This window comes from Pan troglodytes, chromosome 7, assembly GCF_028858775.2.
Source record: "Pan troglodytes isolate AG18354 chromosome 7, NHGRI_mPanTro3-v2.0_pri, whole genome shotgun sequence".
Lineage (NCBI taxonomy): Eukaryota > Metazoa > Chordata > Mammalia > Primates > Hominidae > Pan > Pan troglodytes.
Window position 1 is genome coordinate 88,190,792 of NC_072405.2, and position 144,179 is coordinate 88,334,970.

Consider the following 144,179-nt stretch of genomic DNA (forward strand, 5'->3'; position numbering starts at 1 on the left):
CCTGGAACGAATAGGGATTCACAAAATTGTATAAACTGAAACCCAAACTCCTCATCACTTTATAATGACCCAAAGCAACAAACACTTACTGAACAGTTGTTGAATGCCTTTGCCATCCCCGTGTTTACAAAATTGAGTAAGATACCACCTTTATCCTTGAAAAATTTATAGTCCAGTAGGAGACACACGTACTTAAAGTGATCATTTTGATATAATATTATAATCAGTAAAATAAAGGTAAGTAAAAATTAGGCTATGGAAGCCTAGAAGAGGAGAATTGAGCCTTCAAGGAAAAGTTCCCAGAGAAGATGATGCCCCAACCAAGACTTAAAAATGAAAATAACTAAGAAAGAAAATGTGAGGAGGGCATTCTAGCTAGAGCAAACTTCAAGAACATAAGCATACAAGTATGAAATAGCAGAATATATACAAGAAATAATGGGCATCTCAAAGAAAAAGAGTAGGGAGAATGTTACAAATGAATCATTTTTGAAATCTAAATTATTTAAAACCTAACAATTAATTGGATGTGAGTACTGAGAGAGAGGAACTAGTCTAAGGTGACTTCCAGGTTTCTGTCTTAACTCAGGCTGATACCTTACCTACCTTTTTATCTCCCATTCCTGCCCCAACTCTCGTCACAGAAAACATAATGTGTAATAAAGAATAGATTTACAGACAGAATATGCCTACTCTGGAAAACCGGACCCACTACTTTTCATCTATCCAAATGATACCCATTTTTCAGGGCCCAGCTTAAGTGCTGACTTCCTCACTATCCATCACCACCTCCAAGACTTCTTTGTTCTCTCCTTACTCTGACCAAGCACATTACCTGATGTCTAAAATCACGCATTTGGGGGTTCACCATAAATTACTCTTTCATTATATTATGCCATTTTTTGCTTTTCAGAATAAAAGTAGCCTAATTATCAGAGTTAGTTGGATTTTTAAAATAATCTTTTATGCGTTAAATTCTTCAGATGTGAAGTGTATAAAGAAAATAATAAAAATAACTTAAAATACCATCACCAGAAACAAACATCATTCACAGTTTGCTATGTATGCTTCCAGACATATCCTAGTGAGTATATGATTTTACATAAGCAGACCGAGAACTCTAATACTCTTCACAAACTGCTTTTTTCTCTCCATGACATGTTAATTGCTTTAGATCCATACCACTTTATTTAAAAGCTGCAGAGTATTCCATTTTATGGATGTGCCCTGTTTCTTCTTTGCTATTCTTTCTCTAATGTCTAAAGCTTAGATACTTAACATTTAATATTACTTATTTAATAATATATGTATTTAAGGCTGTAAATTTCTCTATAAGCACTGCTTTAGCTGCATCACAAATTTTGGTATGCTGTGCTTCCAGATTATTTATTCCAAAATATTTTATAAAATCAATTTGGATTTCTTCTTTGACTAATAGTTTAAGTAGAAGTGTACTGATTAAATTCCAGACACATAGGAATTTTATAAATTATCTTTTTGCTATTTATTTCTAGTTAATTCTGCTGAGGTTCAAAAACATATTGCTTATGATTTTAAATTTTTGAAATTTGTTAAAACGTGCTTTATGGCCAGTATGCTAAATTTTGATAAATTGTGTATATATACTATAAAGAATGTGTATTCTTTTAGTTAGTAGATGCAATGTTCAATAAATGTTAATTAGGTCAATTAGATTTGTAACCCATGTCACTTGAAATCTTCTAGACCCTTGTGGATATTTACCTATTTGTTCTATCAGTTATCAAGACAGTTGTTTAAAATTTCCTACTATGATATTGAATTAATCTATTTTGCTGTTAATTCTGACAAATTTTGTGTCCTTTATATTTTTTCTCTGCTGCCTGAATCAGCAATGTGTTCTATATTTTGAGGTTGTTCTTAGGTGCACACAAGTTTAGACTAGCTACCCTTTTCTGTCAAGTTGTAGTTGTATTACTATTAAATGTATTTTGTGTCTCTAGTAGTTCTTTTTTCATTGCTGTCTAATTTGCTTGGTAACAATATAGGTGCAGTATCTTTCTTTTACTTAGTATTTATTGCATAATGTATGTTTTTCATCTTATTATTTTCAATCTTTGCTACATCCTCATATTTTATTTCTTTTAAACAAGTATATAATTAGGTTTGGAATGTATCTAGTATGTTAAGCTTTGCCTTTTAATTATATTATTTAGTCCACTAACACTTCATGTTAATATATTTTACTTACACATAATGTAACTTACACGTTAGTATATTTGACTTTAAACATACTATGCTGTTATTTTTTCTGTTTCTGCTTCTTTACTTTCTTGCCTGATTTAGGGTTGATTATACATATTTATAATTCTATTATTCTCTTATTAGCTTGGTGCTTATGCATTGTCTTAATGATCTTTTAGTGGTCACCCTAGAAATTAAAGCTTGAATCCTTGACTCATCAAAGTCTAACATAAATTAATACTTTCGCCACTTCCCAGACTATAAAACGTTAGAACATTTTAACTCCATTTACCTTTCTGCATTTTGCGTTACTATTATCTTTTAACTTTTAAACTTCACGATCCATTATTGTCATTGCTATATGATGTCAAAATTTATTTATATTTACGCCCACATTTACACTTTTTCTTGCTCTTTACTTTTTTTTACTTCTCTGATGTTCTATCTGGGATAATTTACTTTCTTTCTGAAGAGCATTTTTCCTTAGCATATATTTGGTTTTCTCTAAAAATATATTTATTTTTCCATGATTATGGAATTCTAGTTGGAAATTGTATTCTTTCAGGAGTTTGAAGAATACATTCCATTATCTTCTGGGTCTCATTGTTTCAGTTGAGAAGTCAGTTTTCCTTGTTGCTTCCTTGATGGTAATATGCCTTTAAACTTTTAATAACAACGTTAAAACATTGTCTTAATATTATTTTCTTTGGCTTTTAGTAGATCTATTATAAAATATCCTGCTTATTCTTCATCAGTTTTGAAAAACTTTCAGCATTATATCTTCAAATATTGCTTCTATGCTATTCTCTTTCTCATTACACCTATGTGAAACCATTTGATTATATCCTACAGGTTTGCAGAATTAGATAGATAAATAGATAGATGATAGATAGATAGATAGATAGATAGATAGATAGAAGACATATATCCAATATATCTTATGTCTTTTACTATTGTTGTATTTTCAGTATTCATCTTTGTTAATTTTATCCTGAATGCACACACAAGGTGTTATCCTTCCTGAAGGAGGGTTTAAATTTGCTTCTGGATATTGGCACAATAAAGGCATGAGCAATCTGAGGTTATTTTAATCCAATGAGCAATTAAGCTTATTGAACCTGGGCTATAATCATCCTGAGGAATGTCTATTGAAGTTTTCTCTTACTCCTAAGGTGTAGCCCTTCTAATTCTCAACCAAAGACCAAGAGTTTTCACCAGAACCCAGCCTTCCCTGTCAGGTACTGAGCCCTAACTTTTGCCCCTTCAAATTCAAAAGAATAAAATTGGACTTTATATTAAACCATCAGCTCAAAATGGATTAAAGACTTAAACATAAGACCTGAAACTATAAAACTCCTCGGAAAAGATATTGATTGGTCTAGGCAATGATTTATTAGATATAACATGGCAAGAACAGTCAACAGGAGAAGTGGAAATAAACAAATGGGGCTATATCCAACATTAAAAAACCTACAAAGCACAGGAAACAATGAACAGAGTGAAAATACAACCTATAGGATGAAAGATATAACTGTACAAATCATATATTTAAAGGAGATATTAACATCCAGAGTATATAAAGAGCTCCTATAACTAAACAACAAAAAACAATTTTAAAATGGGCAAAGGACTTGAAGGCAAGAGAAAGAATAAATTGCATCCAAATTGGAAAAGAAGTCAAACCATTGCTGTTAGCCAATGATAGAAAAAGCTAAAAATGCCTCCAAAAGATTCCTAGATTTAATAAACAAATTCAGTAAAGTCTCAGGTTACAAAATCAATGTATACAAATCATTAGAACCGCTGTACAACAACAACAACCAAACTGAAACAAATCAAGAACTCAACTCCTTTAACAACAGCTGAAAAATAAAATAAAATAAAATAAAATACATAGGAATATACTTAGCCAAGGAAGTGAAAGATCTCTACAAGGAGAACTACAAAACACTGCTAAAAGGAATCATAGATAACACAAACAAATGGAAATATATCCCATGCTCATGGATTGGAAGAATCAATATTGTGAAAATAACCATACTGCCCAAAGCTATCTACAGATTCAGTGCAATTCCTATCAAAATGTCAGTATCATTTTTCATAGAATTAGAAAAAAATCCTAAAATTCATATGTAACCAAAAAAGAGCCCAAATAGCCAAAGCAATTCTAAAAAAGAAGAACAAATCTGGAGGCATCACGTTACCAGACTTCAAATTATAGTAAAGGCTATAGTTACCAAAACAGAATGATACTAGTATAAAAGTAGGCACATAGACCAATGGAACAGAGTGGAGAACCCAGAATTAAAGCAAAATACTTACAATTAACTAATCTTTGACAAAGCATACAAAAATATAAATTGGGGAAAGGAAACCCTATTTAATAAACGGTGCTGGAAAAACTGGCTTGTATGCTGCCGGTAGGAACGTAAATCAGTACGACCACTATGGAAAACAGTATGGGTATTCATTAAAGAACTAACAGTAGATCTATCATTCGATCCAGCAATCCCACTACTGGGCATCAACCCAAAGGAAAATAAGTCATTATATGAAAAAGACACGTGAACATGTATGTTTATTGAAGCACAATTCACAATTGCAAAGATATGCAACCAATCTAAATGTCCATTGACCAATGAGTGGATAAAGAAAACGTGGTAAATATACACCAGGAATAATACTTGGCCTCAAAAAGAAAGAAGATAATGTTTTTTGTAACAACTTGGATGGATCTGGAGGCCACTAATCTAAATGAAGTAACTCAGGAATGGAAAACCAAATAGCATATGTCCTCACTTATAAGTGGGAGCTAAGCTCTGAGTACATAAAGGCCTACAGAGTGATATAATGGACTTTGGAGACTCAGAAGGGGAAGGGTGGAAGGGAGGTAAGGAATAAAAAGCTACATATTGGGTACAAAGTACACCATTCAGGTGAAAGGTGCACCAAAATCTCAAAATTCACCTCTGTATAATTCATCCATGTAACCAAAAACCACAAATACCCCAAAGCTATTGAAATTTTAAAATATATCTTAAAATAAGATAAAATGAATGTTTTTGGTTTTAACTTTTATACTAGAGCTAAAAGTGATTTATACATCACCATTTCAGTGCTACAGTATTCTGTATATGTCTATATATATTTACCTTTGCCAGTGACTTTTTTGTGTGTGTTGCTGTTTCATTTTAACTTGCCTTTCATTCAACTTGAAGTATTTATTGAAGCAACATTAACATTCCTTATAAGATAGGTCTAGTGGTGATGCTTATTTATTTAAATAAGTTTTTTTTCCTTTTTTTCTTTCTCTTCTCTTTTTGATAACCCCAGCACATTCTGAAGGACAGATTTGCCATGCATAGTATTCTTGGCTGGCAGGGTTTTTTTCTTTAAGGACTTTGAATGTACCATTCTACTCACTTCTGGTCTTCAAAATTTTTGCTGAGAGATAATGAATAATCTTATGAAGGCTCCCTTGTATATGACAAGTTATTTTACCCTTTATGCTCCCAAAATTCTTTGTCGTTACCTTTTGACAACTTAATAATAATGTGTCTCAGTTGATGTTCTTTGTACCTTTGTATTGGTGGCTGCAAATCTGAAGAAATGGAGCCACCTCTACCAATCTTTATGGACTGGTTTGGCAGGGAAAGATCTTCCTAGCTAGAAATTCTGGAAGCAGCTTAAACCTTTTCTATAACTGTGTCTTCTCTTTATTTGTGCATTTAAATTCTTAAATAAAATGATTTACCAATTTCTTTTTTTTTTTTAAGAGCCCATTGTATCTTGCTTCCTCTGGTATCTGACTGCTATATCAGGGTCAGGACTTACAGGCACACTTCACTTCTCTCCCTCTTTCCCTGTGGAGAAGCCATGAGTTCTATGCTTTCTCCCTATCTTGCAAAGCCATTCTTGGCATAGTAAGCTACCAGCCCCTTTTCCTTTGTTCTTAGCTGCCCCTACCAAACTAAGCTACTTCTGTCAACATTCTGGGTCAAGTGAGACAGAAACCAGTCCCTCAGGCAGTATATTGAAAGTCCAAGACGCTGAAAACACACTCCATTCCTCTTCCTCCCTTCTGAAGGAGAAGTCACGGGGCTGTGTGCCTTCTCTCAATCTTACAGAGCCATGTCAGCAGCAATAAGCTATCAACCCCTTTTCTTTGTTCTTAGTTTACTCCAGGTATCTGAAATATGCCAGTTCTGTCCATGTTCCATGTCAGGCAAGACAAAAAAACAGCCCTAGGGAAACACACTGAAAGGCCTGAGACATGGAAGCACATTCTGCTCTCTCTTTCCCCCAAGGGAGAAATCATGGGCTGAGGCAATCTCTCTTAGTGGTGAGTGTGCTGGGTTGAGCAGGAGCTGACACAGGTAAGTAAAATTGCTCTTCATACCTGTTTCAGTGTGGCTGTTCTTGGTCTTTTGCTCACCTTGGGTATTTCAACTTTGTCACTGAATTCTAGACTTCTCATAAAGTATTATGGTGCATAAATCACTGTTAAATCCATTCTACAGGGGGACAAGGTCTGAGACTTCCTATTCTGTCATCCTCCTTACCTCACTCTCCAAGGCAGGTATTTCGAAATCTTTAAAGCCCCATTTTGTAAATGGCAAAATTGACATCCAGAGAGGCTAGGTAATTTGGCTATGTCAAACAAACAGAAGTAATGAAGCCAAAATTTTAGTTCATGTAGCTTGACTAAAACATCAACAGCTTAACAACTCTTCTCCACTGCTTGCTATTTAGCAATTTTTCCCTATTTACTAAAAAATCTGCTTTCTTGCACAGAAATTATTATTCATTTTTAAATAACCTTTAAGAATATATTTTTGGAAATGAAATCACCAAGTAAATGGCACAACCATTAGAAATATTGATAAATATTAACATGCAGCCTTTCATTTTGGTTAAATACATTTTTCAAACTAAGTATCAATTAATAACAGAACAATTTTCCATGCTTTTCAATCTAAGAACTTAAAAATGATGCTCAATTTTTTATTTGCTCCTCTAGTTATTAGATTGAAAATCTTTATATGAGCTAACATGACACTTTTTGGTTTGTTTTGGTTTGTTTTTAACTTTTAAGTTCAGTGGTACAGGTGCACGTTTGTTATAAAGGTAAGCTCTTGTCATGGGAGTTTGTTGTACAGATTAATTTGTCACCCAGGTATTAATCCCAGTACCCATTAGTTATTTTTTCCTGATCCCCTCCCTTCTCTCTCTTTTATTTTTTCTTTTCTTTCTTTTTTTTTTAAATTATACTTTAAGTGCTGGGATACATGTGCAGAAGGTGCAGGTTTGTTACATAGGTATACACGTGCCACGGTGGTTTCCAACACCAATCAACCCGTCATCTACATTAGGCTTTTCTCTTAATGCTATCCCTCCCCTAGCCCCCCACCCTCCGACAGGCATTGGTGTTTGATGCTCCCCTCCATGTGTCCATGTGCTCTCATTGGTCAACTCCCACTTATGAGTGAGAACATGCAGTGTTTGGCTTTCTGTTCTTGTGTTAGTTTGCTGAGAATGATGGTTTACAGCTTCATCCATGTCCCTGCAAAGGACATGAACTCATCCTTTTTTATGGCTGCATAGTATTCCATGGTGTATATGTGCCACACTTTTTTATCCAGTCTATCATTGATGGACATTTGAGTTAGTTTCAAGTCTTTGTTATTGTGAACAGTGCTGAAACAAACATACAGGTGCATGTGTCTTTATAGTAGAATGATTTATAATGCTTTGAGTACATACCCAATAACAGGATTGCTGGGTCAAATGCTATTTCTAGTTCTAGATCCTTGAGGAATTGCCACACTGTCTTCCACAATGGTTGAACTAATTTACACTCCCACCAACAGTGTAAAAGCATTTCTATTTCTCTGCATCCTCTCCAGCATCTGTTGTTTCCTGACTTTTTAATGATTGCCATTCTAATTTGATTTGCTTTTCTCTAATGACCAGTGATCATGAGCTGATGGGATTTCACTCATGATTTGGCTTTCTGTCTATTAGTGGTGTATAGGAATGCTTGTGATTTTTGCACATTGATTTTGTATCCTGAGACTTTGCTGAAGTTGATTATCAGCTTAAGGAGGTTTGGGGCGGAGACGATGGGGTTTTCTAAATATACAATAATGTCACCTGCAAACAGAGACAATTTGACTTCCTCTCTTCCTATTTGAATGCCCTTTATTTCTTTCTCTTGCCTGATTGCCCTGGCCAGAATTTCTAATACTATGTTGAATAGGAGTGGTGAGAGAGAGCATCCTTGTCTTGTGCCAGTTTTCAAAGGGAATGCTTCCACCTTTTGCCCATTCAGTATGATACTGGCTGTGGGTTTGTCATAAATAGCTCCTATTATTTTGAGATACATTCCATCAATACTTAGTTTATTGGGAGTTTTTAGCATGAAGGGGTGTTGAATTTTCTTGAAGGCCTTTTCTGCATCTATTGAAATAATCATGTGGTTTTTGTCATTGGTTCTCTATATGTGATGGATTACATTTATTGATTTGCATATGTTGAACCAGCCTTGCATCCCAGGGATGAAGCCGACTTGATCCTGGTTGATAAGATTTTTGATGTGCTGCTGGATTCGATTTACCGGTATTTTATTGAGGATTTTTGCATCGAAGTTCATCAGGGATATTGGCCTGAAATTTTCTTTTTTTGTTGTGTCACTGCCAGGTTTTGGTATCAGGATGATGCTGGCCTCATAAAATGAGTTAGGGAGGATTCTCTCTTTTTCTATTGATTGGAGTAGTTTCAGAAGGAATGGTACCAGCTCCTCCTTGTACCTTTGGTAGAATTTGGCTGTGAATCCGTCTGGTCCTGGACTTTTTTTGGTTGGTAGGCTATTAATTACTGCCTCAATTTCAGAACTTGTTATTGGTCTATTCAGGGATTCAACTTCTTCCTGGTTTAGTCTTGGGAGGGTGTATGTATCCAGGAATTTATCCATTTCTTCTAGATTTTCTAGTTTATTAGCATAGAGGTGCCTACAGTATTCTCTGATGGTAGTTTGTATTACTCTGGGATCAGTGGTGATATCCCCTTTATCATTTTTATTGTGTCTATTTGATTTTTCTCTCTTTTCTTCTTTATTAGTCTGGCTAGCAGTCTATCTGTTTGGTTTTTTATTTTTTTTTAAACCACCTCCTGGATTCATTGATTTTTTTACGGGTTTTTCATGTCTCTCTCTCCTTCATTTCTGCTCTGATTTTAGTTATTTCTTGTCTTCTGCTAGCTTTTGAATTTGTTTGCTCTTGCTTCTCTAGTTCCTTTAATTGTAATATTAAGTTGTTTATTTTAGATCTTTCCTCCTTTCTCTTGTGGGCATATAGTGCTATAAAGTTCCCTCTACACACTGTTTTCAATGTGTCCCAGAGATTCTGGTACATTGTTTCTTTGTTCTCATTGGTTTCAAAGAACATCTTCATTTCTGCCTTAATTTCGTTATTTACTCAGTAGTCATTCAGAAGCAGGTTGTTCAGTTTCCATGTTGTTGTGGGGTTTTGAGTGAGTTTCTTAATCCTGAGTTCTAATTTGATTGCACTGTGATCTGAGAGACTGTTTGTTATGATTTCCATTCTTTTGCATGTGCTGAGGCATGTTTTATTTCCAATTATGTAGTCAGTTTTAGAATACGTGTGATGTGGTGCTGAGAAGAATGTAAATTCTGTTGATTTGAGGTAGAGAGTTCTGTAGATGTCTATTAGGTCTACTTGGTCCAGAGCTGAGTTCAAGTCCTGGCTATCCCTGTTAATTTTCTGTCTTATTGATCTGTCTAATGTTGACAGTAGGGTGTTAAAGTCTCCCACTATTATTGTGTGGGAGTCTAAGTCTCTTTGTAGGTCTCTAAGAACTTGCTTTATGAATCTGGGTGCTCGTGTATTGAGTGCATATATATTTAGGATAGTTAGCTTTTCTTGTTGCATTGATCCCTTTACCATTATGTAATGCTCTTCTTTGTCTCTTTTGATCTTTGTTGGTTTAAAATCTGTTTTATCAGAGACTAGGATTGCAACCTCTGCTTTTTTTTTTTTTTCTTTCCATTTGCTTGGTAAATATTCCTCCATCCCTTTATTTTCAGCCTATGTGTGTCTTTGCACATGGGTTGGGTCTCCTGAATACAGCACACCAATGAGTCTTGACTCTTTATCCAATTTGCTAGTCTGTGTCTTTTAATTGGGGCATTTAGTCCATTTACTTTTAAGGTTAATATTGTTATGTATGAATTTGATCCAGTCATTATGATGCTAGCTGGTTATTTTGCCCATTAGTTGATGTAGTTTCTTCATAGCATTGATGGCCTTTACAATTTGGTATATTTTTGCAGTGGCTGGTACCAGTTGTTCCTTTCCATGTTTAATGCTTCCTTCAGGAGCTCCTGTAAGGCAGGTCTGGTGGTGACAAAATTTCTCAGCATTTGCTTGTCAGTAAAGGATTTTATTTCTCCTTCACTTATGAAGCTGAGTTTAGCTGGATATGAAATTGTGGGTTGAAAATTCTTTTCTTTAAGAATGTTCAATATTGAGCCCCAGTCTCTGCTGGCTTGTAGGGTTTCCACTGAGAGATCCACTGTTAGTCCGATGGGCTTCCCTTTGTGGGTAACCCAGCCCTTCTCTCTGGCTGCCCTTAGCATTTTTTCCTTTATTTCAATCTTGATGAATCTGACAATTATGTGTCTTGGGGTTGCCCTTGTTGAGGAGTATCTTTGTGGCGTTCTCTGTATTTTCTGAATTTGAATGTTGGCCTGCCTTGCTAGGTTGGGGAAGTTCCCCTGGATAATATCCTGAAGAGTGTTTTCCAACTTAGTTCCATTCTCCCCGTCACTTTCAGGTCCACCAATCAAATGTAGGTTTGGTCTTTTCATATAGTCCCATATTTCTTGAAGGCTTTGTTTATTTCTTTTCACTCTTTTTTCTCTAAACTTCTCTTCTCTCTTTATTTCATTAAGTTGATTTTCAATCTCTAACATCCTTTCTTCCACTTGATTGATTCACCTATTGATACTTGTGTATGCTTCGCGAAGTTCTTGTGCTGTGTTTTTCAGCTCCATCAGGTCATTTATGTTCTTCTCTAAACTGGTTATTCTAGTTAGCAACTCCTCTAACCTTTTTTCAAGATTCTTAGCTTCCTTGCATTGGGTTAGAACATGCTCCTTTAGCTCGGAGGAGTTTGTTATTACCCACCTTCTGAAGGCTACTTCTGTCCATTTTTCAAACTCATTATCCATCCAGTTTTGCTCCCTTGCTGGAGAGGAGTTATCCTTTGGAGGAGAAGAGGCATTCTGGTTTTTGGAATTTTCAACCTTTCTACACTAGTTTCTCCCCATCTTTGTGGATTTATCTACCTTTGGTCTGCGATGTTGATGACCTTTGGATGGGGTCTCTGAGTGGACATCCTTTTTGTTGATCTTGATACTATTCCTTCCTGCTTGTTAGTTTTTCTTCTAACAGGCAGGCCTCCCTGCTGCAGGTGTGCTGGGGTTTGCTGGAGGTCCACTCCAGACACTGTTTGCCTGGGTATCACCAGCAGAGGCCGCGGAACAGCAAATATTGCTGCCTGTTCCTTCCTCGGGAAGCTTCATCCCAGAGGTTTACCCACCAGATGCCAGCGAGAGCTCTTCTGTATGAGGTGTCTGTTGGTCCCTACCGGGAGCTGTTTCCCAGTCAGACTACACAGGGGTCAGGGACCCACTTGAGGAGGCAGTCTGTCCCGTATCAGAGCTTGAATGCTGTGCTAGGAGATCTGCTGCTCTCTTCAGAGCTATCAGGCAGGGATGTTTAAGTCTGCTGAAGCTGCCTCCACAGCTTCCCCTTCTTCCAGATGTTCTGTCCCAGGGAGATGTGGGTTTTATCTATAAGTCCCTGACTGGGGCTGCTGCCTTTTTTTCAGAGATGCCCTGCCTAGAGAGGAGCAATCTAGAGAGGCAGTCTAGCTGCAGAGGTCTTGCTGAACTACGGTGGGCTCCACCCAGTTCAAACTTCCCAAGGGCTTTGTTTACACTATGAGTGTAAAACAGCCTACTGGAGCCTCAGCAATGGCAGGCACCCCTCCCCTCACCAAGCTCGAGTGTCCCAGGTTGACTTCAGATTGCTGTGCTGGCAGCAAGAATTTCAAGCCAGTGAATTTTGGCTTGTTGGGCTCCATGGGGATGGGATCCACTGAGCTAGACCACTTGGCTCCCTGACTTCAGCCCCCTTTCCAAGGGAGTGGATGGTTCTGTCTCGCTGCTGTTCCAGGTGCCACTGAGGTATGAAAAAAAAGAAAAAGAAAAAGAAAAAAAGCTCCTACAGCTAGCTCGGTGTCTTCCCAAATGGCTGCCCAGTTTTGTGCTTGAAACCCAGGGCCTTGGTAGCATAGACACCGGAAGGAATCTCCAGGTCTGCAGGTTGCAAAGACCGTGGGAAAAGTGCAGTATCTGAGCTGGAGTGCACCGTTCCTCCCAGTACAGTCTCTCATGGCTTCCGTTGGCTATGGGAGGGAAATCCCCAGACTCCTTGCACTTCCCAGGTGAGGCGATGCCCCACCCTGCTTTGGCTCGCCCTCTGTGGGCTGCACCCACTGTCCAACCAGTCCCAGTGAAATGAACCAGGTACCTCAGTTGGAGATGCACAAATCACCTGCCTTCTGCATCAATCTCACTGGGAGCTGCAGACTGGAGCTGTTCCTATTCGGCCATCTTGCCAGCAACTCCCTATTTTTTTCTTTTCTACATTGCCTAATCGTATGGTTTTATTTTTAATAGTTACCTGTCTTTTTCTTTTTATTGATAAGAATTTTCTGTTTGATAAAAATATTAGAGCCTTGTCATACATGTTGCGAATATTTTTTCTATCTTGTCTTTCAATTTTAGTGGATTTTACTCTGTGTGTGTGTGTGTGTGTGTGTGTGTGTGTGTGTGTGTGTCCTTATTCAGGCTATCCTAACCTATTCTAAAATAACTTTTAATTATATTTTTATTTTAGCATTTTTATTATTTCATTGTCTTAACTTTATAACTTAGATCACCTGGGATTTATTTTTGTATAGTGAGCTGGAGAACCAACTTTTTTTTCCAAGCAATTAGTCAGTACCTCAACATAACTTAGAGACAAGTCCATTTCTTCTCCCTGATTGAAATTCCACCTTTTTTTATACTATATCCTCAATATACTTTGTTGTATTTCTGAACTCTATTTGCCTCTATTGATCTATTTTCTCTTGTATCATTACCATACTATCTTGATTCCAAGCATTGGTGCTATTATCCACTACTTGTTTCACTTGCATTATATCTTTTGTGCTCAACCAGTTTCTAAGCCCCTTGATATCAGAGACTAGAACTTATATTTGGGCCTGTTTGCATGTGTGTCCTTGAAAGCACTTGAAACAATATTATACACTCACAGATCTAAAATTTGTCTGAACCTAGTCTCAGAATTTCATATCAGATCTATCAATCCATAGATTAATATGAAAGCTTTCGAACCTTTGCTACAAACAGAGGAGTGGAAATATCTCTGGGACCATCTTAACCAATAATAGAGATAAATGATCTATTATTTTTTGTTTTGTCCCAAAATTGTCAGAGAATCAGAAGTACTGCTTGCTCTTTTTATATATGAGGGCTATCCAGATCTGATTAGTTTGATTTACAGTATGGCTTAGGAATAATTGTGTTACTCTGCAATGGAATAGAGCAAAATATATTTACTCCAGCCATATGCTTATGGTTTTAGGAAGTGTCTCATGTTGAGGTACAGAAGATATGGGCTTTGTTATTAAGAAAATTGATATAAATTTTGGTTTTATCACCTACTGGTTTTTTGCCTGATATGTAATCGACATGCAATAAATATTTTAAATAAATTAAAAATGAATTAATAAATATATACTTTGTCTAACCATAATATGTGTTACTAATGGCAACAACCTGTCAGAAAGTGGCCCATTTTCAGTGCCATTGTATTCAATGTTTCTTGCTATTAGAACCATTAGAATAACTGTTTCATAGAGAACTCCTAGATGATGAAAGCAAACCCTCCTTTAAACAAACTTAAACTCAAGTATCCAGAAAAGGAAAGGTAAATTCTGTATCCAAATGTCTCTTTCCTTCAGGCATTCTAAAACAAAATAAAAATAAAGCATTTTTCCTATCTAACATATAAATTTGAGAACTAGATTATTTTATTCCTTTTATTCCTTAGAAAGCACCCCTTGCCTCCCTATTTATTCAAAGCCAGTTATTTTCTCAGGAAAATTTACACAATAAGTCTAGTGTTTTATAAAAACTTCGGTGATTTTTTATAGTTCTATGAAATAATAGAGCATAAGCAGTGTCTTTAATATTTAGGACCTGGGCAAAGTGTGTTGTCAAGAGACCTGAATCTGGAAGAAAGTTCATAGTGAGAGAAATAGACAGGGCAGGCTGAATAGGAAGTAGCTAGAAAATCACTAAGGGCACTCGCTGAAAGTGAGATTATGAGGACTTGATTTTTTTAAAAGGACATTAATGAAGACATACAAATGGCCAAATGCACATGAAAAGATTTCAACATTACTAATCATTAGGGAAATGCAACTCAAAACCACAATGAGATACCACACTGCACCCATTAGGGTGGCTACTATCAGAAAAATAGGAAATAGCACATGTTGGTGAGGTTGTAGAGAAATTGGAACACTTGTGTACCATTAGTGGAAATGTAAAATGGTGTAACTGCTATGGAAAACAATATGAAAATAATTGAAAATAACATCTAAAAAGATATATGTACACCTAGGTTCATAGCAATGTTATTCACAATAGCAAACAGGTAGAAGCAACCCAAATACTCATCAATGAATAAATGCATAAACAAAATGTTATATATATATAACATTGTGTGTGTATATATATATATACACAGATATATACAATGAAATATTATTCAACCTTTAAGAAGGGGGAATTTTAAACTAAAGAGCTTCTGCTCAACAAAAGAAAATATCATCAGAGTGAACAGGCAGGCTACAGAATGGGAGAAAATTTTTGCAATCTATCCATCTGTCAACGGGCTAATATCCAGAATCTACAAGGAACTTAAACAAATTTACAAGAAAAAAACAACCCCATCAAAAAGTGGGCAAAGGATATGAACAGACACTTCTCAAAAGAAGACATGCAGCCAACAAACATACGAAAAAAGGATCATCATCACTGGTCATTAGAGAAATACAAATCAAAACCAAAATGAGATACCATCTCATGCCAGTTAGAATGGTGATCATTAAAAAGTCAGGAAACAACAGATGCTGGCAAAGATGCAGAGAAATAAGAATGCTTTTACACTGTTGGTGGAAGTGTAAAGTAGTTCAACCATTGTGGAAGATAGTGTGGCGACCCCTCGGGGATCTAGAACCAGAAATAGCATTTGACCCAGCAATCCCATTACTGGGTATATATACCAAAGGATTATAAATCATTCTAGTATAAAGACACATGCACACATATATTTATTGCTACACTATTTACAATAGCAAAGACTTTGAACAAACACAAATGCCCATCAATGATAGACTGGATATAGAAAACGTGGCACATATACTCCATGGAGTATTATGCAGCCATAAAAAAGAATGAGCTCATGTCCTTTGCAGGAACATGGATGAAGCTGGAAACCATCATTCTCAGCAAACTAACACAGGAACAGAAAACCAGACACCGCATGTTCTCACTCATAAGTGGGAGCTGAACAATAAGAACATATGGACACAGAGAGGGGAACATCACACACTGGGGCCTGTGAGGGGGTGGGGGGCAAGGGGAGGGAGAGCATCAGGACAAATACCTAATGCAAGTGGGGCTTAAAACCTAGATGACAGGTTGATAGGTGCAGCAAACCACCATGGCACATGTAAAGCTATGTAACAAACCTGCATGTTCAGCACATGTATCCCAGAACTTAAAGTAAAATAAATAAATAAATAAATAAATAAATAAATAAATAAATAATAAAAAATAAAAAGAGGGAATTTGGGCATATGCTACAACATGGATGAACATATGGACATTATTTGAAGTAAAATAGGCCAGTCATAAAGAAAAATACCATGTGAATCTACTTTTATTAGGTGCCTGGAGCAATCAGATTCATAGAGAAAGCAGACTGGTGGTTCTTAGGAGCCGAGGGGAGGAGAGGAAAGGGTGATATTGTTTAATGAGTATAGAGTTTCAGATGGTGATGATGGTTGCACAACAATGTGAATGTACTTAATAAAACTAATGTTTGCACTTTACAATGGTTAAGATGTGTACTTTATCACAAGTTAAAAAATATTTTAAAGCAAGCAAAGAACTCTAATTTGCCTCTATAATCTAATTGGAAGGACAACGTGATGATACACTGTTAATTAAAAACAGAGATCCATGGTGAAAAGTAGCTATCTTTGGGAAAAGCTGCTAAGTTCAATTAAACCACTTAAGTTGGCCGGAATGAACTGGGGAAGAAGGGTGAGACTGACATTTGAGAGAGAAGGATGACAACTCAGGGAGAACGGTTTATGAAACAAATAAGAGAAGAAAGAAAAGATTACCCAGTACCCATGAAAGGCCAGTTGAAAGTAAGTACTATTGATGTATAGTGGAATAAATTACTTCCCCATTCAATGACTTTCCTCAGCAACACTCTGTGACGCAAAAACAAAAGCAAAGAAAACAGATACTAGTGGGAGATCCTGCACTGAGAAATTGAGAAATGGAACTACAGAAAGGCATTGAGGTAAAGAAATGTATGTGCCCAACTCTTTTCCAAATAGTAACTCATTTGCTGCTCATTAAGGTTCATATAGAAGACTCTAGCTAAGCCTGCACTGGTCCGACCTCCTAGAACTTTCCACATGCTCACAAACTGGTCACCTTTTTACACTTGCAATATGACTGAGCATGCATGTGGTCTATTCATTGTGATACTTCATTAAAAATGTTTCTTTTGCTCTTATATCAGCAAACCATAACTTTAGTAAGATTACGGGCAATAATTTTCACCAGCACTTCAACTCAGTCCTTTGGGAATTTACTTCACCTTTTGAAATAGGTTGTTATTTTGCTCCCATTGTACAAGAAAAGGAAGCTGAGGCCCAAAGAAACTAGTGAAAGTCATTCAGCTACCATGTAGTAACGAAAGATTAAGATTCAGACCTTCTGAGAAATAAAACTGTAAAATAAGATCCCAAACTGTCCACATGAGTTGAACCCCTTGTGGTTGGTGGAAAAACTCTAAATTTTAAAGTGGAGCCATATGGCCAAAGCAGGGTGGGAGGGAGTGGTCACATACCCTGGATTTTTGGAGAGAGAAGCTCTTCACAATCATTCTGCTTTGCACCCCTGAGCCAGAACAGTTTCTGTGATGGGAGCTGCGATATCCTGTGGCTGGAAACCCCTCAATGGCTATTTGAAAAAAACATCTGACAAAGACTTTTCTGGTTGGGTGCTTGGAAACCATCCAATCAGGGTTCGTCTACTTAGACTAATCAGAGATGAACAAGTTTGAATCCTTAATTTGCATAAATGAGCCAGATTGAGAACCTGAGCAAGAACTTTCCCAATTTAAGCCAGACTCTCCATTTGTTATTTGTGGCTTTTGTTTTACACTGATGGCTATGTCTCCCCACTCTGCATTTTGTTTTTTAATAGAAAATAAAGTTCTCCCTTTGCCTCGGCAGATCTCCTTGCTCTTGTTCTTTCCACTGCACTAAGCTGCCCAAAGTAAACAAAGGAGAAGAGAGAAAATGCCCACTTATGAAGAGGGTAGGAACAAGATTTAGCAGATATAAAGAAAGCATAGGTAAGTGTCAGATAAAAGTAAGTTAGCAATCTGTGAGACAGAGCAGCGTTGTTAATGGCAAAATCCAGGATATGAGGGTGATAATGGGTAGTAACAAGGACCAGAAGTTAGGGCCACTGGCAATTTGTTGAGTGAGGAAACTTGATTCGGTATCTCATACACAACATGGATTTTAAAGGTGCCAATGATTTAGTGGGAGATAAGAAATATGAAGAGTGTGATGTGAGTAGTAGCATGAACACGATCTCCAAGTAAAGAAATGGCAGGAGGTGATTGAAATACAAGAGACATTCAGATGCTGAGCTTTTCTGAGTTCACATAAATCACAAAAGGCAAAATATATACATATATGTTGTTTTATATGTAGCATTTTTTGAAGAAACCACATTTCCACTGAAGGAGTAAAAGAAGTCTGAAGATGGAAATTTCTAGCAGCAAACTTTAAAAAAAAAAAAGACATAGACTAGTTAAAGTGTAAGTATGGGTGTCCTATGGGTGGAAGTAGTGAATAAGGTAAACTGGAATGAGTTTTGAGGTATGGCGGAAGCAGGAGAGAGGAAGACAAATCAGAGAAACAGAAGTGAATAATCTGAGAGTTTGGGAAGTATAATGGAAGAAAGGAGTAATTTTGCAGTATTTTAATTCTGAAATCAGTAGACTGTCACCAGAATAGAGTCAGGCAGAGACTCCCATAATATTTCACATAAGGTGTTTTCTGACTGTAATGAGCTCTCTGGTCATGTACTTTGTACTTCAGAGCAAGATCAAGCACTTTCCCTGCCTGTTTTGTTCTTAAATATACCTCAAATTAGAAGCAAGGTGTGTGCTTACCAGAAACATGGGATGCATCAAACCCTAGTCCATGAATTTTTTATAAGCAGAGGAGAATTAAAAGATCAGATTAAATTCAGAGCAATAACTGAAGCCCTGCTCAGAATTAATGTGACTCATTACCTGAGTGAAGTTTTCAAGAGTAAATACTGCTCATTTCACAGTCAGAGCACTGACGTGGTGACATGTTTCTCACTCACGCAATTCACTCATGATTTAATATGATATTTTATAATTGTGATAAAATATTCTAGGATAGAAATTATGTTTGGCCATTTATGCAACCCTCTATTTTGCACAAATTAATACAATTCATGTCCTGGTATTCCTCAGAGCTTAAATATTTAAATGATGTTTAATATAATCTTCCCCAATGAGCAAAACTATTTTGGAAAAAAAAGCAAGATTTGAATATTGCAATGTGCAATATGTGCAGTGTGCAATATTAAGAAAATGTTTACTTAAATTTGTATTTGTTCAATACTTAGAACAAATGTTTCAGTTAATTTTAGGCTGTTCTATTCTGTTTCTCTGTGCTATTTTTTATTCTTAGGATATTTGTCACTTGAATTTGTCTGTGTTTTAAATAACCATCCATCAGTTTTTATTATCAGTGGTAAGTCGTTTGGAGAGATGACCTAAATCTCACCCATTCCTATACACTCACCGCTTTTATCTCCTCCCATCAAGAAGTGAAGGTTTTTTCTCTACTCTTTGAGTTTGGGTTTGGCCTTTTAAGTGACTCTTGCCAATGAAATATTAGCAGCATAAGATGAGCAAAGATTTTTAAAATATTTGCACACTGGGGCTTTCTGTCTTTGACTCCAAATGAAACCTGGAGACCACAAAGTGATGAACCTAAATTAACCTACTGGATAGATCCTCTGAAGTAAAGCAGAGCACCACTTGACAGTCTGCTAACCACTTCACTTGAGGCTATCTTAGACAATCCAGTCCCCAGTAGGCCACCAGAAGAGTGCAGCCAAGTGAATCCAGGAAAAAAAGATCAGAAGAATGTACCAGCTGAGCTCAGCTGAAATTGCTGACTCACAGACTCATAAGCAAATAAAACTGTTGTTAAGTCAATACATTTTTTATAATTTGTTACACAGCAATAGGTAACTGATACACTAGTATACTATTATCCTCTGAAATAAGTGGCATTCATCCATTTAAAGAGAAGTGGTAGGCTAGGTGCAGTGGCTCATGCCTGTAAACTCAGTGCTTCCAGAGGCCATGACAGGAGGATCACTTGAGGAGAGGAGTTTGAGACCAGCCTGGGCAACATAGTGAGACCCAATCTCTATTAAAAAAATTTTTTTTAATTATCTGAGTGTGATGGTGTGCACCTGTAGTCCCAGCTACTTGGGTGGCTGAGGTGGGAAGATTGCTGGAGCCCAGGAGTTTGAGGCTGCAGTGAGCTGTGACTGCAGCACTGAACTCCAGCTTGAGCAGGAGAGCAAGATCCTGTCTCTAAAGAAAAAAAATGAAAGAAAAGAAAAGAGACAGAGAGAGAAAGAAAGAAAGAAAGAAAAAGAAGGAAGGAAGGAGAGAAAGGAAGAAAGAAAGAAAAAGAAAGAAAGAGAAAGAAAGAAAGAAAGAAAGAAAGAAAGAAAGAAAGAAAGAAAGAAGAGAGAGAGAGGGAGGGGAAGAGAAGGAAGAGGGAAAGAGAAGGAAGGGGAGGGGAGAGGAGGGGAGGGGAGGGGAGGGGTAACCAAATCTATGTTTTGATCGACAGGAAAAAGAGGAAATAAAAGTACATCTTACATTAATTCTCAGTCTCATCCAATCACAACTTATACCACTAATGACCCTAACAATCCTTGATCTTCTAAATCAGCTCAGTGTTTTAGAACTGTAAAAATAAGTAGCTTCCAAACAGTTTTGTTCAAGCTCTTCTATTATTCTAGTAATCCACATGCCAAACCCCATTTTCTAATTTGGTAACAGTGGAATGTTGGGAAGAAGCCCCAGTGTTGGACAGGCATTTTGGTGCATGCCTGAGTTGATCACAGCAAGGCAGTTGTCCCATGTCATTCATGTTACATTACGCATGGGAAAGGTTGCTGGGGGAGATGGCTCAAGCTTGAGTTAGACTGAGTTTAAGACAAGATTGTCACTTAATCCTAAGCCACAAGACAAGACAAAAAGTAAGGGCTATTCAGGCTCCGTACTAATGATTTTTAACTAGGGATGGGCATCATAGTCAGCAGTAGACTTTTACACTACCAATTTTTCCCCATCTAATCTCAGTTTTGCTTTAAAACAAGAAAAAGCATCTGTTTTGCTTGTTTTAACATCACAGGTGACAGTCATGCACAGTGTTTACTAAGAATAACCAATATATGCACAGTATAACATTAATAGTGTGATATTATTTGAGGTTAATAAGAGGACTTTCCAATAATACAACTCCCACTGGGCTAATACGGCGCCTAAAATTACAGTAGTCTCTTATTGGCCGAAAATATATTACATGTCCAGGGCAGTCTTAGTATAAGGGAAAGGCTAGAATTAAAAGACCAGGATTCTCTCTTATTTGTTTAACCTTAATGAATTCGTTTAACTTCTCAGTTTTTTCCTCTGCAAAATAGGGAATGAAATATATGCTTGCTAGATTACTGGTGTGCTTGGGGACGTACTCTGCAAACTTTAAACTGCCATTTAAAATAAAGAGTTGCTATCTTTCAGTAGGAAAAAAAACCATTAATTTCTCAGAACCAACTGACTAATTTGAATTCTAGCCTATTACCTAATAAAATGCTGAGAAAACAAGACACGGGTAACTTTGAATTGGGATGGAGGAGATCTCTGAAGTGGGATAATATTTAGGAAGGGAGAACTAAGTATTTCACTCCAATGGGAGCCCCTGAAGTGGAATGGAACAAAATAAGGTGGCTAAAAACAATGTTAGATGCAAGCATTGCCTACTTCTCAGTTTAGCTTCAGATCACCTCAACAAATGGCCCCAAATCAGAATGGCTTACAACTCCCAATAGGTTCATTTATTCTTAAATTATGAGACAGGTATGGAGAGAAAGAGTGAAAATAAGATGTATCTTGGAGTAATGCACTTGACTTGAGATATTTAAGTTTTGTAAGCAGTTCTTCTCTATCAATCTCCATTTGAAATCAGGTTATTTCTATTTTTCATATTTGGAAGCATACAGCTATAATAGCAGAGTAAGAGGAGGAATTTTTTGGATACAGGAAAAATAAAACTGAATTGCTCTTCTAATTGCCCTACAGACTTAGCCTATATAAATAATTATTCATAATCTTCTTTTATTCTGTAGTGTAATAATTTATTTTTCTTTTGATGGCAATGACATAGGTTCATTTATCGAGGCCATAATGATGAAAATGAAAACCCAAAAAAAGATGAGCTTATGCACTAGAGAAAAAAAGCATTTGAATAGTTAAAATACTAAACAGTAGAGGTAAAGGTTTTTTCTTTCAAGCTTTCAAAAATGTTATGTGAACATGAATCTTGTGCACTTAGATTCAAGAGAAAGAATGAAGATGTTGATTTGGAGGAAATCACACAATTCTTTTATATTTTCTACTAACACAAAGCTAAAACCTATATGCCTTCCTATTAAAATAACTTTATGGCAATGCTGAACATTTTTCAAATAATTAATAAATTATTTACTAACCTCATGAAGCAGTATTTTTTCCTCCATACATTTCTTTACCCTACAAATCACTAAAATATGCTTTTTATCTTTTTTCTCATGTCCTACAACAAACATAATGGCATATATTTTTTTCTTATGTAATACACTTAAGAACAATGATAAAAGACGCCTGACCAGGTATATTGTCCAGCTATTCTAAATTGAACAGACTGAGACTTGGAGCTGTCATCTAGCTAAGTGGTTTTTTTGTTTGTATGTTTGTTTTCAGTGGAAAATAACTTTTATTGAGATCCCACCAGCTGCAAAATCTGTTCCTGGCATTAAGCTCCTTCTTCCTTTGCAATTTGGCCTTTCTTGAGTGCTCCCACAAATGCTTTCTTCTCCTCCATGGTCTGGAAGCAGCCATGGCCAAACTTGGAGGTGGTGTCAATGAACTTAAGGTCAGTCTTCTCCAGAGCCTGTCATTTGGTCTGCACCAGCAAGGACTTGCGGAGGATGAGCACTCGTTTCTTGGTTACAACCACACAGCTTTCAGCATGACAAAGTCATTGGTCACTTCACCATAGTGGACAAAGCCACCCAGAGGGTTGATGCTCTTGACAGACAGGTCATAGTCAGTGGAGGCATTGTTCTTGATCAGTTTGCCACCCTTGATAAGGTAGCTCTGGCCGATCTTATAGATCTTCTTGTTGATCTTAGTGCAGTGATGGTACTCTTTCTGCCCAGTGCGTGCCCCAGAGAAGGCCACACGGTCAGGATGCCATGCCTCAATACAGGCCACCTTGCAGAGGCCTCAGCAGATCTTGCGGGACAGCTTCTTGGTGTGCCAATGACTGGTGACCCCTTTGTAGCCTTTGCTCTTTGTCACCCCAATGACATCAATCATCTCGTCCTGCCCAAACACCTGGTTCACAGGTACCTGCTGCTCAAGCCTCTCGCGGGCCCAGTCCAGCTTCTCAGCCACAGTGCCTCTGTTCACCTGGATCTCCATCACATGGGCCTTCTTATGGTGCAGAGGAAGCACAACATCTGGTTGTGGGTAATGATATGGATGACTTGGCATTACTTCTTCATGCTGCTGAAGTCCTTCTCCAGCTGCTTCTTGCCATCCTCATCCAGCCATTTGTTGCAGTACTTGGTGAAGGCCTTCTTCTTAGATTTATGCCAGTTCTTATAGAAATGCCTCTTGCACTCATCACTGATGTGCTCAGTGAAGACGGTCTTGAAGGTCCAGAGGTCTCGAGGGGTTCCCACATAGCCCACAATGCCCACGACCACCATGGTTATCTCCACAATGGTCACAGCCTCTACCACCTCCTTCTTGTTCACCTTGGATCCTGGCCTGTCGACTTCCCGCACGATGTGGGTCATGCCTGCCTTGTATCCCAGGAAGGCTATGAGGTGGACCGGCTTGGAAGGGTCCTCTTTAGGGAAGCTCTTCACCTTCCTGTGATGCCTCCTGCTGCACTTCTGAGGCAGGAAGCTGAGGGACCCATGTCTGGGACCACGTCTTGAGACAGAGTCTTGCTATGTTGCCCAGGCTGGAGAGCAGTGGCGTGATCTTGGCTCACTGCAACCTCTGCCTCACAAGTTCAAGTGATTCTCCTTCTTCAGCCTCCTGAGTAACTGGGACTACAGGCGCCTGCAACCACGCCTCGCTAATTTTTTTTATATTTTTAGTAGACAGGATTTCACCACGTTGGCCAGGCTGGTTTTGAACTCCTGACCTCAAGTGATCTGCCCACCTTGGCCTCCCAAAGCGCTAGGATTACAAGAGTGAGCCACTGCGCCCAGCCAGCCAAGTGGTTGTGTTACCTTCTGGGGATGTTCTGCAAATGTGCATTGTTTTACTTGTCTTGATTCTCTGCCTAGATGTTTATAAATAACCCAGGATCATTAAACCAAACACGATAAACAGACAAATGAATAATCAATAACAATATAGTATGATAGATAATGTAATAAAAGTGCTGTAAGATTAAACAATATTGTCACATCACATTGTGAGGGCAATCAGGGACTTGCTTGTGTACCATGTCCAATGAAGGAGATGCATATTAGTTTTCTGTTGCTGTATAGCAAATAACCACAAGCTTAGCAGCTTAAAACAATACCCACTTGTTGATTTCACAGTTTCTATGGGTCAGGCATCCAGGCCTGACTTAACTGGGTCCTCTGCTCAGGGTCTTAACCTAGATGTTGGCTGGGCTGCATTCTCATCAGGAGCTTGAGATGCTCTTCCGAGCTCATGTAGGTGTTGGCAGAATTCCATTTCTTGTAGCTGTAGGGTTGAGGTCCCCATTTTCTCGCAGGCTGTCAGCCAGGAGGTACTCTCAGTTCCTAGAGGCTGCCCACAGTTCTTTGCTACATAATCCTCTCATCGGGTGTCTCACAACATGGATGTTTACTTCTTCAAGGCCATTGGGAGTATTTATTTTACCAGTCTGTTAGAACAGAGTTTTATAAAACTTGATGTAACCACAGAGGTAACTCTCCCTTCACCTTGGCTTCCTACCAAGAAGGAAAGTGAAATGAAAATCAAAGTTTGGAAGATGGTAATAGTGGTGTCAGGAAGGAATACGGATGTAAAGAAAGAAATCAAGTTAAAAGATAATGGGATTTTACCAAAGAAAGGAGTTTTCCATTAGAAAGATCAAAAATAGAATAAAGAAAGCTAATCTATACATCAATAGAGTGAGAGACTTGTGTGAAGCAGACTTCTAAAAGCTTAGAAAAGAAAAAAATAATGAGAACTTGGGGGAAAATGTCCTTTATCTGAGGATTATTTTTCATTTTCTATAAAGTGGAAATTTTCTCCAGGCATTTATAGCTGTAAACATTATGGTTTTGTTTCAAAACCAAATTAGGAATAATATATTTCAATATTCATTCACTAAAAGTAAATTTAGATCTAACTTTACACATGATATTAAACATTATGTACATTTTTATTTTTCCAAAATAATGATAGCTACTTACCAAGTACCTACCATATACTATGCACTGAGCTTTGTAAACATTGCCTCAATTCTTACAGCCCTTAAAAATATTAATATACATATTTTACAGGTAAGAAAGTTGAGATGCCAGGATATAAGGTCAAACTCCACAGGAGCTCAATTACCATTGTATTCCAAGTGAGCTACACATCCAGGATTTGTACAACCTGGTCATATCAAGTGACTTGTCCACATTCTCCCATCTAATGAGAAGAGGAAGCTCAGGCTTTCTGGCTCCAAAGCCTTCTCTCTCTTTATACTGAACCAAAAAGTAAATTTCCATTGATTCAAAATTACAGGAAATTCTACACTTCTGATTTGAGCTGCGGTTTTGTAGAGTTACTTCTTTATTGGGTATTTATTAAGCCTTTACTATTTGCCAAACACAGTATTTGGTATTCCATGTGTTATTTCACTTAATCGTGACAGCTTTCTGATGTACTTACTATCATTACTTCCATTTCACATACAAGAAAACTGAGGTGACTTAGGTTTGTAAACGTGCTCATAATATTCAGGCAATAATTGGTAGATTCAAGATTGAACTCAGTTGTCCCTGACTCATTGTGCATAGCTAATCTGCGGAACCATGGGAGACAACACACACTGCTCAGTTGACTTCCCTACAACAGTTAATCTGAAATTATCCTCACATTTATCGCTTTCCTATTAAAAACTATCATGATACTTTGCAATGATTTATCATCACTCATCAGATTTTATCGTCACCTCCACACAAATCTGTGGTTGATTAAGTAACTAAATTTGGAAGACATTTCAGTGATGAAAAGTGCTAAGTGTTTCTATGAATAATAATTAGCATGGTACTTCAACTAAATTATGTATGTGAGTATTGGGAATCAATCAGCAGAGGCGGGTCAGATTTTGATGACCAGAACCAGATAAGATGGATTAGTTAGGGCAGCACAGATGACTAAAGCAGACATTGGCTGCAAAAAATGAATGAATAAATAAATAAATAAATAAATAAATAAATAAATAAATAAAAACATATTGAGCACCTAGCCTGTACTAAGCACCACGCAAGATCCTGAAAACACAACGCTGAATAAGACAGACACAATCTCTGCCCTCATGGATCTTACACTCTAGAACTTAGCATCATCAGAAGTCATCCCAGCTTAATGGGGTATGCTGCCATGGAACTCTTGTAATAGGCAATCAGACCAGCGGAATGCAAGTACATGGCCACGGTGCCTGTGATCCAGAGCCTGCCCTCAAGCCCCTGGGAGCATTGAGATGGGGCAAAGCAGGGTTGCTGTACTGGAAAGAACCACGACAAAGGCACATGGGAATATTTCAGGGATTCGGATACTGAAATAAGACAGTGACCTCCCTACAGGAAGTAGGCAAGAGTTTGATACTGCAAATAAATCAGGGCCTGATCATCAGGAAGGTTAAGGTAAGCTTGGTCTTCAGGACTAGGTTTATTTATTTATTTGTTTGTTTGTTTGTTTTGTTTACTTTTTTATTTATTTTTATTTTTTATTTTGAGACGGAGTCTCACTCTGTTGCCCAGGCTGGAGTCTAGTGGTGCGATCTCGACTCACTGCAACCACCGCCTTACGAGTTCAAGTAATTCTCCCTTCCTCAGCCTCCTGGGTAACTGGGATTACAGGTGCCTGCCAAAACGCCTGGCTAGTTTTTGTGTTTTTAGTAGAGCCGGGGTTTTGCCATGTTGGCCAGGCTGGTCTTGAACTCCTGATCTCAGGTGATCCACCCGCCTCAGCCTCCCAAAGTGCTGGGATTACAGTCATGAGTACCACGCCTGGCCAGGACTAGGTTTCTTAAAGCCCCATGCAGTCTACTAGAAACAGAAATGACCCCAGAGGCTGAGGGATGTGTTAGCCTGTGTTCTCCCATCCAGTAGCTTCTGCTATGGGAACTGGAGAGGGAGTCAGATCGGCCATCTCACTTTCCCAGGCTGCTTTCTCTCTGAGATGACTCACTACATCTGCATAGCCATACTGAGATCCTGCCACCACCTTACGTCCCCAACCAAAAGTTATCCAAACAATAGTCTCACATAGAACATTCACCCGTCCTTACCAAAAAGAGCTTTTTTTTTCTCTAAGCACAAATTAGACTGGTATTTCACAAGTTCTCTTGCCCAATAATTCTGTTTGGGAACAATTGCTGCCTTTTTTCCTGAAATCTCGACTCCCAATCTTTGCTTTAAGTAGTGAACTTGCTTTAAAAAATAAAACAATCCTGACAAAGTGCACACACAGCTGTGTGCTACCTTGGATTGCAGGGGGCCTTCATGACCTGCTCAGTTCTCTGACTTGCATTCTTATCAGGGAGTCAATTTCTTCAAAGGTCCAAATTCATTTCCTTCTATTTCTATGATTAATCCCTTTTATTCAGTAGAAGGCAATGGCTTTTTTTTTCTTTTGACATGCTTTCATTAGTTTTTCAGGACATAATCAGGGAGTCATTTTCCTTCAGTAATGCTATGTATATGCCTGTAGGCTATAATACCCTATGGTGAAAGGCACAAATTGCACATATTTGATCAAACAAATTAGAACTACTGTCTCTTGCAGAGAGATGTGATATTTTTCCAAAGGGTAAAATTTTAGAACAGGATGCCTCTGGTACCACCTACTGCAATTTTTTAAATGACATTTCTTCTCAAGATAGTAATTACAAACTCATTTGCATGTAAGCTTGGACCTGTACAATGCCAATGCTGCCAAATATTTAACAATAAGCATTTGTAAATATTTGAAGTTAAGCTGTGTATAAAAAGTAAATTACTTACCTGTGAGCATATGGTAAATATTCAAGAATCAAAATAGTCTACACAATTCCTAATGACTTAACCAATAGCTTACAAAGTTCTTTCAAGTGTTTCACAGTATTTTAACCTCAAAATAGAGTAGAGTTATTGATATAGTTTGAATGTTTGTCCCTTTCAAATCTCATATTGAAATGTAATCCCCCCGTGTTGGAAGTAGGGTCTGGAGGGAGGTGTTTGGGTCATGGGGGCGGATCCCTCATGAATAACTTGGTGTCCTCCCTGCAGTAATGAGTTCACATGAGATCTGATTGTTTAAACGAGCTGGCACCTCCCCTTCTCTTTCTTGTTCCCACTCTCACCGTGTGATACACTGGCTTCCCCTCACCTTCTGCCATGATTGTAAGCTTCCTGAGGCCCTCGTCAGAAGCAAATACCGGTACTTATAGATACAGATAAATTACTGTTATCCTGAGAGTGGTTGAGAAAGTTAAGGTAATTTAGGACAAAATCATGACCCAACGGACCCTGAAAATATTGAATCCTTTATAAGAATACTCAGATGATTACCTCTTTTCTAGGTTGAAAATTTTTATATCAAAATAGATGCTTAAGTATACCCAAATGTTACCTGCTTAATGATATTAAGAAGTAATATCTATCAAGCACTTAAACATACCAGGTACTACTGTTCCATGAGTTTTTACTCTGAATTATCCTGTTTAATCCTCAAGACATCCTTTAAGGCTGGGCACGTGGTGGCTTACACCTGTAATCCCAGCACTTTGGGAGGCCAAAGCAGGCAGATCATGAGGTCAGGGGTTTGAGACCAACCTGGCCAACATGGTGAAACGCTGTCTCTACTAAAAATACAAAAATTAGCTGGAGGTGGTGGCACATGCCTGTAATCCCAGCTACCCAGGAGGCTGAGGCAGGAGAATCACTTGAACCCGGAGGCGGAGGTTGCAGTGAGCCTAGACTGCCTAGACTGGGCCATTACACTCCAGTCTGGATGACAGAGCAATACTCCATCTCAAAAAAAAAAAAAAAAAATCTTTTAAGATAGGTACTGTTAGCCCAATTGTGTTTTAGTAGATAAGAAAATTAAGACACAGAGTAGTTAAGAACATTGTTGAAAGTCATATTGTTAATGAATGACATTGCCTGGACTTGATCCAGGATGTTATATATTGAGTAGATAACCAGGCATTTTTAAAGAATTAAAAGTGAAATTGCCCAAATGAATTAAAATACAAAAGAATATAAATTTCATAAAAAAAGAAACTTGTGTACATCTGAACTCAATACCTGAATAGGAGGAATTTAAGACTCTGGAAAGATAAAGACATATAGGTGGTTTCTAACAGGAGATTAAAGAATAGGCAGACAACGCTGCAAAAGGCTTTGCATAAACTATAGAGAAAATAAGTCTATAAATAGGTTCGTTTGTTATGTTTTTGAGTATGAATAATCAGGAGAACAACATTGCTGAATTCCTGTTAGAAATCACATATAGACAACCTAGGATGATGATGAATGACCATCAATGGAAGCCTCAGCTTTGCAATTCTGAACAATGATTTTTAAAAAATCATTATTCTCCCCTTCCCCCATATTTTCCTCTCCCCATCCCAAGCCTCTGATAATCACTTGCTTGATTGAATCTTTCTACAATCGATACATAAAGAAAAACATCACATTGTACTCCATAAATATATACAATTACTATTTGTCAATTTAAAATAAAGAATAAATAATTTTTAAAAAATTTAAAAATTATCTCTCACACACACATACATGTGCACACACACATAATGCAGTTTGCATTTTTATTCTAATTGCCAATATTCATAACTTGATCAATGGTCAAATACTTGTCCCTCCACCTCTTCTATTTTCTTTCTATTCCCTTATGTATTCATATCAGAATGAGACCTTGCAGCCATGAAAATCAGGTACATTAACTTTAGTACATTTCAACAAAAATACATCAAAAAACTTCTTTTAAGCAATGCCAGTATGCCATACTCACACAAAAAATAAATATATAATGAGAAACTTTATTATGTATTATTTACCAAAGGCCTCTATGTGCTGGGCCCTTTATAAGCATTATTTCTAATACTACATGTAACATACATGTTTATGCACTTTAACTTGAGGAAACTAAGAATCGAAGAAGTTAAAAAGACTTGACCAAGGTCCTAGAGCCAGAACTGTCTGAGTTAGAATTTAAACCCCTTTCGACTGACCCCAAAGACCCAACTCCTGCTGTGGTATGATTCTGTCTTGTCAGTGCATGAAACTCATCAGAACACAGCCACCATCTCTAGGGATTTTTATGACTAGAAAAAAAGTCACATAATAAAATGATTGAGGACACCAAGACAAATTTAGAATTGGAGAAAGAATAAAGATAAAAGGTATCATAGGCTACCCAAGATATATTAATCCATAAGAAAATTTTGTTAAACATATGTCACAAACAAGTTACATTAGGATATTATTTGAACACACATAGTAAACATAGACTAAAATGGCTATCCAGACCCTGAGAGGCACTAAATTGTTGTGGACACATTTTGAGAAATAGACCAGCCAATGCCTTCTTACTACATGCAAAGAACTTAGAACAGTGTCTGGCTTATAGCAAATGCTATATAAATGTTTGTTGTTGTTTAGCAACTTATTAAAATTGCCTCATTGTGACCTTCAGTAACAGATTCTTGTAGCCATCATTCTTTCTCTTCCTTGGCCACAGAGAGTGGAAAACTAACTCAAACAAGGCCAGTTGGATTTTCTCTATCAGAGGTTTATCTGGAGATTGTTCATTGTCTCTGTTAGCATCAAACTGAGTAGACAATTAGGGGACTGAGGCCATTTTCTACTATGTGTACAAGAACGTCAAACTGCTGAGAGAGAGGAAAATGAAGGAGCAGAGAAAGGGAGAGAGAGAGAGAGTATGTGAGAGCAGAAACACCATATGGGTCCAGAGGGAGAGAGACATACAGGGAGGCTGCAGTGGAGCAGGGCAACCTCCCACTTCTGCTTCCAGCTCTCTGTAAGTTCTGACTTCACTTCTCTCGTTGGGTCATTGTACCTTTCAACGTATTTTCATTTTTGCTTAAATTATTTGAGTGGGTTTTGGTGACAATCAAATGATTGCTGATTAGAACAAAAATATATATTCCAAAAGAAAGGGAATACTAGGAAAACTTGTGAGAAATTCAAATACCCACGTTCTAATTTATTTACTTCAGAAGAACCCTCAAGGGTAACTTTAGATTGAAGTTGTTCTTGTAATACCCTGGGTAGAAATGAATTGACTATGAGGGCCATTGAGTACACTTCAGTAGTTTGAGATTTAGACCGGTGCATTTTCTGAAAGGCTGTCTGGAACATTTTTCTGTAAGCAGTGCTACTGTAATGCACAAGACTGTATCTTGGTGTACTGAAAGGATTAAAGAGTTTCTTATTATTAACAAGCTTTCTACTAGGAAATGAATTGGGTATTGGTCAAAAAACAGGATTCTAACAAAGACTGCAGTACCTGGATGCTGTTGATGTAACAGCAGAGGAATATTAATACAAATTTTGGAGAGCTTAAGCCTTCTGGGAAACATATGTGAACTGAGAGGAAGAAAATATTTTCCATTTCTTCCAAAGATTCTATATACTTTAGGTCAACACTGATAATGCAAAAAGAAATCTGAGCCTATATCTAAGCACAATCATGGAGATACTCTGTTTCTTTGCACTTTGTTTGCCTCACAGTCATCATTGTCTTATATAGAGCTCTTCTAAGGGAATATGCATGAATCAAAAATAGACTAAGAGCTGTATTTTCTTCAGTTTTATGTTCAATGAATTTGCCTAACTCACAAATCCTGTTAGTCTAGTGTAGATGAATCTTCTGTCTCTTTTGAGGATTACTTCTAATAAATAGGCTGTGATATGAAGTTTGAGTGCACATGCTTGTGCTGTGGCTATAAAATGGTGAGAGTGATTTCTATTATCCACAACAAAAAACAGTCTTTCCATTACACACACACACACACACACACTGTAGTGATTTATATATAATTTTAATGTGCTGAGGGCTACCTCAGCCAGGCTGCAGGAGTTCTAGATTCTAGCTCACCATCAGTAAAGATTTCTTTACCCCCCTCCCTTCCATGAACTTATCTGTTCCACATTTTCACACCACACTACTGCACCTTTCCAAGATCCTCTTCCTAGAAATTCTACTCCCAAACCCTAGAATCTCCTTCTTATCCCTTCATACCAGTACAATGATTTCTGGCTTGTAGGACACCACTTCCTAAATTGTGGAAAATAAGCTAGTAGCCTGATGAAGAGTCTCCACTCACACCTTTGTGTATTTAGGCAAGCAAGGAGGAAAGGTAAGTTACTGACATTCCAAGTTAGAATTCCAAATGTAATTTTTCAATAGAAGCAATAATATAAATAAAAAATAGATATTTAATGTTATTAGTATTGTTCTTCAGTTTCTTTCACTCATTTTATTAATTTATTGATTTAACAAAACATTTGCTTGTCTTCTGCATTCCAGGCACCACTCATGAGTCTGGGGATAAGATCATATGCAAACAGATAAAATTATGAATGTTTCATGGATTGGTTTTAATACATAAGCATGACATATAACATTGATTCTATAGGAAATTGTGATAACCAACTTACAACATATAAAAATCCTATCAATTATTTGAGGAATTCATAGATATGTCCATATCTGTGCATATATAAATGTTAACTTCTCAGTCAACAATGTAATAGTCCATTCATTCATTCATTCATAGACACACAGATAAATATGCATCTATCCATATAGTACACCATAGGAACTGGTGTCCAGACCTCAAATCACTGGACATAACCTCTTCTCATTTTTCTCGAAGACACCATATCAAATTTCTAAAATGTATTTTAAGTCTAAAATAAAGTTCCAAATCTAAATACTTTTTAGGTTTCTCTATGAATAATGCATAGTTACTAAAGGCATGTGCTTTAGAATCAGACAGACCTGGGTCCAAATCTTAGTATTTTTGTTACTTTGCACAAGTTATTAGACTCTCCCAAGCACTAAACTTCCACTTATTTATATTACCTATTAATGTTTGCCTATTAATATTAAATATTCACCTATTGATATTAAATGGGAACAACAATACCTGTCTCATAAGGTTGACATGACAATTGAATCAAACCAAATATAAACATTACAAATATGTATATCTTAAGTCACTAGTACAAGGTAAACATTTTTTAAAATTATACCTATTTATATGAAATGGTTATACATCACTTATTTGTGAGCCAAACATCAGAAAGAACTAATTGATTTGGAATCCAGTTGGAACAATAGGATCTTCATCCTCTTCTAATGAAAGTACATAGGAACATGAAAGTAGATAAGTCCTATTTTGTAGTTAGGTAATTTTATTTTTCTTTACATCTCTAATTCTTACAATTTTATCATGCTTCATAATATGTGTTTAAATATTCCCTTTTACCAGGCTTGAAGGAGGCAAATAGAGTAATTCCATGAATACACTGAAATGGTTTGGCTCTGTATCCCCACCCAAATCCCACCTTGAATTGTAATAATCCCCATGTATCAAGGGCAGGACCAGGTGGAGGTAATTGGATCATAAGGGCAGTTTCCCCCATGCTGCTCTCATAATAAGTGAGTGAGTTCTCACAAGATGTGATGGTTTTATAAGCAACTGGCATTTTTCCTGCTTGTACTCACTCCATTCTGCTGTGCTGTGAAGACGGTGCCTCCTTCTCTCTTGCCTTCTGCCGTGATTTTCCTGAGGCCTCCCCAGCAATGCGGAACTGTGAGTCAATTAAACCTTTTTCCTTTATAAATTACCCAGTCTCAGATATTTCTTCATAGCAGTGTGAAAACAGACTAATACAATATATTGGTACCAGGAGTGGGACGCTCCTATAAGGATACCCAAAAATGCAGAAGCAACTTTGGAACTGGGTAACAGACAGAGGTTGGAAAAGTTTGGAGGGCTCAGAAGAAGACAAGAAAATATGGGAAAGTTGGAACTTCCTGGAAACTTGTTGAATGGTTTTGACCAAGACACTGATAGTTATATGGGCAATGAAGTCCAGGCTGAGGTAGTCTCAGATGGAGATGATGAACTTCTTGGGAACTGGAGTAAAAGTGACTCTTGCTATGCTTTAGCAAAGAGACTGGCAGCATTTTGCCCCTGCCTTAGCGATCTGTGGAACTTTGAACTTGAGAGAGATGATTTAGGGTATCTGGCAGAAGAAATTTCTAAGCAGCAAAGCATTCAAGAAGAAGAACAGAATAGAAAAGTTTGAAAAAATTTGCAACCTGACAATACAATAGAAAAGAAAAATCCATTTTTGGGGGAGAAATTCAAGCCCACTGCAGAAATTTGCATAAGTAATGAGAAACCAAATGTTAATCAACAGGACAATGGAGAAAATGTCTCCAGGGCATGTCAGAGAACATCACAGCAGCCTGGAGGCCTGGAGGGAAGGCTGGAAAAATGGAAGGAGGCCTAGGAAGAAAAAATGGTTTCCTAGGCCAGGCCCAGTTCCCACCTGCTCTGTGCAGCCTTGGAACATGGTGCCCTGCATCCTAGCTGCTTCAGCTCCAGCTCTGGCTAAAGGGGGCCAATGTACAACTGGAGCCATCACTTCAGGGGGTGCAGGCCCCAAGCCTTGGGAGCTTACATGTGGTGTTGAGCCTGGATGTCCAGGCAAAAGTTTGCTGCTGGGATGAAGCCCTCATACAGAACCTCTGCTAGGGCAGTGCAGAAGGAAAATGTGGGGTTGGAGTCCCCACACAGATTCCCCATTGGGTCATTGTCTAGTGGAGCTGTGAGAATAGGGCCACCATCATCCAGATCCCAGAATGGTAGGTCCACTTACGGCTTGCATCGTGAACCTGAAAAAGCTGCAGACACTCAATGCCAGCCCATGGAAGCAGCTGGGAGGGGTCCTGGACCCTGCAAAGCCACAGGGGTGGAGCTGTCCAAGGTTGTGGGAGTCCTGAATGTGAGACATGGAATCAAAGGAGGTCATTTAGGAATTTTAAGGTTTAATGACGGCCCTATTGGATTCCAGACTTGCATGGGACCTGTGGCCCCTTCATTTTGTCCAATTTCTCCGATTTGGAATGGGTGTATTTACCCAATGCCTGTACTTCCATCGTATCTAGGAAGTAACTAACTTGCTTTTGATTTTACAGGCTAAAAGGCAGAAGGGACTTGTCTTGTCTCAGATAAGACTTTGGACTTTGAGTTTGGGGTTAATACTGGAATGTTAAGACTTTGGGGGACTGTTGGAAGGGCATGATTGTGTTTTGAAATGTGAGGACATGAGATTTGGGAGGGACCAAAAGTGGAGTGATATGATTTGGTTCTGTGTTCCCACCCAAATCTCACCTTGAATTGTAATAATCCCCATATGTCAAGGGTGGGGAGCAGGTGGAGGTAATTGAATCATGGGTACAGTTTCCTCTATGCTGTTCTTGTGATAATGAGTGAGTCTTATGAGATCTAATGGTTTTATAAGCATCTGGCATTTCCCCTGCTTGCACTCACTTCATCCTGCTGCCCTGTGAAAAAAAGGTGCCTTCTTCTCCTTTCCCTTCCACCTGATTGTAAGTTTCCTGAGGCTTCCCTAGCAATGTGAAAATGTGAGTCAATTAAACCTCTTTCCTTTATAATTACCTAGTCTCTGGCATTTCTTCATAGCAGTGTGAGAACAGACTAATACACATACAGACCTAAGAATTCATATGAACACTCCATTCAAACTCCAAAAACACAGCTGAAAGTCATATTTTTTTCTTAATTAAATCTTTAAGTCCATTTGACCAAACCTAGGGGTCAGAAATGGATCAAAATGATATATGAATTGTCAAATAACCACTCCCACAAATGATCTCCTTACAGGACTTAGAAATGACATTGATTGAAAAATGGCATGCTATTTATCACATAAGGCTGTTAGCTAAGACATCTTTTTAACACAGCTTTCTAACACCTCTCTCCCCAGGGTAGCGTTGCAACATACGCCACTAGCCTAGGATTGAGATAGTTCTGAAGGAGAAATACGTTTGTCTGCCACTCTCCCTGAAAAGCTTCTGTGTTGAGGACACAGGTTCGTATGTCTTTGTCCCAGGAATCCGTCCTCTAGATCATTTCCTCAGCCTTTGACATTTGAGGAAAAGTTCTTGTCACTCAAACACCAAGCAGGAAATAACCAAAATTGATGTTTAATTAACCTTCTTAGTGGAAAATTAAAACAACTCTTTTCCCAGTAATAAGAGTCTTTTTAAACCCTGAGAGACGGAGCAGTGGAGTCAATTAAAATTAAAAACCTTAGGCAGAAGCAAGAATACCTGACCCCAGGGTTGAAAGTGTTCCATCTAATCTGGCATTGTCAATGCTGGAGGTGGTGATTCACCAAAGGGAGGAAACCTCTTCCTAAGTGGTTGAACTTTTAGATACTAAATATAATGAGAATTCAAAGTTTCTCTAATTTCACACAGTACCCTGGCCTTAAATGTGAAGGGCAGAATTCCTTCTTCACCAGAATTTTAAGAATTTATTATCCTTGTGCCCTGCCTTCTGCACAAGTAATTTTCCCCCTCCGTATTTGTATGTTGTGCTTAATCTACTCAGCTTGATTTGCTAGTCTTTTAGGTCTATCTTGAAAATAAGAATTAGGACAACACTAATAATATCAAAGTGTAGACATAAAAGAAGCACAATCATTTTGCTTTACCTGCATAGTTTCTTCCATCTTGTTTTTGAAGAATCCATATCCATATATGTATCTTTGCAGATTCTGTGCATAAATCAATAATAACCTGTATATTGAAAAATACATTGAAATAATCTCATTGTATATCTCTTTCTCTCATTAAGCTATAAGATCCTAATTACAGAGTCTGTGTCTTATACATGTTTGTAGCATGGCATATGATAATATCTGGAAATTTTACTTCTGTTTTTAATATATTTGCATTTAAATAAGAGCTACCATGAAATATTTATAGAAAATTCAAGGATGAGTTTGGGTTGACACTATTTAAAACGAAGGCAGTTCGTGTCTGTCAAATATTAAAAACAACATCTAGCTCTGATAACCGAAATGTTTGTATGAACTTTTGAACTTGAAAAGTACATCATTGTCTAGGACAAAAGTGGCATTCTAAATCAGTGAGGGAAACGTAGGCACAGTGGCATGCGCCTGTAGTCCCAGCTACTCAGGAGGCTGAGGTAGGAGGATTCCTTCAGCCCAAGAATTTAAGGCCAGCCTGGGCAACTCAGTGAAACCCCATCTCAAAACAAAACAAAACAAAAATCAGTGAGTAAAAAATGGATGCTTTAAAATGATGCTTGAGAAAAAAAAGATAAAACTAAATCTTCATTTCAAACTGAAAACAAATAGATCAAAGATCAAAAATGTAAAAATTTTTAAAACCATACAATAGAAAAATAAATGAGAATAAATTTTTTTTATAACCTGAGAGTTGGAAATATATTCCTAGTTCAAAATTTAGAAGCAATAAAAGAAGTAAAGTCTGACTACACTAAATAAGAAATTAAAAATTGGTATACAAAAAGATTATAAACAAAGACAAAGGACAAACTAAGAAAAAATACATGCAATTTATGTCACAGACAAAGGGATATTTCTATGGTACACAGAAACATGGGTAAAAGATGTGGACAAACAGAACACAGAAGAAATGGAACACATGAGAAGATAATCAACCTAACTCACAAATTAAAATTTAATTAAGAGATCACTTTGCACCTATAAGAATTGCAAAAATCCAAAAATTAGACAATATATTATTTAATTGTCATGGAGCAACCCATGAGTTGGAAATGCAAAAGTGTAATATAAATAGAGGGGGATTTGACAATATCTAGAAAAATTACTTATACATTCTCTTTTTGACTCAGCAATTTCATTTCTAGGAATCTGCCCCAAAAAAAGTAAAATTATGAAGCATTTTATGCACAAGATTATTCACCATAGAATAATTTTAATACTTAACTGGAAATAATTCAAATGTCCATTAATAGAGACTGGCTAAATAAATTACGGTAAACTGATACTATATAGCCATAAAAAGGAGTAAAGAAGAATGCTATACACTGATGTGAAATATTCTCTAGGATATACTATTAAATGAAAAAATGCAGAATAGCTTATATAATGTGCTATTTTTATATAAGAAAAAGAATTTGCATTTATTTAGCAAATTACATTTGTAAAGGGAATTTTTTTACTAACCAACAACTGGTTGTAAAAAATAAGTAGCTATAAAAAGAGAAAAGAAAGAGAATACAAGGAATTGCAATTGAACCAAAAGCCCTAAAATATGAAAACAAAGCAAAAACAAGCTAATTGTATATCAAATTAGAGATATAAACACAAAAAAATTCTTTACATAGTATTTCTATTTTTCATATTTAGTGGAATATAATATATTTCATAGAGTTTGCAAGAAATCTTAACAGCAGCCTAATCATTAATCATAAAATTTTTAATTTTATTTTGATATTCTATACATATTAGAATAATGCAAATATATAATTAAATGTAATGTTAAGTAAAATTTGATTTCACCTAAAATTTAATCATTCCATTAATAATTTAATATTTGATTTCACCTAAATTTAATATTGCATTAAAATTAATATTTTAATATCATTACATAACTTAATATTACAAGTAAAATTTAATATTATTAAGCAATAAAATATCCATGTAAGAGAAAAGCAATAAAAGTATATAATCAAAAAGTTGAATTAATCATATCACCAGACCAGCATTATCCTAATACCAAAGCCAGAGAAAGACAGAAAAGAAAATTACAGACCAATATTCCTGATGATGAGCATAAATGCAAACATACTCAACAAAATACTAGCAAACCAAATTCAACAGCCCATAAAAGGATTATACACTCTGACCAAGTGGGACTTATTTCTGGGATGCAAGGATGGTACAATGCATGCAAATCAATATATGTGATACACTACATTAATAGGATGAAGGACAAAAATCATATGATTGTCTCAACAGACGCAGGAAAAGCATTTGACAAAACTCAACATCCTTTCATGATGCAAACTGTCAACAAATTAGATATAGAAGGCGTGTTCCTGAATATATTAAAGCTACATATGACAAGCTCATAACTATCATCAGAATCAGTGGCACAAAGTGGGAAGGTTTTCCTCTAATATCAGGAACAAGACAAGGATACTCACTCTCACCACTTCTATTTAACATAGTAGTGGAAGTCTTAGCCAGAATAAGGAAGCAAGAAAAAGATAAAATGCATCCAAATTGAAAGGAAATAAATAAAATTGTCTCTGTTTGGAAATGACATTATTTTATATATAGAAAATCCTAAAGACTTCACTGAAAAATTATTGGAACTAATAAACTAATTTTGTAAAGTTGTAATATACAAAATCAACACACAAAAAGTAGTAACATTTCTGTATACTAACAATCAACTATCCAAAAAATAAATCAATAAAACAATTCAGTTTATAATAGCATCAAAAATAAAATAAAATACTTAGAAATGAATTTAACCAAGTAGATGAAACATCTATACACTGAAAACTACAAAACATTGATGAGAGAAATTGAAGAAGTAACAAAGGGAAAGTTATTTTGTGTTCATGATTAGAAGATTTAATATTGTTAAAATGTCTATACTGTAATTTTAATGTACAGATTCAATGCACTCCCTATCAAAAATTTTAATGGCATTTTTCACAGAAATAGAAAAAAAATTCTAATATTCATAGGGAGCCACAAAGGACTCTAAATAGTCAAAGCAAACTTGAGCAAAAATAACAAAGCCAAAGGCATCACATTACCTGATTTCAAAATATACTTCAAAGCTACAGTAATCAAAACAGCATGATACTGGCCTAAAAACAGACATGCAGACCAATGGAAAAATATGGAGACCCAAAAATAAACCCATGCATTAATGTTCAATTGATCTTGAACCAAGCTGCCACATGATGAAGCTTTATGGGAAAGAGACACACAATAGGGAAAGGATAGTCTCTTTCAAATGATGTTGGGAAAACTTAATATTCACATGCAGAAGAATGAACTTGGACCTTTATCTCACATCATCCACAGAAGTCAACTCAAAATGCATTAAAGATCTAAATATAAGACCTGAAACTATAAAACTACTGAAAGAAAACAAAGGCGAAATATTCCTTGACACAGGCCTAGTCAATGATTTTTTAAAATATGACTACAAAAACAAAGGCAACAAAATAAAAATACACAAATAAGATTGCATCAAACCAAAATCCTGCAAAGCAAAGGAAATAATCAGTAGAGTAAAGACAGTTGGAGAAAATATTGGATTTCCTATGGAATGAGAGAAAATATTACACACCATATATCTGATAACAAGTTAATACACAAAATATATAAATAACCAACTCAATAGCAAAAAAAGCAAATAACATGATTTTTTTAAATGGGCAAGGAACCTTAAAAGGCATTTCTCAAAAAAAGACATACAAATAAACAGGGATATGAAAAAATGGTCAATATCAGTAAATACCAGGAAAATTATATCAAAAAACTGTGAGATATCATTTTACACTTGTTAGAATAGCTGTTATAAAAAAGATAAAAGATAACAAATATTGGCGAGCATGTGGAGAAAAGAGACCCCTTTTACACAGTTGGTGGAAATGTAAAATAGTACAATCACTAAGGAAAATAGTACAAATGTTTCTCAAAAAATTAAAAATAGAACTACCCTATGATCCAGCAATCCCACTACTGGGTATATATCCAAAGGAAATGGAATCAGTATATCAAACAAGTATCTGCACTCTCATGTTCATCATAGCATTATTCACGATAGCCAAGATATTGAATCAACCGAAGGGTACATAAATAAGTGGATATAGAAAACATATTGTATATATACAATGGAATATTATTCAGCCTTAGAAAAGAAAGAATTCTTACCATTTGCGACAACATGGAGGAACCTAGACACCTTATGTCACCTGACATAAGCCAGGTACAGAAAAACAAATACTGCATGATCTCAGTTATATGTGGAATGTAAAAAAGTTGAATCCACAGAATCAGAAAGTATTGGTGACTTTATCAGAATTGTTGCCAGGGGCTGGAGGTGGAGGGTTGGAATAGAGAGATGGTCAGATGGTACAAAGTTTCACTTAGAATGAATAAGTTCTGGAGACCTATTGTACAGCATGGTGATGATACTTAATAATACTATATTATACACTTGAAAATTGCTAAGACAGTAGATATTAAATGTTCTCACCACAAAAAAGAAAGATAAGCATGTGAGGTGATGGATACGTTAAGTCGCTTGATTTAATAATTTTACAATATGCTTGGAATCTTCAAAAAGTTCATGGAAATGCATATTACAAAAAAACTAAGCATGGATTTCAAAATGTTTATGTACCAAAATAAATTCATACAAACTTGTTATAACTTGTCTGAATAAGCTCTAGTTCGAGGCAGTAAGAATAATTCATCAGTTGAAAAGAGCCCCTATCACAGCAATATGGATTCTGCTAAAATTAAAGTAAGAACAAACATCAAATTTGTGGTGAAGCTTGGGTGGGAGAATGATGAAATCACTGATGCTTTACAAAAAGTTTACAGAGACAATGCCTCAAAGAAATCAGCAGTTTACAAATGAATAACCTGTTTTAAGAAGAGACAAGATGATGAGGATGAAATCCGCAGTAGCAGAACATCCACATCCATTTGTGAGGAAAAAGTTAACCTTGCTCATGCCCTAATTGAAAAGAACTGATGGTTAATGCCAGAAAAAATAGCCAACACCACAGACATACCAATTGGTTCAGCTTACACAATTCTGACTGAAAAATTGAAGTTGAGCAACATTTTCTTCACTGGGTGCCAAAACTGTTGCACCCAGATAGTTGCAGAAAAAAGCAGAACTTTCTATGGAAATTTTAAACAAGTGGGATTAAGATCCTGAAGCATTTAATTGAAGAATTGTAGCAGGAGATTAAACACTGCTTTACCAGTATGATCCTGAAGACAAAGCACAATCAAAGCAATGGCTACTAAGAGGTGGAAGTGGTCCAGTCAAAGCCAAAGTGGACCAGTCAAAAGCAAAGGCCATGGCAACAGTTTTTTGGAATGCTCAAGGCATTTTGCTTGCAGACTTTCTGGAGAGCTAAAGAATGTAACATCTGCTTATTATGAAAGTGTTTTGAGAAAGTTAGCCAAAGCTTTAGCTGAAAAATGCCCAGGAAAACTCCACCAGAGAGTTCTCCATCATGACACTGGTGCTCCTGCTCCTGCTCATTTCTCTCATCAGACAAGGGGGCTATGTTGCAAGAGTTTCATTGGGAAATTATTAGGTATCCATCTTACAGTCCTGATTTGACTCCTTCTAAATTCTTTTCGTTTCCTAATCTTAAAAAAATCTTCAATTTCATCCATGTCCCTACAAAGGATATGAACTCATCATTTTTTATGGCTGCATAGTATTCCATGGTGTATATGTGCCACATTTTCTTAATCCAGTCTATCATTGTTGGACATTTGGGTTGGTTCCAAGTCTTTGCTATTGTGAATAATGCCGCAATAAACATACCCTAAAACTTAAAGTATAATTAAAAAAAAAAAAAAAGAAAGAAAAAAAAAATCTTCAACTGGCATCCATTTTCTGCAGTAAATAATGTGAAAAAGAATGCATTGATAATGCTAACTTCCCAGGACTCTCAGTCTTTAGGAATGGACTAAATAGCTGGTATCATTGCTTACAAAAGTGTCTTGAATTTGATAGAGCTTATGTTGAGAAGTAAGGTTTGCACTTTTTATTTTTATCTTTTAATTTCATTTTCCACAAACTTTTAAAGTCCCCTCATACATATAATAGAACATCACATTGTACACCATAAATATATACAATGTTTATTTATCAATTATGATTTAATAAAGCTGGGAAATTTTTAATTTTAGTTAAAATATTTTAATATTAATTCTGAATTTTAATTAATATTGAATTAATATTTGAATTTGAAATATCATTATAAATCCATGATTTTTTTTCTTTTTTAGAAAATACAAATTTCCTAGCTCTGTCCACTGAAGAGGTCTGGAAGCCTCTTGAATGACAACCAAATAACACTAATTCTCTAAATACCATTCCCTACTAAAAGAATTCAGGACCTTCAAAAAATAGCAGATTCTAAGTGTGTATCTGGAAATATACAAGATGAACATTTTGTTATCCCAAAAATCAAGTAAGTTATGAAGGTCAAAGGGTCATTTCCAAAGGGAACACAAGCCAACATGAAAGAATGACCCTTGGCCAAATTTGAAATGATTTTAATATCAGAAATAATAATGAATGTAATAGTTTAAAATACATTGAATATAGATACGTTAAATGAGTAAATAATAATAATAAAGAGAGAAAGTAAAAAACAAAACCTACTTAGTAAACAGCATTTTTAAATTTAAAAAACATCAATTAGAAGGATGAAATTAAGGGTCCATTCTTACTCTATTAACTATATTTCAGAGTAACAAAATAACTCTGCTTCATGAAGGAAAATTCTTCTCTACCGATTGATGTGGGGGAAATTATAGAATTCTTAAAACCACATTTTATTACTCCAAATAAAATAATCAATTCAATCATCATCAATAGATGAATCATTAGATTGTGGGGAACTTTACAACGGAGGGATCAGGCCATCACCACCCATAACCTGCTGATCATTCTTAGCATCACAAAAATATGGACAATTCATGATTCTTAATTTGTTAATTTTTGCCAAAATTTTTGAAGGAATTATAATTAAGGATATGATACATTCTTGGCTTAACTAGAATAGAGATACTAAAAGCCACACTCCGGTAGCCACTATCTAGAAATTTATATACCACACATATTCTACAATCAACAAGATTTCTTGAAGATCCCATAAAACTGAAAATGCCTTCTCTGATAATTCCCAGTCAACTCCCAGACAGACAGCTGTCCCTGAGATTTTTCAGCCAAGAAGAAGAAGGGAAACTTTTTCATGAAAGAGTCTATACTTACCAAAGCAATCTACAGATTCAATGCAATTCTTATCAAAATACCATCATCATTCTTCACAGAACCAGAAAACAACCATACTAAAATTCATACAGAACCAAAAAAGAGCACACACAGCCAAACCAAACCTAAACAAAAGGAACAAATCTGGAGGTATCACATTACCCAACTTCAAATTGTACTATCAGGTGGCCGGGCGCAGTGGCTCACGCCTGTAATCCCAGCACTTTGGGAGGCCGAGGCGGGCGGATCACGAGGTCAGGAGATCGAGACCATCCTGGCTAACATGGTGAAACCCTGTCTCTACTAAAAATACAAAAAATTAGCCGCGCATGGTGGCGGGCACCTGTAGTCCCAGCTACTTGGGAGGCTGAGGCAGGAGAATGGCTGAACGGGAGGTAGAACTTGCAATGAACTGAGATCGCGCCACTGCACTCCAGCCTGGGAGACAGCGAGACTCTGTCTCAAAATAAATAAATAAAAAAATAAATAAATAAAACTACCAGGCTATTGTTACCAAAACAACATGGTACTGGTATAAAAATAGGCACACAGACTAATGGAACAAGAAAAAGAACCCAGTAAAGCCAAACACTTACATTCAACTGATCTTCGACAAAGCATACAAAAACGTAAATTGGGGAAAGGTTACCCTATTCAGAAAATGGTCCTGGGAAAACTGGCAAGCCACCTGTAAAAGAATGAAACTGTATCCTCATCTCCTTATACAAAAATCAACTCAAGATGGATCAAAGACTTAAATCTAACACCTGAAACAAAAAATCATAGAAGATAACATTGGAAAAACTCTTCTAGACATTGTCATAGGCAAAGAATTCATGACTAAGACGCCAAAAGCAAATGCAACAAAAACAAAAATAAATAAGTGGGGCCTAATTAAACAAAAAAGCTTCTGCACAGCAAAAGAAATAATCGGCAGAGTAAATAGACAACCCACAGAGTGGGAGAAAATATTTGCAAACTATGCATTCAACAAAGGACTAATATCCAGAATCTACAAGGAACTCAGACAAATCAGCAAGTAAAAAACAAATAACTGCATCAAAAAGTGGTCAAAGGGCATGAATAGACAATTCTCAAAAGAAGATATACAGACAGCCAACAAACATATGAAAAAATGCTCAGCATCACTAATTATCAAGGAAATCCAAATTAAAACCACAATGAGATACTACCTTATTCCTGCAAGAACGGTCGTAATTAAAAACTTAAAAAACAATGGATGTTGGCATGAATGTGGTGGATAGGGAACACTTTTACACTGCTGGTGGAAATATAAATTAGTACGACTACTATGGAAAACAGTATGGAAATTCCTTAAAGAACTAAAATGATCTACCATTCGATCCAGCAATCCCACTACTGGGTATCTACCCAAAGGAAAAGAAGTCATTATATAAAAACCACACAGACACATGCATGTTTATAGCAGCACAATTTGCAATTGCAAAGGTATTGAACCAACCTAAGTGCCTATCAACCAATGAGTAGATAAAGAAAATGTGGTATATATACACCATGGAATACTACAAAGCTATAAAAAGGAACAAAATAATGTCTTTTGCAGCAACTTGGATGGAGCTGGAGGCCATTATTCTAAGTGAAGTAACTCGGAAATGGAAAACCAAATATTGTACGTCCTCACTTATAAGTGGGAGCTAAGCTATGAGGATGCAAAGACGTAGGAATGATATAATAGACTTTGGGGACTCAAGGGGGAAGGTTAGGAGAGGAGAGAGGGATACAGGACTACATATTGGGTACAGTGTACGCTACTTGGGTGACAGGTGCACTAAAATCTCAGGAATCACTACTAAAGAACTTATAATCCAAAAACTATTGAAATAAAAATAAAATTTCCTAAAATAAAAAGATAGTTAAAAAATAAAAAAGAGCAAAAAGCAATAAAGTATGATACAGAAAAACAGCAGAGAAAACCAACAAAACCAAAAGCAAGAACTGTCAAGAAAAAGAGAACAGACACAAGGTACCAATGTCAAGAATGAAAGAGGAAACATAAATAGAAATCCTCTTACAGATATTACAAGGATAATAAGGAAGTAATATAAACATTTGCATCCTTGAAAAACAACTAACTCTATTTGTATGATAATTGTATGATTATGCTGGAAGGGGAATGCAGATGGAATATAACTAATTTGTTCTGGCTTTTCTGAAGCTTCATGATCTCCCATGAAATTTGAACTTTTTGACTGCATGATTTTTTCTCCTGTCTTCAGAAAAGAAATAGGGAATTCCACAGAAATACCCAAAATAAGCCAAATTAAGGCATAAGGAAAGCTTTTAGTGTCAACAAAAATTTAAAGTTGAGCCCCTGGCTTGACTTAGGGAAGTCTACTGGAAAAGTACTAGAAAGCAGCATATAATGAAAGAGGGGGAAATCTCAATGTCTCTGGGAGTGTGATAAGGTTCTTCAACAGAGTGATCAATGAGATGTTTCAAACAAACACATTGCCATACCTTTGCCTATTCCAGAGAATATTAATAAATAATAAATTATCTCAAATTGAGAGGGGCGCCTATTATATGATTGGCTTCTAAAGGCCTTACGTAAACTAGCCTAGAGAAACAAAAACTCCAAGAAAGCAAAGTAGAAAATACTTTTAAAATCCTGGTTATTTAAGAACCATAGGAACTAAAATTCATAGGAAGAAAAAGAAGGAGTTTGAGTTTTAACTGTGAATCCCACTAATGGGGATTTAGTTGCTAAGTCGCAATATAAAAAGAAAATAAATACCAGTTTATGTCAGGCTAACAAATTGTTTATCATTTTTTCTAAGTAGAACTTTAGTTCTTTTATACTAAATTTAAATAACTTTTATTTTTGGACATATAAATACAGAAAAATTCCATTAGGGTATATTTGGGTAATATTCAAGCAAAAGTAAGTCCCACTAAAGTAATAAATAGTATATAGTAGTTCTCAATTATCTACTTTCCAGTTTTCTTTGTAAGTGGAAAGGATCAAAATTTACTTTTTTAAAAAAGTAGATATTAATAGAGGTGATAGAGTAGTTACAAAGAATACCATAGTTGCATACTGTTATGTTAAATGGTGGATGTGTTTTATCTTCTTATCAAGGAAATAGATGCAATTTTATTAGGATGGCAAACTCAGTGATGTTATCAATTGCCCTGGACATACCGATGAGGCTGCCGTTTTTTTAAAGTTCAAGTGAAACTCATAAGCAACTTTATGTAAATTTCTATATGCTTAATTTACTACAGAAAACAGCATATAATTGAAGAGGGAGAAATCCTACATTTTGCATATTATTTATGCTTAAATGCATACATAAAAGGTTATCTTAATATTAAAGAAAGCTTTATATGTTAGTTCAGAAAAAGGTTGATCTTGAGTAGAACTTTTGTTATAATTCCAAATTGTTTTTTAAATTTTTTCTCTTATTTTCAATTGTGGCAAAATACACATAACAAATCAATTTTATTTTAAAATATTTGATTGACAAATAAAATTATATATATTCAAAGTATACAATATGATATATTGATATAGCTATACATTGTATAATGATTACCATGATCAAATTAATTAATACATCCATCACTTTCCATAGTTACCACTTTGTGTGAGATGAGGACACTTAACATCTTTCCTCTGATCATATTTCAAGTAAACAATATAGTATTACTAACTATAGTCACCATGGTGTACATTAGATCCCTAGAACACATTCATTTTATAACTGAAGGTTTGTAGACTAACTTCTGACTAACGTTCTCCCCTTCCCCCACCTGTCTTCCCCTGAAAACACCCATTCTACTCCCTGATTCTACGAATTCGATTATTTTAGATTCCACATAAAAGTAAGATCATATAGTATTTATCTTTCTGTGTCTGGTTTATTTCACTTAGGATAATGTCCTCCACATTCACAGATATTGTCACGAATGGCAGGATTTTTTTTATGGCTGATTAATATATTCGTGTGTGTGTGTGCATGTAGAGAGAGAGAGAGAGATTTTTCAAAAGAAGATATACAAATGGTCAACAGGTATATGAAAATGTGCTCAATATCACTAATCACCAGTGAAATAAAAATCAAAACCACAATGAGATATCACCTTACACCGGTTAAGATGGTTATTGTCAAAAAAATGAGAGATAAATTCTCAAAAAGGCAAGGATGTAGAGAAAAGGGAACTGTTGTACACTGTTAATGGGAACGTAGATTGGTACAGTCATTGCGGAAAACAGTATGAAGGTTCCTCAAAAATTTAAAAATAGAACTATCATGAAAAAAGTATATACACATATATCACTTCTGTGTATATATCCAAAGGAAATAAAATCAGCTTCTCAAATAGATATCTGCACCCCCATGTTCACTGCAGCATTATTCACAATAGGCAAGGTATGGAAACAACCTGCGTCCACCAATGGATGAATGGATAACTTAAATAATTTTTAATGAAAACTCTCTTTGTTTCTGAAAATGCTATTATTTCTAATATATGTTTGTACTCGCTATTGTGTTCATTTTAAACATATTGCCTTTTCAAAACCACGTAATAATTTCCTAGCTTCAGGCACCTCTGTCCTATGCTAATATAATGAGATTTCTCTGATACTGTCTTGCCTAAGTGTAGTCTCCAAATTCAGAATAACAAAAATCTTAAGATATCTTTTTAACTCAGGTAATCCTTGGTGCTTCTCAAATGGCCCACTTGGTTTACTTTTATACATTATAAGGGATGGATGCTGGAAATAATTAATATATTATATTCTTCATATATTAGTTATCTCACCATGAAAGATACTAAAATAAATAATCCAGAGACACCTGTTGGGCTCTAGTACCAAAAGAGTCCTCTCCTTTCTTAAGCAGGAATTACAATTCCTGAATTCCCCAGCTATGTAAAACCCTTCTCATTATAGGTAAAAGAAAAAGCTATGATTTACAGTGCTTATCCCCCAAAGTGGAACCTGGTCATAAGCCCATTGCTTTTCTTAGCATGTCTCTTGACTCTGTTAATTCATGTTTGTTTGCACGTGGTAGTGGCAGCAGCTTAACTACTTGAAGCTTCAATAGAAAGTGTTCTGGCCAGGAGATCGAGACCATCCTGGCTAACACGGTGAAACCCCGTCTCTACTAAAAATACAAAAAATTAGCCGGGCGTGGTAGCGGGCGCCTGTAGTCCCAGCTACTCGGGAGGCTGAGGCAGGAGAATGGCGTGAACCCGGGAGGCGGAGCTTGCAGTGAGCCGAGATCGCGCCACTGCACTCCAGCCTGGGCGACAGAGCGAGACTCCGTCTCAAAAAAAAAAAAAAAAAAAAAAGTGTTCTGGCCTCACCTCTCATACTATGACTTCCTAATAGAGTGCAAGCCTCATTACTTTAAAATAACATCCAACACCACCTAGCCAAACTTATTCCCACTTATAAAATTTTACTTTGCTGATTCCCATATAATAGTCAATTGCTGCTCCAATCTAAGGGCAGCTACCTTACTTCCTCTTCCTGGTAAAGATAAATTTCATGACTATTTAACAGTTTTTCATAATGCCCTATCCTGACTTGACTAATGTTTTCCTAAACACTTCAATATATTTTTGTTGTTGACTCATGTCTTTACAATAGTCTATGTACATTTTGTGCTAGGCACTCTGTTACAGAAGCTCCCTTATTTAAAATTTTAAGTTAACATGCCTTGGAAGTTGTTCATGATTGCAGCTTTGCTGCAGGTTGGGTTCCCGAGAAACAAAATCTAAGACAGAGATTAGTTTGTGTAAGACATTTATCGGAGTGTACACTTGGGTTCAGCACCTCTGGAAGGGAAATGGAAAAAAGGCAAGATTGGACAGAGGATAAGATTGGGCCATGATGCATTCTTAAGCAAGACCTGAGGCAACCTTATGGAGAGCTCTGAAGCTGGGATGCCCTTTCAGAATTATTCCCCATTACAAAAAAAAATCAGGCATTTTACTCAAATTCAATCAGTCACTGGATGTAGGCTTCCCCTGAAAAGAGAGCATGACCTTGGACATAACAAGTAGAGAGAGCAATTTCTAAGAAGAGCTGATGGCTCCTTCAGTCCTAATGAGGAATGCAGCTGCCACATCGCAGTTTCTCCTATAGGCATGGCATAAAAACAAAGATATTTTCTAACTTCTTGAGATACCCCAATCAAACATAAGGAAAGAAATGACTTATTAGAGGCAGTTCTACATACAAAGGAAGTCTTAGACATCAATTAAAGCCCACACTTCTGATACTGAAGGGACTACTTTATCCGCAAACTACAATGCACAAAGCACTCCTGTGATGGTCAATGTTATGTGTCAACTTGACTGGGATACAGAGTCCCCAGATGTTTGGCTAAACATTATTCTGGATGTGTCTGTGAGGGTGTTTCTGGATAAGTATAACATTTTAATCTGTAGACGAAAGTAGAGCAGATTGCCCTCCCCAAAGTGGGTGGGAATCATCCAATCACTTGAAGGCCTAAATAGAACAAAAGGCTGAGCCCTCTCTGCCTTACGGTCTTCCAGCTGGGATGTCAGCCTTCTGTCTCCAAACTTGAACTAGAACTTACACCATCAGCTCTCTTGGTTCTCAAGCTTTTGAATTCAGACTGAAACTTACACCACTGACTCTCCTGCTCCTTAGGTCTTTGAACTGCAGAGCTTGGGTCTTCAGTCTCCATCATCATGTGAGCCAATTTCTTATCATAAATGAATGAATTAATTAATCATATTTTTAGATATGGATAGGAAAATATATATATAACATATATGTGCTATTGGTTCTATTTCTCTAGAGAACTGTAATATAACTCCCTACTGATTTTTATATTCTTGGTGTTAAAAGCTTCTCCTCTAATTTCATGATTCCAGAAGTACTTATTCAAAAATAACAGTCTTTCCCTCCAGAAAAGAAAAGATATCTCAGTATTGTCTCATGAACAGTGATGAATTTGGACATTCCCAAGACATTTACTCAATGGCACCCAAGTATATGTCCAGCCCTTTGGTGCACATGCTACATGAAATACCCACAATGGCAAAAGCAAATTAGTTCAAACTTTTCAAAAATATTTATAAAGACATTTCCCTTGAAAGATTCACAAGTGACAAAATCTTGCCTTTTCTGTAATTATCATAACACAGGAAAAACTGCAAAGGTAGAACAAAACTCACAACTCCACTTCAAGGATAATTTGAGTATTTACAAATGGATTTATTTACTTGCCCAAATCACAAAGCCTTTAAGTAGGCTTTAAGTTTTATGGTTAGATTGAAGCTTTCCCTTGCTGAAAGTCTAACACTTAAACTTTGCAGGGAGAGAAAGGGAGTTGTGTACAGTTGTATACTTTACTTCCGTCTTTACAGGTGAAATGCTTAAGGGGCTACATAAGTTTTTTCCTTTAAAACAGAACCTTCATTGACTTTCACTCTCAAAGCCCTGAAACTGTAAAATGATATTTTTTATATAATCATTAAACAACTTTTAATGTTTTTTATATTTCTATTTTGAAAAAATCCAAATTTATAGGAAATTTATATGAGCAGTGTAATGAATTTTTATATGCCCTTCACCTACACTCACATTTGCACATTACTTTATATATTTCTCCTTTCTTTCTGTATACATTCATATATTCATATAAATAATAAAATTATTATTGCTAATGTTCATTGCCATTACCAATGGTTGCAAACGTCCCAGCCTTTATTCCTAAGTACTTCAGTGTTTATCTTCTCTAAGAATAGCAACATTTTCTTACATAAACCAACATAAAGTTATCAAATTCAGAAAATCTAATATTGATATAATATCATAATATAATATGCAGTTAGCATCCCAATTTCACCAATCATCCCCAAACAATCTTTACGTGGTTTCTTTTTCTTGATCCAGAATCCAACCCAGGATCATCTATTGCAAGTAGTTATCATCTCTCTTCAGTTTCCTTTAATCTGTAATAGTTCCTCATCTTTCTTTGCTTTTATGACATTGATATATTTGAAGAGTACAGGCTAGTTGTTTTGTGGACCTTCTCTCAATGTGAACTTCTCTGATGTTTTATAACAATTCGTTTTTGCAAGTTTGGCAGGAATACCACACAACTAATATTGCTTCCTACTTGATGCACCTTAATACCGAGAGGTACATGATGTTAGTTTATCACATTACTAGTGATGCTAACTTCAATCACCTGGCTCAGATGGCATCCACAGGTTTCTCCATGTAAAATCACCAATATTTTCTTTGTAATTGATAAGTGATCTGTGGGGAAGTACTCTGAGACAATGTAATTATCTGTTTCCCATCAAACTTTCACACAGTAGTTTTAGCATTTATTAATGATTTTTTCCTGAGTCAATTATAACTATGATAGTTGCATAATTTTTTAACTATCTTTTCTTCTATGTTTATTATGTAACATTATATCATAATGAAGAATTTTTCCTTCTCTCCCATTTGTTTATTTAGCTTCAGCAGAAAGCTATAGATTCTTATTTTATTCAGTGGGTTACCAGACATTAGTTATATTTCTGTTGATGGTTAGATTGTCCTATAATAAATTTAGCCATCAAGAGCCCTTCAAGCTTGTTCTTGTGACCTTTAAATAATATCCATTTTTTTAGAAATTCCATACTTTTGGAAACAATAAAGTGCTTCAGACTCAGGTTGAGTTTTCTGTCTCAGCTCTGGATTCAGCCATGGCTTCAAACTATTCAGAAACCATTACCTGGTTTATTTATGTCTACCCAGAGTGTTTGTTCTCTACAGTTACATCAATAACTTTTGTCCCTTCAATATGTTCCCTTAGGAACTCTTTTTCCTATGTAATTAGAAGGCTTTCCTATGCTGATCACATGAAAATGTGACCTATACTTTGACAAGATCATCTTGCCTTTCCAACATTCATCTTGCCCTAGTTTCTTTTAGTGGAGAATGGTATTTCCAAAACAAAATCTGGGTCCAGCTGTGCTCATTGTACCAAGGTGTAATTGCTTCTAAGCTCATTTAGTGAATGGAGCTAAGAAATATAGACTTTTATTATGAATAGGATATCCTTTAAATCATGAATTAAGAAATATATGTGTGTATTATTCTATCTCTAACTCCAGCCTAATGCCACAAGATTCTTTCCTACTTTCCCCAATTCCATATGTAGTTCCTTCTTCCCCAGTGAGAACATTGGCTCCCAACAATGAGACTATGTTTACCCATTTTCTTAATCCCACTAGATAAAATAGTTCTAGAATTTCCACAGTCATACTATACACACAAGAAACTATTAAAGAGTGTTCGAGATTTTTCTGCAGGTTTTTTCATCTTTAAGGATATGTAGCAAAGCGCTGTTTAAAAGTATAAACTAATAATATTTAAAACCATAACAGTTAATATTTATAGAAGAATTCAATATATCTTATCTAGAAGTTCCACCCTAGCCTTAATGATAATGTAATCTACATCACAAACTCCCCATAAATTCTCACCTTCCTTCTGACCACATTACCTTATTACGTTCTGATCTTGTCAGGTGTTTTCAAAATCTAATGTCATACACAAGAGTCATACCTAACAGGTACAAACTGCATTTCCTAAAGAGACACCAATGAATACAACCCTACATAATACACAACCAGTAGACAGTATATAGGAAAAGACACCAGTGAGAGTCAGCCTTAGAACTATATTGAAAAGGGCCATTTCAAGTGTTTCAAGCCGTTACTGCTGCTTGTAAACTCCAGAGCACAGGACCCATGGACTTATACTTCTTAATGCAAACATATTAAGGATCTTACAACATGAATATCCATCCCCACTGGATATCTAACCCTGAGCTCACTAAAAGGCCTCCAAAAGTAAGAAACTTACAGAAGTAGATCATTGAAACAGACAGTTGCCACCGCTGCCGACACTGCCAATTGCACAATTTTTTATATGGCTCAGGCATATATAAAAAATACGAACTCAAACACATCTATTCCACATGCCTCAACTTAACTCTAGGTCCCTCCTCACAGTTGCTACTGTTACTTATATATCCAGAGCCTCAAAGTCACCTATGGGAGGTAAGGATAACAAGGAACAGGTGACTAATAATGCAACTTATGATTGAACTGTTTTGTCATGAATTAATTCAGAAACTTCACGACTTGCTTAAATTTACCTAGAATGTTTGTTCTTTGCAATTAGACCAAATACATTTAGGTGGCAACTGATACCAACTGATTATTTTTATGTCCCTTCTATATGGACCCAAAAGATTATTTTTCCTATTTAATTAGTTAGGTCTCTCATGCTAATGACATCGAAATGTGACCTATTCTTTGTCAAGATCATCTTTGTAAGGACTAAAAAAAAATTCTACTATTTCTCATATTTTGTGGGGAGCCTGATATGGTAACTTACCAGAAAATATGCAAGACACCAAATATCAGTAGTGTTTTTTCCTTAGACTGAAATGTGTGATCCTCATTTTATAACTAGGACCAAAAAACAAATAAAGCAGCTCAAGTTTGAGAAGTCCAACCAACCAGCATAAATGTATTGGCTAGACTAATCTAGCTAATAAAATTTTTCCTGACTATTTACAGGTCAACCATCTATTGAGTCAATACAGCAACCAATACCTGGATAAACACTTCAGGAAAAGTGGAGCCATTAATTTGATTTTTTAAAGAAAGCATAAATAAGGTTGCCCAAACTGATCCATGGGACTTGTTCTCCTAGCTGGTTATAGGCCATTTTAAAACTAAACACAAGATGGGATTTCAAACGTTTCTTTTGACATTTATAATGGTCCTCATTTTCTTCTCAATGAGATGCAATTACTTTAAAAATTACTATAGTGCCATTATGCTAGGCTGACACTCAGCTATATCTGAATCCATATAGGCTGCTATGACAAAAATACCACAAACTCTTTAGCTTTTAGACAACAGAAATTTATTTCTCACAGTTCCGAAGGCTAAGAACTCCAAGATCAAGGTGCTGGTAGATTTGATTGCTGGCGAGGGCTCGTCTTCTGGCTCATACATGGCACCTTCTAGCTGTATCCTCACTTGTGATAGGAGCCAAGGCAGCTCTCTGGGGTCTTTTGTATAAGGTCACTAATCCCACTCATAAGTCACCCCCGCTCACGACTTTATCATCTCCCAAAGGTGCCACCTCCTAGTAGCATCACCTTGGAGGTTAGGATTTCAGCATATGAATTTGAGTGGGGACATAAATATTCAGTTCATTACAATTCTGCATCAAAAAGACTGAAGCTATCACAGCTCACTCAGCAGACTTTGGCTAAAAGAGGAACAACGTTACTGTAGTAGAGAAATGGTGCACTCCTAGCTTAACTAAGGTGAAGGGCTCAGCAGAAGTCCAGCAGAGTTCAACAGCAGCCACACCTTGAAATAAAACATCACTTTCTGTCACTTTTAGTAACAAGATTTCTCCAAAGCCTCATAAATAAAGTTGCCTTCTGTGATAACTGCCAGTCTGCTTTGGGGAAAATGCTCTCCCTGATAGGTTTTAATTAATCAGCTTGCCCATAGACAAAAAACAATATTTCACTGTTCCTCAGGCTGCTGTAGGTTTTGTTTTTATAAATCCCCCTTTGTCTTGGTTTCATGACTGATCTCCAGCACATGTGAATAGATATCAGTCGTGCTTTTAATTAAACTGAGTTATTCTTTGGTGAGATGGTCCTGAATTTAATCAAGCTTCAAAATTGACTTTCATTTACAGAGGACAGGAACAAGTTAAGTGACCACATTGGAAGCAAAGAGTCACATCCAAAATGTAAGAAAGTTCATAGGACAATTGACCCAGTTTCTACAAAAAGCCAATGGTGGGAATTTTAAAAATGAAGGGAGGATTGTACCAGATTAAAAGAGATTCGAGAAACATAAAAGTGAATAGAATATGCGGACCATATTTGGGTCCTGTTTTAAACAAAGCAACAGTATTCTTGAGACAATCATGAAAATGTGATTATAATTGTTAAGTATTTTAACAGAATTGTATTTATGTAAGAAAGGTTCATGTTTTATAGAGATACATACTTAACTACAAAGAGTGAATTTAAATGATTGTCGTGACTTCCTTTTAAAGATTTCAGCAAAGATGAAAAAGGAAAAAGAAACAGAAGCAATAAAGTTTTGGTAATTTCTTAACTTGACTAATACAAGTTCACTATTTGCTTTCTTGTGTCCATTTGAAATAGTTTATGACAAAAATATAAGTATAATATTTTTATATTTTGATGTAAATATTCAAGCTATTGAAATCCTCTTTCCAAAAGAGGACGTTTCCTGTGCATTCTAAATAAACCCAAATAACACATCTGCAAATCTCTGGGCAATTTCTTTTCTGCCTCAAAAGGCAGCATTTGCCGCCTAACTGCACATTGCTCTGTTTTTGCTGAACTGAACTAAAAAGATAGGTGTAGTTCAGGAAGTGATCAAACCAAAAACAGAAAAATCCATTAAATATGTGACGAGAGGAAAAAAAAGAGTGGAATGGGGTTTTGTTGTCTCTAGTTGAGTTCAAGTCTAATGTTTTTTTTTTCTTTCTTTCTTTCTTTTTTTTTTCTTTTGGAAACGGAGTCTTGCTCTGTCGCCCAGGCTGGAGTGCAGTGGCATGATCTCGGCTCACTGCAAGCTCCGCCTCCCGGGTTCACGCCATTCTCCTGCCTCAGCTTCTGGAGTAGCTGGGACTACAGGAGCCTGCCACCATGCCCGGCTAATTTTTTCTATTTTTTAGTAGAGACGGGGTTTCACCATGTTAGCCAGGATGGTCTCGATCTCCTGACCTCGTGATCCACCCGCCTCGGCCTCCCAAAGTGCTGGGATTACAGGCGTGAGCCACCGCACCCGGCCGAGTTCAAGTCTAATGTTACTGTCAAAGTAAATATTTGATGAAATTGATTTTTAAAAATACTACCTACATCCGTTAATTCAATTCCATTTAATAACACAGCAGGACGTGAGTGGGGGAAGTTCAGAGGGTCAGAAAATTAGTTAATAAATGACTAATGAGAAAATCTCCCAGGAAGGCAGTATACTAAAATGCTTTTGCTTTTCTCTTCCCTAAATCCTCCTCCTCCTCTTTTTAGCTTGATTTAGAAAAATAAGGTTCTTAGGCAACTGTTATTGTATGTATAATGCAATGCTCACAGTAGGGGTTCTGTTTAAAAAATAAAATAAATTGAGGCTTGTGGGATAAACAGAGTGAGTCACACTTCTCCCAGATTTCTCTTCCAGGCACTTCAGTGTTGTCTCCACTGTTTGGTTTGTAAACTAAGATGCTGAGTGAAATCTCAAGGGGAACCAACTTCCCAGCTTCAATGGTGTCCAACTAATGTTCTCCCTGGACTCAAGCTGTAAATCAACTCATGGAGAGAAGGAAAAAGTTAGTTACAGTAATTGCTGCCAAGATAGCGAGTAGTTTTCAACATTATCAATTTAATGTAAAGATTCAGCTCATTAAATTTATATCAAGCCTTTCTTATGATTAGAACAAGTTTATTTCCAGAAAAGTTCAATTATAAAACTATCAATAGGATTTACTAATTTCAATAAGTCATTTTGCTTCAGGGTGAATTATACTAATTATTAATACATACAAGTCCCATTTGGACATAAAGAAAACCCTAGGTAGAGAAAAGAAAATAATAATTAACTAATCATTGTTTATTTTTAAATAACTAATTTAAGAAGAAAACAATGAAGTGTGTTTGTTCCACACTTCAGAAATAACTCTAACACACTGGCAAATTCATGAGCAATACAGAGCTCACTGCTAATAAAGAACACTAACTCTCCCTCCTTGGAATGACTTTCCTTTTGAATAAACCATATTAGACAGTTCTATTAAAGGACATATGATCCTTTTTATTTTTCATTAATCTATAAGAATTTAAACATGGCAAAATAATCAAAATGTTAAAAAGTCAACTATTTTTTCATGTGTGATTATTTTAGATGCATCACTAAATATCTTCAGCTATAACTACTTTATATCCTAAATTTCTAAACATCTAAAAAAATTCAATGGATTTTATCTCTCACACTGCTTTTGTAATCACCTGAGGTCAGATCAAAACAATTAATTTGACCTTAACAATGTTTCTCTTATCTCACTAACTTTTAATAATTACTTTAGGATTCTTTCCCAGGCACTTGATTATGAATAGCAGAAAATCATATGACTGTGTTAGATGGCATCAGCTAATCCTCCAAAGCAACTGCTTCTCTCTGGTTTGGAAAGAAATCAACACCTCAGGCCTCCTCACAGAGGTAATACACAATAGGCTATAACCCACAATAATTAAAATTTCTGTTAGCAAGTCTGTGATTTCCACAGCTCCAGCTTACTGCTGTTAAAGATAACAAAAATTAACAAGGGCCATCTAGTATTGTGAGCTCTACTCGTTTAGGTTCTTTGGGAATAGGGCAGGATATAAATAAATAAACACTGGTAAACAGCCTAATACCTGCTCCCAACACAAGCTAAGCAAAGGAGGTTAGAAGTGTCAATATGGTTTCACTGGATTCATCCATTTTGAATCATTTTCAACAGTGTATTATTTATTATTTCACAAGTTGTTTTTAACTGTCTACCACGTGAATCATGAAACCAACCACCAGGAAGGGTATAAAGATATACACTATTCATTCTCTACCTTTCAAAGGTTTAAATGTATTGGAACCACTAAATATAGTCATAGTACTTAAAATTACTATATATCCATGATGGCTTAGACAGTTCATACATGATAACCCTTCAGTCTACCCAAATCCCCACACGGCAGATACTGGTTGTCCTTAGTTTATACTGTGCAAATGTAGTACCTATTCTTTGAGTGTCCACCCATTCCCATCAAAACCATTTGCTTCAGGAAAAGCTGATCTCACCTCCAGACCTCTAGGGCCAACTCTATCTATATGGTTAGACAAAACAGCAAATGCACTTTTATTATTAGTGCCAGTTTGGGTTATTTTTTCAAATTTTTGCAACAAAATGTGATCCACAATACACAAGATCATATTCACTCCCCCAAATTAATATTTTCTTAAAGAGATGGGTGTTATATTTTCCTTCACTTTCTATTTTTCAGACATTAAGAGAAGCTTGGCTGGCATCACAAAAGCCTGAAACATCATCAAATAAATATTTGTTGAATAAATTAGCTGAACAAATGAATAAGTGAATAACATATTGAATATGAAATAATTTTTCTTTTCATATTTCACCCTTACTTTCCCATGTGAATATGCATGATAGCATATTGTAATGATAAAAGAAAACAAAAAACAATTTGATAATGGCACAGCCCTTTGAATTTATTTGTTTTTTCTTAGCTGATTGACAATTTTGCCTACTATCTTTTTATTCTATGGTAAATCATATTGACCTACTCTCTTCCCTGTTTGACATTATTTAAAAATCATTCATAACTGAAGTTAGGTGGCTAACACCTAGAAAATCAGAAGTAGAAAAGAGTCACATATGTGACCCTTAGGGCAGTAGAATGAGTGTTTTGTTTTCCTCATAGTCATCAAAAGTGCAATCGATTTCATTCAGCAGCCAACTGCAGTTGTTAAAGACACTAATGCCATGACTTAGGGCCCTTGTTCTCCAAGGAAGCTGAAGAATGTGTAGAGATGATACACAGCCTGAGGGGAAAGGGTGTGGTGGGGAGAAGAGAAATACTTTGAAAATATTAGTCACACAGACATGCTGAAGATCCTTCACCTCATGAGTGATAACTACTCCAGTGAGAGGTGATTAACTGTTACATTTAAAGTGGGAAATGCCTATATATAGAGAGAAAATGGTTATTTATTTCCAGACCCTGCCAACTTCCATATTGCTCTCTTGCTGTGTCATAGTCACAGACCTGTTCAAAGACAGGAACTATAATTTCTAATCTTCCTGTTCAAGAAATAATTTTATTGATCTCCACTTCATCTTTTATTTTCCCCATGATTCAGCAGGTCAAAACTGTTCCAGTTCCAGTAGCATCCTATCAGTCAGCAAAATGTCCATGAGGTTAAAATATCTTACAAGTTAATAGGAGGTGAAGAAATTTATTTCAGCACCAAGGAGAGTGCCCTGCTATTTTCAATTGGTTTTATGTATTTGAAACTGTATTGTTCCTGAGGATAGAAAAAAAAATTGAAATGCGATTGGACAGAAAGCTGCTAAAAACCTATTTTAATAAGAAGAAAAAAATACATTCATTTTTCTGAAATTAAAAACTTGCCAGGGTTTCATACCTGTTCATGATTGCAACAATGTGCTCTTCTTTCGGCTTTCAAACATGTCGGAATTAGCAATTCTTTGCCTATTTTTCTAATATTAAAACCAGTTTCTGCATGGAATTAGACTGGCTCAATAAAGTCACAGAAGAGTTAAATTAGCAGTAATTAAAAACTTCATGCAGCAACTCCTAAACTTTTTCCCACCATTTTCAGAGCTGTGCACATGGTAAATGCTCAATACATATTTAAGTCAAGTGAAAGAGAACAAATGAATGACTGGCATCCATTAAGTGAGAAGGAGGAACTAATAAATGCCTTGTTTGTAATGAAAGTCATTTTTTGCAACTAGTCTCAAAGATCCTCACATACGACATTGCTCAATCCGAAACTTGAACACAGCCTTCCTGGGCCTACATAAATGTAGTCTCTCTGGATCTCAGAAAAATAATGACCCAGACCACACCTTTCATCTCTTCTAAGTTTTCCATGTAAAGCATTCTCCTTAGAGCCCTGGAAAGGTTACTAAAATTTTGACCCACTTAATCCTACACCTTCAGGGCAACATAGCATTCACCTATGGTTTCCTTAATGCCCAAACCAGCCAGCCAACCTGTTTTCTGCCGTGTTAACAAATGGACAGGACACAGGCGCCAGAGGTTAAACTTTCTTCCTCTTCCCCCATGTCCCCAGGTGGACCATAATTACCATCCCTATTCCCAAGCAACCAGGTAGCCCCTTCCTCTGTGCCAAGGGAAGAAAACACCATGCTTCCCTCTCCTGAGAGACCTTCAAGAGTTTAGAGACGCCTAAGTCCAGCTGTGCTAAAAGATAAAGGACAATAATGCAAGTCTGCTCTGAGCTGCCACCATAGCCAGACATAGGGTAGCCCTGAAAGACTAGAACCAAGGACAGAGCCAAAGGTGAAAGAAAATATGAAAAAGTGAAAACACAGTATTTAAACAGAATTTTCCAACAGCCTGCATAAAGTGAGGACTTCTCAAGCTTCTGAATCCTTTTCCATTGAATTGTGCAATGGCACATGTATGAGCAAAGTCAAGCCTCCTGGCTCCCAGGTAGGCACAGCCCAGTTCTTAGCTCCTAGGAAGCTTCAGGGCTTAAAGCTCCACTCTACTTGGACTGTACTATCAGGCCCCCAAAATGGGGGGAGCCGCCAGGGAAGGACTGATTTCCATTTCAAACTGCATTCTGGTACTTTGTACTCCAGCACCATTGGCCGATCAATATTTAATGCTTGGAGATTCTGACTCTGCGGGAGTCATGTCAGGGGACCTTGGGAGCCAATCTGCTTGAGCTTCTGAGTGATAATTATTCATGGGCTCCTGCCTCTTGCTCTTTCTCTAGCACGGTCCCACTCTGCAGACTCAGTGCCTTATTCAGTCTTCTCTCTCGCTCTCTCCGCTGCTGTAGCCGGACCCTTTGCCTTCGCCACTGCTCAGCGTCTGCACATCCCTACAATGGCTAAAACAGCAATGGGTAAGGCACTGCGCCTCGTTCTCCGTCGGCTCTACCTGGAGCCCACCTCTCACCTCCTCTCTTGAGCTCTAGAAGCATTCAGAGATATTTTATAAAGAAAAAGACTTTAATGGTAACACAGGACCAGAAAGGACAGGGCAGTTCTGGGGGAGGTGGAAGGGCAGAGAAGAGGTCTATGGAAATCTAAAGCGAAGAATTTCTTTTAAAAGGTAGAAGCAGGTAAGTTGCCCTCCTATGGGTAGAGAATTTATTCTGTTTCCATATTTAAAATTAGGACTCAATCGTGAGGGGAGGAAGCTACCTTAACTGTTTGCCTTAAATGGGCTTAAGGGACATTTTGGAAAGTGCTTTATAACGACCTTTTTTTTTTTTTATTTCTTCTTTAGTTTAAGAAGAAAATAGGAAAGGGGAAAAGGGAAGGTGGGAGAAAGGAAAAAGAAAATTGCAAAGTCAAAGCGGTCCCATCCCGCTGTTTGAAAGATGGGTGGAGACGGGGGGAGGGGATGGAGAGAACTGGGCACATTTTACGGTATTGTCTCATCGGAGAAACCGCTAGTCCTGGGGTGCGGTGCAGGGAGGTAAGACGGCGGGGGACAGGGTGGGGGTAGGACCTCCGCTCCTTTGTTTTAGGGCAAGGGAGGGGAAGGAGAGAGGAAGTCGCGGAGGGCGTGGAGGGCGCGGGTGGGCAGCTGCAGGGGCGGGGAAGCGCGCGGCAGGGAGGGGTGGAGGGACAGCGGCTTCGAAGGCGCTGGGGTGGGGTTTCTTTGTGTGCGGACCAGCGGTCCCGGGGGGAGGCACCTGCAGCGCTGGGCGCACAATGCGGACAGCCCCACCCAGTGCGGAACCGCGCAGCCCCGCCCCCCGCCCGGTGCTGCATCTTCATTCGAAAGGGGGTCGGGTGGGGAGCGCAGCGTGACACCCAGGAGCCCAACCCTGCGGGGACAGCGGCGCCACGCCCCGCGCTCCCGGCTCCCGACTCCCCGCCGCGGCTTCCAAGAGAGACCTGACCACTGACCCCGCCCTCCCCACGCTGGCCTCATTGTTCTGCTTTTAAGAGAGATGGGAAAAGTGGGTTAACATTTTTCTTTTCGGAAGCAAATTACATAGAGTGTTTAGACATAGACACAGATAAAGGGTTCTTTGAAGACCTTTGATCGTTTGCGGGAAAAGCTTCTAGAACCTAGACATGTGTATGTATAATAATAGAGATGACATGAAATCGTATATAAAGCAAAAGAGGTCAAAGTCTTAAGTTGAGCCACGCGAAATTTCCGTTTTGTGGGTCAGACAGTGCCAAATATCGGCAATTTCATAAGCTCAGAGAGACAAGACAGTAGAGACACAGGATGACCGGAAAAGATTCTGGATTCAGGGCCTTCATCCGCAATTGGTCTTGTGCCTTGAGTGCCCACGGTTCTGGCGCTCAGTGGCCCCGGGGTGAAAAGGCAGGGTGGGGCCTGGGGTGCTGTGGCAGCTGGAAGCACGTGTCCCCCGGGACTTGGTTGCAGGATGCGGAGACAGGGAAAGCTGCCGAAAGGACTCCATCTGCGCGGCTCCGCCCTGCCCCACCCTCCCCGCGGAGCCGGGGAGACCTCAGGCTCCGAGACTGGCGGGGAAGAGGAATATGGGAGGGGCAGTTGAGCTGTATGCAGTCCTGGAACCTCTTTTTTCAGCCCCGTAGTCCACAACGGCCCGAGCACCCCTTGATGTACGCAGACCCCCGGCGTGGCTCTCAGCCCCAGCACCGAGCCCCTCCCAGCCAAGCGGGTGGCTCTGCAGAAAAGCTGGCTCGAGCCCCGCCCGGCCACACAAAGGCGCGGCCCCACCCAGCCCAGGCGCGAGACCGCAGAGGTGACCCCCTTCCCAGGGATTCAGGGAGGGCTGTCTCTTCTCGCCCACCCACGGTCCGCGGAGCTCGGGGCTTTTTTTCCCCCAGCCCAAGCCCCCCGCCCACCCTCTGTTCTCTATGATTTTCCAGAATGGAGACCCCGCGAGGGGCTTCTCTAAGGGAGACCCTCGCTCCTCCAGCGGGGCGCGGCTCGGCCCCACCCCTCCCAGCTGAGGCCCAGAGCCGCCTACCGCTGGCCGGGTGGGGGCGCACGTGGCGATTGGGTGCGTGGAGCGCAGCCAGCCCTGCAGAGCCCCGCGCCGCGCCCTGCGCTCCCCTCCCCGGAGCTGGGCGCTCGCCCCCGCGGTGCAGCCGGGGAGACCGGTTTCTGCGCAGTGTCCTGAGCTACCCCCGCTTTCCACAATTCGCAGTTCACTCGCACGTCCAGAAAGGTTCTGAGAATGGGTGGTGGGGGCGATCTCGCCTCGCTTTCTGCACCCCTCAGAAAGGTTTCCGCTGCAGGCTAGCGGCTGCAAACTCATCGTCATCATCAGTATTATTATCATTTCAAATCGTTGTTATTATTTAATGATTCAGCAGCCTTGTTTGTTCTCATTTGTTCAAAAGGGACGTGGATTGCTCTTGGTTAAGGATTAACCCTTGTTGCGTTCACTTTGCTTCCTCCTAATTGCTCTCATCCCTTTCCCCCACAAAAAGATAAATTTGTCTCCAGTTGTTCATTTTAAGTTATAAAGCAAATATATCTTTGCTTCCTGCCAGGATTATGTATGTTCATGTGGCTAAGATACATGTGCAAGTGCTTGCTAAGAGCAGGGTTTGTGTGCCAACGATTGCTGGAAAATTCTCTGCAAAGAATTGTTTGTGGCTGCAATGGGTGAGAATACACATATATAATTGAGATGATCTTCAACATAAGGTTATATCTATAAATATATAAATATAGTTTATGCACAAAATTTTAAGTTTTTTCCCCTGAAACTGTTCTTCCAACTGCTGATTCTTGATACAGCCTCAATCCTACACAGATACATGGATCGTGAAATGGTAGCCGCCATCCAAACAAAAATCCCACCCCAAATATGACAAACGCAAGCATCCTTTCTGGCCATAATTTAACTGCATTTGCAAATCATGAAAAAAACACTACTTCTTCAGTACTAAAATAATAGATTTTGAAATTAATTCCAATTTCAAAGATAATTAATTATCAGGGCGAGTGCTTTTTTCCTGATTCATTAAACAATTATGTATTCAGCATGATTGTAAGAGGTGCATATAATATTCCCCATTATCTTTTCTAATGAAGTGGGCATCTTCTGAATGGATATATAAGTAATTAGAAATGAAAAGCTGAGGATTTGGTCAGGATTTCAGGATAAAACTGAAAGAAATGGCAGTAGTTTATCAATTAATCTCATGTATTTAGTTTATACCAGGTGACAATTAATCTCATGTATTTAGTTTATACCAGGTGAGTAAGCTGAGCCTGCAATAAACACTCTCTGACCCAGTGTAACACGTCGCAGGTAGCTAGAATGATAGGATAAATTAATAGACCTGGTGGTGTTTGTCTATGCACGTTAAAATTCTCTGAGAGAAAGTATATTTTAAAATGATAATTAAGATTGGACATTTGTGCTATTAAAATCTACAACTTTAGTCAAAATTCACAATGGTTTTTTTTTTTTACAATAATGTGACTTACAGATTTGTAGTAAATTATTCTATTCTAAAAGAGAAATGAGTGTTTTTATTGTTACAGCTATTACCTCATTAATATTTTTAGCAAACTTTTATTTGTTGCATTGAAAGCAGTTTTAATTACTTTGGGTTTTTATTTTTCAAATTACTAATGGATAGATGGTGGAATAAGCATTTAATCATTTGGCACAATATGACTTCCATCAAATAGCTCATTCTCAGTGATTAAAAAATGCTACAAGAGGCTACAATTTACTCAGATTCAGGAAATGTCCTTTCAGAGTGCCATAAGGCTGATTCATATAATAAAATAGTTTTCGTCCCTATAATTTAAGATCAAATAGTTACTTAGTTCTGTGAATACCTAGCAGTAGCTATCAAACAGAATTTTAAAGTTAAATCTGTACAACTAACAATGAAGTGGAGGATGAATCGATACATATTGAATGGAAGACTTTGTCATTGATAAATTCAGGCCATCTTTAGGAAAATTCCGGATTTATCAATCACCATTATTTTTTACTTCAACTGAGTGTGACTGATCACATGCTCAGGCTACCTTGGTAGCTCATTGCTCACAGGAGGCTGAAAAAAGCTGGCCTCTGAGCAGGAGGAAGCTCAGAGCACAAACCTAGGCCTGGGCGTGGCCACTGGGAGCTGCTGATAGCGAACCCCAGCTCACACCAGTTTCTTTTTTGGTCGTGGGAATAAAAACACGTATTATCCTGTTGTCACAAGATCTGTGACCTTATATGAAAAAATGCTAGAATTTTTTCATTAAAAAAGAAAATACTGAACTAGCCAGTGACCCAGATGTTTTCAGAACCTAGACTGGTTCTGTCCATTGGAAAACCTCGGTGTCTGCATTAACTTTTCACCACACTAGAGGGCAATCATGTTCTCTAAAAAAGCAGATGATTGATGTAAACCTAGTTCCAAATATTAACTGTTTAATAAAATCTTTTCTTTTACCAGGAACATTCGAGTGTTTATTCAATAAGCTGATGCCATGCTTTACCCTAGTGGATGAACAGAGCTTGTACAATTTTCAAGGAGACAGGATGAAATGAGTGGTCATAATCTGAAAGTAGATACACACCCTGGTTAATTATTCCCTGATGGTTTTACTTCTCAGTTTTATTACATTGTTATTATAATACCATTTATGTTACTTCTGAGATTTTGTAGTGGATAAATAGTAGAAAAATGTCAGTAGTAATAGCAAAATTATTTAGCAGCCGAATATTTTAATGCTTAAAAATAAAGGAATAAATTAAAGAAAATCATTGTTTACTTCTTCATCGATTGAAATGTGCCCCCTGTTCAGAGCACATCTGAATATCAGAGTCTCCACCTGCAGAGAATATGCAGCTTAGCGAGTAAAACAGGCAGGTATGTGATACTGAGGAGGTGTACCAAAAACTGACTGCTATTATTTTTCCCATCTTCTAAGTCTGCCTTTCTTTTCCATTTAAAGATACCTTTTTAAATCTAATCCAATGTGATTTCAATCTAATTTTATCAGATTTCTACAATTATTGAGCATCTCTTGTAGTGGTTTTCTGTTTATTAGAAAATCGATGTTAATTTTAATGAAGTAAGAAGAAATATATGAGTATAAACTAATTTTGGGTATCATCAAAAGTGGATTTTTTAAATATGCATTGATAGAATTATTTTTTGATTACATTTTATGTAATTCTAATCCATCTATAAAATATTTAATAGTGTCATATTACTGTGTTCCTCAAACTTTGATGTGCATATGAATTACCTTTGATTTTCATTAAAATGCAAATTCTGATTCAATACATCTGGCTTGAGGCAGACATTCTGTCTTCCGAACAAGCTCCCAGATGATGCTGATTCTGACCACTACACACATCAATTTTAGGGATATTAACTTGTAATATACAGGTATCCCTCCTAGTAAGCTCTGGTATTATGTCTTAACATTTTTAAATCCATGGTAATCTTTACAAAATATTTTACTTCCGAACTCATATGCCTAGGGATTTTATTACTCTGGGAATTATGTGTTCTGCCCCATCACTCTCTCTTAATTGGATTTTTAAAATTATATTCATATTGCAGGACTCAGCAGAAGACCTTCGAGAGAAAGGTAGAAAATAAGAATTTGGCTCTCTGTGTGAGCATGTGTGCATGTGTGCGAGAGAGAGAGACAGTCTGCCTAAGAAGAAATGAATGTGAATGCGGCTTGTGGCACAGTTGACAAGGATGATAAATCAATAATGCAAGCTTACTATTATTTATGAATAGCAATACTGAAGAAATTAAAACAAAAGATTGCTGTCTCAATATATCTTATATTTATTATTTACCAAATTATTCTAAGAGTATTTCTTCCTGAATACCATGTGAGAAAATTCTTAAGAATTTATTGAGTATGACTGTATATTTGAAAAGAGTGTTTTCTTCTGCTTTATCTAAACCAATAAAGGATCTTCATTATTCAATTCTAACTTTCTAAGGAAGTCAACCTACAGATCAGAAAGAGGATCTTCAAGGAATAGCATCAAAGACATAGTCAGGTCTCCCATGCAGTGACTGGCTGATCATGCAGCCATTACCACCTTTCTGGAAATATTATGCTGCAAAAATGATACAATACATGAAATATCTCAAATTAAAAAATATAACATTTCCCAAATAGGGCACTAAAAACATGATCCCAAATAAAACTAGCTTCAGGGTTTGCAGAATATACTGTTACTCAACACAAAGTTGGACTAAGTCTCAAAGTTAGCCATTCAGCTGTTGTTAACAGTTCATTTCAGGGTCTCTCAGAAGCTGGGAAACTTTCCATTTTTGCAATTTCTTGTACATTGAAGGAAAGGAAGACACACTAAGACAGCATTACAAAAGTAATTCATGTGTTAAATGTTTAATTCTGGCAGTCGGGCGGGGCTATCTGTATAACCTCATTTGGAGATGACAAAAATCTAAACTTGAGGGCCTCGAGCCAATAAGTCTTCCTAACTATTTCTTTACTCAACCATTTTCCCGCAATGGTGCTTTCTTTCAACTGTTTTTCTGGTGTATTCATAAATTCCAGATTCTCTATGGGAAGTAACTTTTATTGATTGATTTAACCCTTGTATAGCACATATAACATGCAAGGCATTGTTCTAAGAACTTTCCACATATTAACTGTGTTAATCACTTAATAATCCTAAGAAGTAGGTTCTATTACAGATATGGAAACTGAGGCACAGAAAGTTGAAGTATCTTACTCAAGGTCACACAGTTAGTCAGATCCAGAATTTGGGCCCAGGCCATCTGGCTTCGGAATCCATCTTTCACCGATTGCTGCTAGTCTCATATCTGTTCCATGTTAGAGGTGAGCTCCCATTGCAGAGGTCACACCTGTGATATCACCATTTTATTTAAACAGACCTGAGATGGTCTTCTCCTTTCTGATCACAGACTCACCTTGAAGAGAAAATACTTCCAAATTGATGCCTAGTTTTAATAGCTTACCTGGGGCTTATTCAAATAATTGCCATGATTTAGGCTTTGGGAGAAAGAGAGCTATGAGGCCGTGTGGGTTGTAACGTATGAGACACATGGCGTTCTGCAGGCTCAGCACAGCATCGATTTCTGGTGGGAACACACTCTGATGACCAGTTCCAGAAATAACGTTGACTTAATCTCCTCAGTCCCATCATGGTTAGCACATTTCAAAATGCCTCCTTAACTACTTCCATAGGCCAGAGATATTTAGTTTTAACATTTTGTTGAATAAAATAAATTTACACATTCACATTTAATATAACTATTAGATGTTATTTCAAGATTCTCTTCATATTACCATCAAAGCAGGCAGGCAGGCAGGAGAGAACTGTAGGAAGGTTTTGAATCCCTTGTGAAACATTTTTAATTATCTTTTAATAAAGGAATCAGGCCCTGTCATTTGTCAAGGAGACATTTGCAGTAGTAAAGCTTGTGTTTATAATATCCATTTTTATTAGTCATGATTAAAGATAACATTTGTGTACATTTGTTCTCACAAAACACTTTTATATGAGTGTAAAGGTTAATGCATTTCAGCCATCATTTTGCTGGTCATGTGGAAATACAGCTTCTTTAGGAATTGTACTTAGAGTAGGAGCCACATATTATACTATAAAACCATAACAAAAATATTTTAAGTTTTTTCTCACTTGTTGTTGACCTCCAGAGTAAAATATTTAATACTCTGGAAAGTTATGGGTTTCAAAATTTATTTTATGGCAAGAAATAGATAATTACAGTTCTCATAGAGCACATTTAAAATAATTTATTTTTATAGGGCAAAAATATTGCCTAGGACTGAATGATTTTTTTTTTACAAAGATTGTAAAGCAATGCCTGCAAGAGTGCCCATTTAGCAGTTATTCTTCTGGAATAATTGTATTTTGGATGTTGGAGTTCGTACATTATCCATTAGTACAAGTACCCAATATAACAATAGATCATCAGGATAATAAATCTGTCCATCTTTTAGTTGTATGTCTTTATATCAGGATAAAGAGAATTGAGTGAAATTTATCTAAACCTAGTCCCACAAATACTTTTACAAGAGAGCATGTTAAAGTGTAAATTAAATTTTTATTAGCATTCTACTCTGTCTTTGGAAGTTTTTTTTCCTTATGAAATGCAGCCATAAAGTTTAACTTCCATTAACAAAGCTGCTCACAGTAAACCTATTATAATAATAGTTTCCCAGTTTGGGCTTCCTAGTGAGGAGCAACCTAACTCACACGAAACAACCCCAGCTTATAATATATTGACTGTTACAAAACTGAGACCAGAAAATCCCATCAAGATGGTACTGTTATCATTTCCAGACTCTCAGGGGAAGAACATTAATCATCTCAGGCACTTTTAGGATAGACTTATTGCAGCCTCCCTGGGAACTCTGCTTCAGAACATAATTATTTTTATTAATGCAGAGTTACTTTTTATTTCCAACAAAAATATCTATTGTTATTATTTAAGTCTTACAGCTTTATCTGAGAAATTCCAATTAGCACCCTTCTCATAATAAATATTCAAACACATGAAAAATTACCAAAGTTGTTCTAGTCTTTTGATGACATATTACATGATCCTGCACTCTTGTCACTTTAAAAATTATCTTTTTATTATATTTCTGATGATTTTTTTTCTTATATAGTTTTTAAAAAGGAGCAGGCAAGCATAGAAGACTAAAAAATGTTCAAAAGAAAAATTAAATCGCATGATCTATCTATATGGGACCTTGTCATTTTTAGAAAACATTCACCTGCTTCATCCTTTTGAATCTTCATATAATCCCTCTGAGATGGGCATAGTATACAAGTTGTCTTATTTAAAGATTGGTAAATTTAAGCTCAAATAATTTATTCAGTGGCAAGCCTCAGAGGCAGACTTGGAACACAGGTCTAATATATATTATATATATATTATAACATATAATGTATGTATTACATATAATAAAGTTGTGTATATTATTTACCTATCATAAAATATTTATATGTAATATATAAATGTTATATATCATGTATGTGCCTATTTCATACATATATACACATTCACGCAAAATAAGGTTTAGCACTCCCTCCACTGTCCTGTAATAAAACATGCACAGTGAGAATAGTCATACACGAGGCATATTTGTCTTCAGTTTGAAGTCATTGATAGTCAGTGTCACTAACTAAAGTAAAATAGATTGGAGCACCAACTTTGTTCTGAAGCCTGTGCTAGGTATTATGAGAACAAAAATAAAAATGTTCCTCACCCTTGGTGGATTTAGTCTTTTGCAGAAAAAAAGATCCTGTACATGTCAAAAAGTTCAATAGTAATAATGGTAATTTATAACTATAAATGGAAGTCACCATCTCACAATTTCACCATCTTAACAATTTTATTAAACTGCCCTACAATATTACAAGATAGTACATAGTGATACACTAGTAACATCAACTAGGAAGTACTAAGATCCACCAAAAGGCTGAAAAATTTAAATATTTAATGAGTCCATCAACCAATCTGGCCAGAGAATTCTTTAATTAAAATGCTTCCCAAATTTTACTGAGAATCGGCAGCATTTGAGGAGCTAGCCTCCACCCCCAGGGGTTCTCACTCTATAGGTCTGAAGCAGGTCCCATGGATTTGCATTTCTAACAAGCTCCCAGGTGGTGCTGATAAGGCTGATTCAGAACCACACTTGGAGTAGACCTAAAACAGCAGTGACCTGTAGGGTCCCCAAGCAGCAGGCCAGGACAGCATGTGAGTTACGTCCTCTGTGGAGCTCTGCAACAAGGCGTCAAGAGGTCAGAGGCTAAGTCCCCATCAGCTCTGCCCTTCTCCACCAGTGCTGCTGGTGCTGCATGGAAGGAAGAGCCCAGAAGGGATTCTGAGTTTCAGTCTTTACTGTTGCTGACGCACCTTGGTCAGGTAAACTTTCCTCTTTGTTCCTCTAATTCAGCATCTGTAAAATAGCCATGTGAACTGCCTTGTCCGTATCAGAGGGTCTCAAGGAAAAAAACGTGAAAGTGATTAGTGTCTGTCAAGTAGTATATAAATGCAAGAAGTTGAGTTTTTAAATTGTCATTAGATATAATATAAATACCCATGTGCACGCATTTAGAATGAGTAAAGAGGGAACAAGGAGCGCAATCAAAAACTGAGTCATTTGCTTTTTGAAAAATACTTTCTATGTAATGAAAAGTGAAATAAAATGTTAACTGAGTCCCTCTGACAACAGCATCAGACGTTTTGCAGTTCTTGTGATTAGAACCCACCTGGCCAGCCCTTCTTCCTCCTAAAGAAGAGCCTTCTTCTTCTTCTTAAATGAAGGTTGGCTCAGAAGAAGCAATTAACTCATTCAACGTTTTATTACAGTCAATCCACATCCAACTTTTCCCCAACTCAATCTGCTTTAAGGGAAGGATGGTAAGTGGTGGCCCAAGATGGCAACCATCAAGCTTAGAGAATCTCTGGAAGCAGGGGTGTACCCAGCAAGTAGACACTGAAAATATGAGAGGGCTGATAAGCCAGAGATAAAACTCAGTACTTACTTTGCTTCTGGTCCATGTCTACCCCTTTCTTGGCACCACCTTGACACTCTACCCTCTGAGTCCACCTTCCTGAGATGGTACAAACTCTGCTTAGACAAAGCAGCCCATGTCCAAATGTGTTAAGGCTTAGTTTAAAGCTGCCTTCAAAAGTTAAAACAGAAGTGTAAAGCTCTGTGCAATTAAAAATAATCAGCTTGTCTTGGAACTCAAACGAATGTAAAATCCTATGAAAATTAAAAAGCAGTACCACAAGTTCCCCCCAAAAGCCCTTAGGTCAGTAACTGTTCCTGTTACAGGTAAGAGAGAGCTCTAGTGGATTAGAGGTGGGCGTGGGTATCCAGTGGACATGGTTTTGAACCATGCTCCACTAATCACTATCTGAGAATTCCTAAATTTATTCATCATTTCTATATTATAATTTTCTCAGTTATGAAATGGGAAAACAATACCTAAATCACATGGTTGTTAAGTAAGCAATTGATTGTTGAGCATTTGGTCATCAAAAATATTAATCCCCTTCCCTGATTCCCTAGATAAATGATGAAAATACTAAATAAAAATAATAAAAATTTAAAGTGAACATCTCAATTCTTATACTTTGTTAATTTCTACATGTATTACAAATCTACTAGAAATTACTTGGAATTGAGGAAATGATTACTGCTTAATAATTCTTTGTGGTAGAGGGAGAGTTGGTATCATATTTATGAGACAGCAGCCAATATAGTATATCTCCAAGGAAAAAATCCATTCTACATAATGCCAGAATTTAATAGTTAAGCCTTTTATCTAGGTCACAGCACAATAAGCAAGATGGATGATTAAAATAAAAGTATATTTCTCTTGCATATATTTCTCATTTCATGTTTCCCTATCATATTTTATATCTTACCCTACTTCAAGTACATATATACCTTCAATAAAACTGAGCCTTCTTGCTTACCCAGGAAGTTTCATCATTCAGTAGAAACAAAAGATGACTTTAGAAATATTAAAATACAAAAATCTCACTGAGGTCTTTTGAATGCAGGAAAAAGAATTATATCACACACACACGTACACGCACGCAGGCATACACACACACAGAACCTCTCGTTCTTTCTTAACATCTTATCAATCCATCAGTTTCACTCCCACTCCGTATCACCTGACTGTGCACAATATCTCATTGCCACCTCCCAGTCTTCTCCCTGCCTGGCACCCTCCTGCTCTCCTGCTTCCACTTTAAACACCCTTCCTTCAGCTAGATCTTTTCTTTCAGGGATCCTCCAGTTGCTTTCTTATCTGGATCAATTTAGCCTTCCTCTTCTCCACCCATTAGTGGATAAGCACAACAAAGACACTAGAGTCAAATAATACAAACAGAATATACCTTAGATGAGTATGGTGACGAAAAGGATATGGATACTTAGAGTTTAGCACTATTCTCTCAGCCACTCAGGAAAGCAACGCCTTTACAATCAATAGTGTTTCAGGTACCAATCAATAATCTGTTATTGCTATTTTTGAAATCTATAAGGTATCAGTAAAATGTAATTACTAGAGCAACAAAGATATCTTGTGAAATCAAATTAGTATTCATCTAGCAACTGAGTACAAAGGTTTAAGGGAGGATAACTACCAATACCAAAACATTTTAAGCATTTTGTTTTGCCGCCTAAATATCAAATCATGTAAATGTGTGGTACATAAATTAGGAATTATATTTATGACATAGCTGCAGACATATTAAGAGAAATATGTGCTTATATTTACAAGTATAGTACAGTTCTTTTTCATATTAGATACTGTTGATGATAATCTGCATATAAAAATGCTCAATATTTTTTCACATTTATAAGCCATAAAATACAGCTAATAAAATGCGTTTCTACTTTCTCATAAACATGGAATAGTGACAAACAAGGAGCTTTATATGAAAGCACCATTACAATTTAAACTCTCACAAGGTCATAATATATTGCACTAAGCAGGAGAGTTCAGCTTATTTAAAAAAAAAAAATTCTAATGAGGTTCTGGAATGCAGAGCCAAAGCATAAAGGTGGAAATAAAAGAATTGCATGTCTTCTGAACTGACTTGGTTGATGATTTTTTTTAAAAAGGTTTTGTGTCTTCTGACTTGGTTGATGATTTTTTAAAAAAAGGTTTTGTGGTAGAATAAATAAGGTAAATGAAATTCAGCATTTAGGATGAAAAGTTTTTCTAATTTCAGGAACAACATTGAAGAAATATTGAACTAAGCAGCTTTGAAAGAATCAGATTCCATTTGTTGAAATTTTTCTGAGAATGAATTTTTTTAAGACAGTGTACACAGTTACAGTGTGTATTGGTTATGGATTGTGGCAAGCTATATTACAACTTACCCAAGATAAGAAATAAGGAGGCCGGGCACAGTGGCTCACACCTGTAATCCCAGCACTTTGGGTGGCCGAGGCGGGCAGATCACGAGGTCAGGAGATCGAGACCATCCTGGCTAACACGGTGAAACCCCGTCTCTACTAAAAGTACAAAAAATTAGCCAGGTGTGGTGGCGGGCGCCTGTAGTCCCAGCTCCTCGGGAGGCTGAGGCAGGAGAATGGCGTGAATCCGGGAGGGGGAGTTTGCAGTGAGCCGAGATTGTGCCACTGCACTCCAGCCTGGGCGACAGAGCGAGACTCTGTCTCAAAAAAAAAAAAAAAAAGAAAGAAGGAAGGAAAAAAGTCACTTGAAAAGAATACTGGGCTTTGTGTCCAGCTTGCATAGCTGAAAAGAATAAAAACCTGCCCACTTAAACTCATTGCAAAAAGAAGATGTCACTCCTACAAATAGCAAAGAGTCATGAAATTATTCTATCCAGAAAACTATATATTTCATCCCTTTGGATAAATTTTAGAAGTGAACTATGAATACATACGGTGAGGATAGCCAGCTAAGAAGTCAGGAAGGATTTCTCAAATTTGCTGCTCAGAAAGATCATACTCTCCACAAAACAAATAATAGCAGGCTTTCCAAGTCAATCTTGAATCCAGCTTTTCTTGATCTTTCCTTCTTGTGAACTTTCACTAGTTTACTATCTAACAATGAATTTGACGATAGCCACATACCATCTTATAGCAATATTTGTTATCATATCCCTTGTTATTTATCATTCACCTGCTCTGCTTGAGCCAGCTACAAGTCACATGTCCCACGCACTTTTTCCTATTTGATTTTTACAGCACTTTGAGACATGTCTCATTATTCCTACTTGACAGGAAAGAAGCCATGGAAAGTTGAGTGACTTGCTCCTGATCACAAATGCTGGCCAAGGAAGAGTCGAGTTTCAAATCTAATGCTCTTTCCACTGCACTCTAGATTCCTCATTTTGAACTATTTTTTTTATTTTTTGCACTATAGACTTTTTTCCACATTTTGAACTGTTTTTTATTTTTTGCACTATAGACTTTTCTCTTATACCCAACTATATTGATGACTTCTTTTAGGCTAGAAACTTGTTTCACTTACTTTCCCTTTCTTCAGATTGCTGCAGTATTGGCCAACATGTATTGGGTACTTACTGAGTCAAGTACTGTGATTGTGCCAAGTATCTTACAGGAGGATTATCATCCTCATTTTTACAGGTGAGAAAGGAAAGGAGGTAAAGTCACACACAGCCAACAAAAATGGTAGCACCAGGATTTGAAACAAATCAGTCTGACCCAAGTTGACTTTGTTAACCACTGTATGCACAGTCTTCTTAGACATAGTAAGAGCTCTAATTGTGTTTGGTGATTAGATTATTATGACAAAGTAAGTAAGGGAAGCAGGGAGAATTATAAGAAATAAGGCTCCACAACACTTGGCTATAGCAAAGCCCCTTAAAACTTCAAAAGGTCACCCAAAGAATAAAGATCAGGCCAGGAGCAGTGGCTCACGCCTGTAATCCCAACACTTTGGGAGGTCGAGGTGGGTGGATCACCTGAGTTCAGGAGTTCGAGACCAGACTGGACAACATGGTGAAACCCTGTCTCTACTAAAAATACAAAAATTAGCTGGATGTGGTGGTTGCCGCCTGTAATCCCAGCTACTTGGGAGGCTGAGGCAGGGAGAATCGCTTGAACCCAGGAGGCGGAGTTTGCAGTGAGCCGAGATCATGCCACTGCACTCCAGCCTGGGCAACAAAAGCAAAAAACTCTGACTCAAAAAAATAAATCAATCAATCAATAAAATAAAGATCAATTTGGAGAAATTAATGCTTATTAGCAATGTCTTGCACAGCACTTCAATTTCTCAATACATTACCTAACTCAATCCTTACAACAACACCCTATCCCCATTTTGTGGATAAATAAACTCATGTTCAGAAGGTTGAATAAATCATCTAAGGTTGAATAGTTCCTGACCTAGAGCTCGAATCTTCAGTTTCTATCATATTCTTGCCCTTACCCTGGGGTAGCTAACATTCACTCACTAGTATTGGAGCTAAAATAAGGGAGAGAACATATAAATGAATACAAAGGAGACATTCACCTGCCTTCTCTTTCTCCTTACATAGAGAAGGTTGATTATCTGCTATTGTGAAGTTTGCCTTTTGAAGGATAGAAATGAGAAGACTTTCTTAAATTCTGCCTCTACGCCAAGAAATTAGAGTGGTACCACCAGTAGTTCCATTTTCAAATTATCACTGTAGCTAAAGCTATGTGGTAAGGGCCAAGGAAGAGAAGAAGTATTCTTGCACTTCAAAATGCACCGAAATACCAGTCAGTAGCATAATACAAAGGAATTTAGTGGAGAGAAGAGTGGACCTCAATCTGGCTCCAACATCTCGGCTCTTAACCCCTACCCTACACTTGTTCTTCATGGGGAAGCTAACTGGGCCACTGGAAGATTCAGCAGCTACCATTTGCAGCTGAGGGACAGCCCCTCCCTGCTTAGCAACCAATGGATATGCATTTATGGAACACCTGCTAACTGCGACACACACTCCTATGTATGAGGGAAAATACAAAAAATGTTAAAGGAGATGCCTTCCCTTGCCCTCAGGAAACTTAAGTATAGTTGCAAAGAAATGATTAGCAGCAAACAAAGCCATAGAGAAGTAAGGGCTAAGGTCTGTGAAACAAGCCTGGAAAATAACCTTGTCCTTGAAAAACACAAAAAGAAAGAAAAAGAAAGAAAGAAAGAGAGAGAGAGAGAGAAAGAAAAAGAAAGAAAGAAAGAAAGAAAGAAAGAAAGAAAGAAAGAAAGAAAGGAAGGAAGAAAGAAAGAAAAGAAACTCCAAGGCCCTTGTGAAGGAAACCATTAAGTTTGCTTCACTTCTGTTTTTAGGAAGACACAAACCAAGTCTTAATGAACCTCAAGGCCACAACTACTAGAGACATTTAGGAATTGTCACCACATTCTAATCTATATATCCTCTGTTTGGCCCTTCCTATTAATATTTTGTAAAATTTTTGAAGATATGAGCAATGTTTAAAACCATGAATCCCCCTTTTTTTATAAGTAATATTTAGGCTGAATAAACAAGAGAAAATAGGACATAAAGGGGAGCCAACGTGTGCCTTCATTTATAATGTATTCCCAAGTTGTGAGTTTGGTTTATCAGCAATTTATCGTGCCAAATTCCAAGTCGTATTTATCTATGCAGATCAAACACTTGATTCTATTTTTGCCTTAATTTTTTTATTGGGTATGTTTATGACCAAGTCATATGGTATTTTCTGTGACAGATAAAATGCACAGGTTATTCCAATCTGGCTCAGCCAGTCATAGCAACATGTAGTCCTTCTCATGTCTTAAGAATGAGTATCAAGAATTCAAAGGGAGTTCCAGATGGCATCCAAAAAGCTTATAGTTTATGCATCACTTATTCTAACAGTAGAAAAAGAATATTTGAAGCCAAAAATAGACCTTGCATGTAGTATGTGGAAGACTAGAAATTGCCCTGATAGTTAAACAATTTGAAATTCAAGACATTAATTTCTTTATGAAGCATTTGTCACATCATAGGTAATATTTTATGCCTATCATATATATCCTTATTACGAAATACAAAGAAATTATTCATTCTATCTAACTAAGACTTTGTATCCTTTACCAATATCTCTCCATTCTCCCACCTCCACCCTAGCCCCTGGAAACCACCCTTCTACTCTCTGCTTCTATGAGTTCTACTTTTTTAGTGAGATCATGCAGTATTTGTCTTTCTGTTCCTAGCTTATTTCACTTGACATAATGTCCTTCAGGCTCATCCATGTTGTCACAAATGACAGAATTTCCTTCTTAAGGCTGAACAGTATTCCATTGTGTGTATGTAGCACATTTTCTTTATCAATTCATCTGTTGATGGATACTCATATTGATTCCATATCTTGGGTCTTGTGAATAATGATGCAGTGAACATAGGAGTGCAGATATCTTTTTGACATATTGATTCCACTTTGATGGGATATATACCCAGTAGTGGGACTGCTGGATCATCTAGTAGTTTTATTTTTATTTATTTATTTATTTATTTTTATTTTGAGACAGAGCCTTGCTCTGTCACCCAGGCCGGAGTATAGTGGTGCCATCTAGGCTCACTGCAATCTCTGCCTCCTGGGTTCAAGCAATTTTCCTGCCTCAGCCTCCTGAGTAGCTGGGATTACAGGCACGCACCACCACGCCCAGCTAATTTTTGTACGTTTAGTAGAGACGGGGTTTCACCATGTCTCGAACCCCTGTCTTCAAGTGGTCCGTCCACCTCAGACTCCCAAAGTGCTGCAATTACAGGTGTGAGCCACCACGCCTGGCCTAGTAGTTCTGTTTTTAATTTTTTGAGGAGCCTCCATACTGCTTTCCATAACGGCTCTAGGAATTTACATTCCACCAGCAGTGCACAAGGATTCCTTTTCTCCACATTCTGGCTAACCAATCTCCTGTCTTTTTGAGAACAGACATTTCAACACGTGTGAGATAATATCTCATCGTGGTTTTGATTTGCATTTCCCTGATGATTAGTGATCTTGTGCCTTTTTTCATATAACTGCTGGACATTAATATGTCTTCCTTTGAGAACTGTGTATTCAGGAGAAAATAATCACTTCTCAGAGGAGCTTTCATTTCAAAATATCCGGGAAAAAAATAGAAAAAATGGAAAATTTATCCTAGAGTAAGTTGTCTTTTATATTTTGACCCTGTTTGTGACATAAACTGGATGACACAAAACTGGAATGCAAAGGCTTTAGGACGATTACTTACTTACTTGTATATTGCTTTAGGTTGTTTGCAGAAAATTATACTAATTGAAGTTCAGGCTATGATGTGATAAAATCTATATCAGGAGATGAGTCTATATGCAAAGCTTGAGGAAGTAACATTTGAGTTTAAAAACAAAAAAGCAATTTTCAATGTCATATCTAGGTTAACCCAAAAGATTTCTTTCACCCTATTTAGCTGCCTCTAAGAGGGATGCTGAAGATAATTACACTGTGGAACAATAGGACGATGCTTCACACTCACCTCACAGGCTCTGTTATTCCCACATACTGCCAGAGATACTCCAAAATAAAATCACTGCAACATCAGGCAGTTATAAACCTCAACGGTATTATTTTCTATTTATATATAGTATATTTTATATTTTACAAGTATAAAATAGAATATATTTTATAAACATAAAATAGAATATATTTATTCTATTCTCTTTGACACAAAGTGACCATAAGACATATTACTTAAGCATGACTAGCAAAGTCTTGGGGCTTGTCATTCAGGAGGAAACTCTTACCTAACTGTTCAGTTTTTGTTCACTGCACCATTTACATAAGCCAAACTAATGCTGCAAACTGTGCAAAACAATGCACAGTGTTGTGAATGAATGGCTAAAATAAAACTCTAATGAGTGGGGTTTGAAAAATGCAACTTTAGGACACTGTTGAGAAAATGTTGCACACTGCGCATTTTACAAAATTTCGTTGAAGGACACATGGATATTCTTTTTAGGATTATGGAGGGAAGCAAAATTTTGGCTCCTACATGCAGTTTTTGTGGCCTTTTCCTGAAATAGTCATCTCCCATTAATTATTTAGATATCATTCATTTCCTAAGACAACATTTAGGGAGACTGCCTTAAGTACAATTTGTACACTACCCAGATAAGAATTCTTTTTGGTGAAACATTGATAAATATTACTTGGCAGTAACACCAAGTTAAAATATTTGTTTCACAGTCGATGTTAATAACTATTATAGATAAAGTGAATTTTATAAGACATACTCAGATCTAAAACAGCAATATGGAGCTCTTCAAATCCATTGAAACTTCATACCAGCCTACGGAAGTAGAGGTTTTTATGCAAACTCTTCAAGAAATATGCTCTGAACTTTCAATTCCTTAGATTGATAGAGGAATTAAATCATGATATAACTAATAGGTTTGTGGTACAAATTGCTGCTGCTTAATCTGATTCTGTGTCTTCCCAGTGTTCTATATGAATTAGATATTCCATTATCTAAAGACAGTCCACCCCATCCCACGGTGATAGCTCTAGGACTCCCTTTGAGTTCATTAAATCTGTATTCTCAGTCTCCAAACTTCTGGTTAATTCAAACAGAAAAGTCAACTGGCCCATGAACTAAAATAAAGTCATCTGAATTTTTTTTTTATTTTGCAGTGTGATAAAAGTCTCACACTTTTTATTTCTGAAAGTTTCTGCTTTCACTGAGAGCATAATAGGCTATCCACCCTTATGCAGTCTTATATACAAAGTCATAGTCAGGCTAAATTCAAAAACCCATGTGAGATAGAAGTCAACATTTATTTTCTGGAGAAAAGCCACACATTACAACAAAGTGAACAATGAAGCTGGCATCCTTATCACTGGTGACCAAAACATTTGTGACTCTGGACATTGGCCCCACAAATGCGATAATCATTCTGCATAGGAAGTGAGTTTTGCTAATTAAAAATGGATCCAAAATACTTTCTACTCCTCAGCCAAGAATTAAAAAGTAATAGGGAGAAATTGAAATCACTTGGGTGCTACATTGAGCCATTCTGGAGAAGCAATTCAGAGAATGTCATGGCAGCCTCAAATTGCTGCTCAGGAGCATCCCAGCTTAGAAGATTGCAGGAAGGGAAGAGCATAGTCATTCTTACATGAGGACTGTCCTTAACCAGATGAATAGACTCTCCATTTTTTACCCTGGCTTTGTCTCATTTAAGTCCCAACCAATCTAGCTATGATTTTAGGTTTTACTACCTGCTAGTATTTAGGAGCTTAGGGGGGTAAAAAACCCCTCAATACTCAGAATTAGACTTGGTGATAAAAATCTTGACACATAAACAGAATAAAGCGCTTTCATTACTCCTCTAAACCACAGTGTCATTTGGTCTCTATCAAGGACTGTAAGAATTTCTTTCATCAGGGGAAAGAAAAAAAGGACAAGAGCCTGCAAGATGTAGCGGAACTCTAATTAAACACAGCAGGAGCTTTAACTGGAATCCAGAGTAAGGTGAGGTACCAGGTTACAACAATTTACTGCTTCTATTACAATTTTGATCACAAGGACTGATTCATGTCATCTAGTTTCTTTTCCTTGTCACTATCACTGGTGCTAAGAATACATCAAATTGAAATTTAAGAGCCTCATATGTTTCTGTATAACCCAGTGATGGGTTGTACTGCTTTGACCTTCTTAAATGTCCCTTTATTTGATTTGATATCCATTCCCATAGAAAAACTATAATGCTTTGGTTGGTCAAAATATTAATCTTTCAAAACCTCCCTGGCTTAGAAAACCAAATTTTTGTAGAGGGAGATGGGTAGAATCTAATTTTATTCTAAAGCAATTAGCATTACATCATCACAGCAGAAATATCTAGAATATTACCTCATGTCAGTGATCTTCTGATATGTTAAAAAGGGTATTTTAAAATCTGAGTTATTTCTTTTTCTTTTTAAAGTTACATCATTAATTACATACTCATCAACCAAAATATTTTATGCTCCAAATTTGAACCGATATAGTATGTAAGAAGTGTTCAAAATGAAATTATTTTGGTCTATTTTGTCTTTGAAGAAGATCACAGGGATGGACCTCCCAAAAGGATTTTTAAATGGGATTACATATCTGACTTTTAAAAAAATTATCTGACCTTGAGTTATAGTGCCCCAAAATAAGCAAACTTCCAAACACACAATATGATCAGAATTGAGTTAAAATTATCATCAGGGGCTTAATTTCTGAAATTAAAAAGGAAATGTTATTTCCTTATGAAAAGAAAAGGAACCAAAAATGAACTGCAAGGTAGCTGATTTCTGTCTATGTTAAGACTTAGGTAATGGGAGAAAGGGAAAAGGAAGGACAGAATTAGGAGAGGAGCAGTGTTTAACAATTGCAGGTGCAAGACTCAAGTTTTTTAGAATCCATTAGCAGAGAACCCTATTTCTTCCATTAACTGCTGTCCTTTTAAATCCTGGCACCAGCTCTGAGGACTGCAGGGTCCATAGCTAGTGCCCCACTCTACCCAGTTTAAAGACACCACTGCCTGGAAATGACAGGGGTTTTTTTCTTAAGGAAAGAGGTGCTTTCTGCCACGTATATATAAATTTGTAAGCTTCAAATAAAGTGCTTTTGTCCTTTCTGTCTATCAGAAACTGTGCAAATCGAATTGCTGTAAAACCAAGGGCAAGAGACATCAATCTTGCATTCTATAGCATCTGATTTTATCCTTTATCCCCAGGCACATTTCAAAAGGAAAAAAATGAGGTTGCATTTAAATTGAGTATTTGGGACTTGCCAAGAAAACCTCCCGCTAGACTAATATGATTGCAGGGAAAACAAGAGAAAGGAAAAGTGAAAAGGGAGTGTGCTAACAGATCCTGGGCCTCGTCAGCAGAGCCGTCCTGAGCACAAGGCCATGGTCAGACATCTGGTCCCGCGAATGACGTTTTCTTTATGGTCATTAAGAACACCAGTGTGTCGGGACACAAACAAGTATTCCTTTCAGGGATTATGACACATTTTCTCCCAAAGTAGTATATTAATGACATTTCCAGAGCATTCTTTACTATCTTTTATATGTGATCAGGAAGTCTAATACATATCACTACTTCTTTTACACACAGCATTAGCCAAAACTAAAGTGTCAAATACAATTTTGCCTAGGATGAATAAACAGAAGAAATTTTTATGATACTGCACTATCAATTCCAAATTAAATAACAACAAAATGATAAGTGTTAAAATTCATATCAATGATTGTTCCCACACAAGCCGGAAAAAAATCTTTCTAAGAAGTCTTTCATGAGTTAATCCCATCTTTCAAAGTGTTCAGTGGCTCCGAATTCAGTTACTGTTTCCTATCAGTTCTTCTTTCATTAAGTCTCTTCCCTTTTTTTTTTCTCTTTGCACTATTTCCCTTAGCCAGGTACATAATCTTCTGTGCTTTATTCATTTGTGTCTTAAGTTTGTTTCCCGATGACATACCTTTCCAGCAACGCCATCTGGGGAGTTTGGGCAACTGTACCACGTTAGGAGGAAACCCTTCTTCACAGGAGAGTGTGCCTTTGCTGCAGGGAAGGAATCAGGATTTGCTTGGACTGTGGTTGCAGCTGGCTTTTAAGGATCTCCTTAGAATGCAAGCAACTCATCAATGAGAATCTCTGCAATGGCTGTCACTGGGTAGAGTCATGCTATGTGGGGTCATAGCCTTTGATACAAATAACAGTAAAGATAAAAATGCTATTAAAGGAATCACCCGCAGAGGTTAACTGGGTTTTGTCCCCAGACCACCTTGAACAAGAAAGAACATTTTTATCAGTCATTTTCTTAGTTTTAGCTGATAAAACAAAGTACCATAGACTAGGTGGCTTATAAACAACAGAAATTTATTTTTCACAGCTTTGGAGACTGGAAGTCTGAGATCAGGCTGCCAGAATGATCAGATTCTAGTTAGGGCCTACTTTGCTTTTGCAGACTACCAACTTCTAGCTGCATTTTCATGTGGCAAAAGGAGATTGAGCTAGCTCTCTGGTCTCTTCTTATAAGGACACTAATCCCATTCATGAAGGCTTCACCTTCATCATCTAATTACTCTCCAAAGACCCCACCTCCAAATACTATCACATTGGGAATTAGATTTCAAATACAAATTTTGTGGGGACACAAATATTCAGTCCATAATAGTAATGATTACTCATTATACATAGGGCTCTAAATGTGCTAGCTTCTGACAGTTTTTACACTCACTTCTCTTTATTAGCTTGTCAAGCATAATTAGGGCAGTGGCCTTACTGAAAATTATTGAATTTAGTTTCCTAAGGACAGATATTGAGGAGTTTTTTCTTCACTAAAAATTCATGTTCTGATACAGCTTTCATCTGTTACTACTTTGTGAGATGGAAAATCTTTTATTTTATTTTTATGTTTGGATTGACCCTTCTTAATAAAGTCGGCATGTAATATGCTTCATGTGCTTCTAATATGTGCTTAATTTTGCAAAATATTTTGGATACCAGATTGCATTTCTCTTCCAAAAAAGGTACCAGCCTACAAAACCTTGCTGTTATTGTTTTCAATTAGTTCATGGAATTAAATGTATTAAATGTTTTATGCTCTGGCAGAAATTATGATTCTCACTTAACATCCATATAAATCTGGATCTGCCTGGGCCTTTATAAGTGACACAATTTCATTAACTGAATAAACAAATGATACAAAGAAATTTGGTTTAGCCTTCTAAAATTCCAAAGGCGTTCAACAAAATATCTCAGAATGGATGTTCCAGGACTTTTATGGCACAGGACAACATGTATTGCTTATTTTAAGAAAATAAGCTAAATAGTGAGGGGATTCTTTTAGCAGATCCTCAGGATGTGTTAGGTTGAATCATAGGCAAATGATATTTGATCATTGCACCTGTTAACACATTGAACCTCATCCTAAAATTGTAGAGCTAGAAGAAAGCCTTCTGGCAGTTTTTAAATAGATTGATTTACTGCAATTTATCCAGAAGCTTCACCGTTGTCACTGGCTACATGTGACTTTGGCCTCTGTGGGGCTATATCCTCATTTGTAAAATTGGTGGTGAGGTAGGTGGACAGTTGACTAAATAATCTCTTAGAATAATTCTAATATCTGTGGATCTAAAGCATCCAGGGGTTGAATATGTTTCTTTCTGGCCAAGAAAAGATGCACCTGTCAATAATGCCCAAACTCATCTTCTGAGAATCCTCTTTCCCAAGATACCCACTCTCCCTTGGGTTATATTATAGTAATGATCAGAAGCCCCTGCCAAGAAGAAACTGTTAACCTGGGAGGTCTATATTTTATGTCACAGCCATCTGTTTATACTTTCTCACAAGTTAGTGCACAGTATACCCATCATTTTCTTCCATTTTCCTTAATTTATTAATTTTACTAAATGCATAATTAACAAAAGTAAGAAGATTTTACCTCCTTATCCCCATCTGGTAGTTTGCAGATACTTGGCCTGATGACAACTGACAGTGATGAGATACTCACCAAGTTTACCAGGGCAGGAGGCTTCCTAGAGAAAAAATGAGAAAATGAAATGGGGAAGGGGAGTGAAGGATTGAGGAGGTGACAATCTGGACTCTTGCAACTGCATGGCAAGGTTGGCACACAAGCTGGGTTGCAACGGAGGGAAGGAGATCCTTATCAGATGTAATCAGAGCTCAGATCGAGGGCTTTGGTGTGTGTAGAAAGAGGGAGAGACAAAGAACTTAAAACAGAGCTGCCATTTGACCTTGCAATCCCATTACTTGGTGTATACCCAAAGGAGAATAAATCATTCTATTAAAAAGACACATGCGCTTGTATGTTCATGGCAGCACTATTCACAATAGCTAAGACATGGAATCAAACTAGGTGCCCATCTATGGCAGATTGGATAAAGAAAATGTGGTAAATATACAGCATGCAATACAACATGGCCATAAGAAAAAATGAAATCATGTCCTTTGCTGCAACATGGATGCAGTTGGGACCCATAATCCTAAGTGAATTAACACAGGAACAGAAAACCAAATACAGCATGTTCTCACTTATAAGTGGGAGCTAAACACTGAGCACACATGGACATAAATATGAGAACAATAAACACTGTGGACTACTAGAGGGGAGAAGGAGAGAGGTTTGTAAAACTACCTATCAGGTGCTATGCTCAATACCTGGGTGATGGGATTTACACCCCAAACATCAGCATCATTTAATATTCCCATGTAAAAAGACTGCACATATACCCCTTGTATCTAAAATAAAACTTGAAATTTAAAAAAAGAAAGAAAGAAAGAGGCTGGAAATAGAGGCTCACACCTGTAATCCCAGCACTTTGGGTGGCCAAGGTGGGTGGATTGCTTGAGCCCAGGAATTCAAGACCAGCCTGAGAAACCTGGTGAAACTCTGTCTGTACAAAAAATACAAAAATTATCCAGGCATGGTGGAGCGCACCTGTAGTCCCAGCTAATGGGGAGGCTGAGGGGGGAACATCACTTGAGCCAAGGAGGTGGAGGTTGCAGTGAGCTGGGATCACACCACTGCACTACAGCCTGGGTAACAGAGCAACTCTGTCTCAAAGAGAGAGAGGAAAGAAAAAAGAAAAGATGGACAGATAAGAAAATGCACTTGGAGATTAAGAGAAAGCAGCAACATAGGACCCTGGATAATGTGTTTGCTTAATAACTATCCTGATGAGTTATCTGACTATTCCCAAATGAGTACGTGGCAATTCAGGCTGAACCAACAGAGTAGCCCTCCGGAATCTTACTTATGTACAATAGACCTGCATGCACATTTACTAGAATGAGCCTCTCTCTCTGGTAATCATGTCTGCTTCCACTAATTCCATCTGTTTCCTCTCTCTCCCTCCTATCCTGCTAGATCTTAATTCCTTCGACCTTCCTTTGTTTTTCTAACTCCCTTTCTTTCTCTTGTTATTTAACCTGCTATACTATGCAATTGATGTCCTCTGCAATAAGGAACATGCACTTCAGAATTCTGTTGACATCTTGCATTCCTTTATATTTAGTGAAAGAATGCAAAGGAGTCTACCTGGCAATATTCACTCTGCAGGAGGCAATAATTATTATTCAAATTAAAGGAAGCAGTAAAGAGAAATTCAGAAAAAATGAAATATACTAATCTTCAGCTTTTCATTTCAGCCTACAAGGAAAAAATGAAGGAGCTGTCCATGCTGTCACTGATCTGCTCTTGCTTTTACCCGGAACCTCGCAACATCAACATCTATACTTACGATGGTGAGTAACTTAGGATAGACATACCCCTGCTAGCTAGATCATTTGGAAAGGTTGACATATATTTGTTTCTTACAGCTCCTGATATAATTACATCAATATTTTGTAGCTCTCACTATTGACTTGCCGTGTCCAGCTATTATGTCCAATTGATTACCTATTGCTGAAAACAGTTTGAATTTGGTGCTAATAACAACACATCAATGTCTGTTAAGAAATGTGGATGGATTCTTATTAACAGCCACATCCAGCATATCAACATCCACAATATGTCTAAGATCTTTCTTTGCAAATAATTTAATAGGCTAAGCCATAATTGGAGTAGATCATAATTTGTAAGAAAATGCTTTATACTTAGAAAACTCAAGAGAAAGAATCAACAACCATAATTGTTTTTGCTTTATTGTAGTCTTTATAAAGTTTCTATACTTTGTATATACATGTCAACCAGCTAATGATAATAATAATTGACTCAATAAATAAAACTGACTTACGACTGAGGCCCTAGATAAAAAGGGTCTGAAAAGAAAAGCCTAAAGAATTAGCATGGCAATTAACACGATTGAGGTGCAACTCTTTAGGTTTGATTTATCCTGATTCATTTTGCTTACTTTGGCTCTGCCACAATCCACATGATCTTGGGCAAATAGATACTTGGATTCTCTAAGTCTCATTTAACTCTAGCATCTTCCTCTTGGAGTTGTTGTGAGGTTTAAATGGTTTAATGTAAGTCAAATATGCAAAACCAAGCCTAGCTCATTATATCACTCTACCATGATAGCTATCATTATCAACATCATCCTTACCTAATTCAGTCAATTTAACTAAAATATTTTATACAGTTCTATGTATCCTAGATATCCCTAAGGCATATTTTGCTAACTCTCAGGCTCACAATTCTTTTTCTTTTCCATATATATAAAGAAAGACATTAACGACAAAACAAACTGACCTTGTGGCAATTAACCCCTTCTGCACCTTTAAAGCCTATTCAAGGACTCAAAGGCATTTACCTTCCAAAATTATTCTATCGTAGCACAAAAATCATAAATGCTAATTAACTGTTCCATAAGGAAATGTCCTCCATGTGAAAGGAATTCTGTCTCCAAATAAAACATTCATTAGAATGCAGGGCCAATGCCTACTTTGTACAAATTCATTCGGTCAGCAAATAAATTAGACAGACCTTTATTATTTGCTAGATGTAGCTGTGAAGAAGGATCCAGCTATGTTTCTTATGAGACTAATGTCGAACTATGGGTTGTCACTGAGGATCCAGAGTTCCAAAGGGCGTAGTCCTCACCTTCAAAGAATTCAGGGCTTAGTAGAAGAGTCTCACACAAATGACTAGAATGTAGAACACAGAGTGGTTAGGACAAAGGAGCCAGGGATGGTTTTTGCTGGGTTAGGGAATGAAATAAGGGGAAGAAAAAATTGTGAAGTTATGTGTGAGCTGATTCTTGAAATAAGCTGTTTTTATTTACCTGCGTTCTCTTATAATCCTTTTCCATAGGCTTCCATAATTTTTATTGAGCTGTATTTAAAGTTGAATAGATAATTCAACATTTCTCGTAAACTGTGCTTCCTAAAAGAGTCCGTAGAGAATTTCAAATTTCTGCAGTCTTTAACTTGACCTGGTGTTTCTATGTTAGATAATAATGTGACTTGTTTATTGCAGGCAAACATTATAACAAGAAATTATTATTATTGTTTACATTTGTAAGCACTAAGTATATGGCTTGTGCTTTGCATTCAGCATCCTTTATCATTTAATCTTCACAACCACCTTAGAAGGAAGGTACTCTTTTTATTTCCATCTTTTAAATGAGGAAATAAAAGCATAAAGAAGTTAATTAACTTACCTAGTGTCACACAGCTATTAAGAGGGGCTTACTATTTGGATGCAAATATAGGCAGTTCTAATTCCAGAGCCTCTAATCTAAGCCATTTAAAACCCCATCACCTTATCAAATAAGCTGTTTTTATTTGCCCGTGTTCTCTTATAATCCTTATCCATAGGCTTACATAATTTTTATAAAATTGTATTTAAAATTTAAGTATAATCTTGGATGCCATCAGGAAAATGAAAAACATTTTTACATTTGTGAAGGAAAAAGCCCACATCATTTCCAATATAGTTATTGAGTTAGTATTATCTAGACTATCTATTAGCAGCTAAGGATCTGAGGTCAAGGCCTGCCAGCCTGGCATTTTACTTGACCACAACCTCCATGTGCACTAACCAGGCTGCTAAAAGAACATTAACGGGAACATAACCTGCTGGCTTGGTTGCCACAATTTTAAAAAGACATTAATAAATTAGAGAGCACTTAGAGGTTAGGAAATAATATGGTGGTAAAGATCTAGAAACAGTGTCATTCTGGGGCACTTGAAGATGTTTAGCCTGGGGGAACAACTTGAAATGGAACATAACTGTTTTCAAATACTTGAAAAATGGTGGTGCACCACAGAGAATGGCCTAATCATGGGTAGCTTCAGACTTCAAACAAGGATCAGTGGGCTAAAACTAGAGAGATGGAGTTTGGGACTCAAAGAATGCTCATCTGAAATTGAGGGCTGACCAGCGAGGTTCTTTTAAAAATCATTGCATTTTACTAAATTGTGAGTTCTGTAATTATAAATGTCCTAGCAGGTACTAGCTGTCATCTTTTCTATTATAAATTATACTATTTTATATTATAATTTATATTATACAGGCTTAAAACATAAGGGTCTGATAATCTGCTTATCTTTAATACATAAGCCACTGATAGAAAATAAGTGGCTAACCATTCTTCAGTTCTTTTTTTAATTGACAAAAATTGTATATGTTTGCGGTGTATGGCATATTTTGAAATATGTATACATTAGAGAATGGCTAAGTGAAGCAAATTCACATATGCATTACCTCACACACCTGTCATTTATTTGTGATGAGAACAAAAAATCTACTCTTTCAGAGATTTTCAAGAATACAGTACATTGTTATTAACAATAGTCAGCATGGTGTACAATAAGTCTTCTGCGGCCGGGCACGGTGGCTTACGCCTGTAATCCCAGCACTTTGGGAGGCCAAGGCTGGCAGATCACGAGGTCAGGAGTTCGAGACCAGCCTGACCGACATGCTGAAACCTTGCCTCTACTAAAAATACAAAAATTAGCTGAGCGTGGTGGTGAGCACCTGTAGTCCCAGCTACTCAGGAGGCTGAGGCAGGAGAATTGCTTGAACCTGGGAGGCGGAGGTTGCAGTGAGTCGAGATAGTGCCACTGCACTCCAGCCTGGCAAAAGAGGGAAACTCCATCTCAATAATAAGTCTCTTGCATTTGTCCTTCCTGTTTAACTGAAATTATGTATTCTTTGATCAACATCTCCCCAGTCTCCACCCCTAACCCCTGGTAACCACAATTCTACTCTGCTTCCGTGAGTTCAACTTTATGAATAGTCCACATGTAAGTGAGATCATGTGGTATTTGTCTTTCTGTGCCTAGCTTATTTCACTTAGCATAGCGTCCTCCAGGTTCACCCATGTTGTCAAAAATGACAGGATTTCCCCCAACTTTTTTTTAAGGCTGAACAGCATTCCATGTGTATGTGTACAAATTAGATTAGTAGAAGTTGCCACTCCCTCCTCCACCACAGTGGCTCTATCCCTGGCTCCTGGCTCCAGCCGAGTACACTAGAGGAGGATATTCTAAGCAGCAACAACACAGGAGCAAAGACATTACAATGGGGTGTTGTCTTATTGCCCCCATTAGACTGTAAGCATCTTGAAGACAAGGACCTCCATCACAGAGTGATGTTGTCATCCCTGGAGTGGGCACCGTGCATGATTGATGACTGGAAGCAATGAACATACAGAAGGGCAAAACAGAAATCAGCAGGATGCTTTGCATTTCAGCATTGACTTTGCCAAATATGCCCAACTATTCAGGGAGTTATATTGGTTCTAACGTAGCTTCTGTGATTCCTAAGCACAGGAATGGTGATCATATATATAATGGTGTATGCATATATATGCATATCTAGATAATGATATCTCATTATATGTGAGAACTGAAGAACTCCGTTACGTTTCTCGTCTAACCAAAAAGGGCCTACAGCTACGATAATTTCCAAACAAATAAATCTGTGCTACTTGATTTTCATGCAAAGCTCATATTTGTTCAAAAGGAAAATAAAGCTTAATTTAAAATCAATTTAGGCTAGTTTTATCTAAGTATGCTTACCGTTATTCAACTCCCTGCAGATATTGTCAAATTTCTCAATATGGTAAATATTTATTCTGTTAAAATATATCCATAGTTACACTAAAGACAAAGAGGTCTTATATGTTCTAAACAACATAGAGCAAATGCTCATAAACAGCATTTTATTCCTATGTCCCAGAATAACAACGCTACTTCCAATTGCTGGAATCTAAATTATTAAAATAAATCCATGCTGCAAGCTTTGTATGCTTAACATTCTCAAATGTTCACTTTTCAGATATGGAAGTGAAGCAAATCAACAAACGTGCCTCTGGCCAGGCTTTTGAGCTGATCTTGAAGCCACCATCTCCTATCTCAGAAGCCCCACGAACTTTAGCTTCTCCAAAGAAGAAAGACCTGTCCCTGGAGGAGATCCAGAAGAAACTGGAGGCTGCAGAGGAAAGAAGAAAGGTAACTTTTTCCATAGGTTTTCCTTCTCTCTCTCCCTCCCCTGCTCCTCCCTCTCACACACTCGGGCACACACGCACGCACACACACACACACACACACATACAGAGAACAATGACAGCTGAAACTGTGCCATGCCAACATGTATAGGTTTTCAGTAGACACAGAGCCAGGCTAGTTGGGGTAAAAACTGTAAGATAAATGCTAATTTTAGGCTAGCCAAACCAGAGCTCTCAGAAACCCAAAGAGCTTCAGTGCTCTAGTGCCCCTTCCCGTATATTGAATCCCCTTATTATAAAAGCCTCCCTTCCCTAGACCATCAGGCAGAAGCACTGTAGAGAAAACACAGCCCTGGCGAACTCCAGTGGTGGGGAGGGGAAGAAGTGCTGCTTCCTCCCTCTCAGGATCTGTGTCACCCCCTTTGTCAGGCGTGGTTTTCCTTGGAATTACAAATTACCAGATCTTCCCTCCAAGATCTTTCCTGCCCAGGGTAAGGGCCAAGAGCTTGCCCCTTTCCTCTTCAGAGTCCCACTGCCTGCCCTGGAAGTTGGTCCTTCCAAGATCAGGACCTTCTCTGAGTTCTTTGAATATGTTCTTTATCTTTTTCTAAGCCTTGATGGGAATTTTTCTCTTTTTGCCATTGGTCCCTGCTTGTATTAAAGAGCTTTCCTTTTGCCAAATCTTTACTTTTCCATAATCACGTGGCTAAGAAGAGCCAAGGGTATTAATATTTGAGAACATTTAGAAATCCTAGGGACTGTGTACACAGACAGAAGTTGTTTGACTGTGTCTGTTCCAACCATGTGGTTATGGTAGTTAATCCCATCAAGGTACTCACGATCATCCAAAAATGGAATTCTTTTATGTAATTCATCCCCACATTGTATTTCCCATTATTTTTTATGATATAATTTTAGAATCAGGTAATCACTAAGAACATGTTCCCTGCACAGTTTTATGATGTTTTCTGTAAAAAGTCAGCCAACACTTTGGACACTTCTGTGTTGGATAATTAAAAACAGAATGAAGGTAATCCTTCTCCTAAAGATTGAATTCTCCAAGAGAGAATGCAGGACAAACACAGATGTGCTGTGTATAGTATATGTGCATATATACATGCATATATGTACACAAATATGTGTATTATCAAATAATGAGGCTCAAACATTAGAAATCCTTAGATTAAATTTTCTAAACAAGAAAACACTAATCTTTGTAGTTGAAAAAAAATCCTCCTATGATATGTAACATGCTGATCTCAATTTTCACCTAAGAGTGATGTTCTCCAAATGTCCGATGAGCATTTCATATATATATATATATAAAGTTTTATATATATAATTACAATGGTAATTGGTATATAGAGATATCTATATTATATATATATATAGCTATCTCTATATATTACATATACCAATTATAGATATAGATATAACAATGGTAATTGGTGTATATGTGATGTGTATATATGTATATGTATACCATAATTATATATTAATATTGTATATATGCCATAATTATATATTAATATTGGTATATATATACCATGATTATATATTAATATTGGTGTGTGTATGTGTGTGTGTATATATATATATAAAAAATACTAGTTATCGTTGTTCTAGATTTAAAAAACAGGAACCCGAGCTACTAACTCGACTATATATATATATACAGGAAGTTGCTTTAAAACATTTTTATCAGCTTTTTTATTGTTATTTATAGCTTTATTCTCATAGTAAAGCTAAAATAAATTATTCAACATTATCAAAACTTTGCTGCCAGCAGATGTAAGCAATACCTAAAACAGTGGAGAGCATGTTGCACCCAAAGCAGTTTAAGTTCTGACCCAAGCACTGGCATCTTATAGGCCCTGGGTAGAGATAAGAGTCATAGGTCAACATATATTGAGATGCTATGACTTGATTAGAATATGGAGTCAGTGACTGAGGTGAAATTAAAACTCAAACCACAATTCAACATCCTGATTTAGGATGTTGCTGGTGTTTCTAGGTACTACACTTAATTTGAAAGAAATTATTGAGGATAAAAAAAGAACTGGGATCAACAAAATTAACTAGGTGTTCTTATAAGAGTCCCTGAGGTTACTAATTAATGAAACTGATAAAGCTCCTGCACCCTGACAGCAAGAAATTATCAATGATTATACATTTAAACAATTGAATTGAACTAGAAACTGGCCACATGGTTAAAAGACATTTACAAATGTAATCATCCAGTGTTATGATGCCCAGAAAAAAAAAATTCCTTAGAATGCTTTAAAAGCCGTATTCCATCACCTTTCCAGTTATTTGTTAAACATTTTGTAATGCAAAAATCACCATATAGATTATGCCCTAGTGGTCGGGTTTTATTTTTAGTTTTTTATGTTTTTTTTTTTTTGTTAATGGTAGAGTTTTAATTAAAAGAAAATACAACTAATTAGCAGAAAGTGCCAACTTTAAAAAATCACTAATTGATTTTATTCTATTGGGTTATACTGACTTAATTAGCACTAATTTAAAGAACTATTAATTATCTTTAAAGAGTCTTTAGCAAGTGCATATATCTCAGTAATTATGTTAGTAAGGACATGCCTATAACCAAAACCCAACTCAACTAGTTAAAACAAAAAGCAAATATGTGACTAAAAAGTCTAGGAGTGGCTACAGCATCAGGAACAGCTGGATCCAGGGATCACAGTATTATCAGAAAACTTTCTTTCAGTGCCTGTCATCTCTTCCTGCATTTAACTGGTTTCATTATCAGGAAAGTTTAATTTCAATAGTCAGTTCCAAATTATTTTTCTCACAACTTAGCGACTCCAGCAGAAACAGAGCTTCTTTTTCCCAATAGTTTAACAAAAGTCCTGAAATTGAGTCTCAATGGCCTGGCCTGGATCACAGGCCCAACCCAGAACCAATCATTATGGCCAAGAGGATGTAGTAGTTTGATATGCTAGCCTGAATCACATGCCCACCACTGACCTGCAAAGGATTTTAGGTAAGATCCCTGGGGTAAGAATTGTGGAGGGGTAGTTCCCCAGAAGAAAATCGAGGTGTTCTCACAAGAGGAAGGGGTAATGGATCTTAAGTAAACAAAACTATAGATGTCCACATTTTCTATCTATAAATGTTTAGTGTTACTATAACAATTAGAATAATTATTTAGTTCATACACTATTCAATTTGTATCTCTCTTCTGTTGCCCTGCTGCCGTTATTTTCTTACAGATAGAATGAAAAATATTAATCTAGGCAGCTCTGTGAAACAGTACTGTCCAAGGAATATAACGTGAGCCAGGCCGGGTGTGGTGGCTCATGGCTATAATCCCAGCACTTTGGGACGCCGAGGCAGGTGGATCACCTGAGATCAGGAGTTCAAGACCAGCCTGGCCAACATGGCAAAACCCCATCTCTACTAAAAATACAAAAATGCGCAGGGCATAGTGGCAGGCGCCTGTAATCCCAGCTACTGGGGAGGCTGAGGCAGAAGAATTGCTTGAACCCAGGAGGTGGAGGTTGCAGTGAACCGAGATGGTACCATTGCACTCCAGCCTGGATGACAGAGCAAGACTCCATCTCAAAAAAAAAAAAGAAAGAAATATAATGGGAGCCATATGTGTATTTTTAAATGTTCTAGAAGCCACATTTTTTAAAATAAAAGAAATATGAAATGAATTTTAGTAAAATATTCTTCACCCAATATATTCAAAACATTATTATTTCAATATGCATGTAATCAATATAGAAGTATTAATGAGCTGTTTCACATTATTTTATTCATACTAAGTGTTTGAAATCCAGTGTGTATTTTACGTTTACAACTCATTTCAATTCATGTTAGACATATTCCTAGTGCCTAGTAGCCAAAGGCAGCCAGTAGCACAGATACGGATATTAAAACAGAAAACACCTAGTGAATAATGGGGAAATTTTAGGCCTAAGTTTTTAAAATCCATACCAGATAATTATTCAGATTCAAATTTACTTTGTTTTTTCATATATATTCTTTTAAAATTACATTCATATGGGAACTCAGAAAGTTCAAAAGAAATTTCCATTCTATGGTTTTAGTCTTTACATTGTCAGAACTAATGCAAGTGTGAAGTTTAGGATGTACTGTAAGTAATAGGATCTTCTGAATCTCATGCCTTCTTCTTCAGCTACCTACTCTGTTTCTATTTCAGTTCCTCACTGTGGGGAGGGGACTCCTCTGAACCTAGGTTTCATCTCTTACTCTCGTTCATGGTAAACAGGTTTTCCTTTGTAGCACCTAGCACAATTAGTAAGTAATTAGTATTTACTGGCATATTAGTATATATATGCATGTGTATTTATTTAACCCTATGTCTTCTACTAGATTATAAACTCCATGAAGATAGAACTTGTCTTTTGTTTAATAATGCTTGGCAATAGTTATTACTATAAACATTTTTTTCTTTCTTATTCAACTCCTGTTAGTCATTGCCTGAGTACTACAAATGTTTTTAAGTAAATTAATAAATAATAACTTTCAGGGCCAAATGTGAAAGCGGCAATATATAGCTTGTTTTGATTTTTTATTCCACCCTCCCATCCTAAAACAATTATAGTCACTAAGTTTCCAAATGACATCTGAAATTGCACTAAGGAAATCCTAGTCTGGGCAAAATCACTCAGTCAACAGATATTTATCGAGGACTTACTATTTGGCAGGCCTTGTTCTAGACACAGGGGATACTCATCAAACTTACATTCCAGTGGGGGAGAAAGAGCTAATAAATACATACACAGCATATTAGATGATACAAAATTAGCAGGACAAAGAGAACTGGGGGTGTGGGGGTGAAAGAAGCTAATATTATATGTTATTATTACTATATATAATAATATAATTATTGGATAGTCAAAAAAAACCCTCTTGAATAAGACATTTGAAAAGAAGCATAAAGGTAGCAAGGGAGTAAGGCAGGCAGCTCTTCTTTGGGACCTGAACATTCATAATGATGAGAGTAGCAGGTACGGAGGCCCTGAAATAGGAATGTATGAGGTGTGTTTGAGAAATAACATGGAGGCCAGCGTGGCTGAAGCTGAGAGCAGGGGGAGAGTGGTAGCAACTGAAGTCAGAGGTCACAATTAAGGACTTTGACTTCACATGAAACGGGAGATCATGAAGGATAATAAAGCCATTTCACTACTTTATGTGAATCACAGCATCTTTTTAAAGAAGTATCCTTTTTTTAAAAGGGGAGATGACTAGAAAAATAAATAGTGTTAGATAAATAGAGAAAACAGGAAAACATTCCAGACTAAGACAGTGATTCCAGAACTAAGGATCCACAGAGGCGAGAATGCAGAAAGTGTATGTTTCAGAGCAGTGGGTAGACTAAGGGTTTGGACTAGTGGATTTGGATAGGGAGTTGGAGAGTAGCGAGGTGAGATTAGGGAGGGCTGTGAATGCCAGGTCAGTGTGCAAACTCCATTATATAAGCAGTAAGGAGTCACTACAGACTTTTCAAAAATACATACATGTTCCACCTGGCCCACGGGTTAGCAACATTTTCGTTGCCCTGGACCCATTTCCTGCCCAATAAGTTACAGGTTTGTGAAGATTCTACCTAGCAAACATATTACTTTTAAATAACTATTAATAAATTATCTTACCATGATTATAATCAAAGGAATCTGTAATTGCTGATTATTTCTGATTATTAAAAGATAAGCAGTATTGCACTAAATTGACATAATTCTAACTCAAAGTAAATATACAGATAGACATGGCTATAGATGTGAAATATGATTTCTGTTAGGGCTTTTTAAATTTAAAAACACTTACGAGTTCTCCTCCCTCCCCCTCCCCTTAATACCTTGAAGGCCTCTTCGTGGGACTTCAGGGACCCCTTCAGGGAACTATGACCTAGGCTGTATTTGGGGGGCTTTCTGGGTTTATAGCTGGAAGGCTGCCACAGAGGCATCGCCACTTGGGCTCAGATTCACTTTGTGTTCAATGTTTTGGCAATGTCCTCACCTCCCCATTCCATCTGTTGACACTATTGCAGCACTGACCATCTGGTTACTAGGTTGGAGGATACTCCCTCGGGCTCCTTTGAACCAGAATTAGTGCTCCAGTGATTAGATAATAGAAGAAGCTTGTCATAAAAAGAATAAGCCCTTTCCCTGCTTTTTCTCCATTCTTTGATTATCGCTGGTAGTCAGTGATGATCATCTCTATGAGTCTATATCAATCTCATCAGGTCAGTTTGAACCTCATCTCTTGAAATCAAAGTTTCCATAATGCAACTGACCCACAAGGGTGAAATGACATGAACGCTTTAACCATCCATTTATCATTTATTCATTCATTCAACCAACATGTATTTAGCAAGAGGCAGCAGAGCTAGCATAACTATACATCCCAGTTGGCCCAGGACAACTCCAGCTAACTCTCATTGTTTTGATACCATTATTAATTATTTCTCTTTACTCTCATAAGTGTTCCACTTTGGACAATCAATTACATGAGCATCCTTAGCAGGGCACAGTGTTTAAGGGCATCTTTAAAATATTGTCTTTAAGAACATGTGGTTAAGAGAATGTCTGTGTTCAAATCCTGGTTCCACCACTTAAAAGCTGTGTGACCTCAAGCAAGTGACTTAATCTCCGTATGTCCTCCTTTGTCAATCTGTAAAATGAGACTAGTAATAGAACTTATGGAGTTAGTGTGAGAATTGGAAGGTTACTCTACAATAAAGACATATAACCAGCATGGTAAAAGGGTTAGCAATTACTATGTGAAGAAGCATCCAGTTTCTGACCTCACAGAGATTATCTAGCAAAGTCATGATTTTATAAAGAAAAGAAGTTTCTCATTAACAGAGACTGGAATGCTACCATACAGTATACGTTGCTTTTTTTTTTTTTTTTTTTTTTTTTTGAGACGGAGTCTCGCTCTGCCACTCAGGCTCAGGCTGGAGTGCAGTGGTGCCACCTTGGCTAATTGCAACCTCCACCTCCCAGGTTCAAGCAATTCTCCTGCTTCAGTCTCCCAAGTAGCTGGGATTATAGGCACCCATCACCACACCCAGCTAATTTTTATATTTTTAGTAGAGACAAGGTTTTGTCATGTTGGCCAGACTGGTCTCAAACTCCTGACCTCAGGTGATCCACCCACCTCAGCCTTCCGAAGTGCTGGGATTACAGGCATGAGCCACCATGCCCGGCCAATATTTTTAAATATTATAAAATATTCTTTATCAAATTGCATAGAAGAAAAGACAGTTTGATAGGTAATAGATATATAAATAGGTCAGGCCAACTAAAAGTGTCCTGAAAAAATTAATATTGTGAAAACGAAAGGATTTTAATGACATTGATAAAATCTCACCCTAAAAGAGATTAAATTAAAAATCACCCTACTTGAACCAGTCCAGTGAGATTTCATTAGCATGCTCTCATTACTGGCATAATCAGCTTCAAAGTCACTAAGCCTCTGAAAGGAAGATGTGTTGCTTATTCTTAATAAAATGGCATAAAAGTAGATCATTAGTCACCAAACATGATAGACTTACCTTTTCCATTTGTTGGCATCTCACATTGTAGATGGCAATTAAAATGGAATCCAGGGAAAGAGGGGGTGGTTTGTATAGCAATGGATTATGAAACAAAGTACTGGATTATTCACCGCTTGACATTCAGGAAACATTCTGCTCCTTACAGACTATGGCACGTGGGCCACAGAATCTTCCGTGTGCTACCTTCTCGGTGAAGAAGAGCACCCCCACATTTCTTTTCCTAGGAGCTAACCACAGTAAACCCATTACACACTTTAGCAGAAGGGCTCATTCTAAAGGTCTTTGGATTTTAATCATTTTAAATTTCCTGTTATGCTTCAGGCTCTTCAACACAAAGTGAATATTGTACTCTTTGGTTTTACATAATTATATTCAATTGTCATATTTCAACAGGACATTATTTGTGACTTTAGATGGGTCGATAATGATTTTCATTGTCAGCAGCAAAGTCAATAATTACAGACACATCACCTAACCTACTTGTGTAAAAGCATTTTTGGTACTAGGAGATTTAGTGTCTGATCAACGGTCCTGGATAGCAAGTAATATATCCCCCAAATAATGAAAAGTGACAAGAAAATAAATATGTTTACTTCAGAAATAAATGGAAAAGTAGTGCTATCTAAAATGTAGTCTTAAGTCTCATCTGTGTACATAAAGTAAAATTAGTTTTATGTACTAGTTACTCAAATGTATCTTCCACTCCATTTGTATAGTAATTAAACTCTTACACTCAGTAATATACAAATTGGTAATTAACCTCTTTGCAAAATGTTAAAGTGTTCCTAAATGTACAGTAAGTCTCCTTCCCTGTCTCATTGTTTTTCGCTTCACGTACCTCTCATGTAATTATTTCAATGATTGAGTTCAGTGTGAGGAGGTTTATGCCTAGAAAAGGTGCTCACCAATAATGTGCCTCAGTTCCCATAATAGCAAGTTCGAGAAGGTTCTTTAGTCTCCCGGAACGTCACGTTGAACATCTCAGTTCTATATTTTGCCTTGACATTTGCATTATATCAGCTGATCATTGTCTTGCCCTAATTTTCCCTTTTAATATTTTAGTGACCTTCTATGTTAGGTACAGGTTATTTAGAAGTGTTCCTCCAAGGCCAGATACTTTTTCCTTGAACAATTTATTTTTAACAACTTTTAGCGATTTTCTCACTTCACCACCCTCCGTTTCATAAGTCCACACAATCACAATTCTTTTCTGCTAATCTGCACAGTCAAGATATAAAGTAAGAATACCTATTTGAACATGTAGTGAGAACCTTACTTCTCTGCCAAAAATGAAGGAAAATGCTGCCACTTTTGTATGTCACACATTTTTTATTCTACAGCCTCACTCATTTCATGTCATGTTTTAGTGCAGTTTTCTGGACTAACTGCTTATTTTCTCATTGATTAAACTGCCTATTTGCTCATTGGAATTAGAACCAATTTTTTTCCTTGAGGGTCTGACTAGAAGATTAAACTATGTTCATGTGAGAATCAATTTCTACCTAAGAAATGAGTTAGAGGAGTTATGGGCAGCAATATCTATCTGGATGCTACACTGTGAAAAAGGAAGTGAAGTTATGCCTTTCTACCCCAATGGGGTAGCAGAGACCTCAGGAACTGAGGTAGATGCCCCCATGGTTATTAGCACCCCTGAAAAATTTGTTCAAAAATTGACTGCTGGACAGGTGTCGTGTTGCACGCCTGTAGTTCCAGCTATGCAGGAGGCTGAGGCAAGAGGATCTCTTGAGCCCAGGAATTTGAGGCTATAGTAAACTAAGGTCACACCACTATACTCTAGCCTGAGCAATAAAGCAAGACCCTGTCTCTAAATTTAAAAAAAAAATTGAATGCTTATGAATAGAGACTAATATAGGAAGTCATAAGTATTTCCTTGGGATAGAATGCTTTCCACCATAATTGACTTGACATCCTGTATTTTTGTATGTGTGGACTTAAGCTTTAAATATTTGAAACACAGACAATTATTAAGTCCTGCAAATGTGTGAGTTGAGATAATAGTGGATATAACATTCCCTTCCAGGGTGTAAGAAAAGGTACCACAGAAGTGAGCAGCCCTGAAGCACAGCCTGGCCCAGTTTGGCAGGTCTCTGTGAGTTAGCAGCAGACTCACGTGACCACACTCTGTACTGCCTTCTGTTTCTGTTTCACCCCATTAATTGTGCTAAAGAAATGCACTTGACACCTATGCTGTGTAATCTCATTTAGCCCCAATAGCTACAAAAGTACTAACCCCATTAAATTGAGTCATTTCAAACTGAGCCAAATGTTGCACTCCAGTAAATGGAGTAGGCATTGGTTATAATGGGAATTCTCCATTATTCATAATGGAAACCACAGGAGTTTGTTCATGCAGATCAAATGTGTCCCACCAAGGCAAGAAGTATGGAAAAGTGGTGTTGCTGTATTACCTTGTAATTTCAAAGCCTTCCCGTCTGAATCTTATTTCCCTGCTGTTTCCTCTTGACTTTGGTTCTTTCACAAAGGAAAATTAAGAACACAAATATAAACATTAAGTTAAAACACAACTGAACAAAGTGCCAAACTTAATTGGAGCATCTGAAAATGAAACATTAGGCAGTTGCAGTGGCCTCTTGATAATAATTCACAGTAACTCTCTGTAAGCTGATCCTGTCTGAAGAGCAGCAGGCACAAGGCCCCTGGCCATGAAGTCCATCTCAAAGGGCCAGGCTCAGCAAAGCAGGATGCAAACCCAGGCTTCCCAAATACCAGGTTGGGGCTCATGTCACTGTGCCACAGGAGCTTCTGTAGAAAGGCTACTTGAAAAAAGTGGCCATTAAAAATCCAGGTGGATCCTATCTGGGGCAGTGTTGGAAACACTGATCTATGGGAGGAGGAGCAGGAAGGAATTGTTTAACCACTGAGCAGAAATGTTACATTGCTACCTGCCTTTAGCAGCTGTGGCTGATGGGTACCAGTAAGAAGAGCATTACCTAACAGTGTATTAAGATAGAAAAATGATTTTAAAGCACTGCACTTAGAAAATGTTGAAGTTTTACTTTGCTTTATTTTGATTTGTTTGGTTTGACTTTGTCTCCTGGAGCATCCTCCATGGATTTCTGTTCATTACAAGAGAAACTTAGGGCTCTAACCCAGTTCCTAATTCTTGGACACACTGCACCCTTGTTTTGTGATAATCCAGCCTTCTTCCTCGAGAAGGTTTGCTGGACTGGAGGTTACATGTATTGAATTTTCTAAAGTGAAGGTGCAAAGCTGTCTCCTCTTATTTCTTTGTGGTGCTCACTTCACTGTGAGATTTCCTATCGATACAGCCCAAGTCAGTGGGCATGCATGAGGTGGGGATGAGGGAGTTAGGAAGGACTTGGACTCTCATCAACCATCAGGATCCCTGAATCCACTAACTGTTCATATCAAAGAAGTTTGAACAAATACTTCACACACACGAAATTGCCAAAATTTTACATTTGAGTTGTTATACCAGTAAGTCCAGTTGCCATCATCTCCTTGTCACAAGTGTCTTAAATTTTGCTTTTGATAATAATGATTACCACTCATTCAGTACTAACTTACTTGATATTAGACACTGCATTAAATACCTTGCAAACATTATTTTGTTTGATCCTGACAACCATATGAGATAGATACTATTCTTATCCATATACAAAAAAATTAATTTCATGAAGACTTTTCCCAGAGAGAGAAACTTTAAATATTTACACACACACCTCTCTCCCTGTAACAATTCCATAGTCCTGATAACAGCAAATAAGCAAAGTCTGTGTAGGATGCTTTACCAACAGTCCCACCTAGAGGCAGGAGAGTGAACCAGCTAGAAAATATTTTATTCATATTTCTTCCAGAAAGGCTCCATTGGAGTTTGAACTCTATTTATGTTATAATTTTCTTATTATTTTTGTATTGGTTTTCCTGAAACCAATACAAAGTAAGAAAGCATTGGTTCCACTAAAAATGTCCTAAAACCAGCCAAGCACAGTGGCTCACACCTATAATCCCAGTACTTTGGGAGGCCGAGGCGGGCGGATCACTTAAGCCAGGAGTTCAAGACTAGCCTGGCCAACATGACGAAACCCCATCTCTACTAAAAATACAAAATTAGCAGGGTGTGGTAGCACACACCTGTAATCTCAGCTACTCAGGAAGCTGAGACATGAGAATCGCTTGAACCTCAGAGGCAGAGATTACGGTGAGCAGAGATCACGCCACTGTACTTCTGCCTGGGTGACAGAGCAAGACTCTATCCAAAAAAAATAAACACATAAATAGTAAAATGTCCTGAAACCATTATGGGGTTAAAGCAAGAGGCAGGGCTGGTTCCCAGGATTTTCTGTCTAATCTCCAGTGAGCCACAGACCTATTCCTGATCAACTTGAGAATAAACACATCAGTAAAGATGTGTAAGGCTGTCTGACTTTCCCATTTCTGTAGAATTTTATTTGAAGAGAAGTTTCTCCTTTCTCCAGGCCCCATATTGTTTATACAAAAAGACCTTTCCAGTAAATGTCCACAACCACTACCATCAACTAAAATGTTTTCCCACTAATGCTTTCAATGGTAATCAGTATTTAACAGGGCACTTAGGATTATTTTTTGATCAACCATTGTTTAGATATTCCCACTTATAATTACTCCTGTGAAGGATCGCCTCGGGGCATCAGCTGATCCTGAGAAATTATCCAGAAGCCATGAGTGTGTAATAATTTAGTCTTAAACCTAAATAGGTCAGTACTGGGTGGGACTTTTCTCAGCTGCATAATGGGGAGAATAAAAAGAATATGGAAAGAAGTTATGTAACACATCCTGGGTCACAAACAGAGGTAAGACTTGAACACAGGCCTGACATCAAAGCCCGTGCCAGTATGACTTACAAAAGGTAGGCTGGACTACCTGCATTTGAGTCACTAGTGATGCTTATCACTGGGCCTCACCAAAGAACCTTGGAATCAGAATCTTTGGAGGTAGATGCCAGGCACCTGCATTGTTATCAAGTGCTCCAGTGATTACCATTCACTGTACAGAGCCAAACAGCCTCCTGATGCTGGAAGAAAATTACAGTGCTCAAAGTGCAGGGCAGGGTGTACATCTGGATCTAAATCACTGAGCAACCACAGGGTTTCAAGAGAGGGTCAAAACAAGGACTTTCTGCTCTCTGTGGCCAAGAGGACACTAAGTTTGCACTGTTCTCAGATCTCCAAAGAGACTTTGGTGTATGGGGGATAGGGAGGGGGGATGGGGGTGTGAAATAAAAGGAGAAAGTGAATTTGATTATTTGATTGATGAAAATTGAAAAGCTTATTGTAGGGCCTAGCCTACAGTTGATGAAAAAACAATGGATCAGGAAGAAGATCAGAACTTGTCTCAGTCCTCAACTGTTTTCCTCAGGCTTTGGTTGAATATTGCCATCCTGTAATTCATTATAGCATTTTCTGTTGCATAAATGCTTAGCAACAAAGTCTTTTTTTAAAAAAATTTGTAACTCCTCTATGAGGATTAAATGCTTCTTCTTCTAAGACAGTCTGAAATATACTCACAGCTGAAAATTCAGCTAACCGCATTTCCCAACTAGCCACATTCTATAGAAAACTGTAAGCCATGCAGATGAGTACAGACTTGACAATAGTGCTCAAGGCTGGGAGTACTATTCATCTGAAAAGAACGCTCCCTCCAATTGGTGGGCCGTTATTCTGCTAGGTTTGTGTTTGGATAATTATAAGATGGCTATGTTTTTCTTCCCCAGTCTCAGGAGGCCCAGGTGCTGAAACAATTGGCAGAGAAGAGGGAACACGAGCGAGAAGTCCTTCAGAAGGCTTTGGAGGAGAACAACAACTTCAGCAAGATGGCGGAGGAAAAGCTGATCCTGAAAATGGAACAAATTAAGGAAAACCGTGAGGCTAATCTAGCTGCTATTATTGAACGTCTGCAGGAAAAGGTAATCTCAGCAGGGTCCTGAGCAGATGGATATATTCATATGCAGCACAGCTGGTTGAACTTTCATATGCCTGAGCACAGAGACGAAGTCAAAATTTGCTGCAGGTGTGAGGACAACTAACTCCCATGGGCAGGGTCTCACAGTGTAGCATTGAGTTAGCAGGAGGTGCAACATGGTAGAGAAATGGGAATCCAACATGAAAGCTGGAATTTTGTCAAATTTTCCCATGGTGAGTGGATTCAGGGAGGCTGATTCATGCTTTTGAAATGTGTAAGACTTCTATACAAGCCTCAAGAGGCAATCTGTAGGAAAAATGTTACATTGGAAATATTAATGTCTGTATATTATATTGATATAAAGTATAAATAACATTTGATTTAATATTTGTTTAATATATGATATTAAATATATATTTAATTAAAATATTAAATTAGAAAAATATATTTGCCAGAAAAGGCCAGGGTATTTATGAACACTGGTAAGCCCATTCTAGGGTATAATAGCATCACATGGGACCATAGCAAAGATTAGCTCATAGGGGATGTTTCATCCAGTTCTGGTACCAGTTCTGGTATCCTGGTGCCCTTCTCTTCAACAACCTAAACATATATTCATTCCCATGAGTCAGGAGGAGCTGTGCTGGAGTTCTTCTGAAAAATGCTGTCTTTCACTTTTGTACTCTCTATGCTGTCTCCCACCTATCCCCTCAAAAAACCTTTCCTTTGAAAATAAACAGTATAGCTGTGAGTAGTTTAGCTGTGTCCATTTCCAGAAATTGGAATAAGCATTGAGAAATGGGATGTTTGAGAAAGACGCCTCAATCCTTTTCCGAGCAGTCAGTCACCCTTCCCGCCAGTAGCAAGTGGCTTTGTGTGATAGGCATTGGAGATGCAGAGCAAAACAGGAGTGTGCCTGTCTTCAGAGCCCTGAGGGTTTAATCAGATGAGCCTCCTGTTTTCTGACTATTTCTCAGAGTTTCATGTCTTCTGTTAGAGATGGCCCTTCTCATCTAAGGTTCAAAAAACCTTATCCTGAAGTTCTGATGATTCTGTTTTCATTCTCAGTCTCTGACTGCAAATATCCAGCTAGAAACAAAGGAAATCAGGCATGAAAACTTTTAAAGATTTAATTGCATGGAGATCTTCATTTGTGTTCTTGAGGAATTTTTGAAAGCATTGCTGGGGAAGGGTGTGTGGGCTCTGATGCAGCAGTAAGACACTGAGGCTCTCAGAGGTCCGTGGACGAGTACTGCTGACTTGGGCAAGAGCCGGAATAGTTACCTAATGCCTTATCCGAAACATGAAAGTTCGGATTAAATTTGTATTTATAAGCTAGTGTTTTTATACTCTCAGAACAATGTCATTGCATTTCACCCAAGTGAGTCAAGTCACGATTTGGAAGAGGCAACAGAATTTGGCTCTCTCCAGGTGATTTATGGCAGTATAGGAACACATGTTTTACTCAGATACAGGAGAGCAAAGTTCCATTTGCTAAAGTTTACTCCCCTGACCTTGAACCAGTCAGTCTTCCTCCATCTGCCACCACTTTGCACTTCTCTAGAGAACTAAGGATGTTCCTGCTTGACCAGTGCTCCTAACACGGACAGCAGAGGGCCACTGTGTGATCTCTTCGAGATCACTGTGACTCAACCTTCATCTCACGTCCTAGGCCCTAAAAAAATTAAGTGAAGTTGCTAGGAACGGTACCTGCTGATCTTATTGCAGCATTCTCAATTAGGCCTCAATGCAAGATTTATATCACTGGCAGTCCTGGAGCATTTTTGTTTTTCAAATTACACATACCCAAACACAGGGCATAGCCTCCTTTTTTGTTTGTTTGTTTTTTTGAGTCTCCACCGGTAGCCCAGGCTGGAGTGCAGTGGCACGATCTCAGCTCACTGCAACCTCTGCCTCCTGGGTTCAAGTGATTCTCATGTCTCAGCCTCCCAAGTAGCTGAGATTACAGGCATATACCACCATGCCCAGCTAATTTTTGTATTTTTAGTAGAGACAGGGTTTTGCCGTGTTGGCCAAGCTGGTCTCAAACTCCTGACCTCAAGTGATCCACCCACCTCGGCCTCCCAAAGTGCTGGGATTACAGGTGTGAGCCACCGTGCCCAGCCAGGGCATATCCTTCTTGATTTCAATTGTAAAATAGTTCAAAAAATTTCCATATTTTATCTAATATTTCCAGAAGTGCTAGCTTTTAACGGACCATTTTTTTCCTCTGTGTGTTTTTTTCTCTTCACCCAGCCCAGCCACGCTCAGCTCATTTTTGTACTCTTTCCACTCCCAACCAAATTTAGTGCCCTCCCCCATACATACATACATGTACATCTGCACACCACTTTTCCTGCAAATAATCAACCCAAAGAGTGCTTAAAATTCCTGACATCAACCCACAGAATCTCCAAGGATGGGACCCAGCATCCATACATTTTGAAAACTCTCCATATAGTTCCAATATGCAGCCAGATTTGAGAACTAGTGGTTCGTAGCCTGTTCTGATTTAAATCTCAGCTGTCAGCAGTCTATCCCATGTCACATAATGCAGCCCAGAGAAATTCTAGGACCACATTTTTTTCTGGTATTTCATAGCTAATGAGGTGCTTTTCAAATCTAATAGGATCTTTGGCCAGTGTCAGTCAAGATCTTTTATCTCCTCAATAAAAAGGAAATACCATATTTACTTTGATTTGATGTATATCACATAGGTGGATTTAATACAAAATTGTGGTTTACATATTGTGAATGTGTTTGTGTATACTAAAACTACTTTGCTTTTTCCTAAAATAAGACAAAGTTTTATATTAGAAGTAATATTTAGCATTTTGTTTGAATGAAGTTACTCCTATTAAATTAGAAATTTAAAAGAGGGTCAGTAATAACAGTAAAGCCAAAAGGCATGACACTGCCATCATAACATAAGCTGCTCTGAAATCTACCATATCAAAAGATAATTATGCTGGGCATGGTGGCTCACACCTGTAATCCCAGCACTTTGGGAGGCCAAGGCAAGAGAATTGCTTGAAGCCAGGGGTTCGAGACCAGCCTGGGAAATATAATGATACCTTGCCTCAAACAAAAATTCGAAAATTAGCCAGCAGTGGTGGCACACTTGTAAAAATGCCTGTAGTCATAGCTACTTCAGAGGCTGAGATGAAAGGACTGCTTGGGCCAAGGAGTTCGAGACTGCACTCCAACCTGGGAAATATTGTGCCACTGCACTCCAACCTGGGAAACAGAACAAGACCCTGTCTCTAAAATAAAAAGAAAAAAAAACATGACCACTTCTGAAACGACACCTATCAATGAGTTAATCATTCAATGAATATGTATTGAGTCCCTATTATATGCTTAGGAACCTTTGTAATATCATTACCAACCATGTCTTTCCCAATACAGACAATACAAAATTCAGCAATAAATAATATAGCACCAACAATTAGAGAATAAGACAACATGTAGTATGGTCCAATATAGACAGTAAATACAAAGACACTGAATAATATCAGTAAAAGTAAATTCACATCAAGGTCACTACACCATGCGCCCACCCTTATGATAGCCCTCACTGGCCCTATCAATTAAGCAAGAGACATGATACAACTCTGTGCAAGCTTTTCCACAATCTGCCTACCATTCAGCACTCAGTCTCTCTTCCCTTCAATTAAGAGAATTGAGCATTCAAGCATATTTTCACCATGATGCCCATAATGGTATCTTCAATGTCACTGACTGATAAATTCCCAGAAACCCCTCAGAGCCCCAGCCATGTTAGCTCAAAGCCTTTAGCTAAAACTGAAGCCTAAAGCAAAAGCAGCCCTGGCTGCACTTTGGAATCTACTGGACAGTTCTTTAAGGGATTCTGATTTAATGTCTGGAATAGGGCCAAGAACCTTGTATTATTTTAAAGGCTCACTAGTAGGCTCTAATATTTAGCCGTGGTTGAGAACCACTGTGCTAAATGTTTCTTAAATATGCTTTGTGATGTCACCATAAATTATATTTTAGTATTTTTTGTCTTTGTTGCATAAGTGTTCTTTCTTCCTCCAAAGAAGAATGTTACACTCATTTCTTATTTCAGTTTCCTGTTTTCATAGCACCTCATCTTAACACTCCAGGCTATTATATAGAAAAGAATCAAATGTGGAGAAGGCTGTGGGAGAAGGGATGCCTGTGCCACAAAGGCCTGCATTAGGCTGACCTATTGATGTCATATCCAGGACTCAAAAGACTAGTCTGTGGATTATGACTGGTGAAGTTAAAAATGTTCTTATTCTTAGAGTGGTATGAGAAGTAGAAAGAGAGAGAAACAGAGAAGGGGAGGAGAGGGGAAGAGAGGAAGAGGAGAGAAAGGAAAGAGAGAGGGGGAAACACCTGTTCTTGACATACAGGAATGATTCAAGACACTTTCTTCCTCCCCTGATGTGTCCCTTTCTCCCCTAACGCACTATGCAACATCCTGCAGAAAATTCACCACCTGACCCTTTTAGGAACCCTGAGTAGTAGGAGCGCCAAACGACCCAATCAAGAATTGCAGTGAGACAGTTAGTTTTGAAAAATCAGTTAAAGCAGGTATAATCATTTTAACAACAATACATCTATTCACTAAACATATAATTTTAATGTCAAATATTTACGTGTAAACTTATTGACCAATCTTTTGATGTAGTTGGGCCCAATACCTTTTCCAAAAATTGATCAGTTAATGGGGGTTCTATGGGGGTTTCTTTTCTTGCCATTATTCACACTTATGTCACATTAGCTATGATTTGCAGTTTTAATTTCTTTAAAATTGAGTAGGGACTAAAGACATCTGCAAAATAACCTGGATATAGACTTTTTACAACTTTTCCATAGCTTTTATAGTTGACTCACCCAGTCAACTTCACTTTCTCACGTATTTCCAAAGGTTTCTCTCCACCCTCACAATTTTCCATTAATGTAGTACTTAATTAAATTAGATAGTTAAATTTTCAAATGCAAATTGCTAAACAGGTGTGGAAATACCATTGGCTATAATCAAGCATATAACACAACCAGTTGAGAAGGAAAGTATGTGGCGATATTAGGGAAGAGCCCTTTCCTCTCAAGCAATTCAGCATTTAGGAACCATCAGACAGCAGGACGATGGAAGGAACAGAGAGGGTTAACATGGCAAGTTACTGAAGAGGACTTCTACTGAATCTTGTTGAATTCCCCCACTTAATCCAGATTGTATCATATCTTCTTTCTTTTGTAATTCTACCATATCATGTTAGTCAATGCCAAGACTTCTGAGCTCATAACATGGTAACAAATACCAAAGGAGCTTTCAGTATTGTTTAGAAAGGAGAGAAGCAAGTAACCCAGACAAACTTGACAACTGCTTTCCCCTATCCAACCATGAAGTACAGTACTTAGGAAATAAAAGAAATTGTTTCACTATAATTCATCATTTCACTTCTAATATCTAGAAAATGTCAAATGAAAATATTATAGCCATATTTTAGTGGCAATAGTAGCACATAATATGATGCAACTTAAAATGATAAAAATATTTTCAGGGAATAAGATTCTATGATTCTTTCCCTAAGAGGTAATTTTGATAATATGTACCTGTTTTGTAAATGTCAATAGTCTTGGGGATACAGGTGGTGTTTGGTTACATGGAAAAGTTCCTTAGTGGTGATTTCTGAGATTTTAGTGCACCCAATACCCAAGCAGTGTACACTGTACCCAATATGTAGTCTTTCATCCCTCGCCCCCACTCCCAACCTTCCCCCACAAGTCTCTAAAGTCCATTATATCACTCTTATATCTTTGCATACTCATAGCTTAGCTCCCACTTATAAGTGAGAACATATGATAGTTAGTGCTCAATTCCTGAGTTACTTCACTTAGAATAATGGCCTCCAGCTCCACCCAAGTTGCTGCAAAAGACACTATTTAGTTCCTTTTTATGGCTGAGTAGTATTACATGGCGTATATATACCACATTTTATTTATCCACTTGTTGGTCAATGGACACTTACGTTAGTTCCATATCTTTGTAATTTCAAGTTGTGCTGCTATAAGCATGCATGAGCCTGTGTCTTTTTCATATAATTACTTCTTTTCCTTTGGGTAGATACCCAGTAGTGGGATTGCTGGATCAAATGATAGTTCTACTTTCAGTTCTTTATGTTTCCCATAGTGGTCATACTAATTTACATTCCCATCAACAGTGTAAAAGTGTTCCCTTTTCATCACACCCATGCCAACACCTATTGTTTTTTGACTTTTTAATTACGGCCATTCTTGCAGGAGTAAGGTGGTATTTCATTGTGGTTTTAATTTGCATTTCCCTGATGTTGACAATATTTAACTCTTTAGTTATAGATTTCAGCTATTATCAATTTACACCTATTGCATTCTTCTCATCTTTTGTTTTCTTGTGATTCTGATGCACAAATATCATTTGTGCAACCACTTAGTACTGAACATGTCTGATGAACACTTACTATTGAACATGTCTGATGAATGAATAATGAAATAGGAAAAGGGATTAAAACTAGCCTTTATTAATTGTTTGCTATAGGCCAGACATTTTTGGATGTACTATCACATTTCATCCAAACAACAACCTAAAAGAAAATACTGTGATTATCCCCATTTCACATCTAAGGAACCTGGTCTTTAGGAAGATTAAGTCATTTGGCCAAGATCACAAGTAGACCACAGAGACTAGATTTGAATGCAAGTCTGCTTGACTCCAAACCTTTTTACTATCTGCCTATGACCCCTGATCACCAACATCTCAATGTATGAACATGTGCTTTCTTAGCTCACACAACTCACTCCTGACCCCTCTTTTATATTGCAAGTGCATAGTCATTAGTAAAAAGAAGGATTTTTGATGATACTGACCTCATCTTGAATTTAATTAGGCTCATATGACAGAATTCCATAGATGGAATTGACATCCTAGGTCATATAGTCCAAGTCCTTGTTTATATTTGATACCTAGTGAGATTAAAGGGACATTAAAAAGTAAAGGAAGAAAAGACCCTATATTTCTTACCTTCCAGTAGAGAAATCTTTCTATGAAATCAGAGGAAAGAATTAGAGGACCAGAATTTTTCCTAAAATCAACTTTCATACATCTTTTTTCATATAAAAGGCATAGTTGCATACAATGCTAAAATATTGTATTACATTTCCTTTATATTGATGGGAGGAAGGGGGTAAATTACAGAAAACATTGTAAGTTTAGATATGCTTGGGCCTCTGACAGTGCCTAGCAAATATCAGGAGCTCAATAATGAAATAAATATTATCAAAGAGTAGTCTTCTTGATGATCCTTCTCTGAGTATTACAACTGCCTTAGGAACCTCTAGATTCAAGGTCTAGTAATTGCAAACAGTGAGCTGATAAGAAAAACAGACTGTGTGGGAAATTACATGCTTCCTGCATGACTGCCTTTTGTTCTCCCACATTTTGATATAAAGTCACATTAACAGTTCATGAGTAAATATTCGATAATGTGAATGTAAAGTGTTCAAATAATAGAGTGACTAAAATGCCTGAAAACAAATAATTTTTAATTAGAAACTCATAATTATTTATTTTCTCTTTTTCCACATTATCTCAAGCTCACAAATTATATTTATTCTTTCCTATGGCAAAATCCATTTTGTTAACACTAATTTTGAGTTTAACAAGAAGTGTACTCCAAAGTAGCCTAATAATACTAATTATAATGTTTCCTGCTATGTTATCAATTTGAATTTATATGAATCTTTAGACTTGAGGCTTCTTTTTCCTAGCATAGTGATGGTCTGGGCTTTTTCTCAATTTTTGCCAGAGCTCAGCTCCCACTAATTAGTTTCTTTCTGCATGAGAAAAAGATTTTGCTTCATCTTTTTCCTTATAATAGCAGAACAAAAAGAAGAATCAGCTGCATCCATGCTAATTTCCCCTGTGACATTTCCAAACAGGATTTGATTTCTCTATGCATGCCTTTTTCCTTCTCTTCATGGTTTTTGAACATATACAAAAGCTCATTTAAACCAATTAAATAAAATTGTTTTTAATCTCTTTCTCTAGAGTCAACTTCCTGCTTACTCCAACTCTGTATCTTTGAAGGAAGTATAGGGTGGTCTATGCCTTTTTTCTCCCAGAATCTACACTTGAAAAGACACATTTTTCCACGCAACTATAAAATGTTCTCCTCACTCAACATTGAAATTGTATAGCAGTGATTAAGAGAGTGAGCTGTAGAGCCAGGTTCCCTGGGTTTAAATCCCACTTGTTAGTATCATGAAGATGGGCAAGTTACTTACCCTTCCTGTGTTTCAGTTTCTTCATCTGCAAAATGGGGACAATAATAGAATGTCCACTATAAGATTATTGTGAGGATTAAGGGAATTAATACAGGTGAAACCTGTACTGATGCAGGTCTGTTACACATTAAGTGCCTAATAAATATTCAGTATTATAATATAAAGAACCCTATAAGTGTAGACTCCTTGAGATTAATAGAGTTTAATGATAAGTTTTACTTTATAGCTGGTCAAGTTTATTTCTTCTGAACTAAAAGAATCTATAGAGTCTCAATTTCTGGAGCTTCAGAGGGAAGGAGAGAAGCAATGTAAGCAACATTCTACAGAAATATAAATAATACTACTAATAATTAGCATCTTAAAATTTCAATTCAATGAACATTTATTTAGCACTTATGATATATGCAAGACAGTTTGATTTTAGTCATCTGATGTATACCCACATACTAAAAAATACTGATTTTAGTCATCTGATGTATAGCCACGTACTAAAAAATACTTCCTCCATCAGTTCCCTCCTCAAGAAGTTCAGTTCCCAACCCAAGGCTAGTACCTTGGTTCCTTATGTAAATAAACATCCACCAATTACATGCTATCGGCAAAGCACTCTGCTAGGCCCTGCAAATGGAAAAAAAAAATGATAAAACATAGTCCAGGCCCTCAATGAGCTTACAGTCAAATATAATAGAGGAGACAAGAACAGAGAGGCTCATAATACAAGCTAGAATAAAATGACTGCCGAATAAAAGAAAAGATTTATGCAGGTGTTCAAATGGAAAGTGAGATAAGTTTGCAGGTTAGTCTTTGCAGTCTCATAAAAATCTTTATGGAGAAAAGGACAATGGTCATAGGGCTTAAAGAGTAAGTTTATAATCCTGACCAGTGGAGATGAAAGACTAGCATTGAAAATTGCATGACAAGACAATTCCATTAAATTGAAACATCAAGTGTGTGTAGGAAAAGATGGGGGTTATGACTGGAAACGTCACTTGGACTGCAATTATGAAGGGCCTTGACAAACAGGTCAAGAGTTTAAGAAGCAGTATAGAAAGTCTTCGTCCTGGATCTAGCCTTCCCAGAGTGTCCATCAGGATTATAAAGTCCTTAAAATATTAGTCAAAAGGAACGACATCATTAGAAATGATAGAGAAACAATAATGTGATGTTTTATTACCTTTCTCTGGATTTATACTCTGATCCTAATATTCAAAATTATCCTAATAACATGAACTTTTGGTCATAGTTTTAAACAAAAACAGTGTTAAATATATATTTTTAAAACACGATAAGTCTTGTAAGATCTTTTCTAACATGACATTTTGCAGGGCCCATATTTTCCTCTCTTCTGAAATAGGAAAAATTCGTAAAAGTAGACACCAAACTGGGTTACTTCTAGTCAAGCTCATGGTACGCAAAGGACCAGACAAAAAGGGCCTGTGACATTTCTTCTTCCTTTTGTGTTTTTTAGGAGAGGCATGCTGCGGAGGTGCGCAGGAACAAGGAACTCCAGGTTGAACTGTCTGGCTGAAGCAAGGGAGGGTCTGGCACGCCCCACCAATAGTAAATCCCCCTGCCTATATTATAATGGATCATGCGATATCAGGATGGGGAATGTATGACATGGTTTAAAAAGAACTCATTATAAAAAAAAAACAAAAAAAATCAAAAATTAAAAAAAATCAATGCGGTCTCTTTGCAGAATGTTTTGCTTGATGTTTAAAAAATACCTTGGATCTTATTTTGTAAATACTTACATTTTTGTTAAAAAATACAAGTATTGCATTATGCAAGTTATTTCATAATCTTACATGTCCTGTAACAGGCTTTTGATGTTGTGTCTTTCCACTCAAATGAATTTGCTAGGTCTGTTCTTTTTGAAGCTCCCCATGTCTAACTCCATTCCAAAAGAAAAATGAGGTCAGTAGACAGTCTATGGTGCTAGAAACCCACCATTGCCTAATGACCTAGAAGGCTTTGTTGTCTCTGAGCTTGACTAAGACCATACCTAGACCACAGGTATTATGACTCCACATGAACCTTCACATTTGTTCGCTCATAATCTACTTACTGCCTAAAAACTACAAAACCAGGCTAAGAAATACCACCAGTCATAGCATTTACTTCTGCTTCTCCTGGATTATGTGCTACAAATGTGCTTTGGCTTTAGAAAGGGATGGATGAGAAGACAGACCTGAGACCAATCTGGGTAGAAGCAAAAAGTTGAACCTTTTAAAGTGCTGAACACAAATCCAAATTCGAATGGTTCAAGCAGCCGTGAAATCGCTCTTCATAAAGTGGGCTTAATTCTCTAGTTTAAGTTCTTTTGATGGAATGAATTAATTAATGTGTCAGGTGGCTTATTTGTGGATGCCATGATTGATGATGTTCATTTTAAGCTCTTACCTATAGTACAAGTACATGATGCTACTGAATATTTTTCCACTTGGAAACTGTGAGCTGGTTGTTGCATTAAAACACACATACAAACAAAATCAAAAACACTGCGGACTTTCACTCAAGCTGGTCTTTCTTCCCCAGTGTAAGGCAATCCTGCCTACTAACAACACCAACAACAAAACACTCCATCTGTGAAGCTGACGCAGTTAAGGGGGCTAGGCAGGGCATTTGTGCCAACTAAGAATCACCAGATACCCACCATAAGTACCTATCGCAGTTTTGAAGTCGTTTCTCCCCAACTCCCAACTCCTGAAGGTTGCTGCCTGCATATTTACTCTTCATTAGTGCTATTTTCCTGTATGTCATTGTGAGCAAGCTGTGATTAATAAAGAATTGGAGTTCTGTGAACTAATAAAGGTTTGGTCTATTCTCTTGCCTCTTCATGTGTCTGACCCTGGAGTTCAGATTTTAAAAGGGCAGCCACTGAATTAGACAATCTCACAAGCAAAGAGATAATAAGGAGAGTTTGAAGGAAACCAGTGCCCTGCTGAGTCATTTCCCTTTGGGAACAGCAGGCCGCATCTCTTTTCTCTTGCCCTCTGATGGGCCAACACTGTGGGAGAGGTCTTCAATCTGCTCCCTTTAAAAACATACAGGACTGAACAAGATACCACAAAATTCAGACTGATAATTCTGAGGAAGTGAGCCCTTTTCAAAACATTGAAGGTTCCTGGCATTATCTCAAGTTCTCCCCTGTGGCCCACAGAACGCCTCCCCCAGCCTAGGCCGTCTGTTAAGATGTGATCCCTGATGTACTGCTGAATTTTGTACTGCCAATAAACACACTGCACACATGGGCGCAGCAGGGTCCTGTCAGTGACCCAAATGGATCTTACAGGACCAAAGGAACCACATCCAGTTTTAGCAGAAAATCATAAATAATTGAAACCACACAGATTTGTGAATAAGTACAGTGGGCTATGGTCCATAGGAGCTCTAACAAGCCAAGTTTAGGGTTGTGGCCACCTGGTCTCTATTTTGAATATCCTTTAATATTTGTGGGAATCTAATACTGCTACAAACAATGCCTGAGCTTGATGTGAAACACATGAGCTTCCAATGAGCATGAAATGAGTTGTCTCTTCATACTGGTTTTATATAGCTTAGTTTGGAAAACATTACCCGAATTACTCATTGGGTCAGACCCTATGATAAGCCCTGGAAACATGAACATGAATGACCACAAGAAGCTCATAGTCCAGTAGCTTATTTGGGCCCCAAAACAGCAAACATGATATGTTGGTCAGCCCTCTGCAGCATATTTGGGGAAAATGGATCATTTCTAAGAAGTTTCTGAAATATTAGAAATATTTGACAAACTTCTCATAGTACTTTGTATGAGAACTGAAACTGCTGACCAGTCCAGCTGCCTAATCTCAAAGATGAAGAAGCAGGCCGGGCACGGTGGCTCATGCCTGTAATCCCAACACTTTGGGAGGCCAGGGCAGGCAGATCACTTGAAGGGAGGAGTTCGAGACCAGCCTGGGAAACAAGGTGAAATATCTTTCTACAAAAAAAATACAAAAAGTAGCCAGGCATGCTGGGGAGTAACTGTAGTCTCAGCTACTTGAAAGGATGAGATAGGAGAATGACCTGAGCCTGGGGAGATCAAGGCTGCAGTGAGCTGAGAATACACCGCTGCACTCCAGCCTGGGTGACAGAACGAGACCATGTCTCAAAAAAAAAAGAAAGCGAAAAAGCAGAGGAGGGAAAGGTGAGTGGTTGGCTCCAGACCACAGTGCCCACATCTCATGACTTCTTCCCTTATTTGAGGTCCTCAGAAGAACATCTCCAAGTTGGGTGCAGCATATACTGCTTGGGTGGTGGGTGTACCAAACTCTCACAAATAACCACGAAAGTACTTACTCATGTAACCAAATACCACCTGTTTCCCAAAAACCTATAGAAATAAAAAAGCAAAAAACATTTTAAAAGAAAAATAAATAAATAAAAGAGCATAATTCACAATGGGGGGAAAAAAGAACACCTCCAAACCTTCCAGACCAGTGAGGTCAGGGGGCCTCAAATGTCAGTGTGCTTCCAAGTTATGTGAAGGGCTTGTTAAAAAGAGATTGCTGAGTCCTGCCTCCAGAGCTTTGGATTCCTGAGGTCTCTGGAAGCCTGAAAATGTGCATTTCTAACATATTCCCAGAAGATGCTAATACTGCTTGTCTGCAGCCCTCACTTGAGAAGCCCTGCTGTCAACAATGCAACTGATCCAGGTGTGTGGATTCTCTGTGGCTGCCACACTGAGGGAATCCGTTTCAATCAGGGCATGTTCCACTGGAGGCAGGGCAAGAAGAGAAATGCATTCACTCTTATTCAAAAAAGTTCAGGGGTGGGAGGATGCAGAGGAATCCAGAAAAAAGCAAGATAAACAGCTGTGCCTTGCAGGATAATAAAACAATGGAAGCAATCGTGCAGCCAGGGGCTGGGATAGAGCTAAGGTGGAAGCAGAGTACCAATGACTCGGCATCTCTCACACAACATGATTTCAGTAAGGATCAAAAATCTGAAGACGCTCCCCACCTTTTAACAGATGAACTGAGTGCTTTTTGCAAGGATTTGCCATTCTGTGAATTACCCAGTTTGTTAGCCTGGTTCCAGTTACAGATATTTTGTTTGTTTGTTTGTTTGTTTGTTTGTTTGTTTGTTTGTTTTTACAGAGTCTTGGCTTCTTCAGTACTGTGTTTAAATTGCATAAATGTCTTTGAAATGTTCTGTGAAAATTCACAAAGTTCCATTAGTTTGATGATTCACCCTCCTCCCCTATCTCTTCTACACCCAAAAATGTATGGAACAACTGAATGTTGACAAAGGTCATTCTCTTTTCTAGCAAGAGTCTCGCCTTTGTGCTCTTCATCAGCCTTCACAACACCTGAGAGGAGAAAACAATGGGGGAAAAAGTGCTAATAGGCATATTGTGGCCCATCTACCCTCCTCCTACTGAGGGAGAGGATGAAAAGGGGGAGACGTGACTTCTGTGGCTTTAGCAGCCAAATAACACATCATCTCTCTGTTCCCAGCCCCTGGACAAGACATCCTTGACGTCTAATCAGGCAGTTTGCTGAAACTGCTAAGGCAAGCACAGAGCCCAGAACAAAGCTAAGGCCCCCAAGCTCCCCCACATTACCTGAGTCATCTTGGATTCCTCACTGTCCCCCACCACCCACCTCCAGTTCAATATCAAATGGTGTCAATTTGACCTCCACACTGTCCTGCAGTCCTTGCTTCTTTTCTACTTCCAGAACCACCGTCTAGTTTGGGTCCTGGTAGACACTTGCAGCAGCCTTCTAACAAGTCTCCTTTGCTCCAGTCCACAGCCCCCACACATAGTGACCAAGTCTCTCCAGAACTCTACTGCCCGTCCCCTCTATCTGCAGAATGCAATCTGCACTCCTCTACATGACATTAAAGTGTTCCACCATCTCTCTTTCCTCAAGAACACTACTCTCGGCCAGGCACCATGGCTCACACTTGTAATCCCAGCACTTTGGGAGGCCGAGGCGGGAGAATCACTTGAGCCCAAGAGTTCAAGACTAGCCTGAGCAACATAGCGAAAACTTGTTTCTATGAAAAGTTTAAAAATTAGCTGGCCAGGTATGGTGGCTCACACCTGTAATCCCGGCATTGTGGGAGGCCGAGACAGGTGGATCACCTGAGCTCAGGAGTTCAAGACCAACCTGGCCAACATGGTGAAACCCCAAGTCTATTAGAAAAAAAAATTAGCTGGTCATGGTGGCATGCACCTGTAGTCTCAGCTGCTCAAGAGGCTGAGGCAGGAAGATCGCTTGGGCCCAGGTTGTCGAGGCTGCAGGGAGACATGGTTGTGCCACCGCAATTCAGCCTGGGCAACACAGAGAGATCCTGTCTCAAAAAAAAAACAAAAAACAAACACTACTCTCGTTGAACCCCAAACAGTTCACTCTGACGTGCCAATGACATGACATTTCAGGCTTCCACACACACCTTGTACTCTGTATAAAATTATCTTCACTACAGTATAACAGGAAAGGCTAAGTCAGGCTGTCATAAAACCCCCAAATCTCAGTAAATTAAAACCACAAAGGTTTATTTCCTACTCCTGCTACATGTCCAACCTGCTCACTGTGGATTCTTCTCTATGTTATGCCTCACTCTGGAGCCAAATGCAATGGAGCTGCCTCTATCTGGAATGTTGCTGGTCACTGTGGAAGAGGGAACGTACATGCATGGCAAATCACGCGCAGGTTCTCTTAAAGCTTCTACCCAGAAGTAGCACACATCACATCTCATTGGCCAAAGCAAGTGATATGATCCCATTTAACTCTAAATAGGGAGAAAAGTGCAGTCTCATCATAAGTTCAGGAGGAAAGTCAGAAATATTTATTTGATGAGTCATAACAATGACTGTCACCCCACTGGTCACTAAATATTCAGCTCACTCTCCTTCCTCCATGTAAAGTACACTCACATTGTCCCCAAGATATAAAACCTCCAAGTATCATTTGGTCATGGCATCAAGTTCAATGTCTTGGGTAATATACAGTTCTTTCTCTCTCTCTCCCTCTCTCTCTCTCTCTCACACACACACACACACACACACACACACACACACACACATTTAGACATGGGTTCTTTCGACCTGAGAAACAAATAAATTAAAAAGACAAGTCATCATTCCCTGAATATTCAATATGTAATGGCAAAATGGGACAGGATAATCACAATAAATATGCTCATTCTAAAGGATAAGAATGGGAGCAACACCACATTTACTGATCATATAAATTCTGGCACTCCACTGGCCAGACATTGTGAGGCCCTCTCCCATTGAGAGAGGGCACATTCCTTGACTCTGTCTCCATTATGCTCCCAGAGAGGAGCTCCTCAGTCCAATGTTCTTCATGGCTCTTGGCTCTGTTCTCTAAGCAAATCTTCCTATTTCTTTATTCTCCTTGGTCACATTACAAGGACATTGAGAAATATGCCTCCTTGGAATCTGAATCTCCTTGGAAGCAGATTTCTCGGCCTGTTTGCTGTCCACCAAACCTGGGGACCCAGGAGTCATTAAGTTTTTACTGATCACTATATTGGTTTAGATCCTAGCAGGAAACAGAAGGCACAGTAAAAAGGAGTAAATAATGAGAATTGAATGACAATTATATTAAAAGGGTTTGTTTTAGTACATTTTGTGTTGCTGTAAAGGAATACTTGAGACTGAGTAACTTCTAAAGAAAAGAAGTGCATTTGGCTCACAATTCTCCAGGATGCACAAGCATAGTATCAGCATCTGCTCAGTTTCTGATGGGGCCTCAGGAAGCTTTCACTCATGGCAGAAGGCATGAAGGCAAAGGGGGAGCAGGCATGTTACATGGTGAGAGAAAGAGCAAGAGAGAGCCCCCCAGGCCCTTTTAAACAACCAGTTCACACATGAACTAATAGAGCAAGAACTCTCTCATTACCATGAAGAGGGCACCAAGCCATTCATGAGGGATCCACCCTGATGACTCAAACACCTCCTGCCAGGCCCTACCTCGAACACTGGGGATCACATTTTAACATGAGATCCAGAGGGGACAAACATCCAAACTATATCAGGGTGTTGGCAGATTAAGAGAAACCAACAAAGGATGATGAAGCACTGCCTGACGAGAAGTTATGACCTTTAGGAGAGGAACTCAGCCTCCAACAAATGCAGCCTAGCAAGGAAGGATTTGGGAATAAATATCTAAATATCTTTCTTCCCTCACCCTTCAATCTCTAGCCAAGGTTTCACACTGGCCAAATCCAACCAGAAATTAGAGGGCAAGGGATCCCAGTTGTCCTGTGTGTAGAACTCAGCCTCTGAGGCCAAGCAGGATGAAGAAAAGCAGAGAGAGAATCCTGAGGGGTAAACAGAGTGTTTCCTGTCTCTCCCATGAAGACACTGCCCCATCTGCAGTCTTCTCAAGAAGGTATGCTGAGTATTGTCCTTGCTCTCATATGTGACTTCTAGATAATTCTTAGTCCTTTCTAAGACACTCACTCTTGAAGCTCATGTCTCCAATCTATTCAACCACTTCACTTCTTTGTTGGTGTTCACTACTAAGTATCACAATGCTTCCATTATCTCCATTCCATGCATGCCACTTTCTGACCACCATCTACTGTCTTTCCAGCTAAATTTCTTAAGTAGCTTGTCCCCTATCCTTCAACCTCACTGGGATTTCCATCCATTTATAGAAGCTTTCCATGTCCCTTATCATCTTTAGTCTTCCCTCCTTACCCAGATTAAATTCTAATCATTCCATTATTGTAATCTCTCTCATATAACCCAATAACTCTCTCTCTTAATGTATTGTTTTCAGAAGGTCAAACCCACAATGCTAGCTAAATTAACTCTCCACCTAATCTATGCCTGTACCCATATAGATGAACATAATTGTAGAAATCAAATAGCCATGCTTACTAGTATCTCTTTAAATTCATGAGCATGAACCTCATGTGAGCCCTTAATTTTTCCTGGCAATCACACTATATGTCTCTAGTCTTATACTCTCTTAAACCTCCTCAAACATCCAACACCTCCTCTCCTATCCTCAGCTAATGACTTTTCTTCCTACTTCACTGGGAAAATGAAGCAATTAGAAGATAGTTTCCATAGACTCCCTCCAACACATCAACCCACCTACCACCCTTATGCTCTGCCTTCCGACTACTACTGCAGATGAGCTATCTAAAGCCAGTGCTTCCTTTTGTACACTAGATCCCATCTCCTCTCACTATCTCAGATGTATTTCTCTGGAAATTCTCTTCTCTCCCTCCCATTTCATCATTTTTTCTTTCTACAAGTTCAGCATAAAACATGCTATTATTTTTTGCATCTTAAAAAAAATTTTGGATTCCATTTTTCCCAGCAGCTATTGACATACTTCTCTAGTTCGCTTTACAGCAAAACTCCAAAAGCATTGTCTCCACTCTCTGTCTTTCATTTATTGCCTCTCCTTCTCTCATAAACCCTTTCCAATAAGTCTTTTACCTTCATTCCACTGCATCTACACTATTCTTGTCAGGTTACCAATGATCTCCATGGTGCTAGATCCAATGGTAAGTTCTCAGTCCTCATCTTACTCTACCTATTATTTGACATAACTGATGAGTCTCCTCTTTGATATCTTTCTTCACTTGGCTTTTCCTACCCCACACTTTCCTCGCTTTCCTGTCATCTCAGTATTGCTGCTTCTCTATCTCCTTTGCTGCCTCTTCTTCTACCCAAACTCTAAATGTTGGCATGCCCCAGGGATCAGTCTTTGGTCTCCTTCTTTTCTATATCCACACTTACTCTTACTTCATTGGGTGATCTACACCCATCTTGCAGTTCAGACATCATATATATGCTGCTAGTTCCCAAACTCATTTTTCCAGATTTGTCCCCTGAACTAGTCTCATGTGACGAACTGACTACCTAAACATCTTCGTTTGTATACATAAGTGCCATCTCCAAACACATCCAAAACAATACTCCCAACATTCCCTCCCCATCTCTTGCATTTTCATTCTTCTAATTGCTCAGCCAAAATTCTTGTACTATCTTTGATTCCTCTTATTCTCTACATGCCCCACATACAAACATAAGAAAATTCTGTTGCCTCTATTCTCAAAATCTGCCTATCTAGATGGAGATATAGATATAGACGCTATCACCTCTGTCTAATCTACCATTATCTCTTGTTTGGATTATTGAAATAGCTTCCTAGCTATTTGGAAACAGCATGATGTGCTAGACAATACTTTGGACTTTTGAACAAAATGCTGGATTCAAAGCCCACCTTTGTTACTTAGCAGTCATGTGACAATAAACAAATAGATTAAACCCTTTGGCCTCTGTTTCCTCAGATGTAAATTGGAGGACGATAATAGTACCAACCTCATAAAGTTTAGTGAGAATTCAATGTATTAGCAACTTAAAGCTCTGAAAGCAATGTCTGACCCCTAGTGAATCATACATACTATTATACTCACAAAGTATAAAGTATTCATTCTTTTTGTTATTTTTATCTAAAAGGAACTGAGATTCAAGCTCTTTAAATATAATTTCAACTTTATTTCAGATCCAGGGGTACATGTGCAGGTTTGTTACATGGGTATACCACGTGATGCTGAGGTTTGAGGTACAAATGATCTCGTCACACAAGTCCTAAGCATACTACCCAATATTTAGTTTTTCAGCCCTTCCCCCTGCCTCCCACCCATGTCTAACTAGTCCCTGGTGTCCACTGCTGCCATCTTTATGTCCATGGCCACCCAAGGTTTAGCTCCCACTTATAAGTAAGAACATGTGGCATTTGGTTTTCTGTTTCTGCGTTAATTTGCTTAGGATTATGGCCTCCAGCTACATTCATGTTGCTGCAGAATACATGATTTCATTATTTTTTATGATTGCATAGTATTCCATGTTGTATGAGTACCACATTTTCTTTATCCAGTCCACCACTGACTGGCACCTAGGTTGACTTCATGTTTTTTGCTATTGTGAATAGTACTGTGATGAACATGTGAGTGCATGTGTCTTTTTGGGTTTTGGGAAGGCGATATGGTTTGGCTGTATCTCCACCCAAATCTCACCTTGCATTGTAATAATCCCCACATGTCAAGGGTGGGGCCAGGTGGAGATAACTGAACCATGGGGGCAGTTTCCCCCATGATTCTCATGGTAGTGAATAAGTCTCACAAGATCTGATGGTTTTATAAATGGGAGTTGCCCTCCACAAGCTCTCTTGCCTGACACCATGTAAGATGTGACTTTGCTCCTCCTTTGCCTTCTGCCATGATTGTGAGGCCTCCCCAGCCACGCGGAACTGTGAGTCCATTAACGTCTTTTTATTTATAAATTACCCACTCCAAGGCAGTCCTTTATAGCAGTGTGAGAATGAACTAATACAGGGTGTTTGGTTTTGTTTTATTTTTTTGCTTTTTTGTTTTGTTTTGACACAGAGTCTTACTCTGCCGCCCAGGCTGAATGCAGTGGCACAATCACAGCTCACTGCAACCTCAAACTCCTGGCTCAAGCCATTCTCCCACCTGAGCTTCCCGAGTGGCTGGGACTACAGAGGTGCACCACCATGCCCAGCCGATTTTTTTTTAAAAATTTTGTAGAGATGGAGTCTCACTATGTTGCCCATGTTAATCTTGAACCCCTGGGCTCAAGTGATCCTCCCACCTCAGCCTCCCAAAGTGCTGGGATTACAAGCATGAGCCACCACCACCACACTCAGCATTTTGGCAGAATTTATTTTCCTTTGGATGTATAGCCAGTAACAGGATTTCTGAGTCGAACTGTAGCTCTGTATTAAGTTCTTTGAGAAACTTCAAAACTGCTTTCCACAGTGGATGAACTTATTTACATTCCCACCAACAGTACATAAGTCCAACAGTACATAAGTGCTCCCTTTTCTCTGCAGCCTCATCAACATGTTATTTTTTGCCTTTTAAAAAATAGCCATTCTAACTGGCATGAGATGACATCTCATTGTGGTTTTGATTTGCATTTCACTGATGATTAGTGATGTTGAGCATTTTTTCACATGTTTGTTAGCCACTTGTATGTCTTCTTTTGAGAACTATCTGTTCATGTGTTTTGCTCATTTTTTCATGGGGTTATTTGTGTTTTGCTTGTTCAAATGTTTAAGTTCCTTATAGATTCTGGACATCAGGCCTTTGTCAGATCCATAGTTTGTGAATATTTTCTCCCATTCTGTAGGTTTTCTGTTTAATCGATTGATAGTTTATTTTGCTGTGCAGAAGCTCTTTAGTTTAATTAGGTCCCACTTGCCAATTTTTGTTTTTGTTGCAGTTTCTTTTGAAGATTAGTCATTAATTCTTTCCCAAGACTGATGTCCACAATGGTGTTTCTTGGGTTTCCCTTTAGGAGTCTTATAGTTTAAGGTCTTACATTTAAGTCTTTAATTCATCTATCTTGAATTAGTTTTATATATGATGAAAGGTAGGGATTCAGCTTCATTCTTCTGCATCTGGCTAGCCAGCTATCCCAGCACCATTAAATGAATAGGTAGTCCTCTCCCCCATTCCTTATTTTTGTTGACTTTGTCAAAGATCAGATGGCTGTAGGTGTGCAGTTTATTTCTTCGTTGTCTCTTCTGTTGCATTGGTCTACATGTCTGTTTTTGCATCGGTACCATGCTGTTTTGGTTACCATAACCTGATAGTATAGTTTGAAGTTGAGTAGTGTGATTCCTCCAGCTTTGTTATTTCTGATTAGGATTGCTTTGGCTACTCAGGTTGTTTTTTGGTTCCATATGAATTTTAGAAAAGTTTTTTTCTCTTTCTGTGAAAAAATGACATTGGTAGCTTGATAGGAATAGTGCTGAGATACAAACTTTTCTTTCATGAACTTTAAACTCATTCCAAATAGCTATTCAAAAGAATTTTTATAGTTTTACCTAGACAACTTACATTCTCATAGAAGTTTTATTAGAGATTTAATTTTCAAACACATATTTGCCTGCAATGAGAACCTGTGTGTGTGTGTGTGTGTGTGTGTGTGTGTGTGTGTGTGTGTGTGTATGGCCATTTTGGGAACATAGTAAGGTATAAATGAACATATTTATTCTCACAATTTTTGTGGCCACAAAGAGCAAACATATTAGTCACATACCTTTACTTTGCTGAATGAATATATCACCCAACAAAACGTAAGAATCAGTTACAACCTCAAACTGTTGTCAACAACTTTCTATATGTAATTCATTTACTTACTCACTAACAAGCACTCACTCGGAAACAATATTTTGCTTCTATAGCTCTTTCATTATCTACTGGGAGATGAACAATTAATGGCAAATTATATACTCTAAGGAAATAGTGGGAGTAACAGAATGACTCAAGGATTCTCCCAAAGTTTCACATCTTGAGTAATATCTATCTTGGAAACTGTTAATGTTCACACATTCAATATGAAATTAATGGTTACAGAAGAAAGGAACATAATTTCTAGTACAAGGCTATAAACCAAGCATAGTTATATATTACCACAAAAGAGATGGGAAAAAATCTATTAAACGTGAGCAATGTCTACTGTTACAGAATATGTATTACAGAATCAAATGCAACCTTCTTAATTAAACTAGATTATATTTTTTGGCTAGGTTTTCATTTTTGTAAAATGATATTAACACCAAATGTAGGAGAAGAGCAAGAAAAAAGTGCTAGAAACAAGGCGGTCTTTTGGAAAAAAAAATTACCCACCTCCAATCTGTTCTACACACTCTAACCAAAGAGGGAGGGAGGTGTCTAAAACTGAAATCTGATTGTGTCACTTCTCCACTTAAAATATTTTGGGAGATTGTCATTGCCCTTAAGATAATCTAAATTCTGTAGCATAACTTACAAACTTGTGATCTCACTGCTTTCATCTCTTACCAGAGCCTCATAACCTATGTAGCAGCCTCATTTCCTTTGGTTTCTGGAAAATACTGTGATTTGCTATTCCTAACATTTAACAGAGCGTCTAGTTTATAGCAGGAGTCTTATAAATACTTATGGAGCGAATGAATGAATGAAAATGAATGGATAAAATAAAGAGAACACATACTTTTTAAATGATTTTGATATTCATCTTCTCTTTTCATAGCTATAGCCCACAACCATAGCCAATGACAACTTTTTTTAAGTGTCTGGATAGTAAAAAACAAAATAATTAAAAACTCAGATTTAAAAGTAATTTCAACAGATTAACAAGTTGATTTTTCAGTCACTGGGCAGGTCTGCACGTGACTGCAGACAGAATAAAAACTTTGTAATTTTGGTGCTATAAACCAAGGATGATAATTGTGAATACACATGTTTTGAAATCTAATTTTTTAATTAAAATGTTTAAAGTCAATGGTGAGTTCCTTTCATTTCAGTGATACTATAAATGATTTAAGGAACAAAGTTTTTAAAAATCATAACTGAGAAGTCACCAGTTGGATCAAGATGTAGGGCTGGATACATTCATGTATCACTGCCTCTACTCAAAACCTGCGAAATGGCATCAAAGATATTTAAAGATAAAATAATTCCACTGCAGTAATGGAAAACAAAGTTTCTATAACCAGGCCAGAAATTTTGAGCAACCTCCGAAAGACAGATGGACTCAGATCTATAGAGAAACCCAGCTGGTGGAAGCCATGTATTGCAGAGGTATATGCAATTTGGGGGAGCCCTAAGCCCAGAGTCAAGAGGTAACAGATGCTAAAGCAATCAGATATGACTGCATATTTAATTGAGAACATGTTTCTTGAGCATCCAGTCCAACTGACTCCCTTCCCCTTTCCAGGTTTTGCTGAGCATTGGGCAGTGATCACTCTTTGGACTCACACTAAAGCAGTCCTAAGAGTATAAGCCCTAAGGACACAGAGGCAGAGTAGTGCCTCAGATAGCTATTCCCGCCAAAGAAGCATAGGAGTCCACATACCCACAAACAAACCCTCCCTCTACACAGCACACCCTCCCCCTCTCTATATTCACCGCGTGAAGTTTATGCTAAATAGAAACGGCATTCAAATGCCTGCAAACAAAAGCTCAGAAATAAAGAAGAGCATGCCACAGAGAATCACAATGTTTGAGAAAAGCAAATGCCATAAAATAGAGACACTAAAATAAAACAAACAGAAACAAAAACAAATGAACAGAAAATCTGAGATTGGCTTAATGAAGAAAATAGAGGGCTTTGAAATAAGAATAGCTAATATCCTCAAATGAAGAACAGAGCATATCACTCGCATTAAAAGAAAAGCTAAAAAGAAAGAAGGATGGGTGGAGGGTTCCAACATTCATCTAAAAGCTCTTCTAGATCATTTAGGTTGGAGAGGGGAAGTTCATGTACAAAATAAAGAAATAACAGAAGAAAATGTTCTAGTACTAGTGTGAGTCAGAGAATAGAAAGAACCCACCAAGTGCCAAACAGAGTGAATAAAAAGAGACTATACCCACACAAATGCTCATGTTTGAAACTTCAAATCCTTTAAATTTCAACAGAGGTAAAAATAACTTACTTATGAAGTAATAAAGATCAAATTGCCTCTGAACTTTTGGCAACTCTAAATGCTGAAAGATAATGGAGTAGTATCTTTTTTTCCCTTTATATATACATATATATATATATTATTACACTTTAAGTTCTAGGATACATGTGCACAACATGCAGGTTTGTTACATATGTATACATGTGCCATGTTGGTGTGCTGCACCCATTAACTCATCATTTACATTAGGTATATCTCCTAATGCTATCCCTCCCCTCTCCCCCAACCCCGCAACAGGCCCCGGTGTGTGACGTTCCCCTTCCTGTGTCCAAGTGTTCTCGTTGTTCAATTCCCACCTATGAGTGAGAACATGTGGTGTTTGGTTTTTTGTCCTCGCGATAGTTTGCTGAGAATGATGGTTTCCAGCTTCATCCATGTCCCTGCAAAGGACATGAACTCATCATTTTTTATGGCTGCATAGCATTCCATGGTGTATATGTGCCACATTTTCTTAATCCAGTCTATCTTTGTTGGACATTTGGGTTGGTTCCAAGTCTTTGCTATTGTGAGTAGTGCTGCAATAAACATACATGTGCATGTGTCTTTATAGCAGCATGATTTATATTGATTATCTCAACAGATGCAGAAAAGGCCTTTGACAAAATTCAACAGCACTTCATGCTAAAAACTCTAAATAAATTAGGTATTGATGGGACGTATCTCAAAATCATAAGAGCTATTTATGACAAACCCACAGCCAATATCATACTGAATGGGCAAAAACTGGAAGCATTCCCTTTGAAAACTGGCATAAGGCAGGGATGCCCTCTCTCACCACTCCTATTCAACATAATGTTGGAAGTTCTGGCCAGGGCAATCAGGCAGGAGAAAGAAATAAAGGGTATTCAATTAGGAAAAGAGGAAGTTAAATTATCCCTGTTTGCAGATGACATGATTGTATATCTAGAAAACCCCATTGTCTCAGCCCAAAATCTCCTTAAGCTGATAAGCAACTTCAGCAAAGCCTCAGAATACAAAATCAATGTGCAAAAATCACAAGCATTCTTATACACCAATAACAGGCAAACAGAGAGCCAAATCATGAGGGAACTCACATTCACAATTGCTTCAAAGACAATAAAATACCTACGAATCCAGCTTACAAGGGATGTGAAGGACCTCTTCAAGGAGAACGACAAACCACTGCTCAACGAAATAAAAGAGGGTACAAACAAATGGAAGAACACTCCATGCTCATTGATAGGAAGAATCGATATCATGAAAATGGCCATACTGCCCAAGGTAATTTATAGATTCAATTCCATCCCCATCAAGCTACCAATGACTTTCTTCACAGAATTGGAAAAAACTACTTTAAAGTTCATATGGAACCAAAAAAGAGCCCTCATTGCTAAGACAATCCTAAGCCAAAAGAACAAAGCTGGAGGCATCACACTACCTGACTTCAAACTATACTACAAGTTTACAGTAACCAAAACAGCATGGTACTGGTACCAAAACAGAGATATAGATCAATGGAACAGAACAGAGTCCTCAGAAATAATATCACACATCTACAACTATCTGATCTTTGACAAACCTGACAAAAACAAGAAATGGGGAAAGGATTCCTTATTTAATAAATGGTGCTGGGAAAACTGGCTAGTCATATGTAGAAAGCTGAAACTGGATCCCTTCCTTACACCTTATACAAAAATTAATTCAAGATGGCTTCAAGACTTAAATGTTAGACCTAAAACCATAAAAACCCTAGAAGGAAACCTAGGCAATACCATTCAGGACATAGGCATGGACAAGGACTTCATGTCTAAAACACCAAAAGCAATGGCAAGAAAAGCCAAAATTGACAAATGGGATCTAATTAAACTAAAGAGCTTCTGCACAGCAAAAGAAACTACCATCAGAGTGAACAGGCAACCTACAGAATGGGAGAAAATTTTTGCAATCTACTCATCTGACAAAGGGTTAATATCCAGAATCTACAAAGACCTTAAACAAATTTACAAGAAAAAAACAAACAACCCCATCAAAAAGTGAGTGAAGGATATGAACAGACACTTCTCAAAAGAAGACATTTATGCAGCCAACAGACATATGAAAAAATGCTCATCATCACTGGCCATCAGAGAAACGCAAATCAAAACCACAATGAGATATCATCTCACACCAGTTAGAATGGCAATCATTAAAAAGTCAGGAAACAACAGGTGCTGGAGAGGATGTGGAGAGATAGGAACACTTTTACATTGTTGGTGGGACTGTAAACTGGTTCAACCATTGTGGAAGACAGTGTGGCGATTCCTCAGGGATCTAGAACTAGAAATACCATTTGACCCAGCCATCCCATTACTGGATAATGGAGTAGTATCTTTAAAGTCTTGAGAAAATAATTTTGAACCTAAGATCCTGTATCCATCCAAATAATCAGTCATATGTGAGTTCAAAATACAGATATTTTTAGACATATAAAACTCATAAAAGTTACTTTTCAATTTCTGAAAAATTAGTCAAGGATATACTGTGTCAATATAAAAAATCTATAAATTTATAACTATTTTAATTATTATTGATGAATATGCCAGATATTATCTAATGTCATTCAGCATCATTTCCATTTCCTCCCATAGTCTTCCCAGGGACTAAAAGTCTGTGAGCTGCATTTCCTTGTCTTCTTTGCTACTGGAGTTTCTGATACTCTATAGATTCTTGCAATGCCATGTACCTGCACCAGATCTGGAAGATGGAAGGGGAGCAGAGGCCTTTCTTGTAATTGGCAGTGAATGTGTGGATTTCAGCAAACATGGTCTTTTAGGTCAGGGATGTTCAATCTTTTGACTTCTCTGGGTTACACTGAAAGAAGAATCATCTTGTACCACACATAAAACACACTAACACTAAGGATAGCCGATGAGCTTTAAAAAAATCATGCAAAAAACTCATCATGTTTTAAGAAAGTTTATGAATTTGTGTTGGGCTGCATTCAAAGCTGTCCTGGGCCGCATGCAGCCCATGGGCCACAAGCTGGGCAAGCTTGTTTTAGGTAGTTATGTTTCCCTGACAACCTGTCACTTTAGCACAACTGTGCCATGGTGGTGGCCTTTCCTACCATCTCCTGGTTCCTGGGTGGCAGCAGGAACTTCCTGATTTTCTGGATCACAGTTAAAGCGGTTGCCTTCTGACTTTCACTCTTTCAGCACTTCCAAAGTTCTAGTAAAGCATCTAATTTCTTCTAATCTCTTTCTGTTTGGCATAATTAGAGTAGTTTCTGACATTATCGTGATTGCTAATGGTCTTATTTATTATTTATTTATTTATTTATTTATTTATTTATTTATTTTGAGACAGGGTCTCACTCTGTCAACCTCTGCCTACTGGGCTCAAGCAATCCTTCCACCTCAGCCTCCCAAGTAGCTGGGACTACAGGCACCTGCCATCACACCCAGGTAATTTTGTATTTTTTAGTAGAGATGGGGTTTCTCCATGTTGCCCAGGCTGATCTCAAACTCATGAGCTCAAGCGATTCACCCACCTTGGCCTCCCAAATTGCTGGGATTACATGCATGAGCCAGCACACCTGGCCATGTTAATCATCTTTTTAAAGGCCATAACTATTAGGAATTTTTTTAAATGCCACCCAAAAATTATTTTCATAAAGAGAAACTCTCTGGAGTCTAAATTCAAATCAGACTTCTTTTCAAGCCTCATACCAGGCTCCTCCCACTCTGTTATCACTAAAGAATTCAATACACTTAAAAATATAAGAAACCTCACTAAAAACAGATCATTCCTCAAGAGTTTTACAAAATCCAGAATATTTGTAAATTTTTGTGCCGGACTCAAGTTTTCATGTCCTCCAGCAACTGCAATGAAATCTAGAAAGGTTTTTGCCACACGGTGAAACTTACTCGTATGTAATACATTTATTTTAAAACCCATGAATTTCAATGTCTCTACAAAGAGAAAAACATGCAAAAACTACCCCAAAATGGGTTTTGTTCTATCTATAAATTTAAGATAAAATTCTACCCCATGAATGAGCCAAAATTTAATTTTCATAATAGCACACCAAGAACAAAACCTGTAAATTTTTACGTAGGGGCCAATTTCTGGGAGAGATACTCAGATTTCAGAAGAGTTTCCTTACTTATTTCATAGTTGAAACCTTATGAAGTGTAAGTTAAACCTAAGCAAATCAACGGTCTAGGTCTTTAAATGGCATATACAATAAGACTCTACAGAGTGAGCAATACAACAAGCCCAGAACAAAAATAGAACTTGTTTAATGCAACTGGCTCTGTGCCTGGCAGGCAGCAAAGTTTGCAGAATCTGTAGAATTTCATTGCAACAACTTCAGCTCCATATTTCTCTAGTAACTAGCTCTAAGGTTCATTGATTCATTCAACAAACATTCACTGTGGATCTACCATGGAGTTTACTCATTGGGAGAAATCTTTCACCTTCATCCCCTATCCTTTGCTCTTTCTTCTACACACAAACATGCCCATTCTCTTATCTTATACTTGCAATATACCATCCCCCTCATAACTGCCCTTATTTCACTCCTTCTCTTTTTTTTTTTTTTTTTTTTTGAGACAGAGTCTCACCATGTCGCCCAGGGTGGAGTGCAATGGTGCCATCTCGGCTCACCGCAACCTCGGCCTCCCGGGTTCAAACGATTCTCCTGCCTCAGCCTCCCAAGTAGCTGGGATTACAGGCACCTGCCATCATGCCGGTGGCTCATACCTATAATGCCAGCACTTTGGGAGGCCGAGGCAGTCAGATCCCGAGGTCAGGAGTTTGAGACCAGCCTGGCCAACATGGTGAAACCCCATCTCTACCAAAAAAAGACACTCCTTTTCTTTCTAGTTCATGTTTGCATTCAACATGTGTGTAGTGCTTCCTGCATGCCAGGCCCTGCACATAAATGAATAGAACCTGATCCTCAGCTTTGAGGTCATGCAGATGGTGATCTGCAAAAAAGCAAACCTAAAAAACAAATGTAGCTATCTCATGCTCTTACAAAGGTTTCCAGTTACTCATTGGAAAGTCTTAAGCATGGCATACAGGAATTTCCACAACCTGATCTCCGTCCTCCTGGCCAGCTTCACCTCCTACCATATACCTCCCTCAAACTTCACCCTCCCACGTTACCAAACAATACTCACAGCTCCCATATACTCCATGCTCTTCCTCAGGCCCGTGCCTCTGCTCATGCTGTCCTCCCTGCTTGGGATGCTTTTGCTCCTCCTCCTGGTTTGCCTGCCTCCTCCTGCTTCTCAGACATCCAACGGCCTCCTTCAGGAACCTGTCTTGAACACACCTCCACGTTCCCCCACTTCCCCAAGTTGGCTGGCTCTCTGCTCTCCTGTTACCCTCTGTGTTTGCCTCTATCAACAGTTATCACATCGCAGTTGAAATGATTTAGGTTTTACCCATTCACTCCACAAACTTTATTGAGGAACCGTTAAGTGCCAAATATTTGTCGAGGTGCTCAGTACACAATAGTGATCAAAATGGACATGCTCCTTGCTTTCATAGACGTCAAATGATGAGGGGAGGTGGACAGCAAATAAGTATAAACGTTCACACAACTTGGGGAAATGACCATGAAAATGATGAGAACCATGCTCTGTTAGAGAGAAAAGGGAGAAATCAACTAAGATGAAGTGGCCCAAAAATTCCTGTCTGAGGTGGTGACAAATGCCTGGCACATAGTAGGTACTCAATAAATGTTTCCTTGACTATAAACTGAACAAGTAAGTCTATTCAGGAATGAACGATAAAAGTGTACATGGCAGATATGATGGTGTAAAAGAACATGGTGGATATAGGAAGGACAGTAAGTAGGAAAAGAAGTTGTGGTGGGGCAGAGAAAGGGGAGAGAGAGGGAGAAAGAGAGAGAGAGAGATTGGTCTGTTTCCTTTGGATTGATTCCTTCTTGAGAAAAATGTGAGATCACTTTTGACCACCAGGGGGCAATATTTGATCACAGGTGACAACCACAGTTTTGACTCAGGCCATCATTTTGTAAGGAGGCACTCCTGTATTAGGAAATAGAGGACTCAGACCTAAAATGTTATTCCTTTTTTTACATTACTAATAAATATAAAATCCTTGAAGATGACAAATACTGTGTTTGGATTTAAATGAATTAAAATGGAAGAAAAAAAGGCTTTTCATATTCATAGTTCTCTAAGTATCCTTATCTAATGGAATAAATCTCCACTTCCTAATCATTTATAATTCCCATCACTCAGCTATAGGTCACAGCAGGTATTAATACTGGATGAGAAGGAATCTTCTGGTTTTTATTCAGTACTTATGCTGTTCAAGCACTTCCAACCTGTGCTTCCTTCATATTGAATAGTCTTGTTTAGCTTCCTCATAACTCATTGAGATAGATGACAGGCAATTATCGTTTTTGTTTGGCAGATAAGGAAACATACAAGAGCTCTCTGCTGGTTAAGGCAGAATTGAACATGGCCACCCAAGTTCGACAGGCTGCCTGGGAATCCCTTTGATTCACCACCAGCCAAAATGAGCAAGCCCTGGAGCACTGCCATTTCTTGGAGAAAGTCAATGACCAGGTGCTTTCAGAGTGATATCTGAAACACCTAGAGATGTTATTCCTGTCAGAGCACATCGGGACCTGTATAAAGAGCTTAGAGCCTGTGCTGGGCCCAAAAAGGAGTGTTCCCAGAGGCCTTGGCAACATTTTCACCAGAACCATTAATAGGAGAGACCAGATACTGTTCCAGGAAGTAAAATGTCATAAAAGTTGGAAGGAAATAATCCAGGCTTTGCTACTTGGTTATTCAATCAGAGGCCATTCATTCAACAGCACTGCATGAGTAACTGTGGGGATAGCAACGTATAAAAGATTGCTCTTGGCCAGGCGCGGTGGCTCATGCCTGTAATCCCAGCACTTTGGGAGGCCAAGGCAGGGGATTCCACTTAAGACCAAGAGTTTGAGACCAGCCTGGCCAACACAGTGAAACCCCGTCCCTACTAAAAATACAAAAATTAGCCGGGCCTGGTGGTGCATGCCTGTAATCCCAGCTACATGGGAGGCTAAGGCAGGAGAATCGCTTGAACCCGGGAGGTGGAGGTTCCAGTGAGCCAAGATCACGCCACTGCACTCCAGCCTGGGCAACAGAGCAAGACCCCATCTCACTCATATAAATAAAGTGCACCTATCCTGAAAGAATGTAAATCTAATTATGAGAGCATGGCATATATGCATTAAAACATTTTCAAATACTATAAAACACTTTCTGTGTGGCAGAATTTCACAGAGATTGTCAATAAATATTTATTGATCACCTACTAAGTGAAGAGCATGAGTGAGATGAAAAGTATGGAAAAGGCACTGTGGTTGCCCTTGCAGACTTTATACTCCAGTTGTAAAGAGCATGTTTGTTCTGTTTATTAACTTATTCAGTGAATATTAATGGACCACCTACGATGTGTAAAGCACATGCTAGATAAGAAGAATATGAATAACCCACAATTACCCACAGGAAACTCACGGTCTGGATGGGGACTGGCAGACCTATAAACATACCATTTAGTTTCTTTCTTTCTTCTTCTTTTTTTTTTTTTTTTTTTTTTTTTTTGAGACAGACTCTTGCTGTGTCACCCAGGCTGGAGTGCGGTGGCATGATCTCGATCTTGGCTCACCACAACCTCTGCCTCCTGGGTTCAAGCAATTTTCCTGCCTCAGCCTCCCGAGTAGCTGAGATTACAGGTGTGCACCATCATTCTCAGCTAATTTTTTGTATTTTTAGTAGGGATGGGGTTTCACCATGTTGGCCAGTCTGGTCTCAAACTCCTGACCTCAGGTCATCCTCCCACCCTGGCCTCCCAAACTGCTGGGATTATAGGCATGAGCCTCCGCGTCCAACCCAAATCATTTACTTTCAATGCAGTGTGTGTGTGTGTGTGTGTGTGTGTGTGTGTGTGTGTGTACTTATATATACATATATTCTTACAGGGAGGTAGAGGAGGAGAAAAAAATAATTTATATATATACACACACATATAATTTTACAACAGTGAAGATTGGACTATTTGTTTATAGATAGGTAGATAGATAGATAGATAATAGTCATTAAGGTGGGCATGAGAACTAGGAGAAATATCACAAGAAAGGTGACATTTGAGGAGAGTCTTGAAGGTGTTTTCCAAGTAGACTCATAAATGAAGGGTCTTCCAGGTAGGAGGAACTGAGTGTGCAAAATACAGAGTGAGGAAATGGCATCGTGCTTCAGTCATCGCTGAACCACAGCCAAAGTTGAGCAATCATGGGACATAATCACAGTAGTAGGTGAGACCAGATAGCAAAAAGGAGGGGGATTTCAGCTTTACACAATAGGAAGCCTTTGAATATCAAAAGAGACTCAGACAATCACATTTGCATCTTCAAAAAACCATTTTAATTGCTGCAAGGAGGATTGTTTGCCATGGAACATGATTAGAGGAAAGGAGATAATTAGGAATGTATTTCCATAGTCCAAACAAAAGCCAACGAGAGGGATGGAGTAATTACTTAGGATATAGAACCAAGGTGACATGATAGCCAATTAGTGTTGAGAATATGGGATGAGAAGTGTCAAGGACAATGTATCTCTATTGGGTGTTCTTAATTTCTACCGGATCTCTACTGGCTGTCTTCAACTCACACCCTGGTTGGCATCAATAGGAGAAAAACTGTAGGAAAATGAATGGGAAAAGTGGAGGTTAAAGTCCTCAGATTTAAACACGTTGTGCTCAAGGTGCCAGCAAAACATCTGGTAGAGATGACCCACTAGTTGAAAACTAAGGTAGCCATAGAATACTTTCTGGAAAAGTTTGGATTACACTAGGCCTGGAAGAATAGGTAGCATTTGTAGAGGGAGGTGCAGAGGTGGAGGTGGAGGGTGGTTGGCAATGAAGAACATTCCAGGTAAAGGAATATTCTTATATTCTTAAGGAAGTCAAAGAGGTAGAAACAATGATTGTATATGAGACCAACCTCAACAAAGCAAATTGTGAGGAAAAAAGATGATGTTCACAGACAGAATGAATCCAGGGTCAAGCACACTCTGAGGAAGGATATTCTGGTGATAAGATGCAATCTATGGTTGTAGGGGTGTCCAAGGGAGAGAATACAGTCATGGGTTCTTAGTTTCTGCTTCCGATTGGGCCAGTAAAGCCCCTTCCTCATCCCTCTTTTCTGCTTATCACTAGAGACAGAAACTATAAACCATGGCTTCAGGCTGCTTAAAGCCTAAAACAAACAAACAAACAAAAAACCAGAACAACAGCAACAAAATAAGTTAGGTTAGACAAGCTTGGTTTAGAGCCTAGAAAATCTAGCAAGGGTGACAAATGGGAGGTTAGTATATTTTTCAGGGAATGAAGGATATAAAAGAATGTCATCTTCCTTATCAGAGTAAACTGCAGAGTCTCCAAAATTAAGTACCCAAAGCATAGTCTCCTATTACAAAGGAGAGGTGATATAATAATGATACTTGTGAATATTTACTATATGCTAGTCACTGTATTTTAAGGACTTGACATACTAATTCATTTAATGTTCCCAGGAACCATGAAGTAGATATTATTATTATTATCACCTATGGATAAGATAACTGAGGCACAGAATTGTTCAGAGACCTGCTGAAGATTACTGTATTAGTCCATTTTCACACTGCTGATAAAGACATACCCAAGACTAGGTAATTTGTTTAAAAAAAAAAAAAAAAAGAGGTTTAATAGACTCACAGTTCCACGTGGCTGGGGAGGCCTCACAATCATGGTGGAAGGCATGTCTTAGACGGCAGCGGGCAAGAGAGAATGAGAGCCAAGCGAAAGCAGAAACCCCTTATAAAACCATCAGATCTCATGAGATGTATTCACTACTATGAGAACAGTATGGGAATGGGAGAAACCACCCCCATGATTCAATTATCTCCCACTGGGTTCCTCCTACAACATGTGGGAATTATGGAAGCTACAATTCAAGATGAGATTTGGGTAGGGACCATATCAGTTACACAGCTAGCAAGTGGTGGAGCCAGAGCCTAGCTGTGCCGCCTGCATCCTCCATCGCTTCACTGCATTGCCTCCCAAGTACTTAGCTGCTCTCACTCAGTACCTTCCCTTTTTCCTTGAGCTCATCCATCAGCATCTTTGTTAACACTACCATGATGATCCCAGTAGCAGTCTGCTGCCCTGTCCCCTTAGCAGTGCTGACACAAGCCAAAACTTGTTTAAAAAAAAAAAAAAAAAAACTCATACATGAGAATAGAGTGGAAACACAGGAAGAATACCAAGAAAACCAATTCGACTTATGAAACATAAATGTCTAATCCTTTTCTAGCTTGCTTACCCTGTTCCTCATGATCTCCTCAGAACACTTTACTCATTCCAAGGGCTGATATCCCTGAATACTTCTTGCCTGATACCCTCACCTTCCAGCCTTTTTCATGTGGTAAAACCATCTTTAAAACATGCAAAATGGGAGCAACTATCTGGATATCTGACTTAGAGAAGATCCTTCTTAGTGGAAGTTCTTTCTCGTTTCCCTGGAAGTACCTAGGACTCACCTGCTCCCCAGGTGATTGGCATCACACACGACTTCATTCTTCTAGTGAGGTTTCCTGTCCAGGATCCCCATGCCCACAACTCTCACCTTGAACCATGTTTTTAACTCTTCCAAGTAACAAGAGCATTTCCTAATACACTGCACCAAACATTGTGTCCATGTAGGAGGAATCACACACCTTAAAAATGGAAGTATTTCCTCACAAAGTGCCAGGTGTTAGACCAGGGAGGAGGCTTTGGGCAGAGAGAGGAAAGGACTGGGTTGAAAACCCTTAAGTGAGTTGGATAAGAATTGAAGAACCCAAAATCACAAGTCCAGGTGACAGATAACTAATTATATTGAGAAAGAATATAGAAGAGAAGTTGGTGGGAAGAAATGCTTTTGGCAAGGGGTTAAACAAAGAATTTCCTCTTACCCAAGTTGTCTGAGGTGCGGGAGAAAGATCCAAGTGCAGATGCCTCATGGGGAACTGAACACCTAGGACTAGAGGTTGGTGCTAGAGTTACAGATAAGGATGTCTTCAGCATAAAGGTAAGAAATGACAAAGAATTGTTCCAAATTTTGAGAGAAGAATAAAATACCAACAGGACAGAACTCATAGCTACTGGATAACATGAAAAAAAAAAAAAGAAGAGGAAACCAGGAGATAAATGAAAAAGGAAGAGTGCAGGACAGAGGGGGAAAACTGAAATATTGAAGCAGCACAGATAATAAAAAGATTTCTGAAAAGAGAGAGCAATTGACTTAAAAATTCCCATGTGGCAAGGGATGCCATAAATAATAGAAGATAAACAGTATACTGGGAGAAAACATCTTGAATTAGTCCTTTTGAGCTACTATAATAAAATACCTTAGACTGGATAATGTATAAATAACAGAACTTTATTGCTCACAGTTCTGGAGGCTGGAAGTCCAAGATCAAGGCACCAGCAGCTTCAGTGTCTTGTGAGGGCCTGTTCCTTGTGCCTTCTATGTGTCCTTCCATGGTGGAAGGGTAAACAGTCTCCCTTGGGCCTCTTTTAGAAGAGAATTAATCTCACTCATGGGGACAGAGCTCTCGTGGCTTAATCGCCTTCTAAAGTCCCACCCTTTTGCAGTACAATACTATTGCATTGAGGATTATGTTTCAACATATGAATCTGGCGGGGAGAGACACCAACATTCAGACCATAACACATCTAAACTACATAGAGCAGATGCGTTAATATTAATATGAAAAAAATCTGCCATAGAAAAAGACCAAAGACTATGAACAGTAATTCACAGGAATGGAACTGAAAACAGTCAGTTTACATCTGAAAAAATACTCATAATCTTCCGTAATCAAGGAAATGTAAATTAAAACCTATCAGAAGTATTGACAGCATCTGTGGTAGCCAGGGTGTGGGGAGTCAGGCTCTTTAATATATTGCAGGTGGGAGTGGAAATGGCTGCAATCTATTTTTAACAGTTATCTTGTGGCACCTAATACTTCCAAAATGTATTGACCCAATGATGCACCTCAACTTTGAAAAACCTCCCAAGTCACAGATAAGAAAATAATTGCATAATTTATGGTATATTCATACTATGAAATGTTGTGTATCCATTAAAAATAATAAATGTTTTAACCTGAAGGGATGTGCTATATTTTTAAAGCAAAATGTAAGTTGCAAAGTAATATTTATAATATGATTTCCTTTCTGTAAAAAATAAGGGGGAGAAATCCATATTTATGCATGCACAGTTAAATGCATTTGAATGAGCACAGAGAAAAGAGTGGAAGCATACCACCAAACTAATAACTTTGATTACTGAAGTGGGACAGGATTGGAGGGGAAGGGAAATTGATTAACTTTTTCTTTATACACTTCTGGATATAGTTTGATCTGTCACTGTGTACATACATTTCATAGGTTTTTTGGTAAAATCCAAATAAGTAACGGTAATCAAGAAGATGTAAAAAGTATCAGAAGCACATTCTTCTAGAAGGATGCACACTGTAATGGCCAGATGGGTTCTTCCTGTGCAGTGAACAGAAAAAACCAATTCACTGTGCTATTGCAGTGGAGAAAGAGTTTCATTAAATCTGGGTCGGCCACATAGAAGATGGAGTTATTACTCAACCCGTCTCCCTGAAGGCTCAGAGGTTAGGACAATTTGGTGGGCAAGGGACTAGGGAATTGTGCAGCTGATGGGTTGGGGATGCAATCACAGGGGTGTGGAAAACGGTCCTCATGCACTGAGCCCATCTCTGGGTGGGAGACTGACCACAGGACCATTTGAGTCGTAAGTCCAGATGGAATTGGTCTGAAAAATATCTCAAAAGACCAGTCTTAGGTTCTACAATACTGATGTTATCTATAGGAGCAACTGGGGAAGTTACAAATCTTGTGACCTGTGGCCACATGACTCCTGAGCAGTAAGGGATCAGAGAAACTACACCTACATTTTAGTAAAATTCAGGCCCTCCCATAATCTCATGGCCTTTCATTAGTTTTACAAAGGCAGTTTTGGTCCCTGAGAAAGAAGGGGGTTCATTTTAGAGAACGACTATTATTATCCTCATTTTCAAGTTAAACTATCAACTAAATTCCTCCTATGGTTAGCTTGGCCTAGGCCCAGGAATGAGCACAGTAGCCGGCCTGTGAGGCTAGAAGCAAGATGGAGTTAGCCATGCTAGACTTCTCTCACTGTCATAATCCTTGTAAAAGCAGTTTCAACACAAAGACAAAGCCACTGGCCATAGCAATAAGGAGACAAAGCTCTTTAGAAAGCTCCTTAGGAGAGTGGGGTTCAGTAGGTGAAACAGACAGCAGGAAGAATCCTGGTTTCAAAATATTCCAAAAGAAGTGAGTAGTAGAAAGATTCTTACAGAAAGTTAATATTCCCATGGGGGTTGAATACTTTATATATATATTTCTGTTTGCATAAAGTTTTCCATTTTATGAAAATAAACACATATTTTGTGGGAGATTTCACACAAAGAAATAAAAATTAAAGAAAAAAATGCACACAATAATTTGTTAAAAGCTTTAAAAGGCTTTCTGGTGCATTATCCTGTTTGGCCCTCACAGGAACCTGCCCTGTCATCAGGATTACCTTCCCATTCTACACATAGGAAAACCAAATCACAGACAATAAAGTGACTTTCCCAAGACACACAGCTGCTGAGAGGCCACGATGGCCCAACAATCAGCTCTCCCGGATTAAACCTCTGTATTTCATTTAGCAGAAGCCCCAAAGTGCAAAAGTTCCTTCTGGCATCCAAGGGAAGCAGGTTGAAATATGGAGAACTCACTCCCATTGCTGGATAAAGAGTAGATCAGGGGAATCCGATCTGAATCAAAATTAGCTTCACTGTACCCAAGCTGAGGCAGGGGGCTGTAACAGAGAAGCCAGCCAGATGGAAGCTTCTATTCCTTTCTGCCACGAGCTCCCCATGACCTCAGGAAAGTAACTTCACCTCTGTGTCTCAGTTTCCCTCTCTCTAAATGGGATACCCTATCTTCCTCCAAAGAGAAAGTGTGCTGAGATCAATTGGCCTTTGTCTACGAGAGCTTTGAACTTGTTAGTAGAAAGTAGTACACAGGTCGCCTGATCCTGCTCCTTTAGAAGTGACTCTTTGAGAACATGTTCA

The 144,179-nt window shown here is 37.8% G+C and overlaps 1 protein-coding gene and 1 pseudogene across 2 annotated transcripts; one reads left to right on the forward strand and one right to left on the reverse strand.

The window, feature by feature from the left end:
- Positions 1 to 22,794: 22,794 nt before the first annotated feature.
- Positions 22,795 to 23,983, reverse strand: LOC100608925 (large ribosomal subunit protein uL3-like; annotated as a pseudogene).
- A 37,982-nt stretch (positions 23,984 to 61,965) lies between these two features.
- On the forward strand, positions 61,966 to 117,321 carry STMN2 (stathmin 2). 2 transcript variants are annotated; one of them, XM_001167275.7, is made up of 5 exons: positions 61,966 to 62,216; positions 87,956 to 88,051; positions 92,535 to 92,707; positions 106,011 to 106,202; positions 115,977 to 117,321. In XM_001167275.7, exons 1-5 carry the CDS (start codon positions 62,198 to 62,200, stop codon positions 116,034 to 116,036), a joined length of 540 nt encoding a protein of 179 aa, XP_001167275.1. In that variant the 5' UTR covers positions 61,966 to 62,197; the 3' UTR covers positions 116,037 to 117,321. The 2 variants fall into 2 exon arrangements, with proteins under 2 accessions (XP_001167275.1, XP_009453812.1); XM_009455537.5 differs by lacking the exon at positions 61,966 to 62,216 and adding an exon at positions 62,366 to 62,435.
- The last annotated feature ends 26,858 nt before the right edge of the window (positions 117,322 to 144,179 follow it).

Coding starts and splice junctions, on each gene's coding strand:
- STMN2 (XM_001167275.7), top strand. Junction 88,052..92,534: donor CAACATCTATACTTACGATG/GTGAGTAACTTA, acceptor TTCACTTTTCAG/ATATGGAAGTGAAGCAAATC. Junction 106,203..115,976: donor TTGAACGTCTGCAGGAAAAG/GTAATCTCAGCA, acceptor TGTGTTTTTTAG/GAGAGGCATGCTGCGGAGGT.